A 127160-nucleotide genomic window follows, 5' to 3' on the forward strand; every position below is an offset into this window, starting at 1 on the left:
CTTGCTAAGCAGAGAGCAATGCAAACAGGATATTCTAGTACCCTGCTCAGGGAATAGGTGAGCCTGCTTCCTTCCTTCACCCACATGAACGAAGAGCCTGGGGGAGCTCAGAGATCAGCTCGCTGTCCTAAGGGAGCCCTTAGGAGTCTGTGTGTTGTGGCCACTGACACCCAGGGTACAGAAAAGACCAGGGTATACCTCATCCCCATATCCTTCAGTCTCCCTCAGGACAGGCAGTGAGTATGGCTCTCCCTACCCACTGGGCTTTGCCACTTGCCTGCCAGGCTCCCTGCTCCCCAAGAGCCTCTTCTTAGCTCATTGATGTAGACAGTCTTTCTGAGCCAACATGTGGCCTTCGAGCCTCCCCACAGAGTCTCGTGTGTGAATCCCAGCCGTGCTCCGCAGCTGTGGGATCCGGGCAGTTTTCCGAGCTTGTCTGTGGTCATCAGCCCCCACGATGGCCCCACGCTGGTGGGATCCTCTCAGTCAGAACCAATCAGAACTGTGTAGTCCGTTCAATATGGCCAAAGCATGCGTGCACGCGTGCGTGCGTGTATCCCAAGGCTGGGTCGTAAACGACACTGCACCTTGATCGTTGGCTGTGGGGAAAGCCAGCTGCCAGGTTGTGAGGACACCCAAGCAGCCAGGGGGAGAGGCCCCCCCAACGGGTGGAACTGGGGCCTCCCATCAATACCCAATACCTACCTGCCCACTGTGGGAGCAAGCCACCACGGAAATCCATCCTGCAGCCCACACCAAGCCCCAGAGTCCTGCAGCCCAACCAGTATCTGAGCTGGGGTTGTGAGACTCCCCAAGACACACCATTCAGCCAAGCTGCTCCTGACTATTGTTGTGCTAAGCCCAGCAAGTTTTGGGGCGATTTGCTAAGTAGTATTAGAAAACTGACACACAGGCCAATCTCCATTTCTTCATTTGTTAAAATGGGAATGTTAATGCCAGCTGCGTAACAACGTGAAGATGTGAGGAGGTGGTGTTTTCCTGGCACACTGTAGGTGCTCGGTGAGTGGTGGGAACGTGAAGATGTGAGGAGGTGGTGTTTTCCTGGCACACTGTAGGTGCTCGGTGAGTGGTGGGCGTTGTTATTACCCAGCCCACCCCCTCTCCTCCCCAGCTGACTCCAGAGGAGGCCAGGCAGAGGCTGTTTGAGCCTTGACACTTGCTTTTCTCCTAGTCCCTCCTAAAGCTCAGACCCAGTGTTCGAGCACTCTTTCTCTTGCCAGCGCAGAAGCAGACCCTGGACTGGAGAGGGTGTCTCTGTGACATGGTGGTGAGCTCCTTCCAGAACTCTGGGGTGGGTCCCACTCCCATCTCTAAGGGTGTTCAATGGTGTATGTTTGCATTTCCTTTGAAGGGCCCCAGATGTGCTAATTACATACTTGTTAGCCCCGTAAAAACAACAAATCTGGAATCTACACTCTGGAACCAATGGATTTCCTGCTGAAATGAGTTCAAGAGGTGCCCCAGCCAGCATTCCCAGGAAGAGCCAGAGCTCTGCTACGGAAGGGTCTCAGGGATCGCGGCGCTCAACCTGCCGCACACAGCTCCTCCGCCCTCCGCCAACTCTCCAACCTCAGGGCGCCCAGCAGTTAGATGGGCATGTTGTTCTGCTGCTTCTCTGCAGGCTTTCTTACTGCCTGCCTTCTAGACATGGGTCGTGTGCCCCCTTAAAGTCAGGGAAATTCTGGGCCCTAGGGCTTGCTCCCTCTCATCTGCCACTTGCAGACCCAATGCTTAAAACCGGGCTTAGCAGATGGACACGGTGCACGGTGGATGTCTCTGGAACCATCTTGCCCTCCCCCTGGAGTCTCTCTTGATTCGGGTGGACACCTCCCCTCTGTCTCTCTTTCTCCCACTTCAGCCCAGACTCTTCCTGCCCTGGCCCGAGCAATTCAACAAATGCATGTTCCTTTGCAAACGTGGCTTCTTCCTCTTTCCCACCACAGGGCTGTTCTCTCTGGATGCCCTCTCTCCCTGCCCACTCCGCACCCCCTTCCCTGCTAAGCCCCACTTGACTTTCTACCTGGAAGTGTCCCATGACCAGCTACCCCCAGCCCAAAGCTGGGACAGGTGCCCATTTCATGGCCTCCATGGCCCCTGTGCTTCCTGCCAGCACAACACAGCCTGTGATCTAAGTGCCCATTGCTCTGTGTGTCCCCTGCCAGCCTGGAAAAGCCTTATCCTCCTTGTCAGAGGACAGGAGTAAGGCTCCTGTCCTCCGACTCAGTCCTCGCTGTGCAGCCCTCCTGTCTGGCACAGGGCAGGCACTCAGTACAGGCTCGACAAATAAAGAGGCAGCGTGTCAACTTATCAGCGTGCTAGAATTGCCAAGAAGTCCAAATCTGCCTCCTTCTGCTTTACACCAAGAAAGAGTTCATCAGAAACTCTCCCATAAAATGACTCCTGGCCTGCGTTGGCATTTGCCACAGACCCCGTTTACCTTCACACAAAGGCAGTAAGGCAGCCATCAGGCCAGACCAGGCACTCAGGACACATCCCAGACACAGGACCCCCCCCCCCACCACCACACACACACACTCCATTCACTGCCCCCATCCCAACCCGACCCCAGGGAGGTGGGCAGAGAGCATAAGCAGAGAAATATAGGTTCAGGGTGGAGTCAGGCTCAAACACCATCTGTCTAAACACAGTTCCTGTTCATTCCAGCAAAGCTAAACTACAAAATCACTGCTCTCGTCTTCCAGGGGAGAAACTGAGGTATGGACAGGTTAAGTGACTGTCCCAAGGAAAGAGATCAAATGAACAGAAGAGCGAAAATAGCTTCCCAATGTCCCCAAAATTTCACCCCTAAGCCCAGACTGCAGCCTGGATTGTCAGCCCAGGATTCTGGGTCTCCGCAGCACAAATCTCCCCACCCCCTTCCTTCTTTCTTTTAAATATCATGGGTGAGGAGGAAGCAGCGGATCTGAGGGTTTATTTACCATTCCTTAGCCTGACCTTCCAGGAAGAATGTCACTAATGAGAAACAATCTCCTTGGGCTCCCAAACCCAGAATTTTCATAGGGATCAGTCTAGGATTTCAGAGCCTAAACAGGACAAGGGCAGTACCAACGGTCTTCCCTTCGAGGGGAAAAAAAAAAAAAAGAAGCAACTGAGTCTTTCCTGTCTGAAAGGAAGGTTTGTCTATGTCAGATCTGAGGTGACATTTTTCCCATTGTTCCGACCCCTTTCGGATATCCACTGGGGAAACGGAATGTGGTGTAGGCTGAGGGATGTCGAAAATGAGAGAGTGGGAGTTGGGGCTCCTTCTCTGATTCTAGAACCCATCTCCCAGGTGAGGCTAGACATCAGGAACTCCACTCTTGAGACCAGGTTCCATCCTAACTCAAACCCCAATGCCGATTTTGTTGTGGGGGAGGAGACATTTCCAAGTGTCTGCCCCACAAAGGCAGGAGGCACGTCTAGTATCTCAGTGCCCGCACACATGCCTGCCACACAGTAGGTCCTCCCAGGGAATGAATAAATGAGGCAATTGGCTGGTGAAGAACAGCTGCCTAGACACAGTCAGTAAGTACCGTTGTTATTTTAGGAGTGGTTTTTCTCAGCAGGTGGGAAGTTAGTTGGTGTTGTTGCTTTAAGGTTTTTCATGTGATGGGGATCATCGCGTCAGTTCTCACTTACTCCACGGATCATACAGCAGTGACAGATGCTACCACAACGCATGCGGCCATCAAAGAGCAGGCATGGGGAACTCACACATTCTCTTAAGACACTGCCCCACATCTGGCCGTACCAGTGGGTTGTAAAACCTCTCAGGTGCTCGAAGCTCTGTCTCGTTTGGTCTCAGCTTAGCAGAAACCACCCTGTACCTACTGTCCCAGCCACCCTGGCTACCCCCCATGAGGGGTGGGGTGTCTCAGTAAACTGCCACTCTGTGGGCAGGAAGGCAGCGCTGTGGTTCCACCTTGGACCACCTCTGTCCCTAGTCCACTCTGGCCTTGACTTCCTTTTCAGGGAAAAGTCCCAACCTTCCTCCAGGAACATGAGGGTGTGCACTGGACGATTTCAACTTTGTCATATTAGCCAAAGAAGAAGGACCAAGAGGTGCTTGGTGTCAGGTGCGGGACCACAGATATGGGCATCAATTCTGGTTCTGCCATGAAGTGGCCTTGGCCACCCTAGACAAATGGCTCCCTTCTGTGGCCTCAGTCTCTTCTCTGTAAAATGGGGATAATAATTGTGCCTGCTTTTTGGATTGGGGAGGATTAAATAAACCCGTGTCTGTAGGATACATGAGAGAGTGGCTGACATGCAGGAAGACGTTATCAGCCATTGCTTTTATCTGTAAGATGAGGGCCCCTGTGGTACTCCAGGATCTCTCAGCCCTCGTAAGGGGCAATTCCACGAGTGCCACTTTTGTGTTTTCTATGTGCCTCTGCCCCATCAAACTCTCCCCAGATCTCATAGAGGTAAAGAATTTGCACTAGTGGTTTGAAACGGGAACAAGAAAGCGTACCCTGCCTCGAATGATCCTGGGAGAAAAAGCCATCCAGAGGGCAATTCTATCTACCCATCCGATCTGAATGAAAGCTGGGGTTTTCTTCAGTCTCAGTTCAACTGGCAGCATGGAAAATGGTTCTGGTTAGAGAGCGGGGAATGGCAGGAGGAGCTTCTGGGCTTGGGCAGGGCTGTGGGTCTCTAGGTCTGTCTGATCAGCCCCAGCCTCTAGCCCACTCAGCCCCCGGGGTCAGGAACCTTCCACCAATTGCCGTCTCTTGGATATCATAATGGCAATAATAATCTCATGAACTAACACCCATCAAAATATCAGCGAGTCTCCAACATCCTTTGTCCACGTGCACAGCCCATTTTTTACAACAAGGAATCTGAGGCTGAGAAAGTTTTATCACCTGAGGCAAAACACTTGGCCTTTAAGCCCGGCTTAAACTGTTGGTGATGTTTTTCCTGCATCCTCTGTGCATCTCTCTCACTAAGCTGCTCCATTCCTTTGTGGAACAGAAGTGGCGTCCTGCGTGGACGCGAACATCGTCCCGAAGAGTCAAAATATCCACAGCCCCAAGCCCAATAACTATTGGAAAACCTTCCTAATAAGTGAAAGGGATTGAGGCAAATTGACTGCCCAAAGCTGTGAGCCACTGGGTCCTTGAGAATTGATGCTCCTGGTGAGGCCAGAGAGGAAAGCTTAATTCTGAGCTGAACCTCCCTCTTGGCTGGAAATACCAGCCCCAGGTGCTCCCACCTCACTAGCCCAGTCTGCAGCCTGTGATCAGGGGCCCTAATGGCCATAATGCCTCCAATGTGGTGTTTAAACCAATAAGGCTTCAGAGAAGTTACGGTATGTTTAATAATGGCTTAATGACTACTTGTGAGATGCAAGGCTTCTGGTTCCTGTTTGGCCTTGATTTACAGCCCAACTCTGGCTGAGGACAGCCAAGAAACCCCCTCTAAGCCCCCAGCGGAAGAGGGAGGTGTTCACACCAGGCCTCTTGGATTCCTTTAAAAATTGAGAATTCAAATGAAATACAAAGGATGTTTAACTCCCTGTCCCACTCACTAGTCTCTGGAGGCACTGAAAATAAAAAGCGGTGTAACCCAGACTTGGGGACTCCTCAATCCACAGAAGGGAGCAGGGTCCCAGGTCAGGAATGTCTTCTCAGATCTTAGGGTGGGGGTTATTTCTCTTCTCAGAAATTCCAAGCTACTTCCCTAGTCCTATGCATCCTTTTGTTGGTGGGGGCGGGGGTGGGGGGTGGGGAGAGACTCAGCTCCTAGGAGATGCAACCCTACCCTCACCTCCCTGTAAAAGGGCAGGCCTGGGGCGGTAGAGCCTTGGGGTCTGAGCTGCAGGCAGCCTCTCTCCAGTAGATCCCCATGCACTTTCAGATCACTGGAAAGGTACTCACTTCATGCCTGCTTTTCAAACCCCAAACCTTCTATGTACCCTCTCACTTGCTCCAAAGACAGCCTCTGCTAGGCCCTGTCCAGTCTTGAGCTGCCCCTGCAAGTCTCCCTGCCCCTTCTGGTTCAGCCTCTGCTTCTCAAACCCACCAGGAATACACAGAAATAATCCAGAGTCAGATGAAGACACTAGCCACAGTTCAAGGTCCCACAGCTAATTAATGACAGCGCCCTGGCCGAAACTTTCCCAGATTAGAGCTGTTTCCAAACACCTCTCCCCAAGGACTCTTGTCGCAGGGAGAAACAAGAAATCCCCAAGGGAGGTGTTTCTGCCTGAGGCAAGGTTTTTCCAGCTCCCAGCAAAGAGTTAGGTAAAGTCCCAGCCCAGCCCCTCCCCCAGACAGCCCTTATCCGAGGCTTCTGTCGGGAGACCAGGCCTAAGAGTGTTTGCTGGGCGTGCATCACGCCTCTAGGGGCGAGAAGCTCCAGGCTGGATGTCAGGACCTAGGGTGCTGCTCTGAGCAAGGGACTCACCAAGATGGGCAGACAAAACGGACCCTGCCGTCGAGAGAAGGTGGCTTCCTCCCTCTGCTCGAACTGCCTCTGACGAACGCGGGCTGGGGTGAATCCAGGGGGCTCCCGGACTCCTAGGGGTTAACCCGCGCGGGGCCGCACGTGACGTGGATGGTTCCAGCATTAAGTCAGAGGCGCGGCCCCCTCCCCTGTCCCCCGCCCCCCGCGGCGCGCGCCGCTCCCGGGGGCTCCGCGCCCCCGCGCCCAGGTCCCTCCCCCTTGGCGGGCGCTCACAGGCCGCACGGGCAGCGCTAGCCCCGGAGCCCCCGCGGCCTGTGCGCCGGGAGCCGGCATGGACCCCGAGCGCTGCGCGCCTTTCGGCGTGGGGCCCGGGCCCGGCCCCTACGCGGCCGCGGGGGACGAGCCACCCGGCCCGCAGGGGACCCCCGCCGGCGCGCCTCACCTGCACCCCGCGCCGTCCCGCGGCCCCCGCCTGACCCGTTTTCCAGCCTGCGGGCCCCTGGAGCCCTATCTCCCCGAGCCGGCCAAGCCGCCCGCCAAGTACCTGCAGGACCTCGGGCCCGGCCCGGCGCTCAACGGCAGCCACTTCTACGAGGGCCCCGCGGAAGGTAACGCGCGGCGCGGGCGCAGCGCGCAGCCCCGAGCCGCTCTCCTTCCCTTCCCCGGCTGGCCCGGGCCTTCCCACTCCCCTCGCCCGCTCGCCCAGCTCTCGACTCTTTGACCCTCTAGCCCCCCCGCCACGGCCCCCTCGGAAGCCCCACCGGTGCCGGTCCCGGCCGGGCAAAGCCAGCGTCCCGAGTGAGGCAGAGCCTCCCGTGTCTCCCGTGGCTGGAATGGGAGGCGGGAGGTAGCGCGAGGGTGGAGCGGCGACGGCCCCGGGCCCAGTGAGACCCGAAGCGACCGGAGGCGGAAAGGAGAAATCACGCTTGGCCGGAGTTGGCCTGGAACTGCCACCGACCCAGAAGCCCGGACGGGGCCCAGGTCCTGGGCGCCACCCTGAGCCCTCCGTCCCGATGCAGGGAGAGAAGCGCGCCTTTTGTGTGCGGCGCCCGTTCAGGGCCCTGAGCTTGGGCCCCGAGCTTGGGCCCCGACCTGGAGTGGCCAAGCAGGACTCAGCCGAGGGCTGCGGCCTGGCCGCCGCCGGCTTCTCCTCCCCAGGCCCAGCGTCGGTGGGGAAGGCGCTGCCTGGGCGTTAGGCATTCGGCGGCGCGGCCGCGGCCGGTCGGCAGCGCCGGGGCCGTTCTCAATACGGAATAATTGTGTTCTTATTTCTCAGACTAACCTGGCCTCCCCGTCGTTAAGCACGGTGATGGCCGCCTTTCCCGCAGTCTTGGCTTACTGGATCATCACGGCTGGGGCCGTCGAGAGCAGCCCGGGCGGGCCTATTTCCTGGGCGCCTCGGGCTCCTGGGCCAGTGCCCCATGCGCCAAGGCCAGCTGGACCGCGCCAACTCTGGAGAACGCGCCTGAACGCCGGGGCCTGCCACACGGGCGGGCAGCCCGGCCGCCACCGCTGCACTTGCTGACCTGTAAGGAGTCTGGGCGCCCGCCCCATCTGTGCTGCTACGGCCCGCACCATAGGCCCAGAGCTGAATGTTCTGAGGTCGGCCTCAACCCGTTGGCGCCTGGCCGGCCTCCACCGAATGGCCAGGCAGCTCGGGCCTTCGCCCAGCCGGGGCAATGGGAATGTGTCGGGAAGGGCGGGGAGGTGTGTGGGGGTCAGCGGAGGAAACGAGCGAGTCCGCAGAGCTTCGTGTCTGTGCCCTTTGAAAGAGGCTCTCCTGATAAAAACCATAGTTGGGACTTAATGAGAAGCAGTTGGCCTGGCTCCTCTGATCCCAGCCAGACGGCGGCGGCCGCGCAGCGCCATGAGCACGCCGGGGACAGGTACCCGGGCTGGCTAGGCGCGCCGCGTTCGGCAGGACTCACCCCACAGGCCCGCGTCCAGCTGGGCGCGCCGGATCCCGCAGGCACCGCGGGAAGGCCGGGACTGGCACACTGTGGAGAGCGCTGGGGCACAAGGAGCGGCGGGGCGCGGAGGGACCCGGCGATGGCGAGGATGTCAACAACGAAATGCGTAGAACTAAAACCGAAGAGTGTGAACAACCACCAAAAATAAGGAAAAGGAAACTGAACAAAACAACGGAGAAGGAGAGGTAGACAAAGTCGGCAAGCAGTGCAGAATGTTAAGAAATAAACGGAGAGCGAACGGAAGAACAGAAGGGAAAAAGCAAGCGGAGGATCGAAGAATGATCGAACGAAGCGGGTAAATGGAGAAGGAGGGAAGGGACGAAGAGTAGAAGCAGAAAAAATGAAAGGAGAAACAGGGAGATCTTAAAAGAGCAGAAAGCTGCAAAATGAGATCAAGTGGAAGAGGAAAATGAACGATTCAAGCGGAGCGGAGGACCGCCCAAACGAAAAAACAGGAGCGCAGCCTGGGACCCCGGCCGCCGCTCGCCTCCCGGGTGCCGTGGCCGGAACTCGGCAGGCGCGGTCCCCTTGCGTCCCTGCGGCGGAGCGGGGCTGCTGGGGAGGACCGGCCCCGAGGGGACTAGGGCTACGCAGTCTACCAAGTGGGAAGTGGCGGCAAAGGGGGAAACCGCCTTATTTCCCGGCTTCTCAATTGACGGGCTACGAGCGTTTCCAGTTCAGACCAGTGAGCGCGCAGCTGCGCCCCATCTGCGGCGCGATCTTGCGGAGGCCCGGGCAGTCGCGCGCTGGAGAGCCTGGAGCTCCTCTCCCGCTCTTTGCGGTGCCCTTGGCGGAGAGCGCCCAGCCCTGCCCTAGACCCGGGCCGCGTCCCGGCGGTGCCGGCCACCCTTTGAGCCCCGTGCGCGCGGCTGCTCAGAGGACGGGAGAAGTGCCCGGCCGTTCCTTCCCGCTCCACCGGGGGCCGCCCGGTCCATTCCCTGGCTTGGCTCTCTGACCTGGGAACGCGCCCGCCACCTCGGAGGCCCTGAGCGGAGCACTGAAGGCCTCGCTCACCGCTCGGGTCGCAGACCTCGTGAAGGATTCCAAGTTGGGGAGGGCCCCAAGCTGAGGCGTCTAGGCCAAAGGTGGAAACTCTGTCGAGAGCACAAGGGCCCACTGGGGTCCCGCGCCCGGGGTTTATGCCCACAACGGCTTCAGGTTACCAGCCAGAGCTGCCAGAGCCCAGGCCTCTGCGAGCTCTGCGGATGGCGTGGGAAACAGCGCAGAGCAAGACTCCCGCCCGCCGTGGTCGAAAACCAGGTGCTCAGTCTGGAGGCCTCAGTGGACGCTGGCTGAGAGGGCAGTGGGGCTGTCGGCTGTCGTGGGGAAGCCGGGGCTCTGGGGCTGGCAGGGTGCGGGAGAGCAGCCCAGGGAGGGAGCTGGAGGGAGCACGGTGGCAGCGTCAGAGGCTTTTGCCTTGGTTTCTGTCTTTCAGGCCCCACAGACTTCTGCTGTGGTGTTGCGGTTGTGCAGGCTGTGGACCCCCTGGTGCTGGGCCCCAGGATTCCAATCTCTGCTATGAACACTCCCCCTTTAACCACCCAGGGTCTCCACCAGGTGCAGGTGACCCCCATACACTGCCAGTACACCTTGAAAGTGCCAGTACACCTACTCCTTGCAACTGCAGACTCAAATCTTGGGGCTGCCTCTCTTTTCTTGACTGCTGCTTTTCCGGATCCCACCTCCCCTCTTCTCCCCTAAGCCTTGCTCTTCAGGAGAGATTCTAGGAGGTGTGCCCCGTCCCCCCAAAAAGGGGGGGTGCCTGCTTCTCCCCGGAGATCTCCAGGTAGATGGAGCTTTCAGGCCCATGGCGATGAAGAGGGGAGAAGTACCCTAGTCCCCTGGAAGGGCTCTAGAATGGGCCGGCATAGGAGGCCAGCAGAGGCCAGCGGGCTTGGTCCCTTTTCTGGGTGGCTGTTCTGAAAAGTCCTGCCACGCTTTTATCTCTCACTCTGGCAGCTCAGAGCCCAGAGCTGGTCACTTCCTTTGGGCAGATCCTGTTCCAACAGACTCGGAAGGCCCAAGAGCCAGGTGAGCAAAGCCTCAGAACTTTGGAGAACCCCCTACAGTGATGTCATTGCTCCCCTCGCCCCCATCTCCTCGCCATCCTCACCCTTTTTTGCCTGTAGTCCAGCAGGAGCTCCCTCTGAACCCAGGACTCCAAGAACTCCCTCTCAAACCTGCTAGAGGCAGGGTGTCCCTTTCCAGTCTCCCACTCCCCCTGACCATTTTCAATTGTTTGGCTCAGCTTCCATGAGTCTTTCTTCCTAAGCGGCTGCCCATGGAGTTATCTCTAGACCAAAATATGTTGGCCAAGAACGGAAGTTAGTGGCTGGAGCACTTTCTCCTCGATGCTCTGCCTGAGCTATGAGCCTGGTACCCGAGGGCAGGCCCCTGACCCTGCCAGGCCTCCAGGATCCTTGCACAGCCTGGAGCTTCCTGCACAGCCCAGGTGTCCTGGGAGGTCCCTGACCACCTTCCGGCTGAGGGGGACCCTGCCCAACTTGTCCTCCATAATGCAGATGGGGAATCATCAGAGCCAGAACCCAAAAATCCCATCTCTCTGGTCCCATTTTTCCCTGATGACAACTGTGATCCTGACACCAAGTCCCAAGGAGGAAACTGCCTCTTGGTGCCGGCCTTCTGGGCCTCTTGGGGCTCAGACCCCTGCCTGGGATGGGTCGGGGCCAGGCCAGGACCCTGTGAGTCAGTGGGGCGCCTTTGTGGCTGTGCTCCTGCTGTCCCAGCGGGCTCTCGAGATTTCATGGCAATGCCGCTTGCCAGAGGAGTGGGCAGAGCGATCAGGGTGACCTATTTTTCACCATGACCGGGTTGTGGCAGGGCTCCACCAAGCCTCTCATGTGCGGGTTAGCGTGTCAGAGTGGGGCTGCTGGGAACTATGCCCAGCAGCAGTCAGGTCACCCCTCCCTGCTTGCTCATCCTGGGCAATGGGGGAGCCATCGGAAACTGCCGAGGAGGGAGGGACAGTCATTGACCAGGGTGATGGGGTTGGGAGCTGAGGCCTCTTTCGACACTGGTCCTCCAAGCCTTCACCCTCCTGCTCTCCAATGCTGGAGCTTAAATGTTGGGTCAAACATCACAATTTCTGGAGGAATGAGACAATGTCTTTTGGATGCTTCTTTGCCCCATCTTGTCCTTCATGTCCTGGGGCTGGGGGATTTGTCATTGCCCTGAGATTTGGGCAATGAGGCACAACGAGACCAGCCAAAGGGGATCTCTGAGTGTCCCTGTCTGTCCCCTGCCTGGACCTGGGACCAGAGGCAGGGGCATGAGGACCTGGGAACCACAGCCCCCGCAGCAGGGCCAAGGAGGCACTTCCTGGCAGGGGCGGGAGATGCCAGCCACCCCGGGGGCTCACCCCCTCCTGCCGCCTCTGTGCTAGGCCCTGCCCAGGGGGCCAGTCCTGGCACCCCCACGCCCTGTGGGCCATGCCACCACAAAGCGCTTCCCCGAAATGAACCCTCTTCTGGCCCCAGCAGATCCGCCCGACCACAGAGCACATGGTTCTCCAGGGCCCCCTGAGCTGGAGGCTCAGCACACAGGCCTCCAAATGCCAGGCTCCCGTGCAGGGTGGCTGCTGGGACGAGGGAAGAGAAAGGAAGGGGGAGGCGGGGACTGAAGCGTCAAACGTTCTGCCCCCTCCCCCAGTCCACCCACAAAACCTCCTGGTTCGGTTTCCATCCTCCTTTTTGTGTTTTCCATTGCAGCTGAGGAGAAGGCCTCCAAAGCTGCCAGCTTCCCCCAGCTGCCCTTGAACTGCCGAGGGGGCCCCAGAGACGGGCCCTCTAGCTTGCAAGGCTCCCCGGGCCCTTGTCTGGCCAGCCTGCATGTCCCTCTGTCCCCGGGACTCCCGGACTCCATGGAGCTGGCCAAGAATAAGAGCAAGAAGCGCCGGAACCGCACGACCTTCAGCACGTTCCAGCTGGAAGAGCTGGAGAAAGTCTTCCAGAAAACCCACTACCCAGATGTGTACGCCCGGGAGCAGCTGGCTCTGCGAACGGATCTAACTGAGGCCCGGGTACAGGTGAGGGCACCCCGGCCGTGGGCCTCTCTGGCTGCCTCGACCGCCCCGACCGTGGGCCAGGCCATGGAAGGGCTGGGAGAGGTGGGCACTGGTGCCATGCAGAGCCGCCTTTCCCTGGTGCCTGCCCCTGGCCTGCCACCCCTCGGCTCCCCCTCCATGCCCAGCTCCGCTGCAGCCCAAGTGCCTCATGGGGTAGTTGCCTCTGGCAGTTCAAAGACCTACCTGTCTGGGAGCCCTAGCTCTGCCACTCTCTAGCTGACCAGGTGACTTAGTGCATGTCGTTGAATGTCTCGATCTCACTTTGGATAGTCTTTGAGCATCAAGATGCAGCAGCCTTTCAGAAGCAGTGAAAGGCTGAACACATCCAGCAGCTCCTGAGGCAGCTGCCCAGAGCAGGTGGGTCCCCAATGAAGGGGGGTGGTCTGAGGTTCAGTGATGCTCAAAGCTATCCCGATCCAGCGATTTTCAGGCCCCCCCAGCTCCCAGACACCTTCCCCACCCAACCCACTCACCCCAGCAGAGATCAGGCCCCAGGGCTTCCCAGGTAGGGCTGTGGCCAGCTTCCTGTTGGGCGTGAGGGGACGGATGGATGCTGGAACAAGGGAAAGGGAGAAGGAAAGTCCATTTCCAAGACACATCGGAGGTGAGAAAGAACAGGCAGATGGCAAGCAGAGGGTGCGGATGGGGAAAGAGGCTTCGGGAAAAGCTTGGCCCAAAAGGAAGATGGTGGTTGTTTCCGTGTGGTGTCCAGCAGGCTCTCTGAGGCCAGGCAGGAGTCACTGGGAGAGGGGTGGGATTTGGGCTTCTTGGGAGAGGTGAGAAAGGGACCTCTAGACAGAGGAAATTCTCTTTCCCCTTGCAGAAGAGATCTCATAGGAACAGAGCTCATACATAGCACACCCTGTATGGGACCTCCCAAAGAGGCCAGCTGCCTTCTAGCAGAGAAGGCCCCACAGCGGGTTTCAGCATAGGACCAGAGGTGCTTGGGCTCTTTCCCCCTTCTCTTCTGGGTCTTCCTGCTTTCATTCCCCCCACCCCACCCCAGGTGGCACCCAAAACACACTTCTAGGACTGTGCTCATAGAGTACCCAGGGCCGGGGCCAGCAGGGTAAGAGGCCAAGCATTCACAACAGTCCCAGAGCCCTTGAGCCACCGAAGTCCAGAACATCAAGTCTCCAGACCCTCAGCGAGCCTCTGGGGTAGGGTCCCAAAGGCCATGGCCGTGGCACTCCTTGGAGAGCTGGAGTACATCTCCGTACTCCTCTCCCAGGCCTTCTCAACCCCGAGGGGGTGCTGGGCTGGCTGTAGGCCCCCAGACTGACGCTTGAGGCCCCAGAGGAGGGCTCTTTTCTCTGACACGAAAGTGAGAGCCACCTGTGGGCCCTGCCCCACAGAGAGCAGTAAGCCACCACACAGAACAGAGCAGAGGGCCAGGCCCAAGTGCAGGTGGAAGGCTACGGTGGGGTCTGTAGAGACAATCAGGGATGGTGGGGAAGAACGCCCAGTGAAGCAGCCCCCTTCACTCACTCCAGACTCTTTCAGTTGCCCGTGGGGCAGGGGGGATAGAGAAGGGAAGGCCCAGCAGCTGGGCAGGCAGGATGGTCCCTCCCTGACCCTGCCCCAGGCCTGCTCTGGGCTCTCTGCCTCTGAGGCTTGGTGGGCTGGGGGTCTGCCAAGCTCCTTAACTGTCATGGCTTCACCTGCCTGTGCGGGTAGGAACGGCCACCATGGGGGTGTGAATGAGGGGCTGAGGTGGGGCTCCTTACACATTCACATGCACACACACACACATAGAATTTGTTGTGGCTCCCAGCTAGATCCCTAGAAAGCAAGAGGATGGTTTGGTTCAGTTTTGACATTGCCAACATCCAGCCCAGAGTCTGACACAGAAATGTTTATTAAATGATAGAAACACAAAACACATGCATGGGGACCATAAACATAGAGCCGCAGGGCCCACAGATCCATCATAGATGCACACATAAGCGCCCAGCACACGGGTGGGCGCCCCTCACCTTCCAGGCGCTCGCAGATGAGGGGAGGCACAAAGATTACAAAGCAGACAATGGTAATTGGGTGGGGTGAGTATGAGATGCCCGTGTGACACCCAGGAGATGTACGTATGTGTGTCAGGGTGAGTTGGGCAGCCTTGGCAGGGAGGCCCAAGCCAAGACAGGGGACCTTCAAGGTGGTGGATGGGTTCAAAGGCAAGTGGGCATGGGAAGCAAGTGGGGGAGAATCCAGTGATACTGCCTCGTTGGGGATGAGGCTGTAGGGAAGAGCGGGCTCAGGGCCCAGGGGTCTTCTTATGGAGCTGCCCGGGGCAGATGGCCTGGGACTGGAGATGAGGTAAGGGAGGCCTAGGTGGGGCCCAGAGCCTCTGAGGCCACAGATCCCATGATACCCTTAGTGGCCCAAGCGGGCAGGAGAACCAAGAGAGTGACTTAGCCTGGTGTCTGAGGGTAATGGGGACCCAAGGGACCAAGAAACTCCCTCCAAAGTCAGATTTTTCCTAGACCTTATTCCGGGCTCCCCAGCCCTGAGAACAATAGGAATTTATAGGCGGCTCAAGGTCCTCCAGGCGGGAGCCAGCTCCATACCTTCCAGAAGGACACTACCACCCACCTCAGGGCCACTGTGTCACTCCCTCAGCCTCTCCCCTCCGTCCCCAGGTGTGGTTCCAGAACCGCAGAGCAAAGTGGCGGAAGCGTGAGCGATACGGGAAGATCCAGGAGGGGCGGAACCCTTTCACATCTGCCTACGACATCTCTGTGCTGCCCCGAACGGACAGCCACCCGCAGGTGATACCCCACCCAGCCCCGCATCAGGGCCTGGCCCCCAGGAGACCTGAAGCAGCATTAGGGCTCTGTGGAACTGTGGGTAAATCACTCGTCCTCCACCAAGCAGAGCTCCTCCCTGTCTCATGAACGATGCCTGCACCACAGGAAACCTCACTTGGCGCAGTGGCAGGGTTCTCCTGGATTCCATTTTGAGGGTCAGGGGTAGGAGGGAGCAGATTCCAGACCCCGGTCAAGCAGAGCTTGCCGGGTAAGTTTCTGGAGTCCTAAGGGCAGAGACAGAACCCCCAAGTAAGGGAGGCAGCCCCTGGGCTATTGATTCATGGGCCTTCTTTTCTCTCTTTTCAGCTGCAGAACTCCCTGTGGCCCACTCCAGGTTCTGGGAGCCCCCCCGGACCCTGCCTCGTGTCTCCAGAGGGCATGCCCTCGCCGTGCATGTCTCCGTATTCCCACTCTCACGGGAATGTGGCCGGCTTCATGGGGGTGCCAGCTTCCCCTGGAGCCCACCCTGGCATATACTCCATCCATGGCTTCTCCCCGGCCCTGGGGGGTCACGGCTTTGAGCCTCCCCCAGATGGCGACTATAAGTCTCCAAGCCTCATCTCGCTCAGGGTGAAGTCCAAGGAGCCACCCACCCTACTGAACTGGACCACGTGATTGGTTGTGTAGACATGCAGACTAAGCTGCCCACCCCGCTTTTCTGTTCCCAGCTGCTCCCACCCCATTCCAGCCTGGGGGCCAGAGAGGACATACCTCTGTCTCCAAGCCCCAGAGATGGTTCCCGGAGGCCCCAGGAGAGCAGCTGGGATACTCAGCCTCCTGCAGGGGACAAGCTAGAGTTTTTTTTTTTTTTTTTCTCTTAAAATAAGGTGGGGCTGCCCAGGACAAAGGGGGCTGCAAAGCAGGTAGGACTCTTCCTACTACACACTGGGTCCCTTCATCCAACTCTGGGCTCGAGGAAGACACTTGCCCTGCTTCCTTCAGACTTTGTCTGAGTTTAAGTGTCACCCCACCAGCTGAAATGGCTGAATTGGTTCCTCATTCAGGGAACCCAGGAGAATAAGAGGATGGCAAAGGTTGAAGCTGGAAAAGCTCTCTGTGACTTGGGGGAAACATGGCTTGCATGAGCATCTGGGGCCAGCCTTATTTCCCCCACCCACCACTAGGGGGCGAGCGCTCAGCATCTGGAGCTCACAAGGGTGCATAGGCTGTCCCTGGAAATGGTGCCAGGCACTCCTGATCCAGCCTACCCCTTAACTCCTGCCCTGTGCTCCCTCTCCCAACACGCCTCTCCCCCTGCAAGGGAGCAGAAAGTCCCCCAGACACCACCAAATATTTGGATTCTCTTCAATGGGATAAGGCCAGAGCTATGCCATGGAAACTGTAGGCTCCCTTGTTTGTTACATGTTGGTAAGAATAAAAGAGATTTCCACAGAGTCTAAGCCCCTGAGATCTCAACACCCACTTTTGTAAAAAAAAAAAATAAAAAAATAAAAAAATAAAGTGCTGCCCAGCATATTGATAAAGATGGCAGTATTTTTTGGAACAGGCAATTGTGTCGGGCTTTGGCACTTGGTTAGCTGGTCTGTGCCCAGGGTTGTGGCTGGGCCAGGCCCTCCTGAGGGGCCAGCAGGGATCCTGGGGGCTAGGGGAAGGTAGGCCTGCAGCAGGGCCCCTAGGCTGAGCGATGCCATGCCTGGCCCTGTCACCTGCTCAGGATCAGCTGGTGTGGGTGGCAGGAAGAAGAGCCCAGCTCTAGGGCAGTTGGGCCCATGTGGAAGGAAAAATGGGGGACTGGCAGTGGGAAGGCAAAGATAAACTTGTGGCTGAACTGGCAGTGGAAGTGGGGGGTGGAATGAAAGACGGGGGAGCCCACTGAGGGCTCTGGGCTCTCCTGGGCCAGAACCATGGGGGTGGGGCAGCCCCCTTCTCCCAGAAGCCCCAGGAGCTTGTCTGAGCTGTGGGGCGGAGACGAAAGCCAGGACTCTTTCTTGTGGTTTCAGAGTATTAGCCATTCTATCCTTCATCCCCACTTTCTGCCTTATCTCCACGGCCTGGAAGGCAGGAAGAAAGCGGGCCTGGCCCTCCCACCCTCCCAGTAAACACAACCACATTGCTCAGAAGAGCTCAGCCTCAGCCAGGAGCCCAGCCACCACACCCCAGGCCTCCTCTTCCAGGAGAAACCCGAGCACACAAAGACACCAGTGCTGTGCTCATTCCCAAAAAGGCAGCAAGTCCCCATCAGGATCAGACCTTCCTCTAACAGTGTGGCTAGGTTCAAGCACCCTTTAGAAGAAACCAGTGTCTTCCTTCCCTTCCCTCCATTCAAGGGCCAGGCTGCGGGTGATTTCTTTCCTCTTTGTACTGACGCTGGCTCTGAGGTCCACATGAGAGCCGTGTAGCCATCAGGAAGGGAAGAGCGTAAGTAGTAGGGACAGGCAGCCCCAGCACCTCCGAGGAACACAAACGCCCACCCCAAAAACCCTCCCACCCCGCCCTTCACAAAGCTGGTCAATAATGACTGGGCTCAAACTCAAATTTCTAACTCAGGGCTAAGACCACTACACTCGAAGTTTCTGTACCCAAGGAGTGGCCAGCAAAATTCTGGAATTCTGTGTCACAAAGTCAGAGAGATGCAGAAAGATTAGTTTGTTCTACAAATATTTATTGAGTGGCCACTCTGTGCCAGGCATTGTGCTGGGTGCCAGAAACAGAACAATGGTCAAGAAAAAAACCACAATTCCCTCTCTCACATAGCTCTGCGGGGGGTCGGGGGTGGCAGTACATGGAGAGGAAGGGATCCGTGAAAGCAAAGGAAGCAAAAGGGAGGGATGAGAGAAGCCAACAGAGTAAAGCCAACAGAGATCCACGCAGCAAGAGTGGAGGAGGCAGGCCGAGGCTGGGAGCGAACCGTGCAGGAGGGAGGCCCTGGTGGGGGAGGGCATGGGGAGGCCAGAGACCAGCTACTGGCTCCCATCCAGGGGCATCTGCCCACAGCTCATATTTTTCTGGCCAGTGACAGCTAAATGAAGAGAAAGCTAACTTTACAACCGCCCACTTCACACATAATGAATATGAATGGGCATCCCGGAGCCTATTCCCTAGGATTATCTGTGAGCTGATGGCTTCTCCCACAGACTGGGCCATCCCAGCCGGCCTGTCCCCTGGCTAGGACACAGGCAGCCCTTCCACCTGCTTCCCATTAGCCATCCTCCCCTCCTCCCCTCCTCCTCCACACCCTAGGCACCTCACCCCTAAGACACAGCTCCCCTCCCCACCATCTTCAGATGCCCCTGCCCCCAGCCTCACTCCAGAGGTGACCTCGACTCTCAGCCTAGTCCCCAGGCCAGGCTGGGGGCTACGCTAACTCCTTCTGGAAAAAGAAAGGGGAAGTGGCCCCACCTGGAATCCAAAATTTAAGAGAGTTGCTAGGCTCAGTGCCCCTTTGCTAAGGCCCCTCTCTGCCCTAGTGAGGCCCACCCACCCTGTCCTAAATCTTGGTGCTGGCAGGGACACAGACCCCAGGTCCGGAGCACAGAGCCCTTGTTAGCGGGCCCTTCGGTCCAGGCTTCTGGTCTCAGTCGGGCATGAGGAAATGCTTCTCATTAGAGGCATTCAATCTTCCTTCCCCACCTTCCCCCAAGCATTTACAAATCAACCTGAATTACAGCCCTTAGGAGCAGACCTTCTGCAGCCCCAGACAGGAACTGAGCCCAGCCTGGCCAGGAGCCGGGTATTTCCCCCCTGTCAGGCGGAGGGAGCACACGCTGCACTCCCACTCCAGCCTCATCCTGGACACTTTCCCCAGGGGCAATAATCTCAGGACCCATGGTCCGGATGCTGGAGCCCCCACCCTCCCCACAACCCCACGCAGGCTCCTCTACCCAGTGTCTTCTCCAGAGCATTGGCTGGGGCCGGTGGGGCCCAGGTGGCCCCACGGGTATGTCTTGGGGTCCACTATGCTACTGCTCTCACTTGCTGTTGGAGGCACCTGTCTAACGACTGACAGCTTTTCAAGGAAAGGGAGTGTGGTGTTCGGTTCACCTGGATGCCCAGGGCACCTGGAACGAGGCCTGGCCCAGAGAAGACGCCTTCGAGGCAGGGTGGCAGGGTGGCCCGGCAATGGCTGACTTTTGGAAGCCTTCTGTGTACAGAGCAGTGAGTTTAGGAGGAGGGACACGTGGAGGCCTGAGACATTGTTCTGGCCCTTGAAGGAGGCAGGAAGTTTTTTCCAAGGGATTCAGCAAGTGGAAGCAAATTCGGAGTGGACTAGAGTTGGAAGGGCCCTTAGCAGAACTACGAAGAGCTGTCACTTATGAGCTGTGCTGTCCCCCCATAGCCAGGCATGGAAGCCATTATCCATCATCTTATTTAGCCCTCATGACCACCTGTTATTATTAAACCGATTTTTACAAATGAGCCAGCTGAGGGTTGAGCTCACGGAGCTCCAGGTCCTCTGCAGTCTGAGGCTGATCGTGCCAAGTGACAAGTGAAATGGCCCCACTACAGCTTCCTGGAGCAGTGGGCTTCTGAGAGGACAGAGAGAGCCAGCCTCCCGGGACAGGAGCCTGACAGCAACAGTGGGGTAGCCACACGCAAGGCCTCTGGGACTCGGGACAGAAAGACAACCCAGCTCAGGCCGAAGAGGAAGATAGTAGTGACAGCCCCCGAATTACCTCAACGAAGGCACATTTGGGGCACATGAGAAGCCAGAGCAAGGCCTAGTGGACATCTGCCAAAAATCTTGCCAAGGACCATGCTTAAGCAAATACTAAGTACTGACAGACTAAAGGGAATAAAAGAGCAGATGAATGCACTGGTGGTAAATGCTAGGGGCGGGGGCGGCAGGGGCGGCGGGGGGCAGGGAGGAAGGACGACGGCATTGACCTACACACTTTGCAGAGATCTCCGTTTGTATCCAGGCCCTGGTTCTCACTATTCTGTGACCATGGGCAAGTTCCTTACCCTTTCTGTGCCAGTTTCTCATGTAATGCTGGTACCTTTCAGAGTTATTAAAAGCAGTAAGATATTACATACAAAGCACTGAGAGTAGCGGCTAGCATACAGCAAGCACTGAACACTGGCTGGCTCCTGTGTGGGGAACAAGCTTTCAAGAAGCATGGGGACCGGACCTGGTACCTATGTGGCACCAAGTGGTAAACGCTTTTGATTAAGAAGGGCCAGTTCCCTCAGGTGATAAGGCCACCAGGTAACCCATCTGTCAGTGGATGGAAGGAGCCCTAGACCTTCAGCCTGGTAGCAATCATCAACATTTTGTGTAACTCAACCATTTACAAAGGGCCTGCATGTACCCTGCCCATTACAGGGCCCAGATGAGAAAGAAAACTGCGAAGAGAACGTGGCCCACTTGTTCCAAAAGCTGTTTTTGTACAAAAGCCTGGATCTGAATGGCCAGCCCAGCACTAGCACACTCTGTGGCTAGGATATGGCTCTGCCTCTCTGGGCCAGCCCCTGGGCCCACAGATGCAGGCATTCATTTGCCCATTCCGGCTTCATGAAGCTGCAGCGTTGATATTCTGCATTCTTGTTTGCACAAACTTATAGATAAGTTAGATATATAAGTATTTACAGACCTTTGCAAACCAAGAGGGGAGAAAAAGGGCACCTCTGGTTAAGGGAAACTTCAGAAGAGACTGGGGAGATCATAAAAAGGGGAACGAAGCAAAACTTCAGACAGGCTGGTTCAGTGATCCAGGCTGCCTGGTGGAGTAGGAAACTGACAATCTGTCTTACCTGAACTAAAATCTCAAGATACATACTTCCTATTGGTCCTGGCTAGGAACAGAAGAAAATCCATCCCACACACATGAATGGTGTCTGTTTCCCTTGTCTGGTGCAAGTTACCGAGGAGCAGAAATTCAATCAGTCGCAGGGAACTTCCCACCTCAGAGGCTTACAGAAAAAGGACAGTGCTGGCTTCACCCTTGCTGCTCCAAATCATGCAGGCTTACCCTGGAAGCCCAGCTTGGGGCCTGCACTGGGGCTCAGCCAAGACCCAGGCCAGGAAGGCACTGAACCAGCAAAAGGGAGATTCTCCCCAGAGTACATTTCCTTTGTAAGTCAAGACCCCTCAGAGACTTAAGATCCAATACACATGGCCTACAGGTAAGAGAAGGGACCTTCAAATAATTCTGAAAAGAAAACAGTCCTATGGTATCACTTGCACCAGAAACAGAACCTCAAGATGGAAGGAGGTAGAAGCGGAGATGGAAGTAGGTGGAAGCACATGTGTCCAGGGATTAGAGGCCAGGTGCAGGCTCCAGGAGGCCTCCAACCAACACCTACCACAGAGAATCCCCTTGCCTCTTCCCCAGCAATGTGGGCTCCTGCGCCCCCCAAACACACACCTTCCCCTTGTGAAGCTGACTGCTTCCCCAGGCTCTGGGCACAGAGGTTTCCTCTCGCTCCCAACCACCCACCCTTGTGAGGGCCCAGAGCAGCTGAGCCCTCGCTGACTCAGCTGCTCCCTCGCTGGCTCTACAACTGGTTTGGTGGAAGCCAACTCAGAAGTGTGATCCAGAGATGCCTGGGGCTTCTACTGCGATCACATCAAACCCAGGCACACAGGACTACGGGTCACCCCAGCAGCCCGGAGCCCTGGAGCTGGGCTGAAGCGATTCCAGATTGACGTGGGGAAAAATACTCTGGGTAAGTGTTAACTCCCCCATTTCTTCCTCTCAGGTGGGAAAGGCAGGTAGCCTGGCAGGGAACAAGTGGGTGACCCATCAATGCTGGCAGGAAAGGCTACTTTCTAGATGGGAGGAGATAGGGGCCATACTTCCTGCAGACACGGCAATGGGGATTGGTTTTGCTTCTTTTTAATGTAAACAGAATACACAAACACGTTAAAAACCCCACAGGACACGAGAGAATACACAGAGATATATATATATAGGTATTTACAGACCCTCACAAACCCAGAGGAGAAGTGGCATCTCTGGCGAAGCGCAGCTTCCCTTCCTACCCCCTAACCCCATCCCAAATCAAAGCATTGAGGCAGATGTAGGAGCCTCTGCAACTGCTTCTGGATGAAACTTAGCAGGAGGCTGGAATGACATCAGAAACCCCCAAAGCAAAACCAAGATTCCAACTTTCTGGCCCTGGCCCATACCCTAAGCCCTCCTCCTCAGCAGGCTGACATGCCAAGAATCTTTGCATCTTGGGAAGAGTCAGCGTGACCCCTGCGATTCAGATGCAATGGCTTCCCAGCCCACTCCAGCTTTTCCCAGCCTTGGGCTGAATGAGAAATGAGCTGCAACCAACCGTGTCCAAGAGAAGAGGGTAGGGAGGAGTGAAGAAAGAGGGGATCCCAAGCTGAGAGCAGACTGCACTCAGAGCAGGACGCTGGGAATCAATGAGGGGCCAAATCTGGCCTCCCCCACCAGCCCAGCGTGTCCTAGGGAGGGCACCATGGGGCCATGCTGCCACCTGGAGGAAGGTGGGAGCATTGCACCCACGGACTGGGACAGCCCCTGGGGCACCTCCAGGTCACTCCCCCTTTCCTTGTCAGTCCCCTGCCCAGGAGCCTCACTGCAGCAGCTCCTCCCAAGAAATGGGCTTGGAGAAGACCTCCCTTTCTAACCAGAGGTCATAGTTCATCTGGAAGTCCTCAGGGAGGTCCACCCGCTGGCCCAGGACACTCTGTAGGCAGTTGTCCACAGGCAGGAAGTCCGGGTTGCTATGGGCCCGGTCGTACCGCCGGGCGTTGAAGCGTTCGATATTGGCACGGAGGGCACATTCCTCTGCCTGGAAGTCCCAAGGCCGGGCATCAAGATCTGGGACAAAGCAGGAAGACATGTTTAGGAGCCAAGCCCTTGTGGCAGCTCTCCCGGGTTCACTGAAGCTCGGGGCCAGGATGACTCTGGCTTGCAATGCTGTCAGCCCAGAGCAGAAGACTTCCAATCCCCATCCTCAGGAAGACTGACAGGACTTTTTACTTTGATACAAAAGAAAACCAGGTAAAAAGAGAGAGACCATATCTATAAAGAGGCCATGTTGCAGCTAGTGGGGACCCAGCTAGGGAGGGCCACGGAATGATACACTTCTCTGGAAGTCACATTCTCCCTGGATCTCTGGGATGGATGGCAGGAAGCTCATTGTCTCAGTTCCCTGGCCAGGGCCCCAGGGGCCACTCTGGCTCTGCACAAATTCACAGGGCACTGGGGCGCTGATGTGGTCACCTGGCCATGGGGCTGTGGGCAAGAAACCGAATGGAGTGGCAGCACGCTCAGGAAAGCCCAGGAAGAGCCCACTCCACTCTGAGGTGGCCGGCCAGACAGGAAGCACACATGTGGATACCCAACAGCTACAGGTATGAGGGAGCTACCCTGCTGGGAGCAAGGAACATAGGGGACAATGGGGCTAATGGGCCAAGATCCCTGTGTGGGACAGAGGCTGAGCTGAAGGGAAGCTGGATCAGGTTATGCAGAGACACTGGGCCAGCCTCACAAGCCTTGCTTAAGAGTTCAGAAGCTAATGAAGGATTTTACTTAGGGAGTTAGTGCCACAGGACCTGCTTTTTAAAAAGATCACAGGGGCTCAGTTTGAGGCACTGATAGAGGGGAAGAAAAGGAGGGCAAGGAAACCATCTGGTTCTGTGAGAATTTCAGTGGTCAGAACCGAGGCAGTGGTCGTGGGGAGAGAAAAGATGGGTAAGCGTCTTGTGACAGTTTCTGGAAAAGGAACTCCTTCAGGGGGACAGAGGAATGGGGGTGATCACATGTGCCAATCCCAGGCAGTTTCTCAACATCTTTCCTGGAGCTCTCAGCGGGATGGTACAGAGGCAGGACCTGGACTCTGCGGGTTCCTCAGAGGGAAAGGCGACCCCCAGCTTCGCACCAGAGCTTACCATTGCCATACGCCCAGTCGTCGTTCAGCCGATGCCGCACCTTCTGGTAGATGGCAGACATGGTCTTCATGTTGCTCTTCCGCCACTGCCGCCCCAGGTACTTGGTCTGCACCTTGAGCAGCTTGAGCACATACAGCTGCATCATGGCCTGCTTCACCTTGAGGGCGCGCTTCAGGATGGGGGCCGACTTGAACACCACCAGCATCTGGGAAGGGCCATGGAGGGCCGGGTTGCGGGCAGAGATTAACACCTGAACCGTGCCCTCTACTCACTGCTTCTGGGGTTATAGGCAGGGGAACTGACCATCTCTGTCTCCCCAGACTGAGGGGTTTCCCGGGACACTCCCACCACTTAAATCACGGGTCATCACGAAATCTGAGGCAAGCCGTTCCTACGTGCGCATATGTAAAATTTCCAAGGACTCATGGACATCCCCTCCCCAAAGGCATCCTGACTCAGGGTTAAGGGAGACTCCCAGAATCGTGGTTGTGGTACCACTGGAGATTAAGAGGACATAGAAAAATCCCTTCTCTATGTGTCCACCGGCATCAGGGCAAAACTGAGCCTCTTCTAGCTTCTAGTTCAACTCAGCAAGGAACCAGGAATGAGCCGTTAAATGCAAGGACATGGCTAAAGGCGTTGAGAAGGATGTAGGGGCAGCAGCGAGCCCGCCCTGGGGACACCCTGGGAGGGGACAGCACGGGGTGTGGCCCTCTGCCTAGACTTCCAAGTTGTGTGCCTGCTGACTATAATAGCTCACCATGGTCCTCGAGTGCTTCCACTTTGTCAGCTTGTTCAAGATCCGAAGCAGATTGATACAGGAAAAGAGGTTCCTCCAGCAAAACTGGTTATTGTCACCTGCCTCCTGCAGGGAGAATCCGGGAACAGTTATAACCCTCACAGCTGCAGGGGTTCAGCAGTGGCCAAGGCCCGCATGCCTCTCTCAGAACTGCCGGGTCTTCCTCTCCTCAGCCCTGGAGGACTGCTATCCCAGAGCTTGGCAGGGGTATGGAAGCTCCCTAGAAATTTTCTGCAGGACATGTGGAGCATGTGGATTTTGGAGACTGTGCCCTTAGCCCCCACACCTGGGGCACTGGCACCCACCTCAGAGCTGCACCCCACAGAGATCCAGCGTGGGAGAGGGAAGCAGCCAGGCCAGGGGAGCTCGGGGTCCATGAAGACCATGAAGAGCCCCTGAAGACCATGCTCCTGACCAACTACGCCCTACATCCACATCTTTCCCCTCGGCAAGCTCCCTCCTCTGGCCCTTCTATGCCCTCTCGGTGCTTTAAAAGCCAGCACTCAACAGTGACCTCACACTTGTGCACACCTCCATCCCCGTGTCGGGGGAGGCAGGCCCTCCATCAGCACCCCTCACGCCAAAGAAACAGCTGGGGAAGAGCACAGCCACTCACCAGACTCTCGGCGGTCAGCTCCGGCAGCTCGTGCACCACGCAGTGGGGGTAATCCAGGACAGAGATGCTGCAGAGAGCCAGGGCCCCCATCCTGAGCAAAGGCTAGGGGCTGGTGAAGCAGCTACAACAGGGCTGGCTCCTGGCCTTCCTCCCTCACTTGGGAGTGGAAGTAGGACTCTGCCTTATCTACACCCCTTGGTTCCCCCAGTTATAGGAAGATGAAATCCCTACTATCAGAGAGCTTGTAGGGTCCCTCTATGGCCAGAGACCAGCCTGCCATCTTGTAAGGTCCAGAGTCCCTGCTCTCCTCAAAGCAATGAGCCTGGGGCCTGGGGAGGGGGAAGATTTCTCAAGGTAATTAATGTACGCCAAACCCCTTGTGGAGACAGTGTCCGGATGAGAGCTCACCCTGCCGCACATTGTCAAATCTGCTGGCCCCAGGCGAGGGGCGGCAGGGGTAAGAGCAGACAGGGCCTCACGGTGCACATGGCAGAGCCCCTCAGAGATCAGGAAGCCCAGCCAGTCTCCTCAAAAAAGCACCAAACAGGGGCACCTGGGTGGGTCAGTGGGTTGAAGCCTCTGCCTTTGGCTTAGGTCGTGATCCCAGGGTCCTGGGATTGAGTCCCTATCAGGCTCTCTGCTCAGCGGGGAACCTGCTTTCCTTCCTCTCTCTCTGTCTACTTGTGATCTCTGTCAAATAAATAAATAAAATCTTTGAAAAGAAAAAAAAAAAAGCACCAAACACTGAGGACAGCACTGGAGCCCAGGATGAGAACCTTCCTACCCAGCACAGATTGAGTCACCTGTCACTAGAGTAGCTTAGACTCAGACTGGACACACTGGCATTCTCCACAGCAGGAACCATGTCTCACTCATCTTTGTGTCCGGGGGCCTGGTGGAGTGCTGGCTTGTTGGGCTTGAGCAGGCTCAGGAGGCGAGGCCAGCAGGGAGCCCTGCCATCTGGCCATACCCACCCCTTCCTGCTCCCTCATCCTTATCACCTGTTCTTGGCGGTGATGTAGGACATGATGTTTTGATTGAAGAACTTCAGGATCAAAGGGATGCAGTTGGCAAACACCAGGTGCTGGGCCATGTATTCAAACTGAAACCAAAAGAAAAAACTAAGCATGCCCTTTAGGACCTCACCCTCCTTCCTCCAATGATAAAAGGCCTTGGTCGGAGACCTGTGTCTAAAAACATTCATGCAGAGCTCAAGGGGGTTTGAAAGTCAAGGCCTGGGTTCTTCAGGGCTGGAGGAGCAGCACTGTCTGAGGCCCTGGCCCAGTGAATAAGGCAGGCAGTCCCTGGAAGTACCTGGTAGACGTGGTTCAACTTAAAATGTTTGAGCAGCAACAGCAGGACAGCAGAAATGGCCTTAACAATGACCTCCTTGTGGCGGTTCACATCCACGCCCAGCTTCATGCTCTGCAACACCGTGGTGCTGGAAACACAGTTCCCTGGTGAGCCACCAGTGTGTACAGCACAGCCTTTCCTGGTGCTCACAGGAGACACGGGATTCCTGAGCCTTCCCTGGGCAGAGGCCGCCGCACCCCATTCCCCCCCACACCCAGACACCTGAGAGATCAGGCCCCAGGCTCCTCCCACCCACCCTACAGGCAGTCCAGCTCAGCACAATTTATTTCTTGTGAGGCCACAAACACATTCTTAGCCTGTTTCCCTCGCAAAATGAACTTCTCCTTTTTCAAGTTCTTCTTAAGTTTCTGCTACCATATGAACTTAGGTCCCTCAAAGTGTATTCTGTGGAACACTAGTACATTGAGACATTTCACACTATGGAGAAAAAAGGGCTTTGGCGTCAGATAAATTGAAGAAGCACTGAGTTCAATCAGTTTCTTCATTCAGGGCTTCTCACTGTAAATCTCTGTAAAAGGAGGTTTAGTATTTGACTCTGGAACCTTTCTTCCAAGGATCATCACGATGGCCTTGTGTTCTGGGACACTCCCTTTGGTATTAGCCAATCCCTGCCTCCTCCCTCACAGGGCCATCACTCAAGGGGCCCAAACCCCAGGGAGCTGGGAGGTACTGGCAGGCTGGCAGGAGGTCAGATCAAGGCCCAGGTCCTTCTCAAAGCATAAAATGATCTCGGTTTGTACTCTTGTATCAAAGTGATGAGGTCAGTGCCCCAGAGAAAAAGAACCCCTAAGGATTTCACCAGCGCCCTGAGATAACCCATAAATACTTTGTTTGCCAAATCACCGGTGAATAGGAAAGAACCCGCACCCCACTCAGGTTCGGCTGTTGGCTGGTAAAGTGTCCAGAAGCTCAACCTACGTGTCCTGGCTGTCCTGATCACACCACTTTCGAGGGAGGGTTTCAGGAAATGTCAAACACAGCCTGACTCATTTTACAGGGGAGGAAAGGACGTCTCCCCAGTTCACTCAGCGGCAGAGTCCGCATCAGAATCCAGGCCCACCACACTAAACCACTTCCCCAACCAGCAGAACTAAATATTTAATCCGATATAGTTTCTTTCTTCTGAGCCAGGAATACCCTAAACTTAACCTACAGAGAAACTGAGCCAAAGAGAGAAACAACCTAGCAAGACTGGGGCTCAAAGGGAAACACTCCCCTTTCCCCTCTACCCGGGAGGCCCCGACCTGCGCCATTCACGGGAACACCACTCACGGCATCTCCTCAGGCAGGACATCTGCTAAGATGTTGATTGAGTCCGTTTTGGCCTTTGAGGTGGGGGCCGCAGCCAGCAGAATCTTCAGCAGCGCGATCTGGGGAGAGGCAGACCTGAGCCCTGAGAGGCGGTCCTTCCAGAGGAGCGCAGGTGGGTGGCAAAAGGGGCTGAAGGACACCGGCAGGGCACACTCTCAAGGCCAGTGTAGTGGGCAGGGACACCAAAGGGGCCCCAGACCAAAAGCCCTCCTGAGCAGGAGGTAAGAGCCCAAGAACAGGAGCACTCACCATGTACTGAGGCAGGCTGGGAAGCAAGCCTTGGTACAGGGTTTCTGCAGGTACTTGCTCTACTTCCTCTTCTCCCTTTTAACACAACAGGTACAAATAGAGATCCCCCCATCCCGACTGGTCTCCTGAGCCAGCTTGCTAGACAGCTAGAGGAGCATATGTAAGTAACAATGTAAATAATGACATTGATCATGACAGCAAACATTGAGTAATACAACATGTGAGGCACTTTACCTGTATTAACTCATTTAATCCTTTCTGCAACTCTTGTGAAGAAGGTACTATTACTACTCCCATTCTATGGGCGAGCAAACCAAAGCACAGTAAGATCCAGTAACTTGCCTGAGTGGCCACCTACTGAGTGGTGGAGCGGGAGTCAGAAGCAGGTGACAGACTCAGAGTCTGTGCTCTTGACCCCCACACTAGACACATGCCACCCCTGCAGCGGGAGTAAGACTGGGAGCTTTGAGGGCAGGGCCTGGGGCAGCTTTGCGATCTGGGCCCAGCACTGTTCCTAGTGCCTAGGAACAGCTGGGGGTCCGGTGGCCAGAGAAAGCCTCAGACTCACCCCTGAGAGGGGAGAGCGAAGGTACTCCTCCTCCATCTGGGCCTGGACCTCTGCAATCGATGTGTACTTGTGCTGGAGAGAGAGCGAGCAGAGAAACACCTCTCATTCTCTGGCCGAAGCCCCACACCCTGGCAAAGACCCTACTCAATTTTCTTCAAACACAATCTTCTCAAAGAGGGCTAAGTCACCACAAAGATCCCTAACTCAAAACCTGAAATATTTTTCTAAGTGGGCATGTTTTCTTAAACCCAGCCTAAAACCCACATGACAGATTAGAAAACAACAAAGGAGAAAGGGGCTTTCAGATAACTATAGAGCCAGCAGAAAACTATCAGAGGGGAGTCATGGATTCAGAAAAGCCAAGCAGCACAGGACCGACTTAGCCCACTTATACCATAAATCTCAAAAATACACTTCAAAAAACTACATCAACATTTCCACTCCTGATACATTGTCAGGGGAGACACCTCTTTCCCACTCTTGATGCTTCCTCCCACATGGAGAGTGTCAAAAACCCCTACTCTCCCACCCCGTTCCACCACTCCCTCTCCTTTTGCCAACTGGTGAGTATCAGGGGAGGTACAGGACTTTGAGCCCAGCCAACTACTCTTTTCTCTTTAGAAAAAAGAAAAGCCTATGTTCATGTTCACTTCTGTTCCTCAACCAGGCTTAGGAGGGTTCCAGCACCACCTGGCCCTGGGTAGAGTCTGCCTAATTCTGGAAGTAAAACATAGGGTGCATATCACTGCTGTGTTCTCATGCCTCATTGTCCAGTCACTCTATTAGCAATAAAGTTGGTGATTCAATTGCCATCTGTCTGCTCCTCTATCTCAACTGCTTAGAACTTGGACTCAGAAAAGGGAGGGCAATTTATTGGGCCCTTTAAAACACCAACTATCAAGTAATATCTCTAATAAACTCCCAGTCAAGTCCCCAACAAAAACTCAGCTAAAATAAGTAAAACTACAAAGAGCTGTATTAAAGGGCATTGCCACAGCCCACCCATGCCTCCACTCCAGGTTCCTTCAGGCAAACAACACTCTTCAAAAGGTTTCTCCCAATGGACTGCTCTCACTTTACTCACTTGGGACCAAAGTAGGTCAAAAGCTCATTCAAAGCCACCTACCTGTTTCAGAGTCTTGATGCTTTCGTGGATTGGCCTGGGCAGCCCCACCACTGTGTTTGTATCACTGGAGAATAAAGAAAACCTGTGTTAAGCCTAGACAGCAATTTGCCTCGATCCCTAAACACCAAAGGCCAGGAGAAAGAACTCCCATTACCTCTTTCTTCAAAAGGAAGTCAGATCACACTCACCTGCCTAGAGTGTAACCTATAAACTTGCTGCGGCTGGACTCGAGGAACATCTCAATGTCCTTCTCTCTGCCAAAGACAAAGACAAGGTTTTTACAAAATGTTATCTCAAGGTGTCATGGTCAATAGAACACAGAATGCACAAGAAGCCAGGAAAAACGGTATCCCACCATTATTTTTCTTTTTAGGGGGAAGAAAAAAAGAAAAGAAAGAAAACAAACAAATCAACTGAAATCTTCAGACTATTTTAAAGTCCTTTATAATGTTGTTGGATCTATAACCTGAAAATATTATGTGTAACTAGTTTACCGGTAAAATTAAGGTGCTACATCAAACTGAAAAGGACACCTTATTCAGCTAGTGAGTCTGTCAAAAGAATTTCTCAAATATCTAAAGTCATTACAACCATTAGATCTATCAAATACAGCTATTTTGCTATGCGTCCTGGGTCCATCTTAAACAGCTGCCACGTCTTGCATTTCCTGACGACTAGCTCTACATTGCTATCAGATATCACTGAAAACTGGAGTTTCAAATCAAGAAACTGACTTTTGTATCCTTTCACATGTCCACCAATTTCGTAAGTTGGTGGCTTTTTTAAAAAAGACTTTATTTCTCCATTAGAGAGTGAGCGAGCGAGAGCACAGGCAGGGGAGGGGCAAAGGGAGAGGGAGAAGCAGACTCCCCGCTGAACAAGAAAGCCTGATGCCTGGGCTCAATCCTAGGACTCCAGAAGCAGGACCTGAGCCAAAGAGATGCTTAACTAACTGAGCTACCCAGGCGCCCCTAGCTGGCACCTTTTCAAACAGATACCATTTCTATACACCCAGCACATTCCCACCTATTGATTCATTCACACATACCTCAAACACCTTAATTATGATTCTAAAAACTCTTCCTTATTCTTTAATTTTTCTGTTAAAAACACATACAACCCCAGGGCAAGTGGAGATGGGTTCAGTTACCTGTCCTGGTTCTCCCCTTCATTAGTACGGCTAGCCAAAAACTAACTCACATTACTGATTTAAGAGCCATACACGGGTTTCTCTGAGCAAGGCCAGCGCCCTGAGACCTCTGGGCCAACACAGAGTACTTTAAGGAGCTTCATCCCGGAGCCAAAGTCAGCCTGGCCCTGTAGAGGACCTCCTGCTGGGGCTGGGAGGCCTCTGGTTTTAGGAGCCACAAGTGTGCCAGACATCTGAGCCTCACCTGACCTTGGGAGCCCACGGAAGCCCCTTTGGGCAGGTGAGCCTGTCAGTCTGAGGCTGCTGTAACGGGGGAGGCATCACTTCATCCCGCTCAAGGGGGAATGTCTCCCCCTCCAGACTGTTGTCATCATCATTCTCCTCTTCCTCTTCCCGAGAGTCATCAGCCTTGTAGGGATCCCGCTCGTTGAAGGCATCCAAGTTGTCCTGTTTTATCAGTGCCTGAAAAGAGAGGGAAAGGGAATCAGACAAGCGCCAACCGAGCAACTGTAAAGGCAAGAAGGCTAGAGAGGCTATAACAAAGAAAAGTGGCAGGCGGAGCCAAGCGCAGGGGAAAAACCTGAGAGGAAGGCCAGGCTGGGCCCGAAAGGCTTTTCTTGCCCCAGTGTCTCAAAAGTGCCATGCTGTGAGTACCCACGGTCAACCAGACCCTGGGTTAGAGACACAGTGTCCCTGGCCCAGAAGCCTTCATTTGGACTAGCTGGTCAGAGAGGATTTCCAACAAGCCCGCTTACCCAGGGAGCATGTTGCCATGTGCTGTGCACCTTGGGACCCTTGGGACTCACAGGGGACATCCGTCACCCTCACCTTGTGTTCCCGACGGCCCCGCTTCTGCTGCTGCTCAATCAGGTCCGAGGCAGACGCTGGCGGAGAGGCAGCCCTCATGTTGCGGATCACCTTGATGCTGTCCTCAGGCAGCGGGGGAAGACCCAGGACCATGCGCTTCTCAGCCTTCATGCTCTGGAGCTCCTCAAAGCCACCCAGGGTGCACTGTATCACGGACAAGGGCAGGCCAGGCTCAACACCTCCACAAGTGGGTCCCCAAGCCCTGCGTGACACCACAACCTGCACCAATCTCTCAAGAAGGGACTAAACCCATTCACACGAGGATCTAGCAACACCAACGTGGGAGCAGAGCAGTCAGACCAAGGGAAGGAGACATGCAGGCTGACTGAGCTAGTGGCCATGCTTTGCTCCGTATGATACACTCATCATATCAGGTGGGCAGACTGAAGAGCCTACTCCTTCAGGTTCCTAGAAGAGACTGTGAGAGTCAAACGCTTCAAAGGCTATACATGCCAGTCTTTCAAAATGGTGATACACTGTTACATACTCCCCCACAAAAAAACCCAGGCTCCCTCTCATCATGCCCCTAGAAGCCAGACCCCAGTGGTATTCAGCTTTTGTCTCTGGCTTCAGTGAAGCTTTGACCTCTGACCAAAATAAAATGTGCACACCGTTCTAAAGAGGCCCTAACCTCCCTGAGCCTGGCTCTGCAGAGCTGGTCTGCTCTGGAAGGAGGAGGTGAGCCCCAGGGGTAAGGAGGAACCCCATCTGCAGCTCCACTGGGTGCAGAAGGGCGCTGGGCAGGTTGCTGGCCATTCCTCCCCCAGCCAGAAACAAGTTCTACACAACCCCCTGAGGAAGAGAGCACTAGCACAAGGCTTGCTCTTGCTTCCCTCAAGGGACCTCTGACCGAGGGGAACCAATTACACCAGCTCTAGTTCTGTCTCCAATCACTTCATACACTCTAGGTTCGGAAGCAGCCTGTCTGGGGAGAAGGTATTTTATGACTAGAGGAGCAGCTTGTAGGTGTCAGGGAGCCAACAATCTGTTCTGACCAAAGGGCCAAGTCCTCTTCAGCTACAGTGAGACAAAAGTGCTGTTTTGTTTTAAACCTCAGTTTTATAGTTTAGTTATTTATCAATTTATATAGAGTTTATCACATAATTCAATGTTTAAAAGGATATATAGTGAAAAGTCTGTCTCCTGGCCTGACCCCTACCAGCTGAGTTCCCCTTCAAGGAGGTACTCACCAATACTGTTTTCCAGAGCAGCAAGAGAACTTTCTTCATGGGGAAGTGAGGGGCATGGCCGCTGCAAAATTTGGTCACCATCCCAAACAGCATGATGGCAAATGGTTCATTGTTGTACAGGGGGGAACCTAGAGGCAACACAGAGGGATCAGGACCACCAGCAGAACAGGACCCTCCCAAAGGCCAGCAGCCTCGGCTCCCAGGCAGGGCCTCAACACCCCAGGGTTTCCAGGGCCCTACCCAGCTCAGCCCTGAAGGTCTGTCGCATGGTCCTCCACTCAGCCTTATCACCCTCACACTCCTGATGAACAGTCTCCACAATCAGGTACATGATGTTAAGCAGGACCCTGGGAATAAGAGCCAGCTCATAATGTTGCACAATCGTGAAGCAAGGGAGCGTCCTGGCTTCTCCATGGTCCAGCTAATGTGAGGAAAGCATGTGCACAAAGGCTAGTTGGTGGCGGAGGGCTGTGACACAGAGCAAACTTAGAGTCCCACAGAATGCCCCTTGGGGTGGCCTTTCTTGTCCTCTGCTGTTAAGGGCATGACAGATCTTACTCTGCTTTGCATGCCAGCATCGAGCTAGGTGTTCATCCAAGCAGGCACTTCATCAATGGTTGCTGACTGGATGAATATGAACAAGAATGGCCCAAAGCATTTCTGGCCCTAAGCTACCCTGAGCAAGAAGAGCTCAGAGGTGGGAGCAAGCTGTGGAAGTAGATGCCAGGTCAAACAAAGCAGCACAGGGTCAAAGCAAAAACAAGACCATGCAAGTGCTACCATGCTGGAGTGGAAACTGGGAGCCAGGGGTAGTACCCAGGGACGGGACCACAGTGGGGAACACCATGAACACCCAGTCTGAAAACTACCAAGCTCATAGAGACAGATGCTAGGCCTCACAAAATGGGAAGGTGACCCCATTGTTCAGCAGCTGCTATTACTGCCTGTGGGCAGGACATCGTAAGGGAGATGGGGGTCAAGCTGCGCAGCAGAGGGTGGAGCCCGAGGAGCCACACGGCATGCATTCCATCAAGCACAAAGCATCACACCAGCAAGTTGTCAGCAGCAGCGTGGGCAGGAGGCCACACGTCACTTGGGCTCTATTAAGTGGCCTTACCCTAGATTTCCTGCTGGAGCAGTTCTCAGCCGAGCCCCACCAAGGGAGAGCCCCCACCCCCGACCCACATGGCCAACTCAGGACACATGGAGATGGGCGAGCACAGAAGGATCACACACATAGCAAGGGCTCCCAAAGACATCCTTCCATTCCCGGCTCTGATCTCATTCTTAGGGAGCCTAAGCCAGCTGCCTGCCTCACCTCAGGTCTGTGCTGTCTGCCAGGGAGATGGCCGGCTTCCTCACTGCGCTGCTGCAGGCCGCACTGTTGCTGCAGGAGACATCTGGGAGTCAGGCCCTCCCCCAGGAAGGAAGACAAGGAGTTGCCCGGACAAGGGCCGCCCAGTGGGGGAATGAAATGCTACGATAAGTGCTTCGACTGCAGAAGAGCCCACGGTTCAACCCGACTAGTCAGAACAGAGCCTGGGACCACCCCGTCAGCCCCACTTGGCCCATTCCCCCTTCTCAAAACCACTGAGCTCTGCCAGCCCTGTCCCTTCAGCCCCTGCCTCCCCTTCCCTATTCCAGCTCCTCAGAAGAACTCACTCTATCTCCATGTTCAGAAGCTCCACCAATGCATTGAACGTGCCCACTTCCAGGAGCAGAAAGATGTTGTAGCGCATCCAGGACTGCACTTCTGCCTCCGAGCTGCACTCTCCAAACGTGCCTGCAAACACAGGCACAGCTCGCGGGGGCCCTCCCAGGATCGCACTGGACGGCATCACTGAAAACTGCTGCAGGGTGCCTGGGGGGCCCGCTCAGTACCTTGGGCAACATAGAGAATTGCTCGAGCCACCTTGAGTCTTTTCTCCCTGGCAGTGACTTCCAGGCCATCCAGGAGCCTCATGGCATGAGTACGGTGCTGGTTGGTATCCAGCTCAGTCCATTTCTTATCTGTTACTGTGGGGCAAGAGACCAGGAGCACTTGAGCCCAGAAAAATCCTCACGATGGAATGAACCTATGTTAACTCACCACATTCAAGACTGTCACAAGGCCAGAACACTCAGAGAGAGAAGTTAACTCACTAGGTAAGGCAGAAGGTCATGTACTGCTCTACAAATTTCCAGACTAACACACTGCTGTTTTTTGATGCAATTTTAATCACATAAAGATTTCCTCCCAGTACTCACACTCTGCAAAGCCACCACCAGAACACCAGCAAGCCCACCCTAAAGGTCACATGGGGCCTGGCACAATCATGGTTTGGCAGGTTTCTTGGGCCAGTCCAGGATGACTCAAGTCACTCAGATGACTAAGAGAAGCCCTGCAGCTCTCAGGACTCTGGGTCAAAGAAACCAAGAAGTGCGGAGAATCATCTCACCATGGATCCGGAAGTCCTCCTCAAAGCATTTTCGATTCATCAGGAATTCTGGCCCTTCTGTGTAGCTGTACAGCTCTATCAAGAACAAAGTCTCATCAGCTCCATGTCCACATGCCACAGCAGGTCTTGTCCATAGCAGAGACTATAAGGCATTTGCCTCTAGGCTCCACTCTCTCCCTGAGTCACAGTGACTCTTGGACTATCCAGTTACTAAGGGGGTCTTAGTGCTCTGACATGCACAGTGGAGAGAATGCAAACTCCCCTTGCAGCACACAATCAGAATGCTGGTTACACAAAAGTCCAGGCATTTCCAGTCTGGTGCACATCAATCCCACCATGCCACGCAAGGCGGACTGCCGCCATGGACATGTGCCTCTCAAATGGCCATGATCTCCTAACTAGGACCTGTACTATGGAGGCCTGAGAAGCAGCTCAGGCTAGCCTAATGTTACATGTGAGTAGTAGTGGCGGCAACACATGTGCACAGATGCAGGCACACCTGTTGGCAGACCTCATGCACGACCTACTGCTCCAGGAGAAACCACTGTCAGGCAGATAGTGTATGGCCCAGGAGCACCACTGTCTGTGACTAGGCCACAGCCAGCTTAGCTGACCACAGCAGAGAGGCTTCACCAAAGCAAAGGAAAAACCAAAGTTATGAGATACACAGAGCTGGAACCCCATAATTAACATGTATGTATATGTGTGTGTGTGTGTGTGTGTGTGTGTGTGTGTATGCAAGTTTATACAACTGATATATATGTATATATATCACTAGGTAACCAAAGGAAAAAATGAACTCCAAAATGACATTCATTCTTAATTTTATTAAAGATCAATACAGAAAAAAAAATCCTAAATAATAAGAAGGTCTGTGCTTTACCCGAGAGCTCTGCAGCCCACTTGTCTGTGTCAGCATATTCAAACTCGAGATCTGGTGACTCGGAATAGCCCTGAGGAGGAGAGGAGACAGTAATGCAAAAGACCACAGTGAGTGTTTTCTGAAGGAGGAAATAATATGCGTCTAGAGACACTGCTGTGTTACAAGACACCACTGCCTCCAATTTGCTGGCGTTTTATCACATTTTGTCTCCGGGGCTAGCTCAGGTTTCCCTATTGGGCCCTTACAGAGCACCTTCCACTTTCCCTTTAAGAGCACAACTTCTAATTATATGCCAGCATGTGTATTTGTTTTGTGTCTGTCTCTCCACAATATGCAAGTTCCATTCCTTGAGAAGGAGAACTTTGTCCACTCTGTTCACCAGTGACTTCACAATGCCCAGCATACTACCTCGCCTGAATGAATGAATGAATGAATTTTTTAAAAAAGATTTTATTTATTTATTTGACAGAAATCACAAGTAGGCAGAGAGGCGGGCAGAAAGGGTAGGGGGGGGGGCAGACTCCCTGCTGAGCAGAGAGCCAGAAGCAGGGCTCGATCCCAGGACTCTGGGATCATGACCTGAACCTAAGGTAGAGGCTTAACCCACTGAGCCACCCAGGCGCCCTGAATGAAGAGTTTATAGTCAAATAAAATCTTGTGAGATAAATGAACACAGAACTTCTAAGTGTTCTGTGCAGTGAATGACCCCTTCCATACAATGCTAAGATTCCGGAAGCTTCGCTTCTTTCTGGCTAGTAGTAGGCCATCAACAGCTCAGGACAAAATGAGTATTGATACGCTCAGTTTTCCTGCCCTTTTCTCAAATTTCAGTGAGAACTGACAGAGAAGGTGCAGTCTAACAGAATGGTTTCCCTCCCAGACACACAGGAGAGAATGTGACAGAGAATCTTTTCACTGGTGGGGATAGGTGATCACTGAGAACACACCTTGTGCTGGGAAGAGAGAAGAGGTGACAAAGTAGGTAAAGTCTTCAGGCCTAATTATAAGCTACTTAGGAAGACAAAGACCACCCACAGAATGACATAACAAACCCAGACACTGAAAAACAAGAAGAACTCTACTGTCAGAGGCAACAGACTGCACACTTTCACAAGTTCCTGAGCTTCAGTTCATTTATGGAATGGGGATGACAAAAATCTATCTTGAAGGTTTTTAAGGACTAATCAAAATTATGTAGCACACAGTGGGCTCTCATCAAGTGATGTCCTCCCTGTCCTCCAGGCATTGCTCAGGCTACCAGGCTACTGATTCCAGCTTTGCCCCAAGAGAGAGTGCAGCACAGACATCTCTAAGAAAATAAATTGAAACAGATCTCTCAGCTTAAGTGTTCATTGGCTGGCCTTCCACGTGTTGAGTCTATATGGAAATTAAAGGATAGAAGGAGAAATTCAAATGCATCAAAGGGTATTTATTTGATCTTTCAAGACAACCTAGAAAAATTTTAAACCGTAACTCCTCTCCTGATAAGGGTGGGCTCACCCCCATACTTTCATAATCCTCCCACCCCACCAGGCAAAGGCTCCTAAAAAGTCAGCTTCACTGCTTTTTCAAATAATTCCCATCAAGCTCAGTGCACCTCTATTTTGGACTTGCCAAATTTTGACACGCTTTGCCAGAGATCTGTACTTGACAACAAAATACAAAAGCTTGAGAGGAATTGATTTCACTTATCTTCAGCCTTTGGTATGACTGGTATACTGCGTCTGGACAAGGAGGAATTCCCTCTCAGTATTAAGAGCTTTACTGCTGATCAGCCTCTGAGTTCTCTCGTAAAGACGACCTCACAGTAAATACTCTGGGAACGTACTGATTAAGAAGCCCTAAAATGCTGCGACGTGCGTGTCTTCATTCATGAAATCTACATTGGGAGGGAGTGGGAGGAATTCTTTAACTCGGGGTGAGGTGACTAGTCAGCTTCAGACTACGGTGTCTCGGGAACCGGAGGAACAGCCCACTAGCAAGAAAGGGAATGCTGAGCCCTAATGCCTGTTTACAATGTATATTTGTGATCGTTAACACTTCAGCATCTGGCGCACTAGGCACTGTGAAACTATGGCCTGGACCTGTAAATAGCTAAGGTCAGACCGAACTGGGAATGTTACCTCCGCCTACTTTCAAATCTCCGGACGAGTAGTACTATTAGTGATAATTAGCTCCGTCCAGCTTCCAGTTCCCTTCCCTGCCCACACACACCGCCCACCGCACGCTGCGGAGCCCACAGGACCAGGCGACAGAGATGATTAGGGATGTGGGTGCAGCCGCCCGCCCCTGGAGCGCACTCACTCCAGTAGACCACGGATTCCTCACCCCCGAACTGGGACCGGGTGCGGCTTCCCCAGGAGCTGGGGCCTGGAGGCCGCACCCTTAGCCCCGGCCCCAGAGAAGAACACGAGGAGTCGCTGGCTCCGGGAGGTTCTGGCTAACGACGGAGCTCGGGGATGGGACCCCGGCTTCACGCCCCCGGCCCCAGTGGTGCCAACCTTGCTTCCTGCTCCTTTCACTGTAGAATGACAACTCTCCCACCGGGCTCTAACCCTCCGGAAGCCCAGCTGGAACCCGAAAGCGGCCCCGGGCCCGGGTCCCCCGCCGTCACCCGCCCGGGGCTATACTCGCCCCCCGAAGCTCCTTACCTCCGAGTCTTTGCGCTGGTTGCGATTGAACTCTCGGGCTTTCCCCCCGGGCAGGAGGCCCCCGCCGGCCCGCGGGGCTCCGGGTGGAGGCTGAGCGGTTGCCGGTGGCGGAGGTGGTGGCGGCTGAGGCTGTTTGTTGTTCATGATCAGCGGGCCGGGACTGCCGGCTGCCGGCTCCATCTTGGCTGCTCCACACCCCCAGCTCAATTCACGGACTGTAGCCGAGATGCAACTCTCGCGTGATTTCGTCCAGGAACCCTCCCTGGGGTCGCCATATTAGGTGTGGCGGTAAGTGCTGGAAGCCATCTTGGCTGCCCATGACCTCGCGAGATTGCTTCTGCCGGGACTCTTTACCTTTCTCTGTCTTTTTAGTTTTCACCCCTTTTCCGTACTTGTTTAGGTGCGGTTTGGATCTGTGAGTACTCCCATAGCTCCTTAGTTCAGTTTAGTTGCCCCCACCTTGCCTTAATATGTCTTTGCACTTGTGAGTGTTCTAGCTCTGTTCAAAGCTTAGGGGATATAACAGTTAACACAATGGACACGATCCCAGCCTTCACGGAGTTTATGCTCACATGGGGGCGTTACGCTAAACAAATGGATAAATCAGTAAAACAGTTAGAGTTGTGACAAGCATGCATTCATCATTCATTCAACAAACAATAAATGTGTCTGTGCTTCCAGGCAGTGCGAATGAATGGGGGAACAAATCAAGTTCCTGCGCTAATGGTACCTAACATAGTACCGAGTGGGAGAGAGACGCGATGAGCGATACGCTACTAGAGAAATAAGTGTTGAGAAGAAACAAAAGGAAGTGTAAGGGATTAGGAAGTGGCAGTGGTGATGGGACGCGTGGCTATGTTAGGTCGGATGCCCAGGGAGGTGAGCCTGAGAATACGATTTTAAATGAGTTCTGAAGAAGTGAGAATCCTGCAAACTGCCAATGAGCAACTTAAGCAAAGGGACCTGAAGTTGGTTGGCAGGTGAGTGAGCCAGGGCCAAAACAGGAAAAGGTTAGGGCTAGATCATCCCCCAGACAAATAAATTTAGAGCCGTGAAGGGCATGAAAAAAAAATTGGAATTTTATTCTTAGTGAAAATGAAAACCATCAGAGGGTGTTAACCCAGGGAGCTGACATGGTCTGATGTTTACAAGACCAATGTGACTGCGTTTTGGAGAAGGGATTGGAGAGTTGAGAGTGGAAGAGGGTAGGCAGGTTAGGACACTTCATGTGACAATGACGATGCTTGCACCAGGATGGAGTTAAGATATTTCTATACCATGTAGGTAGATTCAACAGGATTTAGTGAAAGGCTGGAATCCTCCTGGCAGAATAGAGTGGAGTAGATTTTGGCTGGAGAAACTAGATGAGTGATTGTATTGCTTATTAAAATAGGGAAGTCTGGGGGGCGCCTGGGTGGCTCAGTGGATTAAGCCGCTGCCTTCGGCTCAGGTCATGATCTCAGTGTCCTGGGATCGAGCCCCGCATCGGGCTCTTTGCTCAGCGGGAGCCTGCTTCTCTCTCTCTCTCTGCCTGACTCTCCGCCTACTTATGATTTCTCTCTCTGTCAAATAAATAATAAATAAAAAAAAAAAAAATCTTAAAAAAAAAAAAAAATAGGGAAGTCTGGGAGAAAGAAAAAAGGTTTAGGAAGAAGATCAAGATTTCTGTTTTGAGATGCCCATTAAACTTCTTAGAGGTAATGTTTGATAATTACCTGTTACTATACTTTGAAATCCTTAAAAACATTTCCTCCATCTTTGTCTCTCCAGAGCTCCATCTTGGCTACTCCAGCTCAATTCTCAGAAAGTCCCAATGAGGCAACTTTGGCAAAATTTCCATCACCCAACCAGTAAGTGCTTTCAAAGTCTTTGTTGTAAACTAATGAACAAATCTAAAGCCGCTATGTTGCTACTTACTTCTTCTGATGATCCTGCCCTTTGCCCATTTCTTCTCAAATCCAGTAGTTTACTTTGTAAATTAGCATTGCATCCAGGCAGGGCGAGGCCAAGGGGATAGGAAAAACTAAAGAATTTTCAAGAAAAGGACTAATGCGGCAAGTCTTCTTGGATAAAACCAGCAGGTCCCACAAAACCCCAAACATAACCACCTCTCTAGTTTTGCTTACCAGTTTGGCCAAGTTCTAAGACAGACCTACCACAGCTCTTATCACCTGGGGGAGTGGGAGTGGGGGCAAAATAGAGCTTTAAATATCCTGTACTGTTTCAGCTCCATTCAGGATAGGGAGGATTTGAGGTTTTAGTTTAGTAATTCCACTTCTAGTAATAGATCCTAAAGAAACAAAGACTTAGACAAAGATATATGTATGATGATGCCAGTGGTATTTTCAATTGTGTAAAGTTGGAACCAACCTAATTTGAGGAATAGCCAACAAGAAAATGACTAACTAAAAATGAGGGCATGGATAAAATTGAATATACAGAAGCCAGGAATATTTAATATTAAAAAGAACTTTTAGTGACACTTTGGAGAATGGTTAAGACTTCCTTCTTTCCTCATCTGTAAAATGATGATAATCCCATCTGTCTTATGAGGCTATAGATCAAATGAACTCATTTATGTGAAATCATTCTGAAAACTATGAAGCATTTTGTTTTTATTTATTTATTTATTTATTTATTTATTTTTTTTTTTTTAAAGATTTTATTTATTTATTTGACAGAGAGGAATCACAAGTAGATGGAGAGGCAGGCAGAGAGAGAGAGAGAGAGAAGCAGGCTCCCTGCTGAGCAGAGAGCCCGATGCGGGACTCGATCCCAGGACCCTGAGATCATGACCTGAGCCGAAAGCAGCGGCTTAACCCACTGAGCCACCCAGGCGCCCTTGTTTTGTTTTTATAAAGGGTTTTTTTTTTTTTTTTTTAAAGAATTTTGGGGCACCTGGGTGGCTCGGTTGGTTAAGCGTCTGCCTTCAGTTGAGGTCATGAGCTCAGGGTCCTGGGGCTGAACCCCATGTCAGGTTCCCTTCTCAGTGGGGAGTCTGCTGCTCCCTCTCCCTCTGCCCCTCTCACCCTTCCCCCTGCCCATACTCATTCTCTCTGTCTCTGCCTTTGTTTTTCTCTCAAATAAATAAATAAAATCCTTAAAAGAAAAAGAATATTATGGCCAAGATGTGAAGCCTGAGGTGAGAAGGCACTTCTTTCACCACAAGTAGTTTTGGTTCCAGAGACTGGAGGAAGGTGAATTGCATATTCAAGCTGTTACAGCATTGCGGGGGGAGTGGGGGGGTTGCCAAGAACATGGTGGTGGTCCTGGGTGGGCTCCGTAGTAGGAAGTCAGCACAAACTATGTGCCTTCAGGGTGTTATCTACCAAGCAAGATGCTTCACATCCATACACACCTAACTGCATGCCGGGAGGCACTTTTCATCTTAGCCTTGATCAGGTTATTACCAGTCCCTGAAATACTCAATATTAAAGTTGTGACTTGTAGAGCATCTGTGGGCCAGGTCTAAACCTGTAGTTGTAGTGCTGTGTGGCATTTTCTCCACTAATGGCCATGAGAAGAAGAAAAAGTGGATAATGTGACAGTTAGTTAGTTAATAGGGCAAATAACATTAATCCTGTCTTCCAAAGGAATCAAGCAGCTTAACTCTGTCCTAGCCTTCTTACCTACTCGATGGCTTAGTCAAGAGAGGACCCAAACATACATCTGATGGCTGATTTGACATCTCACTCAGATGTCTAACAGGCATTTCAAACTTAGCACGTTACAGACAGAACTCTGAATTCTCCCTCCCTTTTCGCAAACTGGCTCTTCTCTTGTTTTTCCTTCTCTGGAGAGATGATGTTCCCAACCCCGTCCACTTTTCCCAAGCCAAGACCTAGGACACACCCTTAACTCCTCCCTGCTTCACCCTGTACCTGTACCTACCAGTGGCTCTCCCACCCAAACTGTCCCCACGCTCCCATTTCATGAACAGCACTACTATAGTCTGCCTTCCTTCCCTCCCTGCTGTTTGCCTGACTCTACCGGCAAGCCAGGCTGGGCTTTTATTATTATTTTAAAAATATTTTATTTATTTATTTGATAGAGAACATGAGTGGGGAGGAGGGGCAGAGGGAGAGGGAGAAGCTGACTCCCCGCTAAGCAGGCAGCCTGACTCGGGGCTCGATCCCAAGACCCCAGGATCATGACCTGAGCGGAGGCAGACGCACACCCAACCAACGGAGCCACCCAGGTGCTCCCAGGCTGGGCTTTTAGAACCCCAAAGCAACTTGTATAGCTGACTTGCTCCCAAGCTCCCATGGCTTCCCACTTCCCTTAGATTCATTTTATTTATTTATTTATTTTTAAAAGATTTTATTTATTTATTTGATAGAGAGATCACAAGCAGGCAGAGAAGAAGGTGTGGGTAGTGGGGGAAGCAGGCTCCCTGCTGAGCAGAGAGCCCGATGTGGGACTCAATCCCAGGACCCTGCAATTATGTCTTGAGCCGATGGCAGAGGCCTAACCCACTGAGTCACCCAGGTGCCCCCCACTCCCTTAGATTTAAATCCTCTTTTTTTTTTTTTTTTTTTTAAATCCTAACTCTTTACCCTAACATCCAAGGCTCACGTGGGCCCCCAGAGGGCCCTGCCTGTTTCTCTGACCTCATCTCCTGCCGCTCTCCTCCTCTGGCCTCATGCCCCTTGCCTCTTGCCCCCCGCCCCAGGCTCTATCTCTCTAGCAGGTCAAATTTGCTGCTACTTCAAGACCTTGGCACTATCTGGTTTGTTGAAGTGAGGGGAGCGGGGAGCTTGGAGTGTTCTTTCTATAGATAACAGTAATAATAATAACAGCAACTATGTATATATCCTTAGTTTATGTCAGGCACCGTGCCAAGGACCTAAACTCATTTAATCCTCACACCAATGCCTCTGGGATGGATCCTGTTGTTTGCTGCTGAAGAAACCGGGATAAAGAGAGGTGAAGTATTTGCTAAAGGTCACATCCTATCTGAGACCAGCTTCCCTGAAAGCAAGCTCTGAGGCAGAGATCTGCATCTGGCAGGTGTGTTGGAGACCGACCCTGGTAAAAACCCCCTTAGGCAGGTGAGAGCACCAGGACTGGGGGAGGGAGAAGTTGAACTGTGACATGGTTGCCATAGAGATCTCGGTGGACCCTTCAAGGCCCTCGAGAGCGGAGTTGTCCCGCATTGGAGGCCAAGGAGTCAGGCCTTTCTATTCCTGCATGGATGAATCCTCAGCTGCCAGACTGCGTGGGCGAGGGGTGTATTTTTAAGCTAAGGGAGCTCTCTTGACTGGAGAAGGACTTCTGGAAACTGCTACTGCTAAACAGCCAACACTTCGGGCACCAGAATTATGAAAGCCCCAGCCCCGAAAGGAGAGTTTGAGCAGCAGGTCACCGTCCCCAGGACACACCGTACCTTAGTTTCTAGTTCTGCGTAACAAGCCAGCCTCACATTTAAGGATCAAAATAACAAATAGTTATTATCTCATCGTTTCTGTGGGTCAGCAATCCGGGGATGGCTTTGCTGAGTGCCTCTAGCTCAGGATGTTAAAGCATAAATTGTTCTAGCACCTGTTAACGTGGTAAGGAAGACTTCAGTCCAGACTCTTGGAATAGGCATCCGGACTATCCCTAGGTGAGAAGGCTTGGGCTTAACTCCAAATCCAGCAAAGACTGCTGGGAATTTGTAGCCAACAAGTGGGATGAAAAAAAAGATATTTTTTTCATCCCACTTGAGGAGGCACCAAGGGTAGGGTGATTCTTGCTAAACTAACAGGATTCTTGCTGAAGGTGGGCCAGGGTGATCAGATAGCAAGGGTGAGGAGATTCTTGCTAAACTTACTTAGTAGAATTCTTATTATACTTGGGCTATGCAGGCCCGGCAAGGACAGGGAGCCAAGGTCAAGGCCTCATCAACGAAAGGGCTCAGAGGAGGCTGACTGCAGTTTGTACAAGCAGAGCGTCTATGTCAAGGTCTCTCATGAGGTTATGGTCAAAGCTGTTGGCCAGGGCGGTGGTCTTACCTGACAGCTTGACCTGGAGAAGGAGAAGGATTCTAGGAAGAAGGCAGGGTAAGAAGCACCAGGAAATCTGTCTCCCCATTTAGTGGACAATTGTACTGTCAGAATGTGTCTGCCTTAACTGTTTTGGAACTCTTAAGTTTGCTGAAGGCTCTGCAGGGAAGACCTGGAGAGTAAATTACCTTCACTTTGATCAATTTCAGCTGTTAGACACCATAGCAATTACCCATCCCCCAAAGACTTGTAACTGTACCTTTAGTTTTCTGCATGAGACTGATACGTTTAAAGAAAAAGACTGTTAGTGTGAAAACTAGTATTACTATATCTTCGGTTTGTGACTCCACACTTTGTTTTCTATATAATTTAGGAGAATAGTGAATTTAAAAGAATTATTCATTTGTTTTGGGGCACACAATGTATAAAGATGATATTTTGTAACATCAGCAATCAGAAGGGGTAAGGACAGAGCTATAAAGGAGCAGAGTTTTTGTATGTTACTGAAGGTATAAATTCAAACAAGAGCATTATAAATTTAGAATCTTAAATGTAATCCCATGGGAACCACAAAGAAAATAGCTGTATAATATACACAAAAGGAAATGGGAAAGGAATTTAAACAACTCACTACAAAAAATAAACTAAACACAAAAGACAGTAATGCAGGAAATGAGAGAGAAAAATTTCAGGACATATGGAATACAAATAGCACTATGCCAGGAGTAAGTCCCTCTTGATAAGTAATTAAGTGTAATAAATTTAACTTGCCATTCAAAAGACAAAGATTGGCAGAATGGGCAAACACACAACCTAACTCTATGCTATCTATATGACTCACTTGAGATCCAAAGGCACTGTCAAGTGGAAAGGGGAGGATAGAAAAAGATATTCCAAGCAGTAGTCACCAGGAGAGAGCAGAGGTGGCTGTATTAATATCAATTGATTTTATTTATTTACTCATTCATTTATTCATTTATTTATAAAGATTTATTTATTTACTTGAGAGAGTGTGCACAAGTGTGAGCATGAGGGCAGGGGCAGAGGGAGAGGAAAAGAGCATCTGAAGCAGACTCCATGCCGAAGGCAGAGCCCGACACAGGACTCCGTCTCGCCACCCTGCAATCATGACCCTGAGATCACGACCTGAGCTGAAACCGAGAGTCAGTAGCTTAACTGACTAAGCCATTCAGGCACCCCAAAAGAGGATTTATGTAATAAGAATAGACTCAAAACAGCACAAAGCTCTAATAATTATAAACATGTATGGCATCTAATGAAGACTGTCAAAATATATGAAGCAAACACCGATAGAATTGAAGGGAGAAATGGATAGTTATACAATAATAGTTGGAGACTTCAATACCGCACTCACGATAATGGATAGAACCAGACAGAAGGTAAGCAAGGAAAGAGAGGACTTAAAACAATAAACCAACTGGAGCTAACAGACACACAGAACACTATCCAACAGCCAAAGCACACACATTAGTAAGCCCACAGCAGAGATAGGAAAAAGCCACACAAATGGTTGTTCCCCATTGTATGTGTGACAGAGAAAGAGAATACCCTTCTTTATCTTACCATTAGATCTGATACAAAGCCATCTTTGCTTGGAAGAATATTCACGCACAGCTATCCCCTCTGTCGACAGATTTGCCTGAAAGCAAGCTGTAAGAGCTAGTGCCCCTCAGGGAAGGCTGTGCTCAGCAGGAGAGTGTCAAGCCTGTATTTGTCCAGTTCAAGCTCCTTGTCACACTTTCCTTGATAGGAAGACACCTCTAAGTGGCCCTTCAGAAGCATTTTGCCCAGAAAGAAATACAAAGGCAAGGGAATCATTGAAGAGAGTGCCCCTTTCACTTGGTGTTTGTGCAAGGAAACAGTGGGGTGGGTAGATTATGTGTGTGAACTTTTGTGATTGACAACCCAATGCAGAGCACAAGGGCTCAATGGGTCATCAGGGGATCAGTGGGGCCCCAGGAGTGGGTGACTTTGACCCAGTTTGGCTCTGGCTCTGGGAAGCAAGTATTCCGTGCCCCCAGAGACAGCAGGTTCCCTAGGTGACCGGGGCTTGCTATTCAGGAAACATCTGCAAAGTCATGGCATCTGCGGCGTGGGGCTTCATGGCCAGGCCATTTCTTCTGCTGAAAGGATCTTTTTTAAGAAATGAGAACCACAGGGAAACTGCTTCCAAGTACCCTTGAGGAGCTTCAAAGTGACTCAGAAGAAAGGCCTCAGGGAGTCAGAAAGCATGAAGGTCAAATCCTAGGTCTACCTATCAACTGCCCTATGACTCGAGATGCTTGATTTTCTCCTGGCCCTAAGTTTGTTTCAGTGGGCTTGGGACAGGATTGGGAATCTATATTTTTAACCAGCCCCATATGTGACTCATACTAGAAACCTGGTATGAGCCTCTTTCCTATAAGCCGTATTGGCTCGTGTTTGTTACGCATGGACCCTGGAGACAGACTGTCTGGGTTACTTCCAGCTCCACCAGCTTGGGATTTGTGTATCCTTGGGCAAGTTATTTCACCTCCCTGTCTCAATTTCCCCATTTGTACAATGGGGAGAATAGTAGTACCTGTCTTACGGGGTTATTGTGAAGACCAAGTATGCTAATTGTGGAAAGCCTTTAGCATGGAGCCAGTTACAGCAAACACTGTGTGTTCCTCTTAATATTCCAGAGCCACAGACCATTATCCACAAGTCCAAAATTTAAACAAATTCTAAAAATCAAAAAGTTTTTCCTTGGGATGCCTGGGTGGCTTGGTTGGTTAAGCGTCTGCCTCGGTTCAGCTCAGGTCATGATCCCAGGGATTGAGCCCCGCCATCAGGCTCCCTGCTCAGCGAGGAGCCTGCTTCTCCCTCTGCCTGCCATCCCCCCCTGTTCCTGTGCTCATGCACGCTCTCTGCCAGGTAAATCTTAAAACAGTTTTCCCCTGAAGTTTGGCACAGATCAATGTGGCAGCGAAACCTGATCTGAACTGATGGGAGGCTACTGATAGTCTTTATCCCTTATTCTGTGCATTAAAATTTAATTGAAGAAATAGCAACACATTTGTTTATGGAATGCTGCCTCACAGCCCCAGTAGGTATTACATGATATACTGTGTATTTGTGTATTTCCTAAAAATCTGAAATACTCTCAACCTCAAAACACAGGGGTTGTTGAGAAGGGAACTCGGAGCTACAGCTCATTATCTTTCCTTGGCCAGAGACAACGTGGGATAACCAGACAATGTGGGAAAACTCGCCCTCTGGTGGTTGCAGTGGAGAACCACACCACAGGAGGGCCAGAGGAGAAGGAAAAGCCTCATCAGAGACTCATCCTCTGGCCCACAATTCAGAAGAAAAATTCTTTTTAGAGGACATTTCTTAAATGTCTTCAAGGGCTGCTGTATGGGCAGAGAAGACATCACTTCAGTAAAAAAAATTAATATTCAATTTACTGAAGTAATAAAAACATTACATCAGCTTTTTAAAGTTCGGTTTCTAGATCTTATATTTATAAAGCTAACAAATGTTAATTACTTTTAATTAGGGGAAATTTGAATATCCAATTTATAAACAAACTCCTTTAAACATTTACTATTGCATTTTTGTATTTAATATATTCGATTTCCTTTTCAGAGTACTTTAATTATCTGGCCAACCAAACTCAAAATACTATTAAAAGTTCCTATAGTATATATATATCGTTTCCAATACCATATAGAGAGAAATGATTGCAATTTAAAACTGATTACTAAGTCTAAATTGATTACTCACTCACGCACTCCAGACTGGAATCACAAATGATCTCCCCCAAGTTAATTTTTTTTTTTTTTTTTTTTTTTTAAGATTTTATTTATTTATTCGACAGAGAGAAATCACAAGTAGGCAGAGAGGCAGGCAGAGAGAGAGGAGGAAGCAGACTCCCTGCTGAGCAGAGAGCCCGATGCGGGACTCGATCCCAGGACCCTGAGATCATGACCTGAGCCGAAGGCAGCGGCTTAACCCACTGAGCCACCCAGGTGCCCCCCCAAGTTAATTTTTAAGTTGCTTTATCAGTTTGCTGAGATTTCCTAGTACCAAAGGGAATCCTGGCAGGATGCTAGCCGACTACAATACTCTGTTCAATATCCATTACTTTTCAGTGCTTTCATTCTGTCAACCTCTGCTCTCATACTCCCTCTTCTTACCTAATAGAATGCAAATGCAAACCTTTCAACACATCTTTCCCTTTGTACCTACCACACCACCTTTATGCCTGCGGTCAGCAACTCTTTCCGTAAAAGGCCGGTAAATACTTTGCACTTTGTGAGCTCTTTGGTGTACCTACTTAACTGTCTGCCATCGTGAAAGGAGTCTTAGACATCACATAAGTAAGTGTGCCTGTTTATAAAACTTCATTCATGGACACTGAAATTTGAATTTCACGTCATTTTCATGTGTCACAAAATAGCAGTCACAGTTTAAAAAGACATTTAAAAATGTGAAAACCGTTCTTTAGCTTGTGAGCTGTACTACCACAGGCAGTGGGCCAGGTTTGGCTCACTTACTGACCCCTGCTCTAACCGAGTTTTGCACGCAGTTAGCAGGTTAAGTACTGATGTCAATTCTTGTTCTATGCTCTTTGAAAACTCACTCATTTCTCTGAAATTTTTCCTCATTCGAAGTTATCTGGCAGCTAAGACTTTGTCCAGGGAGCACTCTGGAGCAGTTACACCACGCTGAGCCCACACAGGAATGTCCACACTTTTGTTGAACTGTCCGGGTCTGTGTATTATCTTCACTGGGGTTTATCAGTGAAATACGGTTTTGTGTAGACAGGTAAAATACTGTTTCTTTGTCAATTTCTTTTCCTTTGCTAACCCAGGAGTTTTAAACTTTATTATCTGGTCTAAGATGTTCCTAAATAGAGCCAATAGATTTAAAAAAACTTTTCTCAATTGATGAAATTAAAGTCTGATTTTTGGGGGGAGAGGTGTCCTTGAACTCTCATTAAAATTATTTTTTTTAATTAAAATTCTTTAACTTTGCAATAAAACTTACAAAATAGTAGCAAGTGCATTACAAATAGCCTTTTCCTAGCCTGTCTGGGAATGAGCCATTTTCCTGATGACACATCACCCCTAATATTTGAGTCCTTATTTCCTCCAAGCAAGGACACTCTATAGACAACAGTTCAGTTGTTAACATCAGGAAAGCAACAGAAGTTCCCACCACCTAGTCCTTGGCCTCCTTTCAGGTTTCACCAGTTGTCCCAGTAATGTTTACAGTAAAAATGATCCAGTTCAGTTTATTTAGTTGTTTTATTAGTCTCTGCAGTTTTTTTGGTCATTCTTTGACTTTGGTGACCTTGGCACTTTGGAAGCCTGACTATAGGCCAGTAATTTTGTAAAACGATTTGGATTTGTCTGATGCTTCCTCATGATTACATTCAGGTTTTACATCTTTGGCAGAAATATCACAGAGGGATGCTGTTCCTTTTCAATGCATTCCAGGGGTGGAGGATTGAAATGGGAGGTGAGCATCTTCCCATTACTGATTTTTTTTTTTTTTTAAAGATTTTTATTTATTTGACAGAGAGCTCACAAGTAGACAGAAATGCAGGTAGAGAGAGGGAGAACAAGCTCCCCGCTGCGCAGACAGCCCGATGGGGGCTCTATCAAAGGACCCTGAGATCATGACCCGAGCGGAAGGCGGAGGCTTTAACCCACCGCGCCACCCAGGCGACCCCCATTACTGATTTTTATTTTGTTCAATTAAGGTGGTCTGCCAGCTTCTCTAGTTGAAAACTATTCCTTTCCCCCTTATACTATTTTATAGGAAGGTACTTTGAAACTATGTACATAGCCAATTCCTTATTTAACCATTCATTCATATCAGCATAAACTTACAGTTGCACTTTTATTTAATGATTTATAAGCCCTTATTTTGATGTCAGGTTGTCTCAGATTTGCCCAGCGTAAATTCCTTTAAAGCTGGCTTCTGTGTCCTTTTGACGTGCTCCCATCACTTTTTAACTACCTTCCTTCTTTCTGGCTCATCGTGTACTTTTCCTGCCCAGCCATGGAATCAGCCCTTTCTCCGAACAGTCCTGGTTCCTTTAAGTGGAGAATGTAATGCCTAAATCTGGATGCTAGATGTGTACATTTTATCAGGGGAATGAGACTGCCGCAAGGCTCATTTAGTTGACAGAGCTAGGGAGTGTTTGTGCATGCACACACGCGTGATTTTTCCCACCATAAGAGGCAACTTTTTATAATCTTAAAAGTTATCAAAGAGACTCCTGAGACAGTTAAAAGTTTAAATCTCTAATTAAGCAATATGAAGTTTATCTTAAGTTTGGATTTATGTGCATGGATAAAGCCTCCCAGCATTAAAAACACTCATTTTACCAGTCTGCACAGAAATCAACAACATCGTCTGGGACCAATTTAACAAAACAGAAAAGGTATTACTTTTGAGTATTATTAATAGATATATTGTTACATCCGAAAACAGGGGACAACTCCAGAGAGGGGCTGAAGCTTTCCTAATTTTGGAGACATTTTTTTTTTTTTTTTTTTTTTAAGATTTATTTATTTGAGAGCAAGCAAGCAAGCAGTGGGGAGTGGCAGAGGGAGAGGGAGAGAATCTCAAGAGGACTCCATGGTAAGCACAGAACCCAACGTGGGGCTCGATCTCATGACCCTGAGATCATGACCTGAGCTGAAACCAAGAGTCAGCCGCTTAACTGACTGAGCCATCCAGGCACCCCGGAGACATTCTTTAAGGAAGAATTAGGTGCGGGGTCTTGAAGGGGAACTATGCAAGTGAGGGGCCCTGAAGTTTCAGATTTTTCTTTTTTAGATTTTATTTTTAAGTAATCTCCACACCCAACACAAGGCTCAAACTCCCAACCCTGAGATTAAGAACTGCACACTCCACCTACTGAGCCGGCCAGGTTCCTTGCAGATTTGTTTCTTGAAGAAATTCTGAGTGCAAGTGCTTTGGCACAGAGCAGGCACACACAACTTAAGGTACTCCTGAAAAACTCTGCATCCAGCCTGTTCTTCTCCGTACTAGGTCCTCAGCACATCTCTGTTAGAGACTGCTGGCTGACCTCTGACTCATCCCACCCTAGAAAACAAGTTCTAATGACGTTCTGCTGTTCAGGCAAGAATGACACAGAATCCCAATAAGGTCTTATCATTTTAATTGACTTTAATGATTATTGCTCATCTGCAAGGATTAATATTGCATTCATTAAAAATCATTCAATACAAAATAAACTTGTTCTTCCCGAGTTGCTCTCCACACGCTCCCTCTGATGCCAGACATTTTCCCACACTGCCCTTTGTTACATGGCTTGACAGAGATGGAGCCCTTACCTATTATTCCTATGGACACAGTAATAGATTGGGAGCAGGGGGCAGGCCAGAGGGCAGCAGGACCTGAGCCCCTTGCCCCCAGCAGAGCTGATGTCATGGATACCACTGTTGGCCAGGTTACCGCCCCTCCAGGATGGGGTATTCTGATTGGCTGGTTCAATGCCCTGGGAAAAAGGGCTTGAACCCTTAGCATCTACAGAGAAGAAAGCATGGTCACACTGAAAAGAAGTGGGAAGGGGCTGGGGAGGGGAGAACCGGGAGAGGAAAAGGAAAAATGTTTTGGCAAGACTCTGCTAGAAGGCCGCAGAGTGAAAGCTTTCCTTTCTTATGTTTTTATGTCTGTCTCTCTGATCAACGGCAACAGAGAAATGAACATTGTGAGTACCTAGCACTAATTAATGCCTGACCCAACTTTGAAGGATCACCATCTAGAACAAGTTGAAGATTTAGAATCCTGGATAATTATATACTTAAAGCTCGTGAGCATAAAGCTCATCGGACCATGCAGAAATGCTGGTAAGCAGGGTGCATGGCATGGGAATACATACCTCTCCAATCTCTGAGGGCCTTTCTAGGGATTCTTTCCGAGCATGAGCCAGGACGCACTGATTACATTCTCTGCCCCTTAAGATCTTGGTTCATAAACTTTTTGTGACACGTGTCAATTAAAAGAGGTACCACTTCTGTAAAACTAACGTCATACAAGGGGCCTGAAGTCCCAGACCAGTTATTATGGAACTACATTTCCCTCACTCTGGCCCAATTTATCCTTTCCCTCCCATCCACATCTACCTCCCTTTAAATATTTTAGGTTGCAGAAGCACAGCTGACCGGAAATTTGCTCTTAAAGGATAAATCCTAAAGATAGAGCTCAGTGTTTTAGACTGAGTAATGGCTCAAGAAATTCGCCTTCAGCACAAGCTGTATGGGGCAGAGCTGACAGAATTTGCCTTTATGGCCCCAGTTCATTGAAGCTATAAACTAAGGGCTAGAAACAGAGGGACTTATCAGAGTTTGAGGCCAGCTTTTCTCCAGACTCAACTCTGCACTCTCAGCTCCAAAGGTTCAAAAGAGAAACTGGGAATGACTAATCACCCAAGCAGTTCCTCAGTGTTAACACTCAACATTTATCTTACCTTTTTTTTATTCTTTCTCTCTCTCTCTCTCTCTCTTTTTTTTGTACAACAGAAATCAATGCCAGGGGACAAAATTAAACTTAATAGAGTGCAGTCTGGTTAAAAACTTGAAAAAATGAGAAGGTCTGGTGGGAGTGGAGGAAGGGTTGTACTAAATCCAAGTGGACCAACTGGATCTTAACAGTACACATCTCTGAACCAGACACACCGCCTGCACACAGGAAACAGGGCTTGGAACACCTGGAGAAATGAGCATGCGTCACCTAACATCTAACCTACCTGGCTAGTGGGTGTCAACCCTGCTCCTCTGACAAAGTGAAAGAGCACTGATTTCAGCAGCTAAGAAGTGGGCTCTTTTAAGGCAATTTAGACATTGCAGATTGTTCAACAAAGAAGGTACCTTAGCATTTCCTGTTAATAAGGTACCCAATTAAGACTAAAGTCCCCAGAAATGGGAAAGAAAGAATCACCTTTCTGGGCTGGGACAGTAAAATCCTTCTTTAGTGACTAGGGTGAGGAAACTTGAACCTCAGTTTCATCTAAAGAGCCATGAAGCAAGTTCCTGTGTGGTCTGCAGAACTTGGACAATGAGATGAAGAAAACAAAAATGAAATTACAGAAAAAAAAAAAAATCAACAGGAAAGGAATAAGAAGAAAATAAACGTTATCTTAAAAAATATTTCTTTTAGAGTTGTGTGGTACACGTGGACTGGTCCTTGGTAATATGGTCCATTAGTATCTGTAAAAGAAGAGACTGCTTAGTTAGCACTTGGGTCTTCCACATGAGAGATCCAAGAGAAAAATCAGAAACAGAGGGTCCCTCCCGGCCCCAGCGGGATCCCTACAGCCATTCCTCATGGATCATTCTTCCCTCTGCTTCCATGGGGTTTCTGGCAATGCCATCTCTGGTTTCATTTCCTGCTCCCTGATAATATAAGCCAGTGGTTTTTAACCCTGACTATACATTAATCCAGGGAGCTTTTACAAAATAAGTCTGGGCCCCATGCCAGACCAACTGTATTAGAATCTCTGGGGGGTGAGGCCAAGCTTCCTGCTTCAAAATTCTCGAAAACCCTCACCCCTTACATCTACTACTAGATATACAATTTCTCTGCTACCATGTTAGTCTGGAGCAGAGTTCTGGTACTCTTCAAAATCAGGCACACCACTTTATTTTAAAAAGCTGGCTAACATGCTTTGTTTAATATTGGGTAAAAGAACATCTCACGTGTTTTCCCCCAAGTTACCTGTAATAATTGGGTTTGAATGGCCCATTTTTGTTGAGTCCCAGATATTTTGCTTGGTCATCTGTCAGCTCTGTCAGGTGGGCATCAAATGATGGCAGGTGCAAGCTGGCAACGTACTCATCTAGGAAGAACACAGTGGCAGGGGAGCTCACTCCGTTTCAATCTGCCTCTCAGGGCACACCCTCCCCCTATTTTCATCTGAAGCTTTTTGAGGAGGACAAGGAATGGAATCACTGTGAAAGCACCTGTAACTTGAAATATTTGCTTAAAGAACCCTCAAAGTTGCCTTTCTGGCAGGGTACTTCTCTCTGTATATCCAGAATGCATTTGGAAAGCCATTTGCTAGGGTGACAAAATGGGGTAGACTTGTACCTCCCCATCCTTCCCTGGCAAAGCTTCTGGCTTTACCCCAGTGGCTAACATGCTACATATGACTCTCACCTTCCTGTAGCAACTTCCTTGACTGAGTTACATTCAAACTATGAAACAAAGTAGATAACAATAGCTCAAAAGTGCTTTGTATCATTACAATTTCTTTAGAGTAATACCCATAAAGGCCTCAAATCTTAGGATCACTGATTTCTAAGGCAGCTGATGCAAACTGATTACTCTTCCATAGATAAAACTTCCCAGGCTTTACTTTTATGAATATGAATTAAAGAAAAAAAAAATCTGAGATAAGCTGGTTGGAGGAAATGAGAGTGAGAAGTCTTTCACCTTTAAAGAAGGGGTAAGGGGCTGACCAGTTATAAATGGGAGGTGGGTGCCACTATTCCAGAAGGGCAAAGAACCAGAAAGGATGTAGTATGCCACATGAACACAACACAGCTGTCCCCCAGATTATCAGGAGGATCCATATTTACAGAAGATGGATGATAAAACCTAGATTTGTTTCTGTTTCTCTCATCTTGTTCACAGGCTATAGTCACTGGTGGTGGGAAGTTCACTGAACTCCATATGGCTACTAAGAATAAGAACATCTACCTTAAACCACTATGCTAAGCACTTTTACTCATTAGCTCTAATTCTTACTACAATCCTACAATAGTATGTAACTATTACTCTCACATTATTGATAAAGATATTGAGGAGATTAGAATTGATCCTGACGCCCAGAAACCATGAAATGCTAGGATGCAGATTAGAACTCTGACTCTAAATCCAATACTTTCATTTTACCAAACCATGCAAACATCTGGGGCTCAGTACAGGCTCCTACTGTTTCTCACTCACCCATTTTCTTAGGAAGCAGGTATACATCTTGTTTGTATCGTCCCTCAGGTGCATTATACAGCTCTATCAGTGCCAAAGCCTAAGTTGGGAAAAGAGGGTCAGAAGCCACAAAAACACTTCTTAGGGACCTAAAAATAAAACTCAATCTAATAGGGTCTTGGGGTAAGTACTACAGTGATCTATCATGATGCCAGTACCCAGGACTTGGCCTGCAGTAACCACCACCACACATCATAAGAGGATTTGCTGCTCTTTTTGTTTAGTTCCTAATAAAAGAACAGACTAAATACAACTAGGCTGGAACCCTACCTTCTCAACTAACATAGCCAACTCAAAGGGGCACAGACACTGACTCTGCCTGAGGACTCTCTTCTCCGCTTGAGAAAGCCCATCTTGGCCCCTTGTGGCCTGAACCAGGTTGAAAAGAACACAGCACGGCACACTCTCATTGAACTCTGACTTAGGTCTGGTTCCACTAATCTCAGGGCAAGAGAGGCAGGCATTTGGCCACATACCTGTGTTGTAGCTGTGATGGACAGAACAAAGGTGGGAACTGTGGAGCAGCTCAGGTTGAGAAGACGACCCTGAAAAGGTAAGAGAGCCCCGGGTGAGCTGTGCTCCCCCTCCGTCTGATTCCAGTGTCATACAAGTGAAGCAGAGCAGGACAGGACTCAGTCGGTACAGAAAGAATTACAGTCCCACATCAGGCTTCTAGATTTTATCTTATTTCCCGTAAGCCCGTGTGAGTATGACAAGCGGAAGCAGCCATGGGAGTCAGGAAACAGTGTAGTACTTGGTAAGAGGTAGATCTTTTTTTGAGTGGTTCTATTTTAGGGACCAGAAAGTTTAAGGACTAGATCTCTATCCAGAGATGGAATTCAGGAAAACCTGGGCCCAGTGCTTTCTCCCTATCTCCCCTCCTCCATCCTCCTCCGCCATGGATCTCACGACATTGCCCTCCCGTGTGTGTACCTCTGCCAGGAGGACAACGCGTTTGCCATCTGGCCAGATGACATGGTCCACCTGAGAGCGCACGCGCTCCCATGTCAGCTCTGGAGTGCGCAGGCTGGTCTGAAAGGAAGATGGCACGGTTGACGGGGCTATAGTTGACGGGGCTATAGTTGACGGGGCTATAGTGGAAAGTAGGGGAAAAAGGCCTTGCAGCAAATCAATGAGGGCAACCTTACCACATCAATTTCTGTGTTGGAGTGCCCCATATTGCATACGATACAGCTGTTTTTCATGCGGTCCAAATGCTCCCGTGTCACTACATTCTTATTTCCTAAAGGTAAAGGAGAGCAGCCAAAGAAAGATGCTGGGGGACAAAGGTACCTGGCTTCCAGTGAGGACATGGGAAAAGAGGACGCCTGCTGCACTGAAGGGAATGCATCCTTTATGAGAAACGAGTACACTGCATAACCGCTTTTTACACTCAGTGATTTGGTTTTAAGATTCAACAGTATAAATCACCTTCAAGAAAAAAGGCTCTTGGTTCTGGAAACATATTAAGGTTCCGATAGCTTATTCTGGTTCTGAGACTTTTATACCGAGCACAGGTCTCACCTACTTTATCTGAAAGACCACTTTCAATCAAGATTTGGCCTCAGAGCTACCAGTCCTCCATGTACACCAAAGCACTGATACTTACCCGTGCAAGTTATTACGACATCAACTTGCCGGATGACTTCATTTAGCTTTACCACCCTGAACCCATCCATGCTGGAAGGAAAGGAAGGAACACAATGAGCAAAGCAAGGAGGCAGGGGCACAGAGGCTGGTCACAAAATGAGACCAGCGAAATTCCCTTCTGAAGTCGGGTCCAGTGCTATCTCACGGGTAAGTGACAAGCTGTTCTAAGCTACACACTGGCCTCTGTGGACTCCCTGATATTCCAATCAGGAAGGGAAAATGCCAAGAAGCTCTAGGAGTGCCCTGGGCTTACAATGGAGGGAAGAGCCATCCTCCTAGCTTTCTCTTCCTTTAGAGAGATTTCTGCAAGGAATGATTAATATAATCAATCATAAACTCTCAGGAACACTAAAAGTACCAGGAATGAATCTAACAGTGTTACCATCCTGTTCTTACCAGGCCTGCAGAGCACAGATGGGGTCGATTTCTGTGATGTAGACAATTGCTCCAAGGGCCTTGAGAGCAGCACAGCAGCCCTTTCCCACCTGCAGAGCATAAGAAAGAAGTAGGGGTGTCAGGTCATTTAAGGTATGGGTAGGGGGTATGTGGCTAGTCGGGAGATGGGAATTAACCTCCCTGAAATCACCAATGCTCTAGTGAGCCCTTGCAGGGATGCTCCAAGCCAGGCAGAGCATAAGCAGATCCAGATTATGCTGTGACCCTCAGCCAGAGAGATGATCTGACATTCATATTTCACAGCAAGGGCTGGGGCTCGGAATAGTGAAAGAAACTGGGAGATCGAATAAGTGTTACCATGAGGAAAACAAGACCAAGGAAGAGCAATTGTAACCTCTCATAGCTTATTCCAGAAAAACCTGATTAACTCTCATTTAAGATGCATCGAACTGAAGGACAGCCCAGCAGTTCCAGAACCTCCATGGGTCACTGATGACAACAGTCTCCTTCACCTAGTCTAGTTCAGGGATCATCAACTATGTACCACTTCGAGTCCCACCCTTCACTCCAGTTCCGGGTCACTTGGGTGGCTAAAATGCCACATGTTCACTTGAAGTCAGTCTCATGAAAGGTAACTGTTATCATGGTGGAGGGTGGGGCGGGGCTGCCAACAGGCCGTTCCACAAGACAGTGTGGTGAGATCTGAAAACTCTATGGATTTTGTACATCTCTATTCATAATTCTGAATAAAGCACTTCTGCTACTGAGATACATTATCTCGAAGCGTTTTTTAACCCTGTGTCAGTGACCACACTGACAGCATGGATTGCCTTCACTCCACATTTCTAGAAAGTCTATGAAAAGACACTGAGACCCAGCTATTTACCTCACCATAGCCACACACCACCACTTGTTTCCCACCAAACATCACATCTGTGGTCCTCTTCAGGCTGTGGAAAACAGATAAGGGCTCAACTTAAACATTATTAGCCCAGACACAGTCCCTCTGCACAAAAGCAAAAGTGTGAGGCAACGCCCCATGAGAACTCCAGCTGGAAGCTGGCTGGGCCCAGTATGACACGAACCCCTCTAACGAACCATTAACACCAAGGGAAGACAACGGGAAGACCACGGGAGAAGACCAGGAGTGGTATCAGAATAACACTGCGACCCAACCCAAACCTGTCCCCTAGGAGTCTGAATATCTATACATTTCAACCTACCCATCCAGAATGGACTCTCGGCAGCAGTACAAGTTATCAAACTTCTGTTTGGTAACAGAGTCATTGACATTCATGGCTGGAACACAGAGCTTCCCAGCTTTGGAGAGCTGATACAGCCTAAAGGGAAAAGAAGCCACAAAAACAAACAAAACCGAAATTACTACACAGCAAAATCTGCCTAATTCTCTTTGAGCTCCATGCTTCCCGCCCCCCACCAGCTGTATTTATTGCCCAAGGATATCAGTAAGCAAGAGCATTTCCTTGTCCTCACCTCTTTTCATTTTCTCTCCCCCTGGGCCCCCCGCCCTTTTCTTGGAAGGGGAAAAAACCCCCTTTCAACAGAAGAAATTGACTTCTCTTCCATAAAAGGGGATATATTTCCTTAGACCAGCATTTTCTTGATAAAAAAACAAACAAACATGCCTACTTCTGATAAACAAAGATTATCAATGACTCTGATTCAGTTGCCTATGTGTGCTTGTGTGAGCGTGTGCAGTGTGCACACAATGGAGAAACACTCTTCCAGAAAGAGATCTTTTAGGGTTTTTGACAAGCCAAGAATACTCTGCCCAGTTTTACTTTTTGTAGTGTGTATAATATATAGTTTTACAATAGGATTTTTTTTCGTATTTCAAATATAAAATTTTAATACAATATTGAATACAGTTTTCCAGATACATTCATTCCCTATACCTCCCAACACTGGTTGAGACTCACAGTGGAATAAGTGGGAAAGAAAAATGTGTGAACTAGAACCTGAAATAACTGCCATTTAGGATCTCCTGGATTCTTCAGAAGTAAAAACAGAAGTTTTATCTAATGAAGGTACTCCCATTTAGTTACATGTCTGAAACATAGCCCTCAAGCCTAATGGAGACCAGGAGAGTTTGCTGAGGCAAGGACACAAGGGGCAGCTACTCCAGAATCTGTTACCTGTGAACACCAGTCACGCTCTCTTCCACAATGCCTCGGATCTTCTTAAACACGTTTGGATACTTCTTATAAACCCAGTGGGTTAAGTCTCCCCCATCATCCAGGATCTACAGAACAGCCAGAAGACTTCTATGGGCATTCAGGCTGCTAGAGCTGGGGGGAACTTTGAACCCACTTTCTGTTCTAGTAAGAGAGCCCTGTATGTTTTGGAGGAGCACTCCTCAGAGCTCCTTCGAACAGGTTTAGACAGTGGAAACACAGTCAAATCTGTTGGTGTAGAATGGTTAAAAGGATTCCTAAGTTTGTTCTTGGCTATAGTGAAGAGTACTAGGCTAATCACAGACTCGTTTTTAGTCTAGAGTCTTGAAATATATAGCTCTGTGGGATGCAAAAGGCGAGCTGGGGCAGGAAGGAAAGAAACCAGAATTCCACTCCAAAGAGGAACCACATTATTTCTTTCTATTTCATTCTGCTGTGTTTGAGCCACAAGTGTTCACTTTAGTTTTACCCTTCCCCCACCTTTCCATTCAGTACTCAGACCCATTCTGAATAGGTACTGAGCTAAACACTCTGACAACAAAGTAAGTGTATCAGAACATACATCCAAAACATATTTAGGGAACCATGCTTTGAGGGAAAAAAGGAAACAAATCTATGGTCAAAGTGTGGGATGAATATACATCATTACCATGTTAGCTTGCCAACCATCCATGTTCACACAGCGGTCAATACACCACCAGAAGTCATCTTCTGACTCGCCCTTCCAGGCAAACACGGCAACTCCTGTGGGGATGGGAACAAATCAGCTCACTCCTCCTTCTGGGAGTCTGCTATACCAATACCACTTTCTGAGATCCATGTGAAGAGGAAAAGGGCTACAGGAACTATGTTGGACAGGAAACAACTCTGAAAGGGCAAAAAGTCAAAATGGCACCTGTGGTTCAGAATTCGGTAACAAATTTAAGAGATTTTTGTTTTTTTAGAAGTATTTTGGAACCTTAAATTGTTACTCTCTTTCGTCAGTTTTATACTTGGAACTCTTAACAACCTAAGGAGATAAAGTGAAATGGGAATCATAATAAAGTTGTTCACGGGGCGCCTGGGTGGCTCAGTGGGTTGGGCCTCTGCCTTCGGTTCAGGTCATGATCCCAGGGGCCTGGGATCGAGTCCCGCATAGGGCTCTCTGCTCAGCGGGGAGCCTGCTTCTCCTCATCTCTCTCTCTGTCTGTCTCTCTGCCTATTTGTGATCTCTCTCTCTGTCAAATAAATAAATAAAATCTTTAAAAAAAAATAAAAAATAAAGTTGTTCACTAGAACATTATTTGTATTAGCAAGAATCTTGGAACAACCTAAATGGTCAACATGAGTAAAACAATGAAGAAAAATCATGTGGCCGTATAATTATTACGAATGATTCTTTCAAGAAGTTTTCAGGGACATGGAAAACTTCTTCTGAAAGTGTTATGTTTTAGGTTATAAATTATATATTGAGACTGATTTCTGTAAAACGTCAATAGAAAAAAGGAAAAATGTGTAAAATATTATCCCTGTGCAGTAGGATTATTATTATTATTTGGAAATTCCTAAATTTTCTGTAATGAACACCAGAAAAGAACAAGAAAATCAAGAGCATTATAAAGTTGCTCTCTGAGGATCCCAGGGAGATGGTAAATCCTTTAAGAAACCTCACAACAATTTTCTTCTGAACATTTTTACAGTAAAAACTGTTTCAAGCTGAGCTGAACTTATAAGTAGTCCATATAGTTTCAATACAATATGGAACACCAAATTATCTAATGAGCTACTAGTACTAAAGGCACTTCTTACTTGTGTGCCCTCAAAAGCGATGAGCCTTTGGTGAAAAGAGATCAGCTGAACTCCTATACCTCACACAGTTTAACATTCCTCCTTGTTCACTTACCATTAGAATTAAGCATCTCCCCATATAATTAAGATTCTTTTCAAAGGTCATTCTTTATGATTGTATCAGGGATATGGACCTTCCTTTTATTACCCATTTTCTTCCTGTTGCTATTCTTATTACCCTCCAAAGTTTTATAGCCTCTAGACAAACACGTAACCATAAAGATAGTTTTGATACGTAGATATTTTACTTAAATAATTATTTTGAAGCACTGTTGGTGAAAAAGGCTAAACTTACCAGCCTCGGCCAGGGCTGCAGCCACTTCGTTCTGAGTGGAATAGATGTTGCAAGCAGACCAGCGGCACTGAGCCCCCAGGGCACAGAGTGTCTCAATCAACACCTGCGTAGACATACGGGAGGACAGAGTGAGAGAGAGGAGGGCCGGGTGGAAGCAGGAAGCAGCACACAAGGGGACCATGCCCAGCAACTCTGCAGCAACTAGTGCTACACTGGGAAGTTGTAAGAGGGTATGGTCCAGTGAGGGAGCCTACTGCTATCTAACTTTACCCCAAAGATGTGTTCCTAAAAGTCTTAACATCTTCCTAACAGTCGTATTTTTGCAGATCTAGCTCTCCCTGAGTCAGGTCTGTAAACATACGTTGTAACTATACACAGAGTGGAAAACCCCATTACTGTGTAACAGGAGGTCCCACCTAATAGTCATTAGCATTTGGAGATTGGATAGACAGGAAAGGAAAAGCAAATTTTAAAAAAAGTTTATTTTTCCCCCTCATCAGAAGTCCCTCTTTAGTATCCCAGCAAACTCACCGCTGTCTGGGCTGTGATGTGTGTACAGCCCACTATTTTAGCACCAGCCAAGGGCTTCTCCCCCTGAGCACGTTTCCTGAGTGAAATCAGAGCAGACATGTCTGTGAAAGAACAGAGGATTTGAGCTAGGTCTGCACTAGCAGTATTACCAATTTCTGCCCCAGCAACATCTAGGGGTGGTCTAGATCTGTTGAGATATTGCAAGATAAGGTAGAAACACCAAATTTCCATGATGACTGGCAGCTTCAACAGCAGAAAGACAGTTGAGGAGTTGTTATCCAACTGCTTGGAAATTTCTGTCTTCCTGCAGAGGACTGAACAGAGAATGAATTCTCACGTCTGGTCAAAATGGAGAGTGAATCTCATCATTCACTTGGGAGGAGGGAAGCTGTTATGGCATTGGCTAAAGGACTCCTAATCATCAAACCAGGAAGGATATCTTCACCCTCAGCAGAAGAGCACTTGCTTTTTTTCTATGCATCCTAACCCCATTCTGTCAGTCTGTTTGGTTTTGTACTTACCCCCAGCAGAGAGCACACCTTTAGTGTGAAAGTAACAAGAGTAAAAAAACCTTATCAGGAGTGGGGTGGGTGGGGAAAACCATGATTTAACGGACTGTCAGTCACTTTCACTCTTGCTCCAGCAGAGGGTGCTAAGGACCAAAGACCAAAGAGACACTGGTCACCACATCCTTAGCTGAAAACCCTCCCACATCTGCTGCTTCTGGAAAATGTGGGTCTCTGAGATTGGCAGCTGTGGTAGAATCCCGCAGAACTAACCACCATGTAGTGATCCAGGACTTGCTGAGTCCACAAGGAGATCTCCGAATATGGTGTCATGGGGGAGGAAAACAGAAACTGCTCTGTGTAATTACTACGTGCTGAGAACAGGAAGCAAGGAGAACAAGAACCCTGGGGCTCAAGCTGCACGCAGAGAGATCTGCTTATACAAGAGCCCAGAATGTTGAATTTTTCAAGGTGACTTTCAAGTGTCAAGTTGTTTGTGGATCCTGATGACCAGCAAGTGGGTTGCTTCTGGTCCCCTACCCACTCCCTTTCTTTACCTTGCTCTGCAATCTCAATCTCCCGGCGTCCAAATTCTGCCTGCTTGATGTTCTTCACACAGAAATTGCTGCTGCCCTTGGAGTTGGTCTGCTGTTTCTCTCGGGGGGAAACCTCATCATCAGAGCTATCTGTGTAGGACGCAGCTAGAGCCAGGAGAGAAAAAAACAAGGACAGACAATCCTCAATGGCCCTAACTCCACAAAGTGTACTCCCCCCAAGGACTCTCATTTAAGTTAAGCAGACTCAGAACTGGAGCCACCTTTTTTTTTTTTTTTTTTTTTTTTTTTTAAATATTTTATTTATCTATTTGAGAGAGAGACAGTGAGAGAGAGCATGAGTGAGGAGAAGGTCAGAGAGAGAAGCAGACTCCCCATGGAGCTGGGAGCCCGATGCGGGACTCGATCCCAGGAATCCAGGATCATGACCTGAGCCGAAGGCAGTCGTCCAACCAACTGAGCCACCCAGGCGTCCCTGGAGCCACCTTTTACACTACTCTCAGGTCTCCCTCCTCAGAGTCTAATGGATGAATGACATTGTTGTGGATCTCTCAGTGCTGGAACCCTTTCTTTCACCCTGATGATACCCTACCCTTAGTCCCTATAACGGGAAGCTACAGAGCCCACTCCTGCACCAGCTCTACGGATCCCAGCTAATAGGGGCACTGGGTCCCAATGTGGATTGGAACGGGACATGGCGAAGATGGAAGAACACTTTAGAGCATGTAAGGAACACCACTGCTGTAGAACACTGGTTCTACATCTACAGCATTCATCAGAATCATGTGGAAGGTTTGTTAAAATACAAATGGCTAGGCCCCACCGCCAGAGGTTCCCAATCAGCAGATCTCGGGTGGCACCCAAGAATTAGCATTTCTAACAAGTCCCCAGCTGTTGCTGCTGTTGTTCAGAAGACTGCACTCTGAGAACTAGTAACACGGATGACAGTGCTAAGAGAATCTTATAAGGGATTTTACACTAGGCTGTGCTCAAGGAATACAAAGATGGAAAGAAACGACTCAAAAGGTGAGTGAGTAGCTCTGGTTCTACTGCCAGCCCTGAGATCACTCAGTATGTTCAACTTTAAAAAAACCAGCTTCACATAAAGGCTAAAGATGTCCTTTCAGACAGATGTGTAGGGGGACATAGAGTAAACACTCCCCTACTCTCAAATCACTTCTTTCCTCTCTGAATCAACGAGTGGTTCCCGATCTGTCTCTGCCAGTGTATCAGGTCTCTCTCACTGTCTTCCACACACTGCTAGCCAACACAAATACTCCCAAAGGTATCTGTCTCACCAGACAAATGAACTAGATCACAAAATTAAAAAAAAAAAAAATGCTCTGATAAGCTCCTGTTAATGCATGGACATCAAGATTTTTGAGAACTTTGCTAAAGCTTTCTTCACTCCCTCCTTCCATCTTCCTCTTAGAGCCCGGCTTTTCACGATGAATTCTCTCTCTGCTGGAATCGGTCTGCTTATCACTCCTACTCTTTCGTATCTGTCACTTCAAAACACCTTTTATTTTTGACAGCCATTATGTTTTGAACCTCTTCTTGCACACATGCCACAGTGACTCTGAATATTCACTTATTTCAATACTTAACCCTGTAGACCACCATTTGCTCTTATCTGCTTATCTTATCCAAGCTGGGTTATCTGTGGCATGGGGCAGAAGACACTTTTTTAAAAAATGCATTTACTTTTAAAAACAAAAACAAAAACAATCCTTTCCCCTCAAAGTCCAGTCCTTAATGTTAACAACACCATATAAACAGTATTCTGGCAAAGTCATTTATGGAGATGGCAAATATCTTTGCTGAAACTAATAGCAATCTACGACCTTGGGCAAGACTCTTAAACTGTTAAATGTTTCCTCAGTTGAACAGTGGGGGTGGGGTTATATCAGACACCCCTGTGGATCTTCCAGTGTCTACTCTGCTAGTACTCAAATCATAACTTCTACATCCCAAACCACACTAACTTTCCAGTACTCCATGTAAAGTTGAGGACACAATTAAAAAAAAAAAAAGCTTACTTATATAGGATCAAATTAGGAGAGGACTAAAAAGAAACAGAGCTGGAGCCACATTATCATACTTGAACCTCTCCTACTCCAGAGGTGAACAGGGGAGGGCACTTCAACATAAAGGGTAACCTAGCAAATAAAAAGGAACTAAAATACTCACTCTTCTTGTTACCAATCAAGCAGTCTTAGAGCCAAGAAAGAAAAAGACAGGTGGCAGGGTATATCTTAAACAACAGAGTTGGAAATTATGCTTCCAAAGTACACCTCTTTTTCAAGGCCAGTTCGATCAGCCAAAATAGAATTGATTTTCTCCCTCTGTGATGTGGGTGGAGAAACGTGGGAATGGGAACTGGCCCAGCACTACCAAGCAGGCACTGGCCACAGACCACACGCAGAGACAGCCAGGGGAAGAGAAATCTCCGGATGACAAAAGCCTCCCCAGCTACAAGCCTGACTGGGGACATTCTCATTGCCCAAGTGCTAATTATCAGCTCTCAGCACAAAGACGGGAAGAACTTTCAGATTCTAGATAAGTACAGTACAGTGGGCAGAGAACTAGATTAAGACTCTGGAACTGGGAAGGGAGATCAGTGTGGACATAAGTTCTCCACCTACCTGAACTGTAGCTGTCCGTGGAAGACTGGGAGATGGAGCGAGACAAAGATCGGCGGCCTGTCTTGGTGGGGAATTTGGTGAACTCCTGCATGTCATCAGCAAACTGGATTTGCTGTAAGAGGAAGACGAACAGTTGAAAATTTACAACAGGAATTCTAGGAAATGTTCCATTTTTTAAGGCCATGTATTTCCTTCCCTAAAACCCAATGTTACTACATAGTTCCTACAAGCCAGCAATTCTCAGACTAGAGTGAGGGTGGGCGGAAGTTATTGCTGACTCCTCCCCAAATGCCAATTACTGCTTCTTTCCAATTGTTGTAGAATTTTGGGGTGGGGGGGAGCTCAAGACCGAACTTTTTTAAGCATCTGTCCAAATTTCACAAATCTTTCTTCTCACATTCCATGAAGTTTTCTTTCTTCTTACAAACTTGACAGGCTCTTTACCCTTCCTCCCAACTCTACCAAAAAAATACACAATCTCATAGTGCTTCTGCTTTTTTTTTCCCCCAAAGGATTCTCTTGAAGCACATTCTCATCCTGAAATTAGCAATGGTCCTGTTGTTTGAAGAAAATTATGGAGTTGCCTTGAAATGGTGATAGGCACTGGGGTGCCAAGTCAGAGTCCAATGATACTTATACTTCACAAAGCCATGCAGTATGCCCAGAACTTTCCACATCCAATAAAATACTGGCATACAATAAAGCATGCAAAATTCAAAAAAATATATGCACTCCACAGTAAAATCTAACTAATTAGGACAAATTTGAAGCAGAAAATAAATGACTTGGTAAAATCTTTATTAAAAACTTCATTAAATGAAATACACCAGAAGTAGGTAATTGTTTGAAGGATACTTGGAAAATGGGCTTTAATAAATGGCAAATACCTTATAATTAATGTAACTCAGAAACTTAATGGATGCTTCTAAAATGTATGAAAACATTTTCTTCTATTAAATGGTTTAAACCTTCCTCCTGAATGCTGATAAACCCTTTAAAATACAAAATAAACTTCAGCCTCCTGCAAAACAGAACAGTTTGAGACTATGAATTGAGATTCTCCTCACAATCTGACTAAATCTGAAAAGGTTCCCATGGAGAATTCATTAAGCTAAGTCTTTAGCAGATAACTCTGGAAATATAAAAGCTATTACAGATTAAAATCTTCTCCCCATAATGCTAGCAACATGGTTATAGCCACTCTGAAGCCAGAACAGTAAACTGCTTGTTTGTTACAGCGGCAGTATAAGAATCAGGCGTAAAAGTGCAACACAGAAAAAGAACTCAGTAAATAAAAAGCATTCAGTCTAAACAACATATATGACACCAGAACTTGATTAACAAGTATCTTTATACATCCTAAGCAGCTTTTTTAGTTTAGTTGCTAAAACTTAAATAATTTAAATGCCAAAAGCACAGTGCCTTTCAAAACAACCAACAAACCAACCAACCCACCCCACTCTTTGGGAGCACCTGTGTGGCACATTTGGTTAAGCAACCAACTCTTGCTTTCGGCTCAGGTTGTGATCTCAGGGTCATGAGATAGAGCCCTGGCTCCATGCTCAGCATGGAGTCTGCTTGTTTTTCTCTCCCTCTGCCCCTCCCATCACATGCACTCTTTCTCTCAAATAAATAAATCTAAAAACAAAACAACAAGCCCACTCGAAGTGGCCACAGGTCAGCATGTGCCCTTCAAGAGCGGATTTCCCACTGCATGTTCACATGACTTCTGCAGTCAGCAAAGCCAGTTTTACTGAAGAGATTTATCCAGGACCAAGGTAATGACTTTCAAAACCAACATGCAGTTCTTTTGGTGGGAGAAAAAATACAGTCAAGAGACCATCAATGCTTTTTAACACCCTGCAGAGGCAGCCCTTCCTCCATCAGCCTCCTTGTTCCTGGCATAGGCAGTCTAGTCGGAAGCTACTCTTTTCTCTTGGCTGTTATGATTCCCTCCCCTGTTCATCTTTTTTCAAAAGGCTCTGGGCACATTCCCAGACACCACCTACCTGGTGGTGGCGGGGGTGGGGGAGGGAAATGCAGTAACATTCGCAGTTTCTTAAATAAAAAAAAAAAGGAGAGAGCGGGAGAGAGAGGTGCCTGTGGCAAGATAGAAATGTTTCTGCAGCAACCTAAGAACTGATTTAATAGTCGTAATCCTACCTTGTATTAACAAAGCTCATCAGTAGTCTACAGCTTAGCAAAATCTTTCCCATCTAAAAATATTAGGCTGTGTTGCAAGCAGCTTACTGATCAGTGCAGTGCCCCATCTCTCAAATAATGAATATGTCCATATTTGAAGTGGGCAGACTGTTCATTCAAGCCATGGCATGGATGGGTGGCTGTCTATTCTTGGAGCTCTCTGATATTTTCACTGCTTACAGATAAGGTGGTCCAGCTATATGAAGATGCCTGATCACCGTGTCCCCCACCCCGCCCCAACTGCGTGCTGAGGAGAACCCAGATCACAACTTATGCTCTGCCAGTGCCCACCAGGCCTGCTTGCTCCAGGGCGGCCTGACAGCCTGCAGCTCTGTTTTTCTTTTGAAGTACGGCCTGGAGCTGGAGCTGTTCACCTTCACATTGTAAACAAAGACACTGCGGTCAAGAGCAGGGTTTGAATATTACCTGTTTTTCCCTCTAGTGAAACCAGATCTCAGCAACAGCCCTCTAAGTTGGGATGGTTTCACCCCACTTACACAAATATGATCATTTAGGTAAAAACAAAATCTGAAGATGGCTGCAAAGCTGTTCCGTTTACATTACTTCCTATTATCATCATTTCTTCCCATCATAATTAAGTCTCCACTGGTGTACCTCAGTGCTTCTTCAAAGCTGTTATCTTTAAGGAAGGCTAGTTCTAAATAGGATGTAGAATGGGAAAGGGAGAGGGAAAAAGAGATAAGGTAGCTGGAACTTCAAAAAGTATCTGAAAATCAAAAAGTCCTATGTTAAAGAACTATTTTGTGTTTGAATACTCACCATCCCATAAACAGACTTACCCACACCAAGCATTAGTTCAAGTTTCATTCTTGAACTAATATTACAACTGAGAAAAGTTAGAAGGTCAGATTGACCCATTCTCCAAATAGCACATCCAAATACAGAAGTCTATTTGGCGTGCCTTAAAAACTCAATTAAATATCAAGCCAATTCAATGTGCTATTTTAAAGCACCCATTCGAATGGCTCAGTGGGTACAATGGTTGACTCTCTTCCATGTGACACTGAAAAGGATGAAAAGAAGCTTTCCAAAGAATCTGGGATCTGGTGCACCCACCACCTGGTGGGTAAGTGTGGTGACAAGCGAGCTGAAAGAACTGCTGTTTATAATTTATGAAGAAAAAGGGATCACAGGCAACCCAAAACAGTTATCAGCCTCCAGGGAAGACAAACTGTTTAATACTATTCATTCGATTTATCCCAACTGGTTTTTACCATCAGAAGCTGAAAAGTTTACTTCCACAAACACATGTTCTACCTACCCAGATGTTAAATAATAGCTTAGCCACACTTCCTTCCCAGGTCCCACCCAATCTTGCTGTCTAGCTCCTGAATCCCCGAGAACTGAAAGCCATCAGAATTGCACTATGTATAGCCAAGGGATGATGATCAGGATAATACTCATGGAGTGTTACATTCTTTTCGTCAACACATTTGGGAGGCACCGACTAAGTACCCAGCACTATCCCAGGGAAGATCTATGAAAGGAAATAAGAGCCATAGATTTCGTCTACTGAGAGGGTAACCGTAACACAAATGGCCATCATAGAATTTTACTGCTTCTTGAGGAAGAGCCTAGATAATGCAGTCTAACAGTCTTATCTGGATATTGTTCAGCTTAGGGCTCCAAAATTCAGAGGTTAGGCCAGACATCTTAAGAAACTTGTGACTTCACATGCTATCTACCAGCTTTTAACTTCCTCAGAAAGGTTTCCTCCTAAGGGTGAAGGATAGACTCAAAGGTAAATAGCAATCATTAGGAAAACAAACCATTAAGAGCACAGCTTAGAAGTGAGTAGAGGGACTGGTCTATCTTTCTGCTGGGGAGTATGTGAAGGGCCAGTATCCCCCCTTCTGGTACACGACTGATCTTCTGAGGCATTCCCAAATTTATATGATCTGTCCCACTGTCTCCTCCAGCATACTGTATGTGCAGAATTTTCTGCATATTTCTCAGCTAATACTTAGCAACTGAGCAAAAAGATGACTATCAGAAGGTAGAAATTTTAATAAGGTCAATTACTAAGGTGTTGTAACACCTTCCAGGATTCCTACATCTTTTCTAATCCCTCTTCCACACATCTTCTGGCTAATAGATTCCTTCTTCTATAGAATCTACTCTCATCTGCTCTCTTTTCAAAGGGAAAGAAGAGGGTATGGCTATCAGCCTAAACAAAACAGGTGCAAGATCTTGCCTTGATACTTACCACTGATCAGTCTGATTCCATTTCGGATGAATCCAAAGAAATAGTTATCAATAAACACCAATATTTTGGTACAAGAACTATGTAAGTCTGCACATCTATCACACCTTCAATTAGGTAAAAGAAATTTCCCAAAGAAGAAGGGTATCCTCTTCCCAACGTGCTGCTCCCAGGTACACCACCAGAAAATAATTTATCTCAAGGGACTCAATCTCAGGCCACTGAGTTGAATCCACAGCCTCCTTCAGTCACTTCTTCCACTCCCTAGTGCAGAAACCAGTCTTCTGAGACTCAGCAGGTTTTGGCTGCTCCCTGTCCTCCTTCCCTGTCTCAAGTTTCTTAAGTTCTCAGTTTCCCCAGATGGGGCCTGAGCTGGGTGGGGGGCGGGGGAGGGTGACGGCAAGCTGACTAATCACAGCACATATCTCCCTCCATCACTCCACCTATCTCTGTCTCAAGGGTAACAGGATATAATATGCACATGCACATGCACGTGTACACACACACACACTGCCAGAATACACTTCTGGAAGAAACAGTGTTTTCAAAAATGGGACTTAACTTGATCTTTCATCAATGCTGGTGGGAGGAAGGGGTGAGGCAACACCAGGGCTCACACTGCCTAGTCACTTAACCGGTGAAAACCTCTGCCAAAGAGTAGTCTTACCCTTATCAACTACTCCCCCAACCCCCACCCTTCTTATGAGACAATGTACCTCATGGATTTCTATTAGCTCCTATGTTGTATCCTACTCGTTATGTTGTATCCTACTCATTGTATGAGTAGGATACAACATATGTATTTTTAATATATACATTAAGTATAAATATAAATTGTGTGTGTGTATATATTTTTTTATTTCTATTTTATTTTATTTTTTTTTGTAGAGGTGACTGAAGAAATCTAGATTCCTGGAACATATCCATGACTTCAGTGATACACGCAAGTTCCCTTTCAACTCACTCTCCACCCCCACTGTCCCATTTTCCCAACTTTATTCTCATTTTCTACATGTAAACACTTCAAAAGAATAGTATAATAAACACCCGTATACCCTCCCTCTACACTGAATCCTCCCATTTCCAAAAGTTTCTACCTCTGTATATATACACATGCATCCTTTCAAGTGATCCTGCCAAAAAAGATTGCAAACCTGAAAACTCACCAATCAATTCTTCAGAATGAATCTTCTAAGAATAAGGATATTCTCTTACAGAACCACAGTAACATTCTCATACTTTTAAGAATATTAACAAGCCTATATCATCCAGGCTGTGGTCAAACTTCTCCAATTATCTCAAGAATACCTTTCATGAAGATATGGTATGTGCACAAGGGACTATTACATGGTCATAACAAAGAACGACACCTTGCCATCTGCAGCAACCACAGGGTATTATGCTAAGTGAAATGAGTCAGAGAAAGACAAATACCATACAATTTAACTCGTAAGTGGAATTTTAAAAAGCAAACAAGAAAAAAGAGACAGGGACACCTGGGTGGCTCAGTGGGTTAAAGCCTCTGCCTTCGGCTCAGGTCATGATCCCAGGGTCCTGGAATCGAGCCCTGCATCGGGCTCTCTGCTCGGCAGGGAGCCTGCTTCCTCCTCTCTGGCTGCTTCTCTGCCTACTTGTGATCTCTGTCTTTCAAATAAATAAATAAAATCTTAAAAAAAAAAAAAGAGAGACAAACAAAAAACACACTCTTAAGTACAGAGAACAAACTGGTGGTGGACAAGAGAAGTGGATGGGAAGAGAACAGGGAAATAAAGAAGATGAAGACTTCACTTGATGAGCACTGAGTAATGTATAGAACTGTTATATCACTGTACACCTGAAATTAATATAACACTGTGTTATTCACACTTGAGCAATTAAAGAAAAAAGAATCTTTCATAGTTATAGACCCAAATGCCTCCCCAACTCTTCCAACCAGGATGGAATCAAGGTTCACTAAATGCATTTGGCTGTTAGGTTCCTTTAGTATCTGGTAATCTAGAACAGCTCTCCTGCTTTTATTTTATTCCCCTCTGCGGTATTTTTTTCCTGGAAGAGTACAGGCCAGTTGCCTTATGGAATCTCCCTTATTCTGAATTTTTCAGATTAGTTCTTTCCTGTAAATTGGAAGTTCAGTTTTGAAGTTTGACTTGGAAGAGATTAAAATTTTGGCAAGAATATTTCATAGCTAACATTGTATACTTTGCATCGTATCAGGCAGCACATAACATCAGGTTGTGCCATGATCAGTGACACCAAGCTGAACCCTGGGTTAAAATGAGACCATCAGGGCGCCTGGGTGGCTCAGTGGGTTGGGCCGCTGCCTTCGGCTCAGGTCATGATCTCAGGGTCCTGGGATCGAGTCCCGCATCGGGCTCTCTGCTCAGCAGGGAGCCTGCTTCTCTCTCTCTCTCTGCCTGCCTCTGCCTCTCCATCTACTTGTGATTTCTCTCTGTCAAATAAATAAATAAAATCTTAAAAAAAAAAAAAAAAAAAAAAAAAAAAAAAAAAAAAAAATGAGACCATCAGTCTCTGAAAGGTATATTTTCTCCTTTGCAAGTAAAGGTTAAATTGTGGGGTGTTATTTTTCAGCCTGTGAATATCCTGTTCCCTAGTGACTTTACCATCTGTTCATAATCCTTGCCTGAACCAATTATATTGGGGGGGGGGTTGTTACAGAATCATGGTTTTTTCCCTATCATTCTTTGCACATACATTAACTGGCATTACTTTTGTAAAGAAAAGTTTTTCTTCTCCTTCTTTTACTTTTTTCTTTACTTGTCATTCATATTTTTATTTATTCAATCTGTTACACTAAATTATACAATGAGTACACTCAATGCTCCAGTTGTCCCAAACTGGGCCAGTGGGAGTCTCCTTCAAGCTGACTCTTCTGTTTAAGCGCTTCCTTCCTTTCTGGCATAAGATACACTAGATTCACCTTGTTCTTTCTCTGCTTCAGACCGGGAATCAGCCATTTCTCCAAGAAGCCCATATTTCTTTCAGTGAGGAATGCCATATTGAAACTAGTTTCTGAGTACATAAATTGAGCTAGTTGTTATTAGAGGTGTCAGTGCTAGTAAGTTCTTTTATGGGACAGAGAAATCTTTTTGTTTACTCATGAGTTTATATTGATATTTCCATTTCAAATTTAACATTGTCTTTTTAAAACATTTAATTTTCCTATTTGTATTTCTTTCCTCTTATGATGACAGTCTTGGTCTCTAATAGCAATCATACACTTACTTGTTTTATTCTGTAAAACATCTAAAACAATTTCAAAATCTTAAGAGTAATATTACTAACAACATGCTACACAGTAAAGTATCAATATTTCACTGAAGTTCTTTTTGTCTTTAGAAAATACCTCAAAGGATGTAAAGTTCAAGTATGATTTCCTAGGTGATTATATAATCAATTTGATATGTAGCTATTCATTTGTTTCTATTAACAAGCAATTATAAGGTTTCCTTTTTTCTCTTTAATTTTTTGATATTTTATGAAACCACATCTCAAAGTTTTAAAGGTATAGTCAGAGATGTCTCTCTGCCATTTCCAACTCCACCCCCCTCCCCCATCACCATTTTCATTGGTTTCTGGTTTATGTTCATTTCTGGAGATAGAAAAAAAATTATGTATTTATACTCTTTATTTTCCTTTTCTTACCCAAAAGCCAGAATGCTAAAATATTCTGCACCTTGGTTTTTTTGTTTGTTTTTTCCACTTAGGAAATCACTTTGAATTGGTTCAGAGTATAAGAATCAGTAATTCTTCTTTATTTTTAATTAAGGTTTTTTTATTTTATTATTTATTTATTTAAAAAAAATTTTGACAGACAGAGATCACAAGTAGGCAGAGAGGCAGGCAGAGTGAGAGGAGGAAACAGGCTCCCCACTGAGCAGAGAGCCCGATGTGGGGATCAATCCCAGGACCCTGGGATCATGACCTGAGCTGAAGGCAGAGGCTTAACCCACTGAGCCACCCAGGTGCCCCAAGAATCAGTAATTCTTAAATGCTGGGAAGGACTACAGGTGACTACTATTCACCTTATATGTAAAAAGTCATTAACCTAAAGTCAACCTTGACTTTAAATAGAGCTCAAAGAAATTAAACTGGCAAACCTCACTGCATGGTATGCTGGGGTATTCTTTAAGATGAAAATTTGTCAAATGCTTATAAATAGGTAAAGCTGTACACATCAAATGAATTTTTATGCAAAGAAAAGTTAATAGCAAATGCAAGCAATCTATCAATGGACAGATCTAGAAGGAAGATGGAGTTTCTGACATTTTGGAAAGTGGCCACACAGACTGAGTAAATGCCATCTGTATAATTTCTTAGCCTGCCAAGAAGGAGCAAGATTGGAGATGTATAAAAACAATTCTTCCTTCCTTGATCTGGAAGTTTAGCTTATATGAAAGTGAAAACGAACTACATCTGAAAATTCAAAGCCTCTACACATACTTGTTTGAGTGACTGAGTCCCACCTGTAAGTCAGAGCAACTTTGAGGAAAGCTATATCCACTGAGAGGTGCAAGACATGCAAATCCTTGCCAAACAGTTTACAGCAGATCAACTACAAGCAGTTCCATAAAAGCAGTAGCTGAGTTTACCTAGATGTGCTTTCTAAACTCGAGACAAACACCCAGCCAAGGTTAATAAGACAGAAACCCTATCAGTTTTTTAGTTACTATCCATTGCTTCCCATAAAGTATAGGCTCAAGGGAGCAAAAAGTCATCAAAACTCAACATTAAATAAAGATATTAAAGCCCTAATACTGAACAGTGACTATGTAGTAACAGGTATTGTATCCAAATGTGGGTGGGTTAATAGGACCTTTCAGAACCACTCCGCAGACACATAGTTTCAATTTCAAAAAACAAGGTAAAATCACTTTTTAAAGATTCAGCTGCAGGTGGCTTTAGCTTCCATAGCTGTTAACAAAACAGAAAATATTAAACTTCTAGGAGACTAGAGACACAAGGACAAGAATGTGACCAACGGTTACATCAAAAACATAACTATATTTTTCATTCTAGAGCAGTAATGTTTGCCATCTCTTCCTGGCTTTCTAACTTGAGATGTGTATGTTCATTTTTAGATAAAAGTCTCAGGATGAAATCATGACCTCAGATAAACCTGTAAGAAAGAAAATGGTGAAAAGAATTGTTGGCTGTAATGTCTCTGGGGCTATTTAAAAATAAGTACTACCCAGATACCTGGGTAGCTCAGTTGGTTAACTGTCTGACTAGATTCGGGCTCAGGTCATGACCTCAGGGATCAGACCCTACATTGGCTCTTTGCTGGCTGTGGAGGCTGCTTAAGATTCTCTTGCTCTCCCCCCTCCTTTCCCCGCCACCCCATGCACTCGCTCAGTCTCTCTCTCTCTCAAAACAAACAAAAAGCAAACCAAAAACTCCAAACACACCAAAAAAACCCCAAAACAAAACTACCTGTTTGCTCCAGAATGAATACAGGATAATCCCCTCACTCTATTTCCCAGACCAGAATACAAAAGTGGAGCTTTCCTGACCCATGGCTTTCTTAATGGTCATTTTCTAATGAGTAAAGTGGATAGACGCACAAGATAAAGATCTCTCTCTTTTTTTTTTAAATATTTATTTATTTGAGAGAGAGAAAGTGAGACAGAGCATGAGCAAGGAGAAGGTCAGAGAGAGAAGCAGACTCCCTGTGGAGCTGAGAGCCCGATGTGGGACTCGATCCCGGGACTCCAGGATCATGACCTGAGCCGAAGGCAGTCGTCCAACCAACTGAGCCACCCAGGCGTCCCAAGGATAAAGATCTCTTGCTTTATGTTGTATCGCAAACTAAAAGTCAAAATCAAATCTGCTATAGGAGGAGTTACTCAGCACGTTTTATCAGTAAGTAACAATGCCAGAACATCACTGATCTCAGTATTTTTCAAACCATTTTTGTTTAAATGTTGGCATACAAAGAACAAGTAAAACCACCTGTAAGCATCACATCAGGACTTTTACTTACTGCTGATCATAAATTTGAAATCCACATTTAAACCAATATTGTAAAAACAAAGGTCCTGTGAACGCCTGTATTCTTTTTTAAAATATTTTTATTTTATTTATTTGCAGAGAGACAGAAGATAGAAAGCACGAGCAGGGAGAGTGGCAGGTTCCCTGCTGAGAAAGGAGCCCGATGTGATACTCCCAGGACCCTGGGATCATGACCTGAGCCAAAGGCAGAGGCTTAACCAACTAAGCCACTCTGGCATCACCTGAATGCCTAGATTTCTATGACGTTCTAGTTTAAGCACTCTCCTTCAACATCAGTGGCCCACAGATATGACTTCTTTATAGAGGATTCCTTACAGAGGATCTGTATTTTCAAAATATCTTAGAATCTTTGAGTGCAGGATTTACTCTTCACAGATGAAAAAAAAAAGAAAAGGGGTGGGGATTAAGTGACTTGCTGAAGGCAAATTTGCTAACAATGCTGAGATTTAAAAAAAAAAAAAGGAAAAAGCAAGGGAGACAAAAATCCCTACAGGTCCAGTACTATTATCCTTCTTTTGGAATAGGCTGGAATAGCAGCTTTCCCCTGTATTTTCAAGAAGTCAGTTACAGAATAGTCTACTATTGCACAGAAGCTCTCTGAGCTTCCAGATGAGCACTTGTGAATCTAGGGATGGAAAAAAATTCTTTCTGTTCCAAAATCTACATTGATTTTGGGAGAAGTACAATGATGCAAAGAAATATATTAAAGTTGCCAACAAATTGCCTTGAGGAGTATGGTTCCTTGGGCTGGAAAGGGTGAGGAGAGAGTAAGAGACCAAACATTGTGGAAGCAAAAAGTTCTGTGCTGGCATGTATGTCCACTGTCTTCTGGTGGCAGAATGGAGAGGAGGAGAATGCACAGGCAATCTAACCCTGACCACTAGGATGAGAGAAATGACCCCAAAATGTCTTATAGGCATCAAGAGCAATGTGGAAATTTCATCTGTGTTTATTACACAAAGAGATTTTCAAATTTGGTATGGTTAAAACCAACCAATGATTTTTTTTTTCATCATCCAGGAAACCTGCTATTTTCATAAGAAATGACCATATTGAGGGGCGCCAGGGTGGCCCAGTGGGTTAAGCCTCTGCCTTCAGCTCAGGTCTTGATCTCAGGGTCCTGGGATCGAGCCCCACATCGGGCTCTCTGCTCTGCAGGGTGCCTGCTTCTCCTTCTCTGCCTGCTGCTCTGCCTACTTGTGATCTGTCTCTCTCTGTCAAATAAATAAATAAACTCTTAAAAAAAAAGAAGACCATACTTTAAAACATGCAACAGAGAATACATTTTAAATGTGTTTTTTAAGGCAACTTATTTATGTTGTGCACAATGGGAACGTGGGCGTTTTACCTCTCACACACAGCACAATTAGAGTATATGTCCTTAAACTGAGAACTCCACCAGGTCCCTTTCTCACCTGTGGTGTGGTATTCAAAAAATCTACTCCAAGTCACCTTGCATCTTCTAATGTGTCTGAAAGATCTGGCATATTTATAGATCTTTCTGTAAATCTTTCAGATTTTTCCAATACAAAACAAGTTCTGACTTTACAACAACTAAAAAATAGTTCTTATATGGTTATTAATTTTATTGAAGTATTCTGGATTTAAGCAATATGATTATTGAATTTTGATTTCATATCTATGGTAGGTATTTAAACTACTCATTTAATGAATGAAGAAAACATTCTGGCTATATGGTTTAGGATAATTTTTCAAAAAACTGAGTAGCAGGTTTTAACTATATAGCTTACATGCTGAATAGAACCTTAAACAGTCCCAGAAGTGAGGTCTGAAATTCCTCTGATCATTCAAAGGGCTTTTTTAAAAATAGAAAATAAATTGGTGGTATGATTCTATTCCCCTAGATTAGGGAGCTTTGGTTTTTAATGGATCATTGAGCAAACATCGAGACATCCATATATTAACAGCAGGTTGGAAGGTTTCATAGCAGATCAGCTTTTCCATATGCTGGACAAACTGGAGCAGTTACAACTGAATCATCTAGAGCCTCCAGTCTCCTTTGGCGGGGGACTGTGGGGTCTGTTCTTTAATGGGCTCTGAATGTACAGCAGTTTGGCTTAGAAGGCCTTGAATACAGCACTTTCTCAGTGTGGGTCTGGAAAGTTCCCCTTAAATCTCTGGAAAGAGAAACAATTCCCTGTAAAGATCACCCTTCAAGAGGTCTTGATCTGTAGTTATGCTAATGATTCCAGGGAGGTCAAGGTAGAACTGGCACAGGGCTCTGGGTGCTCACTGTGCTCCAACCTCTATTTTGGCTGTGTCCTTTCTACAAAATTCTTTTCCCAGTGTCCCAAATGAAATTTCATTCATACTTCTGCAGTATATGTTATACATGGTACTAACTCTAAGGCAGGGTTTAGCCATTCATTCAAGTCAAACACCCAGTCTCCCAAGGACAGAGACATATTAATATTGGTATACATAAAGCAAAGCTTGGTCTGCCCTCCCCTTTTTATTCTGAGTTGTTTGGTAATAAAGGAATAGTGGCAGACCCTTATGGAGTAAAAAAGAATCTTCTTTTTTTTTTTTTTTGGCGTGGGTCTCAAATCTACTCCCTTTGGCTTAAGGCTACCTGGCTTGCCAGCTCAAACACCTTTCTGGGTTCCACCCTACCTTGTTTCCTCTCATCTCTCTCCGGTCTTTTTGCTCCTTGGCTATTTCCTCAGCCCCTCATCAATCAGCTCCTTCTGTGAGGCTGTATGCTGAAGCCAGAATTTCGCTAAAACGTCCTCTCATGATCTTTACAATTTTACTACACTCTTAGTCTAGGAATTGATAATATAAATTATCATGTTAAGAAAATTCTCATCTTCTGACCCAACTTTTAATCCACTGAGTCCAAGAAGCTCAGTCTACCAGAGATCAAGAGGTGGGAATGGGAACAATGTCAAAATCATTCAAAGAGCACATTCTCAAGAAATGCTATTGGTGTAGTGGAGGCAAATTCCTTGCACTTGCTTTTTTAGAGGCACCCTCAAGTTCTTTACAAATGGCCTTGGCTATGCATAAGAAGAAACTACAACCCAATGTGGCTAGGACAGAACAATCCCAAATATCCAACTCATGGCAGGCCATGATCCTAACCACTAGGTTCTCAATTCTAGACAAGCGTTCTAGGTTTTTAGCCTGGGTTTATGGATGGGCACCAGGCTGCCAACTCCCCTTATATGTGAATTGTCTCATATATACACATAGTATTTACATTAAAATGTGTGTTTATTTTTCTGGAAGATAAACACAGTTCTGATAGGGTTCCAAACCCCAGATGGTTAAGAACCACTACACTTGACTTATGTGAACCGAATAATAACCTCTCAAGAATGTAAACTCCAGAGGATATGGATATTTGTCTTGTTCACTGTTGAATCCCAAGTGCCCAGCACAGGTCCTCAGATATAACAGTAAATGCTCAACCCTGAGCTGATTGAGCTGAATGATTTCTGGTCACAGTCTATGCTGAATATTTTGGAAAAGAAGAGTAACCTTAAGCTATTTTCAGGACCTCTCTCATGGGGCACACGATTTTTCCTCAGTGCCAAAGTCATTCAAGGTAGGTGGGAGCTACATTACCATCCCAGTATCAGATTTCATAACAATTTTGGCCAGTCTTGCTAGATAATATAAAAGACTGGTTCTAAATATGGGATCTTTCAAGTTTAAGTGGTTTCATAAAGCATATACTATCCTATTCTCCACTTGCTCCTATCCCTCAACTCTTACCTATTCTGAATAAGGAGATCTAGGTTAGGGTCCTGAAATGAATGTTTTGAAAAGCTCCCTAGGTGACTGATTTTTTCTGTTCCTTTCACTCCACGAGAAGTACTCATCGAAGACAATCTAAGCAGGATCCGAAAAAGCAAACCCAAGCACAGTGAGTTCACCAGGCTCTTAGAGCAACTGAAGGCACACAGGTAACACAGGTAACAACCGGGTTAGACACAATTCGTTCAGAGATAAAACAAATACGGCAAAGAAGAAGAAAATCTGCCTCTTTAATTCTAACTCCATCTGTCAGGTACAGCCAATCCATTAAACAGATCTACAGGGTTTAGGAGAACATGACAAAGAGCTTGTCGTAGGAAGACAGACTGTATTTTTACAATGGCTTGGTCCAAAATCAGTAAGAATTGGCAAGGTGCTCTCATTCCAAACATGCCCAGTGTTCAGCTAATCCCCTCCCTGTGGAGTCAAAAAAGAATGTGCAGAATTCTGAACCCTCTATTCCTCAAATAGGAGGGGTTCCTTCTTCTGAATGCAAGGCTTGAAACTAATCTCATCAACTCTCCACTCCTAATTACAAACTAGGTAGACGAAAGAGAGACCTCCCAACGTGGGTGCTCTCCATCTAACCTTTATGATTTGTAAATATCCTTTACCCCATCTCACAAAAGTCATGCCTCAGCCAACCTCAATTTATTTTCAACTGGCAAATAAGAGCAGAAACCACCCCCAGAGTAATGTTTTCCCCGGGGAAATCCTGGGGAAGGGGTGCAATAAGGTCAGTGCCTCCAGCATGCGTTTTCCCTGGACTTACAATACAGCTTATTACATTTAGAACATCATGTTCCCAACCAGCTTGGTCTCTTTTCTGTTATAAATCTGAAGTAAACAGATTCTACAGCAGCTACAAGTCTGTTACCAAGGCCACTGTATTGATCAGTATAATTAACATTCACAATTCATCTAGTCCAGCATGACAAGCCAGCTGGGCTACTCTCCATAAGAACTGAACACTGGGAATCTTCATGTCTTGCGTGCTAAGAAGTCTGGTGGTCTGAAGCTGGACCCTAAAAACTTGTAGGAGACTACCTGGTCACCCACAGGAAACTAAATTAGTTACCAGAACAAACACACACATCTATCTTCTTTACGAAGTGCCTATTTCTACCTCCCAAACTACAAAGGTCTGAAGGCCTCCCTTTCCCCTGAATCCTGCTTACATCACATACTTAGGGAAACAAAACACACAAAATCCTCAATGCCAACTAGAGCCTGATTCCTGGTTGGGACAAGCACTGGCTCAGTTCCCAGAAGACTGTAACTCTGAAGAAGGTGTCTTTCAAAGACAAGGACATATAAAGCTTTTGAACACGGAGCTCAGCCATTGGTTCAGAAGAGGCAGCTAGCGTTGCAGAAGGAAAAGAATCAGAAGTTTGCCCACTGTTGTTTATTACTCTTAGGACTCCAACACAAACTCCAAAATGAAACTGTTCAACTCACTGCCGGCCCTCAAATCCCAAACATCCTAAGAGTAAGCCTCTGCTCCTTAAATCAAGAGCATGTGTAAACCAGAACACCACTTTCAACTTAGGGCAGTGTCCTTAATGCTAAAGGTTTAAAGCTTGGTGGGACATCAAATTACCTTCTCATTACATGTAAGGATATCCCTAAGCTTCTAGCCTACTGCCCTGTGGTTTAAAACTTGGTGGGACATCAAATTACCTTCCCATTACATGTAAGGATATCCCTAAGCTTCTAGCTTACTGCCCTCTGGTTCTTGGCTACTCAGCTAAGAAGCTGGAGGATTTGTATCTCAACAGCCTCCTCCCTTACCTCCTATTTCAGGCATTATAAAGAGATCTACTAGGCTGTTGGAAATTATCAATTTCTCACCTGCAGTTTTTGGTATTTCCATTATCACCCACATGAGGGGGATCGAGTTAAAAAAACAACCTTTTGCCAACTGAAAGGGACAGGGAGCCAAAGCAACCAAGTGAGTCCAACTCACTTTCTCCCAGTGATAATCATCTCACAGTATTTTCCTCCATAAACAAGTACTGACAGTACTCCTATGCCAGGCATTGCTATACACAAATGTGAGATATGGTCCTTGCCCTCAGTATGCCTGGGTTACAGAAACCAAATGAAAATTCAGATTCAGGTATTAAGTCAGTCCTGAAAATAGTTTTGAGAAATCGTACACTGAAATCAAACCTATTTTTGAGAGATACAGAGAAACAAGTTATTTTGTTTAGTTTTAATAGTGAGGCATGTGAGTTCCCTAAACACTCCTGAGAATCAGCTCTGAAGCTTTGGAGGCACCACGCTTCACATGAAGGGTAGAGGGTATGAGACAGTGTAAGAACCCCTGGAAGCTGCTGAAATGCTTGTTTCAGTATGCCTAAGTTCCTGAGTTGAACCCTCGAGGCACTGATAATGAGTCTCTTGGGAAGCTGAGGAGCATCCCAAAGAGGGGGCTGGCAAAGAACACCAACAACCTCGGCTTTGTTTCAAGGACAAACTGCAAGTTGGAAACAATCTCAGCAGTTTCTGCATCTGTAAAGAAAAGAGACACTACAGCTGAAAGACCTCCGCTTCTAAATCAGGGTTTTTAACCCAGGATCCACGAATGCGTTTCAGGAAGTATCGCAAGTCCTCTGAAACTTACACAAGTTTTTGTGTTGCTGAATCTTCCCAAAGAACTGTAATTTTCATAAGATTCTTAAAGGGATCTATGACTCAAAAGATTAAGAACCACTGTTCTAGAGTTTTTAATCCAGTGACTATCTCAGGAGCATCCCTCAAACTGGCAAAAGGGAAACCTATTTCAGCTCTCTAGTTTCCATACAGACTCACCTACTTACTGACCTCTCTCCTAAAAGGAGAAACAGAGATGAGGGTGTGCACTTTGAAAATTCAAGGCGAAGAGCTCTTTTCTACATCTCCAAAATAAAGCTAACCATCCTGAGAGGCCAAATAAATCTTTCTCAAGATCTTTGAGAAGGGAGGTGGCCAAAACAGGCAGAACAGAACCATGGTCCCACTTACTTATTCTAATAGGTCCCATTTTTTGGTTTCAGGATCCCAAGATCATGATGAACACAAGCCATAGCCCCAGAACTCTGACTTGAGGTCAAGCCAGTCCTGGGGGAAAGGAATAAAGTAATTCCCATTATGTCCGTGGAAATCTGTGCCCCAAAGGTTCACTTTAATTAATAAGTACCACAAGAGCTGGAAACATTTACAAACAAAACAAGACAAAACCAAACCCAGAACTTCCAAAATCCTGACACTATTCAAACCACAGTGCAATGGACAGCTTCATTCAGGAGATGAAAATGAAACACGGTTACACTCATCTCCTCTGGGCCTTTAACCCCTCCCTCGCTCACTCACCAATTCCCCATCTAGCTCACACATTAGCGTTTTCCTTGGCACCTGGAACATACAGCATGCTCAGCGGGATTCCACTGACGCCACTGTGCACGCACACACTCTTCAAGAAAGAAGAGAAAGGGCTTTTTCTAGTTGGGCAGATTTTCAGATTTACAGAGAACTAAGCCTGAGGCAGGTCCAAGATGAACAGCATGGAACAGTGGGCAGTCCCAAGCCCTCCTGCTCAAGCCCTGTTCCACCACACGACTGAGTACCAGGTGTCCACTTTAGCAGTGAACTGGTTTGGGCTGGAGAAGGAGAACATTTTCAGCCCATTAAGCTCCACAGGTAAAGTACAGAGGCATGTCAGCTGAGGTACTGGGACTTCTATGGCAAGAAAGCAGGAGCATGCTGGGCCAGTCCTACATTTGTGTTTCTTCAAGGTCTTTTCTTCCTCTCAACCACAGGATTCCAAACACTACCTCTTACCAGTGGTTCATTATGCTTTTTCACTTTGTGGCCCGTTTGCATAGTAAATGATTAAGCCCCATTGTATATTGCTAAGTAGCACCAATCATTATACTCATTCTGAGATTAAGGCACCCGACTGAATCCTTTGGAAAAACTGAACAGAGATAGGAAAAAAATGAGACCAGTCTCAGTGTCAACAAAAGCACGGGTGTTCCACCCTAGTTCTGTAATTGCTTCAGAGCAAAGGCCACACACTTCTGCAGGAGAAAATCAGTTAAATGTAATTAGCAGCAGGCTGTTTAGAGCAAAGAGAAAGAGTACCTGAGGGAGGGAGTTGGAATACACAGGGATGGGATCTGATGGTGATTATATAAAAAGATAAAATCACACCTCCAAAGGGTCTTTGGAATTGCTTTATGTAATTCAGGGATTCTAGTTTGGGAAGACTCCCAGATGATTGCAGTTTGAGAAAATAAACTCCTGGACTCAGCTAGCCCACTGTCTGAAAGGCACCCACCTTCCACAGGTGCACTGTGTGATGTGAAGGGGGGGAAAGGGGTCAGGTAGAGCACGCCCCATTTCTATCACAAACTCTAGGTTCTCCCGTTGTCTGCGCACCTCTGAGAAGTCCACTATTTTAGTGTTCAATAGGTTTAAGTCCTACATAAAATAACATTTTTCTCGTGGAAAAATTTTTTCCTGTTGAAAAGACATTCCAACAGAAACATTGTTGTTTTGGCTCTTAATTTAAGACCATTTCAAAATTCCATTTAAACCAGGGTACTTTTCAAAGTTTACAGAGGCAGTCACCACAGCATGGTGGGACAACAGATCTAAACCAGAACTGCACCAGGAACAAAAGCGCTAAGTAAATTTACTAAATGCTAATCCCCTCAGCAATCCTGTAGTACTATCATTATTCCTCATTTTACAGATAAGAAAATGGAGGCTCCCCAGATTCAGTCACTTGCCCAAAGTCACATGGTTTTTGGACGCTAGGGACTGAAGGTAAACCCAACTCCAAAAATCAAGTGCTTAATGTACATTGTACTTCTCAGTTTTAGGAACAAAAAGGGGAAGTTAAAGAGATCTTATGTAACAGCTAAGCAAGAGTGGGAGAGCAAGAGAACTACCTGAATGAGTCAAAGGGAAATATGGAATTGTAAGAAAACAGGTGACCATACTTTTATGTGAAGTTTTAACTGCTTATATTCAAGATGCTGACATCATTTACTGACAAGGGTAGGAAAGACAATTTGTGGTAAGAATCTTATTTACAGATCATAACTTCTTGAGGTGGCAGAGTAAATTTATGAAGTTACAGGCAACTAGAAATCTACAAGATTCTATGTATCAAAATATCCTTATAAGTAACTTCACAAGAATACATAGGGAAACACACACTGGACCCAAATGATACCCCCCCCCATAAAATAAAACATAACACGACTATAATCTTGCCAGCAAGGGATCTAGACAATGAACAAATTACAAGATAAAAGTGTAAAGGAACTTAGAACAAAGTAATTTGGAAACTAGTGTCCAACAACCAAATAAGAAAGCGAGATAATCAGTATCTGTGGAGAAATCCAAACATGATCTTCTTACACCCTTGACTTCTGTCCCTAAAACAGCAGCTGTCCTGAAGAGAATCAAGAGATCCTAATAATGTAGAGAAGATAGGAAATATTTACCTATTAAACCTCTTCCTGGTGAATCCCAAGAAGTATTGGTGCAAATTCAGTTAACACTGCACCAAGAATTAGCCATAACATAGCCCTGATGAGAAGAGGAGCAACCTGCATTCCATCCGACAGGTTAACAGCTAAGTAGGACTCACTAGGGCTCTACTTGCTCTCACTAGCTCACCCTTTTGATAAACTGAGGCTGCTATATGTGCTTTACTCAAAGAATATCCTACAAGCAAAAGTAGTAGTGTGTCTTTTCTTTTCCCCTACTGCTGGTGGTAAAAGTCTGTCTGCATAGATCTTAGGTTTAATGCCCAATGTATCACTCTGGAGAGTACCCCCCCTTAAATATTCGGAAGTACAGACTGTCCCCCCAGTAAACGTTTAGAAGTGCAGAGAATAGCAAATGCTCTGACAGGCTTCCAGAGAAGTCGATCTTTGGAAGTTTCATCAAGCTGGAGATTTGGGTTTACTCTTAGAAAAAAATAAAATCAACTCGATACAATGTCTACTTCCAAAAAGCCCAAGGACAGCTCTCACTCCTGCAATACAAAGTAGCAAAAAGAGGGATAAACACCCAGTGATTATGGGAACTAGCAGGTTTATTTGGGTCTACCAGTAACTGCCAACATTAAACAAGGATCCTCTTTAGTTGCGGCACAATGTACACTACCCTTACAACTAAGGAACCCCTTTTCCAGGGCGCCTGGGTGGCTCAGTGGGTTGGGGCCTCTGCCTGCGGCTCGGGTCATGGTCCCAGGGTCCTGGCATGGAGCCCCTCATCCGGCTCTGTGCCTGGTGGGGGGCCTGCTTCCCTTCCCCTCTCTCTGCCTGCCTCTCTGCCTGCTTGTGATCTCTGTCAAATAAATAAATAAAATCTTAAAAAAAAAAAAAAAAGGAACCCCTTTTCCCACCCCAATTTTCCTGGCAATACAATCTGAAATCAACAGTAAACTTATGAACAAGTCTTACCATGTGACTCATACTACAGCTGTTAATACTGTCCCATGAAAATCTCCTTTAGAACTCTGGGTCGGCCAAAGCTGTCTTCCCAGGTAAATGGTACATGCATTACCTCCCACATCTGCTAATGCAACTCCATTTATCATCTGACTCCTAGGAGGGAAGAGTTGCATGTGATGATCAGCCTCATCAATTGTCTTAGTCCTCAGGGTTAATATTTTTTCCCTTCCTTCTACACTTTTGACTTTTTCTTTTTTAAAGATTTATCTATTTATTTGAGACAGCGAGTGAGCGCATGGGTGGAGGGGAGAGGGAGAAGCAGGCTCCTCACTGAGCAGAAAGTGGATGCAGGACTTGATCACAGGACCCTGAGACTACCACCTGAACCAAAGACAGAAGCTTAACCAACTGAACTACCCAGGCACCCCTGTTTTGACTTTCTATCTATATTGTATGTATCTTGTGTGACAAGCCATCTCAAATGCTCTCTAAAAAGATAGTAAGTATACCAACAGACTTTCTTAAAACCACTTTTGCAATCTTATCTCCCAACATGCACCTATCTCCACCTGTTCCAAATGAAAAGCATTCATTTGGTAGATGAGGAAACTGAGATACAGAACCTCACTTGCTTAAGGTAGCACCCATTTAGTTGACTTCCTGACACCTAGATCAAACCTTGAATCAAACCAACACGTCCTATTAACTTCACAGTACTGTGGTAGACCCTGGGGCATACAAAACTAAGTTACAATTATCGTTGAAGAATCTCAGTCTTTGCTCTTAAATGATGGACATCTACTCTGCCCCCAAAGTGAACAAAATTTCACCAGTTACACTGGAATCTGATCTAAGGACCATCAAGGTCACCCTAAAGTGACCTATAGCCTGACTGGCACCTCACTTTCTGAGGGGCCGTGGGGCTTGGAATGATCTAAGGATTACTTAATCTATAGCCACACTGGAATCCTCACAGGGTAAGGCCGGCACCATCTGAAGAGGTCTTTTTCTTATATCACTCAGAACACACCACACTGCATTTTTTCTCTTTCTCAAGCTTTCTCACATTATCCACACATGGCAGAGGTACAAAAGTTACTTAAGTCATAAGGTCCAATTCAGTTCTGAAAAAACGGATCACCTAGAACTTGCTATGTGACCTTGACCAGTCCTCAGTCAACTCATTAACTAAATAAATGCCTTTTATCATCACTAGGGGAAGGGTAATTAGTCATCATAAATCACTTTAATACAAAGTGCTGTGTAAATGCTAAACAAACCTCAGGCAGAGCAGGATTAATAAGAAACACGGGGGTACATTTACCAACAAATGGAAACTTATAATAGGGTCTTCCCGCATTCCTGGCAGAGACTGCTCATTTCAGCTAATGCAATGAGTCTTTAAAATCATTAGCATTTGGCTTGACAATAGTATACATGAACAATATTCCTCCTGGAAAAAAAAGAGGAAAAGGAATATTTATTCTTAGTAGATGGTCCTACAGACTTCTCAATTACTAGTTAGCTAGGTGGGCAATTAATATTTAAATACCTACTACACGCTAGGTATAAAGCTAGGCACAATACATACACGGGTGAACAAGAGTCCCTGCCTTTATGTAGTTTACAATCTACAATACAAACTTTGCCTTACTAATAAGTAGCACTTGCAAGAATACGGTCTTACTAAAATTAAGGCACGTAAGAATAAAGATGCTTAATCCCTGAAGCTATTAGACAAAAGAGGATAGGCTAATGGGGAGAGAAGAGTTCAGGGAATTAGGGTACCAGGACCTTCCTCTAACTCATTGTAGGTATTACCCTTAAGCATTCTTAGAAAGGCTGTGCCTGTGATTCCAAATAGTGCAGATTACAGTTACTGCCCCAACAAAGCAGTCAACTGAACTGAAAGTGCTAAAAATAAGTTAATCAGACTCCACAGAATCAAAAGATCTTCTACTACCTTTTAAAGGCATTCTACTGGTACATTTCTCAATTTTGTGGGAAAAAAGAGCTACAGCACACAATGGCGACCTGTCTTTTCAATCTTGCGTTTGATTTCTGGAGTGGTAGATTAATCTACTTTAAAAACAAAGTCATCCCTCCCACTATGACAGCTTAACTAAATCAGGTGTAGGAGCCTCAAGGACTGTAACTATTCCTGCAAACCTTGTATGCAGCTTACACAAGCACTGCATCCCATCAAACACTGCAGGCAGAGGCAGCCTTGAAACACTGTCTTTACAGAAGGGAAATATTTATCCAGCTTCTCACTGGTTTCAGAAAGGTCACCTCTCTGCAAAGATTCTCCAGTCTACTGTTAACTGGGTGCCAGGTATGTGGAAAGTCAAGATGCGGTTGACAGCAAATGCTTACAAAGCACTTGGGATCCCAATTCCACCGTTCTGAGAGCTAGTTAGGCTAAAATCTCCAAAGATTGCTATTTAATCTTTCACGACAAGAGAATTGGTAGGGTGTCCTTTGAGCTCATCCCGCAGCACAATAGACTAAACTTGTTCTGTCTCAGTTAAGTGCGGTAAAGAATGAGCAATCCTTCCTTACCACCCACCCCTCCAACCCACCCAAGCTCCTTTCTCAAGGGATGCCTAAGTGATCTATTCACATGACTACGATCAACCTGTATCCAAGACAGGGTCTGCTGTCACCAACCTCCAAACGTTAATATCTTACATATGTCGAAGCAACTGGACGAGCGTAGAAGGTGAAAATCATACTTTCCTTTTCAATCTCATATTGCCCTCGCTGCTTTCACCTGTATAAAAGAGCTAGCTCCACGTATTTTTTCCTCTTGCCTCCAAGCTAGCACGCAGTTGCTGGATAAACCAGCCACTGCTCCCAAAGATTTTGCCCAAAGCAGCTCTGCCAGACTTACCCACTCACCTGAGGGGTGATTTTCTGTACAGCGCCATCCCCTGGGGCTGGTCACAAGGGTCGACTGAGTTGGCTCACCACGGCCCCCCCCCCAACTACCCCCCACCCCCGTCTTCGAAAGCCCCTTCATGCAGAAAAAGTCAGCCGCAAATTTAAGGCCCGGCCCTTTCAGATTTCAGAAAGATACCGGAGGGCTAGGGCCAAGGGACAAAGGAAAGTGAGGTCAGGGGCGGCCTTTCCAGCTCGGGATAGGCCTGGGGTCACTCACCCGCCACCCCTCACACCACCTCGGTCGTCCCGGACTACCTCAAACCTGGCCCCTTAAGTCCCGAACTAGCCGAAGCCCGGGCCCTGGGCTAGCTCGCGCCCCTTCCGCGAGGCCCCATCCCAGGCCCCCGCCGCCACCCAGAGCCCCCGCACCTTCTTGGGCGCCTTGGTGACGGTGGCCATGAAGGAGTACTTCTCAGCGTCCTCAATCTCCTTGGCCTGCTTCAGCTCCTCCCCGACCCCGGGCAGCGGCATCGCGTCAGGCATCGACATCCCCCGGCCGGCCCGGCCCGCGGCTGACCCGCCGCCCCCGCCTCTTTCCCTCACCCGCGCCCGCCCGCCCGCGCGGCACCCTCAGACACGCGTTCGCCCACCCTCCCGCAGAGCCCGCGCGGAGCTGCGTCCGATGCTAAGGTGCTGTGGCCAGCGTCTCGTCCGCTCGGCAGTCTAAACCAGCCAGACAGGGACGGCGGCTACAGGATCACCAAGAGCAGCAGCTCCGAGGTCCGACCGGCCCGCGCCGCCACCTCCGCTGCACGCAAACACGCACGCAAACTAAGGGTAGAGGGCGGTGACGCCACGTCAAGTACTGGCAGCTTCGAGTGGGGCGGGGTCAGGGGAAGAGGCGGGGAGAAACGGCGCCCTGCCGTGACGTCGCCACGCTGGAGCGGGCTGCAGAAGCCACGCCTTCTTCTTCCCCGCCTCGCTGGTTCCCAGAGTGAGCTGGATACCTTCCGACGCCAGGTGGCGGCATCAGGCCTGTGAGCGGCGCGTGGTTTCCTCAAGGACGTCTCGGAACTCGGCGTGGGGGAGAAGGGGTTTCTTTGGGCTGTGGAGTTCCCCCACCAAGACCTCAGAGGGCCATAAGGCTGACGTTTGGAAGCAAAAACCGGAGTCCTACGTGACACATTCTACAGCCAGTACCAGGAAATATGCGGGGACCCAGACGATCCATTCACTGCCCCAGACCCTTTGGACCAGCAGCCCCTTCCCCTTGTGCTCACCCCATAAGGGTCAGCAAAACAGACTCACAGCACGCTGGTTTCTGTACAACCTTTTGTGACCTCCACCACCGTCTCCGCTAGGTCTTGCTTGTTTAAAAGACCTTCAGGCCGCAGAGCTAGTGTTATCTGGCCATTGGGATGGGGTTAATGGGTAGGGAGTGCGGAGAAGGAGGGGGAATTGGGGGTGGTAGAGAGAAGTCCTGCCCTGAATGGGTTTCCTGCTCTCCCCCAAGCATGGACTCTGCCAGCTCCCGGTGGCACCTGGGGCATTCTCTTATTGGTCCCTACAATGTGCTCTAGGTTAAGGGCCTGGATAGTAGAGGTATTTGTGATACATTTTATGTTTTGCAAGACAGTCCAGCTGCAGAGGCAAAGCCTATTTGGAACCTAATGCCAGCTGAGGTAGCATGTCCTTTGAGATTTAAAGGACACTGGCTGAGTGCCATGTCCTGTGGAAAGTCCAGTGCCCTTCCCGGGATTTCTGTGAATTACTGAGTCTGTGTGTGGGGTTGGGGGAATGACTTAGATTTTCATGGTTATCTCTGGCTCTAGATTTCTGCCTCATCTGAAGTTTTATTCACTGTTCTGGTGGTGGTGGTTGTTTCTTTAGTTCTGCTGTCAATTCAAATATGGAACGCAGCCCCTTCTTTCAACCCCCACGCCTATTCCAAAACAACGGCAAAAATAATGCTGTAACATGTAGCAGAACTTTTAATGAAGGTTTGTGGGCCACAGGGGAGAGATTACATCACACAGCAAACAATTTAAAATCACATTTCTGAAATGTTCTGCAAAGTTATTTTGGCTATCTTGTCACCTGGGGTTTCTCATGGGCCACACCACCCCACAAAGTTCCCCTAGCCCAGTGCTGTCTAATGTGGCTTTCTCCATTACTCCCTTTCAGTTTTATTTTATTTAAATTCAATTAATTAGCATATAGTGTATTATCCATTTCAGAAGTAGAGATCAATAATTTATCAATCCATATAACACCCAGTGCATGTTACACCATGTGTCTTCCTTAATACCGAGTCACCCAGTTACCCCATCCATTACTCTCTTTCTATCCTTCCACCTCCCTCTCTCTTCCTTGATTGACTCTGAGAAGCCAGATTCCTCTCTACCTTGATGAGTAATTCAGGTCCTCCCAGTACCCTTGTCTCAAATTCCTCATGCCCAACCAAGCCCACCTTCTTATACCCAGAAGCCCATCAGGTCTTTGACAGGCTCAACTCTTTCAAGAAAGAAGCGGTGGTTTGAAATGACATCTTTTCCACTGGTTTGTATTCACGATTGGGGAGAGTATGAAATACATGCCTCTGGGGCCCTAGAGTCTTAGTCAGAGAAGCCCATGTTCCAACCACCCCACCCCAGGGAGCCGTCTGAATCCGGCTACGAAAGTGCCCGAAAGGCTGCATGCTTCCGCAGGTCCTCATCTTAACTGTTAGAATTCTCTCATCTGCCCACTCTTTCAAGCCCCCAACTTCCCTCTGGCGGTATTCCTTTATCAGAAGGGACAGAGAGCAAGGGGACCAGAATAGCAGATTCGTCTACAAGGGGGCCAGACTGGTACCTTCCTCTTTATCTCTCATCTAGAGCCAGGAGCCTTACTTGCACACCCTGGAGTCTTCGGACCTACAGCCTAAAGTCGCTTGTTTCCTGTGGGTTTGCCCACACTGTTGTCAGAGTCCAGGGATCAGAGGTGCCTGCTCAGAGAACAGAGGCAGAGCCAGTTGGAACAGAGGTGAAAACGCCACATCCCTATAATAGGAAAACATGTGACTTAGGATAGCTTATTAAAACAACAACTACAACAACAAAAACCAAAAACAAAAACAAAAACAAAAAAAAAAAAGAAAGAAAGAAAGAAAAGAAAAGGAAAAAGAAAAACAAAAAAACATAGATGTGTCTGTCCTTTGGATCTGATTTTTAAAACCCATTGTCTGAGAACTTTGTCTCTGCAAGCCCAAACTCTGCCATGGATGTTAGCAATCAGACGGAGACTCTTAGAAATGTAAGATCCTGTCTCTCAGACTCCCCCTGAATCAAAGTAACAGGTTTTCCCTAACCCTTTGCTCACAGAACTGGCCTCCGCTGCTGCTGAAGATGTTGAAGACAGAGCTGTACCTTTGCACCTTGAACCAGGACGGAGACCGGCAGGCCTGACTCTGCCTACCTGAGTGCCTGGCCAAAGGGGAGGCTGGGGAGGCCAACCAAGGGGATCTGGGTGCCTAGACTGTAAGGCAGGAGGGACAGTACTCCCTGCCCTGGAAAAGGCAGCAGGCCTATGTGGTTCATGTCGGGCTGGAGCCCAGGACCTTCCTGGAAATCAGCCTGCTGCTAAGGACATGGTGGGCTGGTATTGTCCCCACCATGTGCAGGCTGGAGCCCGAAGAACTTGCCCAGCCTGGGAGTGTAATGACCTAATATGGGTGAGAACTATGGCACGCCGCCCCTCTCCCTCCTAGGTGGCCCCACTTGGCCCCGCTAAGGGGGTTGCCGCTAATGGATTACAAGAAATGACCTGTCCTCAGTCATCCTACCCCGAAGAGCATAATCTTAACAGATGAGAACAACTACCAGGGGCCCACGTTTGAGGGCGCCCCAAAACAGGTGCCTCTGTTGTGTGTGGTGAATGGAAGATACCAACGAGCCTCAGGGTCAGAAGTGACCCTGTTCTAGAAAGGGGTAGCCTGAGGGTAGAGATGAACTGGGAGATGCCATCACCAGAAATGTGCCTGCCCTGGAGTATCACACCTGGACTTGGTCTTGTTAATCAAATTCACTCTTCTTCCTACCCCCAAACTTACCTTCCACATTCATTCTTTTTTTTTTTTTTTTTTTAATTCATAAAATGTACATCGAATGCTGGAGATGTGCTAGGAGCACCACTAGACATTGGAGCTACAGAGACAAAAGTAGTACTGATCTCTACTGGGGGACAGAGGGTGGGGGATTCAGGGCTGGGGAGAGGGTGGGGAAAAGTTTCGTAAGAGGCAGCGGCTCCTTGAGCAGTCCCTTAGCCTATAAGCAGCTGGGCCTGGTAGGGAAGGGATAGCATGAGAAAAGGCAGGGCAATGAAATAACGTGATGTATTACAGGTACTGTCAATAATGCGGTGCAGGTGGGGCCTGGGGTGCAAAATGGAGCAGAGTGAGAGCGGAAGGTGGAGCCAGATCCTTCAGATCCTGGCAAGCCGTGGGTGGGTGGGTGGTGGTGACATCCACCAGGATGGGGAACATGGGAGGAGAAGCAAATCTGGGCGGAGGGGCTGCTGAGATAAGGAGTCAGCTTCAGACCTGTCTGAGTTTGGTATGTCTGCAGAGGGCACTGTCCCTGAGTCCTGGGAGAGCCTAGGTTGGTGCCTTTCATATCTGCTGGCTTCTAGCCTGCTGGCTTCTAGCAGGGCTGGCACCTCACAGAGCAAGGCTGACCTCCCCCTGGAGGCCTTTGGGCGTCCTTTTAGCTCTCTGAAATGAAAGGTGCAGAAAAATTGCAAGAGAGCTTGGATGACCACAGAAGCAAGGGAACAAGGCTCAGTGGCTCTACGTTCATCCGATGGATTATATCCCGTCTTCCTTCTGTCCCAGGGCCTCCCTGTTGCACAACTCCGGGAGGCAGCATGAACATTGATGTGAAAGGGGCTCCTGAAGCAGGACTCCAGATTGCTGATCTGACGTCTTGGCCCTGAGGGACCCCAGAGGCGAGGCTCCGAGCTCCACCTCTGCTTCTCGGGACACTGGCTTCGCAGGCCACTTCCACTTATACAACCCATGTCCAGTATCCCCCGCCTCCCACTCTGTAACTCTAGACCTTTCTTTCCTTCTTCTTCTTCTTCTTTTTTTTTTTTTAAAGATTATTTATTTATTTGATGGAGAGAGACACAGTGAGAGAAGGAACACAGGAGGGGGAGTGGGAGAGGGAGAAGCAGGAAGCCTAATTTGAGGCTCGATCCCAGGACCCTGGGATAATGATGTGAGCCAAAGGCAGATGCTTAACGACTGAACCACCCAGGTGCCCCCCCTCTAACCCTGCGAAGACAAAAATCTCTTCCCATCTCTCTAACTTCGCTTCTGGTTCTTGGCCATTTGCAGAAGCTGAGATTTACATACCTGTGATCCATAGGTGCGTGTCGCTTTGTGTTCTGCTTTGATCAGATTACAATATTTCGAAAACACATTACCACATACAGAGATTGCTTACATGCTTGTCCTTGTCAGTGTTTCCCAAGCACTCCTTTGTCTTGCCGTAAAAGTTGGCTTTGTCGCGCTCCCAGGGCTAGGCCCTGGTTTCCAGCTTACTGCCATCTGAATAAAGTGTCTGTCAGAGTGGCTAGGCTTTCAAACAAAACAGACAAGTTTGGGTCACAGCACCCAGGTCCTGCCAGAGAGAAGGAGCAAAAATGTAAACTGAAAGGCCAATTGTCCTGGCCATAAATAGAAACTTGGGGGAAGGCACCTTTCGGACATAGGGGATGGGAGGCCCAACGCTCACAACTTGTAATGGCTGACACACAGAGGGGGACTGCGTGGCGTGGAGGGAAGCCGGGCATCTGGACAGATGGCGAGGTGGCCTCTCCAGTCTTGACTTTGCTACCATCTTGGCTGCTGGAGTCCTGGGCCTTTCTGGGCCTCCATTTCTTCATGCAAAACAAGGGGATAGCTCTCCATCTGGGGACTGGGATGATCCAATCTCATACATAATAAATATCCAAGAGCTTTGAGTAAGTTACAAGTATTGTGCAAATATAAGTTACCAAAATGTGGCTCCAGCTGAAAATCGGGAGGGGAAGGTGTTATTGGCAAGAATTAGGAATTCTCTCGGTGTACCGCTTCCCAGAATGAGGAGCGGCCACAGCAAACCTGCTTGTCAGTGCTGGTGCTGAGTCCTTGTTTACACAGGGATCATACTTCCTTGAGAAGAGAGGCTGGAGCCGTCCCAGCCAGGAGTCGCTGCCACCTCCCCGGCCCAGCCTGGCCTTGGTCTGGCTACTGTGTATCCAGCAGCCCCTCCAGACTTCCTCAAATGCTTTCTTTCTTCTGGGTTGGACCAGAGAGTCTGATGTGACTTTCTTCAGTTTTTGTTTTCCAAAGCTGCAGCCCCTAAAGCTAAGGCTGAGCAAGCCTCCAGTCATTGTAAACAATGTTCAAGGAATCTGTTTTGCTGGTTCTTTGTGTTACTTTGTGTACTTTCTTGTGCCTGTGAGTGTGTAATTATGAAACTGGCCGTAGGCATCAGCCTGTGTCCAGGTCTCTGCCAGTCTGTTATTTATTAAGTCCAGGCTTTTTGTCAGGGGTTGGGCTGGATGCCAGGGAGCCTGCAGTCACCAAGACAGACAGTTCCTGGCCTCATGGGGCTTAGAGTCATTAGTGGAACTTGGTCACAAAATCTGTCCCCCCGCCAACAATATCTTTTCAGAGTGGGGCCCTCCTCCTTCCTCTATCCATGTACCTCACCATGCAAAGTCCTTCTGAGAAGTAAACTGCATTTACCATGCCAGACCTCAGGGTAGGGAGGAGCACGGCCATTCATCTCCAGAGTCTGCATCGACATACCCTTGGCTTTATCCTGAGTCTCAGAAGTTACTAGAATGTCTCTCCCTGGCAGATATCCTTTCCCAAGACAATGGAGAGTGGGCTGGTTGGGTGGAGGCACTGGTTTCCTAGGATCAGGGACTGCATTGCCTTTCTCTGCCTCTCACCAGCATTGGCTCCCCACCTGCCGCCAGCCACCTGCCCCTAGGGCTGAAAATGGTCTTGGATTTGGGAGAGACAAGCAGATGGCCAGGTTGATGAGATATGCTGTTGGGGACTCAGAGAGGGATTTGCCTTGGCTGGAAGAGCACTGGGACAGGATGCAGTAGGAAAGCCAGAAGCTTCTTGAAGTCTCTGGTGGCTGGGATCCTACCCCCTTTGCCCCAGAGGTCCTGCCCCAAGGTTGGTTTGTTGGAGCTGGAGGAGTATGGTCAGCGGTCGGTGTGGAGGCTGCTGCTGGGTGGGAGCCTGCCTTCTTCACCCTCTCTGGTGTGCAGGGCGGGCCCCATTGCATCACCCTTGGAGCCTCTGCTCCTGGCTTTGCAGCCAGCTGGGCCCCTGGAGGAGGGACTCTCCCTGTTTTTCAACAAACTATTAACCATTTCACCCTCCCAGGCCTTCCTATAGCTGACCTAGATTTGCAGCGCTGCCCCTGACACCCACCTGTCTTGCTCCTGCAAACCTGCTTTCTGTTCCATGGTGCGCAGGAGTTCTGCCTAGGTGTCCATCTGAGGGCTGAAGGCTGGCTCCACTTTAGGCATGGCAAGCCCGGGCTCTTCCCCAGGAGAAGAGTTAACCTCCCTCGTCCCCACCCTCAGCCTCTGTCCCATACTGCAGCAGTGAGGAAAGGCTCCTCGGCCTCTCCCATGAGCTCATGCCACTTCCACCCTCCAAACAGAGCCTGGACAAAGGGTCAACACAACGTTTTCGACCCAAAGCCACAGTGGGACCCAAGTGGAGACCAGGAGCTTGGACATTACCCTCTCCCACAGCCCCTCCAACAATTGCCAGCAGACCTGCTTGGGCTCTGGCCCACACTTCCCCAACTCCAGGGACCCAGGGAAGGGGTGGGCAGGGCTAGGACCCTAGGGGGCCCACAGGAGTCCGATGGAAGTCTCTAGTACACAGTGTTTCCCTGTGCCCTGCTTGGGTGGCAGGGAGAGATGGGAGGCAGAAAGGCTCTTCCAGGCAGTGAAGCCCAGGCCACATTCCCGCTCAGGCCTTTTATCTCGCAGCCCCAGCATTCCCCTCATCACCCCACCCATTCCAGTGCCTGAAATAGCCTGAAACTTGAGCCAAGCCTAGGCCCAGGTCCCAATTTTAGTTCCACAAACATCTGGCTGTGCCTTAACGTGTAGCATCCTGGGCTGGGTCCTGTGGGGGCCACCGAGAGGAGTGAGGCCCAGCCCCTGCCCTCATGGAGCTTGCAAAATGTACCCTAATGACTGTGATCACAGGCATAAGATTCCACAGGAAGAAGAAAGAAGGAGGGTTTCCTAGGGTGAGTGGGCTAGTGGAGAGTCTTTTTTGTTGAGTTTCAAAGGGCTAGTGGGATTTCCACAGGCAGGAGTGAGGGCCACTCATTCTAGGGGAACAGCAAGAGCAAGACCACAGACGTGTAAAAATCAAAGAGTTTATTCTGGAGCATGGTCCATAATCTAGTTTGACTGGAGCACGTGGGAGGATACAGAGCTGCTTACGGTATCCATGAATATGTCATTTACTTTACTGTGAGTTGTCTCGACTTCCTACAGCCTGATGGTTCCAAGAGGGAAGGACTTAGAGGTCTACAGAAGTTTACAGACCAGAAAATGGAGACACAGAGAGCTCAAGAAACTTGCTCAGTGTTATAAAGCACAGTAGCGACAGAGTGAGGACTGGAGTCAGGTTCCCCTACTCTGGTCCATCTCTGCCCAGTTTGGTCTCTTAATCCAATGGAGCTGGCCAGCCCAGCAGACCTTGCCCCACTTTCCAAGCCAAGAGATGTTTGAAATCAACAGCCAGCAATCAAGGATGAACACAGATTTTGCCACGCAAATGTTCCTCATATTGTCATTCATAAGTCAGAAAAGGAATAACTCCATGACACTTGATGGGGAAGAAATGCCAGTTTTTTATTTTGTCATGTTTATTTAAATATGACCATAAGCCCCATCCACAGTTGGTAAGAAGTTTAAAATCATCATTAGGTCCTCATCCCCTGGCCTAGTGGATTAAATACAAAAGCAAAACCAAAACCCCACAAAAAAACAAAAATCCCCAAACAAGCAAACAAAGGGCTTGATCTTATAAAAGTGAGGCAGCTGGTCCTTATTCAGGGGAAATGGCCACAGTAACATCTGCTCCTTGTACTACATGCTGAACGCTGGTCCTTCCCATCTGTGAGTATTGCTTCCTCCTCATAGCTGTCCCATACCGGGTTCTGCCACCCCGTGGGGCGGGGGAGGTGTTGGTGGGAGCGAGGTCAGGGGATGTGTGTTCCAGCTGGATCTCAACATCTGCCTCTTGTGGCCACTTGCGATCCTGCACCTTCTTCTCAGGTACTGGAAGTCACTGCTCCACAGGTAAGGCTCCTGTTCCCCGCCTTGGAAAACCAGCTCTAATCCCCTTTGACCTCCAGGACTGGAAGCTCTCCCCACTCTCCGGGGAGGATGTGGGGAAAATACTTCACATTCTTTCCTGAAGAGTCCACAGCCAAGAAAACCACATATAGCTGATTTCTCAATCACGTTATTCCACCACATTAAATGTTCAATTAATCATCTTCTCTCACGTCCAATAGCAAAAGAAAAATACAGCCACAGGCCACCAAAACTGTGGTCAAGGCCATATCATGCAAGAATGCTTAATGACCTGGAAAGAGGCTCATGATAAAAATACTAGATGAAAAAGGCAGCTCTTTAAAATGGCATTCAGCACTGTGTACGGAAAGACTCCGTTTTCTACCTATGAATGGGGAAAACTCAGCTCCTGCCCCCCGTGTGTCTCTTCTGTGTGTCTTCACTACTTTTAGACAGAACACCTCACTTCTGGTCTCCCAATATGAAGAAGTTTTCCCCCAGAACAAGCAATTCTCTGCGACACCAGCTGAGTTCCCACAATTCAACTGCATTCCTACGTCATCTATCAGAGACAGAGTCAGATGCCATAGGTGCCGGGCTCAGTCCCACAACACGGACACCCTCAACCCCAGTCCCACTCCAGACACCAGTTGCATGCTCAGGCTGCCACTCGCGTTTCTGAGCAGCCAGCTGTAGATCAGATGCCAATGACCCCTCCTTGGGTTTGATTACTTTGCTAGAGCTGCTCACGGAATTCAGGACTTAAATTTGCCAGTTTCTTATATAAAGGATATGATAAGGGATGAACACCCAGATGGGAGAGATGCCCAGGGACACAGAGCAACCACTTTCTCCACACCTCCGTATGGTCCTCAACCTGAAAGCTTTCTGAGCCCATACCTGTGAGAATTTGATGGACTTAGTATCACGCAGGCATGATCAATCATTAACTCCATTTTCAGCCATTCCTTCTCAAAGAGTCTGAAAATTCTGAGCTTCAAATCATGGCTTCCTCTTGCCAGTGACCAGCCCCCACCAGAAGCCCACAAATAGTCACCTCACTGGAATGAGAGATGCCCCTGGGGCTCTTATCAGATGGGAAATCACAATGGTTTAAGAGCCAGGAATGGGGGACACAGACCAATACATATTTTCCATTATCTCCCAAGTACGAACCGACTTTCTGATAAATGTAAAATCACTTATTTATACAAAGCAAAAAGAACTGAAAAGATAAACACCAAAATGCTATTTCTCTCTGAGAAATAGAAGTGGTCATTTCTATTTTCTCATTTGTACATATTTTCATTTTCTAAAAATGTGATAGTAAGTGCATATTACCTTTGGTGAGCGATCTGAACAAAAATGTAATTTTAGGGGTGCCTGGGTGGCTCAGTAGGTTAGGGCCTCTGCCTTCGGCTCAGGTCATGATCCTGGAGTCCTGGGATCAAGCCCTGCATCAGGTTCTCTGCTCAGCAGGGAGCCTGCTTCCTCCTCTCTCTCTCTGCCTGCCTCTCTGTCTACTTGTGATCTGTTAAATAAATAAAATCTTTAAAAAATGTAATTTTAAATTATAAAAGTAATGTATACTTGTGAAAACAAATCTAAGCCAACAGATGTATTGTGCAACAAAAGCAAAAATCTTCTTTCCCTGAGCACGCACATATTCCAGGCTTAGAGTGGGGAACCTCACTTCCACAGAATATTTTTCGTATTTTCATAGGTGGGATTTTTTATTGCATAAATAAGGCTATTCATATTACTGTATAGCCCCTCATGTAGACAGTTACCTAGTAAAATAGAGATTACAAGGAGACCTACCTTGCTGAGGATTTTGTCACAATGAGTTCATACATGTAAAAGGCTTTGAGCTTTGCTTGCTGCATAAAAAGCATTACCTGAATTTTAACCATTTTAATGTATTTGTTGTTTAATTTCCCACCCTATTTCATGGACATCCCTCCCCATAAACTTAATATTTCAGAAAACATTTAGAATGGTGCTTTTCCCAAATTAAACAAAACGTTGGCATGTGGGTGGCTCAGTCAGTGAAGCATCAGCTTTTGGCTCAGGTCGTGATCCCAGGGTCCTTGGATGGAGCCCCACATTGGGCTCCCTGCTCAGCAGGGAGTTTGCTTCTCCCTCTCCCTTTGCCACCCCCACCCCCAGCCCCCACAGCTTGCACTCTTGTTCCTCTCTCTGTCTCTCTCTCAAATAAATAAAATTTAAAATATTAAATGAAAAAAAAAACAAGTAAATAGCTGGTTTCTCATCTGCTCTGTTCATTACCTGGCAAGGGGCTGCAAAATGGAAAGTTCCCCCTTTATCTGCTTTCACACTGATGACCTGGCTGGCCTTGACCTGAATGATCATGAGCCCCAGATGGGCAATCTAGTCAGCCAAATGCATGCTACCTAGAGGCTTGGGGTTATTTGAATGATTTGTCCCTTTCTGGAGAAAAGGAAGCAGAAATACCCTAAGCCCTCTGGAAATCAGTATACAGATCTTCCACTTATGATGGGGTCACATCTCAATAAACCTGTAATAAGTTGTTTATGTTGAAAATGCTTTTAAGACAATTAAACCACTGAATATCATAGCATAGTGGAGTCTCCCTTAAACGTGCTCAGAACACTTACATTAGCCTGAAGTTGGGCAAAATCATCTAACATAAGCCTGTTTCATTGTAAAGTGTCAAATATCTCATGTAATTCATTGAATATGGGTACAGAATGGTTGTATGTGTATCGGTTGTTCACCCTTCCTGATCACATGGCTGGCCAAGAGCCGTGGCTGGATCCCAAGGCCCAGCATCTGGAGAGAAGTTCGGAGGGTGTCTAGATAGCCCCAGAAAAGACCCAAACTCAAAATTCAAAGTATGGTTTCTATTGAGTGTATTTGCTTTTGCACCATGGTAAAGCTGAAAGGTTGTTAAGTGGAACCGTACAATCAGGGAGTGTGTAGCTGTGAATCGCCTAGAGGCCTGGGCTTACCTGGCCGGGAGATTTTGTGCAGTTCCAGGGGTGACTGCAAAACAGAAGAGGAAGAGAGATCAGGTTGACAGGGCAGCTGTGGGAAATTGTAAAAACATTCGTTATATCAATCATTGAAGACATGTCAGCAGAGAAGACTAGTTTTAGTAATTGGCAAGGAGATATTGAGATTACAGAAGTCAGTTATCACTGTAGCCAACATGACTACCATCTGTATTTTGGATCCAGGAGCAAAACATACAAGAAATTATATCCAATTCACAGCATGGCAAATGGCATTGGTTCAGAATCCAGGAACTGTGTTTCATAGGATGTTTGTAGAATCCTCATCATTTCTTAGGTTCAGTCTTTTTAAAAATAAAGGGTTGGTCTATTAATGGAATAGCATTTTACCCAAACCAGAAAAAGACATCACAAGAACAGAAAATTAAAAACAAATAATTCTCATGAACATAGATACAAATCCTCAGCAGGGTATTAGAAAATCAAATCCAACAATACAATAAAAAGGGAATAATACACCAGGCCCAAATGGGGTTTATCCAAGAAGTGCAAGGAATTGTTCCTTATTTGAAAGCTAATCAATGTAATTCCCACATTTACCATTTAAAGAAAAAAAAATGATTACAGCTATTGATGCATAAAAAAAACCTGGCAAAATTCACATCTATTTCTGATTTTAGAAAAAAGAAAGAAAAGTCATATGGATTGGAAGGAAGAAATAAAACTGTCTCGGTTTTCATATAACCCCATAGAATTCATATACACACACAAAACATCACCTAGCACTGAGTTTAGCAAGATTGCAAAAGGTAAGATCCATACAAATCAATCAAAATCAATCCATACAAATCAATCAAAATCAATCCCATATCTATATACTAACAATAAAAATTGGAAACTAAATTCAAAAAACCAATATCACTGCAATAGCTAAGAAAATCAAATATTTAGATACAAACCTTCTAAAACATATATAGGATCTATATGCTTAAAAGCATAAAAGACTAATGAAAGAAACCAAAGAGAACCTAAAAAAATAGAAAGTCATGCCATGTTCAGGAACTGGAAGACTTAATAGGGTATAGATTTGATTCTCTCCAACCTGATCAATAAATTTTAACTCAGTTCCTATCAAAGCCTCAGAAGATTTTTAGTAGATATAGACAAGCAGTTTCTTAAAAATTGTACAGAAAGACAAAGGAACTAAGACAATTTTGCAGAAGAAGAACAAAGCTGGCAGAATCACACAACCTGATTTTAAGACTTACTGCAAAGCTATATAATCAAAATAGGAAAGACACATGTCAGTGAAACGAGATAGAGAATCCAGAAACAGATATACACAAATATGGCTAATTGATATCTCAAGCACATAGGCAATCCAGCATAGAAAAGGAAAAAAAAATTTTTTTTTTTTTTTACCAACAAATTGGGCTGAAACAATTGGAGAGTCATAAGCAGAAAAACAAACCTCAAACCACGTACAAAGATTAACTCAGAATGGATGTTTAATTCCTGTAATTTCCAACATAAAACATCAGATTATAAAAGGTTCAGAAGAGGGGTGCCTGGGGGCCTCAGTCGGTTGAACGTCTGCATTTGGCTGGGGTCATGATCCCACGGTCCTGGGATTGAGCCCCGCATGGGGCTCCCTGCTCAGTGGGGAGCCTGGTTCTCCCTCTCCTGCTCCCTCTGCCTGTGTTCTCTCTCTCTCTCTCTCCCTCTCTCTGTGTCAAATAAATAAATAAATAAATAATTTATTTATTTATAAATTTATAAAATTTATTCATGCATTTTATTTATTTATAATCTTATAAATTTAATATAAATATATATTATAATATATAAATATATATTTAAAATATATAGTATGTTTTAATATATATTTATATATAAATTTATATATATTTAAAATATATATTAAAATATATAAATATATATTAAAATATATAAAAAATATATAAATTTATAAAATTTATTTATAAATAAATAAATAAAATCTTAAAAAAAAACTTTCAGAAGAAAACAGGAGAATCTTCATGACTGGGGGTTAGGCAAAGCATTCTGAGATTTGATGAGAAAAACATGATCCATAACTATATTGGACTTCATTAAAACTTTGAGGGGCTCCTGGGTGCCTCTGTCAGTTAAACAAGCGCCTGCCTTCAGCTCAGGACAAGATCCCAGGGTCCTGGGATTGAGACTAGAGCCTGAGCCCCCTCTGTCAGGCTTGCTCCCTTGCTCAGTGGGAAGTCTGTTTCTCCCTCTCTCTCTCTGCCCCTCCCCCTGCTCAGGTGCATGCAGGCACTCCTCTCTCTCTCAAATAAATAAAATCTGGGAAAAAAAACACACAAAAAACCTTAATGAGATAGCAGCATACATGTTAGAATGGCTAAAATAAAACCCCTGACAGTATATACTGAGTGCTGCTGAGGATGGTGTCATACATTGGAACATCGTTCCAATACACTGATGGTAGGAATGAAAAAGGGTACAGCCGCATTGGGAAACAATTGGATAAATTCTTATAAAATGAAACATAAATTACCTTATGACCCAGTAGTTGTGCTCATGGGTAGTTACACTAGAGAAATGAAAGTTTATGTTTGCATAAAAACCCGTTCAAGAATATTCATAGCAGTTCATTCATAACTGCCAAACCCTGAAATAGTCCAAATGTCCTTCAATAAGTGAATGGATACAAAAACCAACTGTGGTTTGTCTATACAATGGATTAAAAAGTAATAAGCTATTTCTATATAAAACAACTTTGGTGACCGCCGAAGGTATTAAGCTGAGTGAGAGAAGCTACTCTCACTCTCTTTTGGTTAGTATTGGCATGGTATATCTTTCCCCGTTCCTTTACCTGTAATCATTTTTATTCATATATATGACCTTTATTATATTTAAAACAGGTTTCATTTAATTGGGTCTTGTTTTTCTGATTCACTCTGGCATTTCTGTCTTCTCAATGGCATGATAGATTTTTGTCATTTAATGTGATTATGGCTATAGTTGTTTTAGGGTCTATCATATTTGTTGCTATTTTCCACTCATTACCCTTGTTCTTTGTCCCTACTTTTGTCTTCCACTCTTTCTGGCTTTTGAAGTTTTAACTGAGTTCCGTTTTCTTTCTTTCCTCAGTCTGTCAATTCTTCTTCCTTTTTATTTATTTTTTTATTTTTACAGATTTTATTTATTTATTTGACAGACAGAGATCACAAGTAGGCAGAGAGGCAGGCAGAGAGAGAGGGGGAAGCAGGCTCCCCGCTGAGCAGAGAGCCTGATTCGGGGTTCAGTCCCAGGACCCTGGGATCATGACCTGAGCTGAAGGCAGAGGCTCAACCTACTGAGCCACCCAGGCGCCCCAGTTCTTCCTTTTTAAACTTTTTATAGCGATTCCCCTAGAGTTTGCAGTATACATTTATAACCAACCCAAGTCCATTATCAGATAATGCTGTACCACTTCATGGGTAGTGTGAGTGCCAACAAAATGTTCCAAATTCCCCCCTCCAAACAATAATCTGTTGGATTAGTTCAGAATAAGAAAAGTAAAAGTTTTTTTTGTTTTTGTTTTTTTGCTTTCACCTACTTTCTTTTCCTCTTGTTTCCCCTCTTTTTAATGTAAATCTGAGTTTCTGACCTATATCATATCCTTGTCTCTGAAGGACTTCTAACATTTCTTGCAAGTCAGGACCTCCTGACAACCAGTTCCCTCAATTTTTGTTTGTCTGCAAAAGTCTTATTTCTCCTTAACTTTTGGAAGATCATTTCACAGAGCCCAGAGTTCTATGTTGTGGGGGTTTTTTTCCCCCTCTTACCATTTGAAATATTTCACTCTGTTCTCTTGCTTGCACGATTTCTGAGAAGCCAAATTCATTCTTATCTTTCCTCCTCTTTGGGTAGGGTGTTTTTTCATTCCCTTCTTGCTTTTATCAAGATTTTTTTCTTTAATTTTAAGCAGTTTCAATATGATATGGTTAGGTGTAATTTTTTGTTGTTTGTTTGTTTATTTTTTGCATTTATTCTGACATGAATTTGGAGGACATTCTTAGTCATAATTGCTCCAAATATCCCCCCCCATTTCTCTTTTTCTTCTTTTTTTTTTTTTAAGATTTTTATTTATTTATTTATTTGACAGAGAGAGAGATCACAAGTAGGCTGAGAGGCAGGCAGAGAGAGAGAGGGAAGCAGGCTCCTGCTGAGCAGAGAGCCCGATGCGGAGCTCGATCCCAGGACCCTGAGATCATGACCTGAGCCAAAGGCAGTGGCTTAATCCACTGAGCCACCCAGGCGCCCCTCTCTTTTTCTTCTTGTGGTAGCTCATTATGCAAATGTTACCCCTTCTCTAGCTGTCCCCTAGTTCTTGGCTGTTCTGTTCCTTTTTTTCTTCTTCTTCTTCACTCTTTTTCCCTTTGAATTTTAGTTTTGGAAATTTCTATTGACTTATCCTCAAGCTTGAGAGATTTTCCTCAGCTGTCTCCTGTCTACTAATGAGCCCATCAAAGGCATTCTTTATTTCGGTTACAGTGTTGTTGCTGTTTTTAATCTCTAGCATTTCTCTTTGATTCTTTCTAAGACTTTCCATCTCTCTGTTTACATTACCATCAGTTCCTGCATGTTGGCTCCTTTTTCCACTGGAGCCATTAGCATATTAATTGTAGTTGTTTTGAATTCCCAGGCTGATAACAGGACACCCCTGCCATATCTGAGTCTGGTTCTGATGCTTGCTCTCCCTCTTCAAACTACGGTTTTTGCCTTTTAGTATGCCTTGCAGAGTTTTTGTTTGTTTGTTTGTTTTGGTTGTTGAAAGCCTAACCTGATGTACTGAGTAAAAGGAACTCTGGAAAACAGGCTTTTAGTGGTGTGGTGGTCACGTGTTGTGGGAGAGGAAGCGTTCTGTAGCCTGATGATTAGGTCTCAGTCTTTTAGTGAGGCTGTGCTCCTGGGCTATGGACTTCCCACAGGGTTCCCCATTCTTTCTCCCTTAAAGTGGAATAAGGGCTGGAATTGGGTATTTCCCTTTCCCCTGTCAAGGATTAAGCTCTGGGAAAACCCCGATAGGTTAGGCTGTGGTAAAATAGTTTCTCCTGGGAGCAGGCCTTTGTTAAGGAGAATGGAATGCTCTGGCATATTTCAAAATGGTCACTTTTTCCCTTCCTGTGTTGGAAGGAAGCACAAGGGGATTTTTTCTCTGATAGCCTCAGCAAGAACCTGGTACAGCTTCTAGGGCTAAAACTCACAAAAGCATGGGCATTCCCCATGATTGGCGCCCCCCCACCCCCTCCGGAGTTTTTAACTCTCGGACTTGTCCACACTGATCCCCAGCAACTTGCCAGCTACAATTTAGGTTCTCCTCCCCCAGGACTGATTCCCATGGAGCTTTGTGCTACTTGAAGTTGGAGCTGTGATTCTCCGTATGTACCTGTCTCTCTCTCTCCATTCTGGGGGGCAGCGGTGTGCTCTGCGACCTCAGTTTTTTGATGGATCTAAGAAGAGTTGATTTTTTTCAGTTTGTTCAGCTTTTTACTTGTTGGGTGGACAGGCTGATGATTTCCAAGGTCCTTCCATGCTGGAGTGGAAACCAGAAGTCAACTTAATGTTAGTTTAAAAAATAAGGCTCTTAAAATGGTTAAAAGGTAAATTTTATGTTAGGTGTATTTTATGGCATTGAATTTTTTTTTTTAAAATAACATTTAAAAAAAGAAAAGAATGACACACTTAAAAATGAGACATTAGTGTAAGGAATAAGGTGGGTTTTCCAAATGCTTGCAAGATACTACTACGTGATAATGCCATCAACACATCGGACTCGTCGTGGTTTGAACTGCTTTAATTTGCTTTACTTCCCATGTTCTTAATTTTTAATTACAGGCGACCTTTCTGTTGGTGACCCATCCTCTAAACCTTGGGCCATCTTGGACCACTTTGTCTCTCTGTCTCTCCAATAGTCATTCAGTTGCTACGTCATGTCTATTAGGTTTCCACAACTCAGTTGTACATCCATTTTCTCTTTTCCTTCCCTCTTGCCCCTCTTCTGGTTTATCACCACTGGTCCCAGTTTTGCAATTACTTTCCAACATGTCCTTCCTTAAGAATTTATTTTAGAGTCAAACGGATCTGAGTTTAAACCCTGGCACTGCTTTTAACAACAACAACAACAAGATTTATTTATTTATTGAAGAGAGAGTGAGCAAGCAAATGTGGTGGAGCAAAAGGGAGGGACAGAAGCAGAGGGAAAGAGAAGTCCAATCAGACTCCCGGATGAGCACAGAGCCCTAGGCAGGGCTCCTTTCCATGACCCTGAGATCCTGAGATCACCACTGAGCTGAAACCAAGAGTCTGATGCTCAGTGCACCTGGGTGGCTCAGTGGGTTGGGTCTCTCCCTTCCGGTCAGGTGATGATCTCAGAATCCTGGGAGTCCCGCATGGAGCTTTCTGCTCAGCAGGGAGCCTGCTTCTCCCCTCTTTCTGCCTGCCTCTCTGCCTACTTGTGATCTCTCTGTCAAATAAATAAATAAATAAAATCTTAAAAAAAAAAAAAGAGTCTGACGCTCAAGGACCGTATCTCCCTGCCCCCGCCCCACCCCAGCACCTAACACTTCTGACCTTGGGTGTAATATACTTAACCTCTTTGCCCCTCAGGCATCATCTGTAAAATTGAGGCGAGAATAATACTCAATTCCCAGGTCTATAGGGTGAAGATTGGAAAAGCCTAGGAGCCAGGCACTGGGTCTTCAACGCCTTATCTGTTACTTTCATCGAATGAGATAATGTGTATAAAGGTCTTGGCATGGTGCTGGGTACAGAGTAAGTATCCAGTCATTGCTGGCTGCTCTGTATGATTATCTTTCATCTCAGTCCATTTTAGACACTACTGTCAAATTAATTTCCCTAATGAGCACTTTCGATTACGTCCTTCTTACTCAGAATCTTTCTCTGACTCCCTCCTGCCTGTTGAAATATGTCTAAACTCTTGTGCCAAACATTCAAAGCTCTTGATCTGTTCCTTCCTACCTTTCAAATGTTCCTTCCTAAATTTCACTACTCACTGGACCCGACGCATCCCCCTGGTTTCCCCTCTCTTTAGCTTTGTTCAAACTGTTCTCTCTCCCTGGAATGCCCTCCCACCTCCCATCTTGCTTGGTAAATATTTGCTGAGTAAATAGATAGTGTCCTTTGGAAAAGCTCCCCTAGAGAAGACCGTTCTAATCTGTGCTGTATAGCCCTCCTGTGGTGGAGACACACAGGGCAGGCTCTGTTTATTTTCAGCAGGCCTCTCTGTGGGAGAGACATATATACAAACGAAGAGGTTTTAAACAAGTCAGTCCTGTTCCACATCCCCTCAACTCCTCCTGAATCCTGACGCCACATGAAACCAATGCCGAGAGAGGGTATTGCTCAACTCTTCTTGCCCAGCTAACCTCTCCAATCAGGGCATATTTATTGAGTACCTACAAGGTGCAACTTACTGGGGACAGTGGGGGTGGGGGATCAGAGCACATTTAAGACCATCTTGCTAATGGAGAGAAGGCCGACGCAAAGATGGCCGCCAGTAATTGGGAATCCAGAATCCAGTTCTAAACTCTGTGATGCCCAAGAGAAGTCTCACCAGGATGAACTTGTGCACAAGAGAAGGAGATAAAGAGGCTACAGAGAAGGAAGCTTTGTGACAGCCCTGACTGGGGTGGGTCTTCATGCCCCTGTACTTGGAGAATGTATGGTATGCTAAGGCAAACAGCTGATGTGTGCCGGGGAAATGCAAACCAATGACATTTTCCATTAGAGGATGAGCCACGCCCAGGGCAGTTTCTTAAAAGGCAGATACCCTAAAACCACTGGTACCTTGCTGCTGCTAAAGGAACAAGTGCAGGTGAAGGGTTTTTTTTTCCCCCCAAAGTCCACCTCCCCACACCCAGTGCAGTCCATTTGGTCCAGGGAAGCTCCGTTGTTTAAATACTAAGACATCATTAATGATAGCAGGAGTGATAAGCAGGGGTTCATGAAAAAAATGGGTATATAAGTTCTCTCTTTTTTAAATTGGTTTTATTTATTTATCTGAGAAAGAGAAAGAGAGAATGAGCACAAGCAGGGGAAGAGGGAGAGGGAGATGGGGAAGCAGGCTCCCCCATGAGCAGGGAACCCAATGCAGTGCTAGATCCCAAGACCCTGGATCATGACTGAGTTGAAGGCAGATGCTTAACCACTGAGTCACCCAGGTACCCCTGCGTGTATATGTTCTTGTAATTCTACATAAGTTAACTCAATATCAAAGTTCTTGGCAGGTCTGTAACCTAGGTTTTATTCCCAAAATGTTCTTAGCTCCTGGGTAACTCAGGATGAGGTAGGAGCTCAAACCTAAAGCAAAGCTTTTGAAAAGGATCTGGGTTGAACCCGGTTCAACCGTCTACTATCTCTATGACCTTGAACCTCAGAGAAGGGCTTTGTGGTTCTACTTCCTCTTTTTGACAAATGGGGTGATACCACCTAGGTTAAGGGTTGTTGTGAGGATTTAACAAAATGTTGTGTGTGGAATGCCTAACAGAATTGCTGGTTATTATCACCATAGCAATTATCAGACATCTCCCCACACCTCATCCTGTCCCCAGACTCTTCCCTCCAAAGCTGCCTAAGCTACACATGTAACCACTTCCTCCGTGCTCTCCTCACACCTCTAAGTAGCCATAGTGGTAAATAATAACAACAGCAACAAATTCTAACAGCTGTTAGAGTGGGCCTAGGACATGCCATGCCCTGAGCAGGGTAGGGGGCACTTGGCAAACCTCATCTCCAATCCTCAATATATCAAGTCTACAGAGCAAGCCCCTGAAGCTGAGAAATGAGAGGTTGACTTGTCCAAAGGAGATAGATGGGCTCAGAACTCAGGTGTTCGCTGTCCAAAGTCTATACTCGTCCCACTTGACCTTATTTTCTCCTCTGGAAAGATAATCTCCTTTCTGGACACGAAGACCAGAGATAGCGGCTATCCCTTAGCACCATTCAGACCTTTCCTAACAGTCTGCCTACAGACCATTCACTCATTCACTCCACAAACATTAATTGAGTGTTTACTAAGTGCTAGGGATATAAAATTGATTAAGACTGTTCACAGATCTAAAGAGTTCACATTGTGATGGGGAAGAGGGATCCATAAAAGGAGAAGAGGGGAAGTCAGCGATTAAAGAAGAAGGCCCAGTGGACCCCCAGAGTCCAGGGGGAGGGTTCAAGGGAACAGTGATGGCATCAAGAAAACTTTCACAGGAGGTGATCTGGGTTCATTCATTATCCTGCTCTTTATCTCATTCATCCCAGAAACACATTTTAAGCAATGACTATGGTTCAGGCTTTAGGCTAAACCCTGGGATTAAATATAGCTGGGGCTGGGTTCAGTCTACGCCCCTAAGAAATGTATGCCTAGCCAGGAGGGATGGATCATAAATCTCTGACTTCACTGAAATTGCATTGCGGGGCACAAGGAAAGAATTAATGCTCTAGGCCAAGAGTAGCTACAGAGGCCAAGTTTCTTTTAAAAGAATTGTTGTTGGGTTTTTTTTTCCCCCCTTTTTCCTGTCTGGTCTTTTGGCACTTTAAACACCTTTGAGGATATCCCACAGACCATGCCAAGTAAAAATAGCACATCCCAAACTACATTTATGTTTTACGACATTCTCCAGGGGAAGAAGCCATAATTCAAAGTTCCATCAACGTCGTTTAACCGAGATGTTAGTTATAGAGATAGCGCCCGTTTTGATGTATCATAGTTCAAATTATTACATGCAATATCACAAAATGCAGTATTAGGTATGTTAAAAAATAACATAATAAAACAATAAGTGGGGGCACCTGGGTGGCTCAGTGGGTTAAGCCTCTGCCTTCGGCTCAGGTCACAATCTTAGGGTCCTGGGATAGAACCCTGCGTCGGGCCCTTTGCTCAGCAGGGAGCCTGCTTCCCCCTCTTTCTCTGCCTGACTCTCTGCCTACTTGTGATCTCTGCCTGTCAAATAAATAAATAAAATCCTAAAAAAAAAAAAAACCCGCCTGCTCTTTGCCCATGGTTGTCCTCTCTGGAGTGGACCATGGTGGGGTACAAAGTAGAGGTCCGTTAACTATGTGACTCTCATCTCCTAAATCATTCCTTCCACCTAGTGAGTCTCAGACCCTGTAGGCAAAAGCAGATTCAATAAAAAGTCTTCCAAAGTGAGGAAATTCAATAGATGATAAAGCTGTCCTTTGATATTACGGTCAACTGTATGGCCATTTAGAACAAAAATAAACTTGGAGCCATACTATATGCCTTTATACTAAAATAAAATCAAGACGAATCTGAGATATCTAAACTTTGAAAAATGAAATTCTAAAAGTGCCAGAAGAAAACATGGGAAGGTTTTTTTTTTTTAACTTTCATAATCTTAAAGTAGGAGAGGGTTGAAGCCATAAGAGAAAGTATTGATAAATTCAGACACATAAAAATAAAACTTCTCTGCATAGCAAAAAAATCACCATAAATAGTCAAAATCAAATAACAAACTGGGCAGGGGGGAGTATCCGAAACTTAGAATATGGCACAAAGGATAGCATATATAATGATATATCATACCATTTATATTAATATATATTTATTTATATTAATATTGTTTATATGTAATAGATTATATATACAATAAAATATAATGTCCTTATCATATAAATATAAAATTATCCTGTTTCATATTGCAGGTAGATCTAATCAATTAGAGAGGAAATATATATCTATAAAATTTATAATTTTATATAGTAAACATATTAAATTTTCTTCAGAATTGCTAGGATCTCGCTGGGGCTCTCCAGGACCTCAGTTGCTTGCTCAGTGGAGTCCCTTGGCCACTGTCTTCATTAACTTGTCCCCAACACACTGCCTGGTTTGTCCTCCAACAACATGAAGCCTGGGCAAGGGCCACAATTGCATTAGTGCCCAGATCTGGGAGATATGCCTCTCCCCTCTTCTGGACTCAGAAAAACACCATGCCGCAGGACACCCTGTGGGGTAAACATTACCTCTGAGAGATGGCAGATGGGAGGGAACTGACAGAGGATATCCCATTCTCCCCATTCTCATCAGGCCTGGCCCCTGATATTCACACAACCGAGTGATGGTATGTTTCTTTGTGAAGCTGTGAGCAGCTTGGTAATGGCCCGCCTGGTATTTGCTTTCCCTACTCTCTGGCCTCACTCCCATTTCTCCCTTCATTCTTGCTGTCCTGGGATTGCACTCCCCCAATAAAGCACTTGCATGTGAGCTTTGTCTCAGCCAGTTTCCTAGGCCATCTGAGTCAAGACCACATATAAAGAGCTATTGGAAGGCAGTATGAAAAAGCCCAATAATGTTAAGGACAAATAGGCAGATAAAAATAACTAGTTCACAAAAAAGTAACTGCAAAGGCAACTATAAATAACTCTTTAAAAACCTGAAAAGACCCTCAACCCTACTCATGATAAGAGAAATACGAAGTAAAATTATAATGATCTATACTTTTTTATCTATCCCGTGGAACACTTTGATAACATAGTATGCTAGCAAGACTATGGAAATAGGTATTGCTATGACCTCTGGAGAGTAATTTAGTAATATCTTTAAAAATAAAAGAAAATTCAAAAAAATAAAAAATAAAAGAAAATTCACATACTCTGGAACCCACCAGTTTGAGCTCATGTTGCTTTCTTTGTGAAAAGTCTGGAAATAACCTAACACCCATTCGTTAGAAACTTGTTCAGCAAATTATGGTATAACCATAAAGGGACAGTTATACAGCTATTAAAAAGAAGAAAGAGGAGGTTTTTTTTTTTTTAATGTACTGATATGTAAAGATCTTCACCTCATATTAAGTAAAAATATCTGCAAAAAGCTACCCAAGAAGGTTGCCTCTGTTAGGGCCACTAACAAAAGGGCCACTTTGCACCTTTTGAATTTTTCTTTTTTTTTTTTCTTTCAATACTTTATTTATTTATTTGACAGACAGAGATCACAAGTAGACAGAGAGGCAGGCAGAGAGAGAGAGAGAGAGGAGGACGCAGGCTCCCCGCCGAACAGAGAGCCCGATGCGGGGCTTGATCCCAGAACCCTGGGACCATGACCCGAGCCCAAGGCAGAGGCTTTAACCCACTGAGCCACCCAGGTGCCTCTGTACCTTTTGAATTTTTAAACCACATGGATCTTTCCTTGCCGAATTTATTGTTTATTGCATAGGTAAGCCATATCCATTTAAAGGACACAATGTAATAAGTTTTGAAAATTGTATACATTTGTGAAACCACCATCCCAAGCTGGATACAGAACATTTAGGTCATCTCCCACGGATTCCTTATGCCCTTTGCTGTCTCTCTCTCTCTCCACCCTGGTCCCTTGCAACCCCTGACCAGCCTTCTGTCACTAGAGGCTGGTCTGCATTTTATATAAGGGGAATCGAGCCGTATCTCTTTCATATCTGGCTCTCGCACACCATAGGATGGCTTAGAGATTTATTCACGTTATTTTGTGTATTTAAGAGCTTGTTCCCAAATAGTATTTTGTTGTATGGTTGTACCATATTTTGTTTATTCAGCCACCGTTGGTGAACATTTGGGTTGTTTGCAGATTTGGGTTACGCGAATAAGGCTGCCGTGAACCTTTACCTGTACATCCTTGGGTGAAAATATGTTTTCTTTTCTTTTGAATAAATACCTCAGAGTGGAAAGGTTAGATTGTAGGTGTGTATATGTCAATTTCATAAGAAATGCCGGTTTTCCAAAGAGATTGGACCCTTCTCCATTTCCACTACCAGGGCATGAATTCCAACTGCTCCACATCCTTGCCAATATTTGGCATCTTTGGTCTTTTAAATGTTATGATATATGTGTAATGGTATTACCTATTTTACTTAATTTAAAACATTGTTTTATTAGAGAGAGAGAGAGGGAGGGGCAAAGGGAGAAGGAGAGAGAGTCCTAAGTAGGCTCCAAGCCCAGTGCAGAATCCGATGTGGGGCTCGATCTCACGACCCTGAGATTGTGACCTGAGCCAAAATCAAGAAAGAGTCAGACGCTAAACTGAATGAGCCAACCAGGTGTTCCTTACCTATTTTAAAAGATACACTTAAGATTAAAATAAACAGATAGATAACAGCTTATAGCCTCTACCTTCAAGTCTATAAATAATGAGATAAGAAAGGCGGGTGTTGAAATTTTGAGAAGGGAGGTGTATTAGTTTTCTATTGCTATGTAACCAATTACCACAATATACTGGCTTAAAAACAACCTACATTTATTATTTCACAGTCTCTCTGGGTCAGGAGTCCAAGCATGGCTTTGCTGGGCCTTCTGCTCAGGGTCACACAAGGCTACAATCAAGGTTTTGGCTGGGGCTACATTCTTTTATGAAGCTTGGAGTCCTCTTCAGACATGGCTGTTGGCAGAATTCAGTTCCACTGATTGTAGGACTGAGCTCCCTGATTTCTTGCTGGCTGTCATCTGGGGCCTGCTCTCAGCGTCCAGAAGTCACCCACATTTCCTGGCATGTGGCCCTCTCCTAGGCTTCCACAACATGGCGGCATACCTTGAAGGCCAGTAGGAAACACTTTCCCTCTCTAGTCCTCTAGTAAGACAGTCTTATCAAACCTACCATAATCACAGAAGTATCACTACCACTACCTTTGCCACACACATTCTGCCCACACTCAAGGGAGAGGCTTACACAGGGACAGGATGCATAGGGGGACATCTACGTCTGTTTGACATATGTGTCAGACTTAGGCAGTGGTTCTCCGATTTGAGTGAGCATGAGAACCCCCAGAGCGGCCCATTCAGTTAAGATGAAGTTAAGATTCCTGGGCTATATCCACAGGGTTTCTGCCTCTATCAGTCTGAGCTGGGGCCTAGGAATGTGTTTGTTTGTTTGTTTGTTTTTTAAAGATTTTAATTATTTATTTGAGAGAGAGCATGAGAGGGGGAAGGTCAGAGGGAGAAGCAAAGCTCCGCACTGAGCAGGGAGCCTGATGTGGGACTCGATCCTGGGATTCCAGGATCATGACCAGAGCCGAAAGCCATCACTTAACCAACTGAGCCACCCAGGCGCCCAGGAATGCGTTTTCTTAGTGAGCAGTTAAGGTCTCAGATATGTTTTAAGTGGGTGGTCCCCAGGCCACACCTACAGAAACGCCTTCATGGAGGTTAGTTCACGGCTTTCGAGGTGGCACACTTGAATCTGAGCCTTCCCTTTGCCCATGAGCCAGTGACATTGGCCAATTCCATCTTTCCTTCTTGAAGACTGAAGGAGAGGCTGGGTACTACTTACCAGCAGAGCCCTACAGAGGCAAAGACCACCGCCAGGGACAAAGAAGACCAGGAAGTAGAGAAACCCCGAAGACAAAATAGTCTATAAGGACATTGCGAAAAGGCAAGGCTAACAAATCAAAGTAAAACCCACTGGCAATATAAGGAAGTTTTCTTTATGGTTCTATCACTTACTAGATGTAAAACATTGACACATCGCGTAACTTCCTTGGGCCTCAATGTCTGCAAAATGAGGATTATAATACCTGCTTCCCAGATCTATTACCACATGTCAGTGAGACACTGCTGGGGAAAAAAGCAAAAAACAAAAACCAAAAAAACCTGCTTTCCAATATCTGCCAAATCCTACCCGAAAAACCTAGAATCTCAAAAAGGATTCCAGACTGTCAAAATATTACCACAAATGTTGGTGCTTCTGTTTCTCCACAGAGACAAGTAAAAGAAAATAGGCAAGTAAAAATAAGAAGAAATAATGATAAATGTAAAGGGCAAGAAAAGATCATACAAGTATATAATTGCTATTACACGTCAAGGGGACAAACCTCCCTATGAGGAGAAAATAAATTTAAAGTCTGGGTTATAAAATACATACAACTATTCCTTACCTATAAGAAAACTAATTAAAACCAAAAGACTTGGGGCACCTGGGTGGTTCAGTGGGTTAAAGCCTCTGCCTTTGGCTCAGGTCATGATCCCTGGGTCCTGGGATGGAGCCCCGCATCGGGCTCTCTCTCTGCTCAGGAGGGAGCCTGCTTCCTTTCCTCTCTCTCTCTGCCTGCCTCTCTGCCTACTTGTGATCTGTCTGTCAAATAAATAAATAAAATCTTAAAAAAAAAAAAGACTTTTCAAAAAAAAGACCAAAATGATGGGCGTATTCTGACTATGTAAAAAACAGAATGTCAAATAAAGTAGATTTTACAATCACAAACATTAAAGGTGACAACATACATCAAACAATAAGTGCCTAACAATTCTCAAGTTTTGGGTCCTAAATAATACAGTAGAGACATAAGCCAAAAGCTGGTAAAAATTAAAGAGAAGGAAAGAAAAATATAGTTGCATCTGGATTCCTTGGCACTACATTAGTTAATTTCCATTTTATTTAGATATTTATTTTTAATTTCCATTTTAGAAAGAGAAAATGTAGCAAATTAAATCAGAAGTGAAAAAGAAAACTATTTTTTTAAAGTGTGTACTTGTCTAACAGTTGATGAAAAGATAGTCGATAAAGTTTAATATTTATTCCTCATTGAAGCTTTGAAATAAGATGTGGAGATTTTTATTCTTTGAGGAGAAGAACCATGTACTCTTTCTGAAGGGTCAATGTCACACTTACTAGCGATTGAGGATGGTTCCTCCCGTTGAAAGCACGTAGCAGAAGTGTCACCCAGTGCTGTTCTTTCAACATGGTATTGGAATTGCTGGAAATAGCTATTTGCGCAGGACATAAAAATATAGAGATTTAAAAAAAAATAGTACTTTTTGTAGTTGACATGATTATATACCTGAAAGTTCCAAGAAAAGCAACGCCTAAATTACTAGAAATAATAAATGAATCCAGCAAAGATGTAGCCAAAAGAAACCCCACACAGAACAATTTTATTTCTAGCTGTTAGTGAAATACAGCCATGTATTAATAAAAAGATAAAATAAAGAAGAGAGAAAGATTCCATTTATAACCACAAACCAAAAATGAATTTGGTTGAGGGTTTTCTTTGAGCCACAATATATATTCCAAGATGATTATTAAACCGTAACAGGAAAAGGAAAGGAGAATGTGAACAAATGGAGAGATATACTGGATCATTACTGAAAAACAAAATCCAATAAATGTGACAGTGTTTTCAAAGTGGATAGATTTAATGCAATATTAGTTTAAGGCTTTATAAAATACTTATAGAAGCTGAATAATTGATGTCCCTCTTAGAGAACAGTGGGAAAAAGCAAGGACTCTCTCACAGGATTGAAAATGCATTGTAAAAAGCACATTGATCAAAATGAGGTCCCCAAAGAGTTAAAAAAAAAAAAAATCAGTGGAACACCTCCACGTGGTATAGCATCTTAAGCTTAAAGCAGAACCAGTTCAAAACCAGTTCAAAATTCCCACTGTTCCTTCTTCAGTCTGTTTCCATCTCAGTATAGGCAAAACCACCCTTCCAGGGGTGCCTGGGTGGCTCAGTGGGTTAAAGCCTCTGCCTTTGGCTCAGGTCAGGTTCGCAGGGTCCTGGGATCGAGCCCCGCATCAGGCTCTCTGCTCAGCAGGGAGTCTGATTCCCGTTCTCTCTCTGCCTGCCTCTCTGCCTACTTGTGATCTCTGTCTGTCAAGTAAGTAAATAAAATCTTTAAAAAACAAACAAATAAACCCACCCTTCCAATGGTCTGGCCAAAATAAGTGAAGTCATCTTTGACCTTCTTTATTTCAAGTCAAAAATAAATCCAGAACCCACCAGTTCTCACTGGCCCACCACCTGTGCCCCTGAAGGAGGCCCCCCAGCCTTCTGTCCTTACCATAGCTTGGAGCCTCCTCACAGACCCACTGGCTTCCCTTCTCTCTTGTGGGCTTTCTAGCACCCCAGCCAGAGCACGTCAGGAACTTGATGTTCCTTTACAACTGTTGCTCTCTTCTTGCACCTGCTTTCCCCCAGATATGTGTGTGTGTGTGTTAAAGATTTATTTATGTACCTGAGAGAGAGAGAGTTCCAGCCAGCACGTCCATGCGTGGGGAAGGGGCAGAGGGAGAGAATCTCCAAGCACACTCCACACTCAGCATGGAGCCTGAGTAGGGCATCGATCCCATCACGCTGAGGTCATGACCTGAGCAGAAACCAAAGTCGCTCAATGGACTGAGCCACACAGGTGGTACCCACCCCTTGCCCCCATATATGCATGCTTGTTCCTCCCCTTCCTTCTTGTCTTTGCTCAAATGTCATCTTCTCAGTGAGGTCGTTAAGTTCCCCTTTGGAAATTTCAACCCCATACCAGTCTCCTTAACATTTTTCCTACCTTACTTGTTATTTATTTATCCATCTATCGTGTGTTTATTTAAAGATTTTATTTATTTATTTGACAAAGATCACAAGTAGGCAGAGAGGCAGGAAGAAAGAGAGGGGGAAGCAGGCTCCCCGCTGAGCAGAGAGCCCGACATGGGGCTCGATCCCAGGACCCCGGGCTAATGACCTGAGCCGAAAGCAGCTGCTTAACTGACTGAGCCACATAGGAGTCTATCATGCATTTTTAAAGAATTTATTCCCTCCTTCCTAATCCTTCACCGGAATGTTGGCTCCATGAGGGTAGAAATGCTTGTTTTGTTCTTAGCACCTAGAACAGTGCCTGGCACATTGTAGGTGCTCAAAAAAAAATTTTTTTTTTTGTCGAGTGAATGAAACAAAACAAATTCCTGTGGATCAGATGTCCTACTTTATATACTTAATTTAAAACAAATGAGAAACAATACAACAATGTAGAAAGAATTCATTGCTCACTAATTGTTCAGGCAATGGGATAATAGAAAGGAAGTTCATTACTTTATGCCATGTGTTACTTTAGAGAAATACTTTATATCACATTGAATAGCAAATTTCAGAGTAAAATGTGCACTAGTATTTTTAAGAATAAGGAAAAATCTTGTGTTTGAAGGAGTGATAAAGGTCAGACTACTGAAGAGATGACAAATATTGAGGACGAGATAGAGAAATAGGAATATATAGACATAATTCTTAAAAAACAAAGATTATTTAAAAACTTATGGTAGACACGGGCTATAGAAAAAGTAGATGTGAAAATATAATTCGGAAGCTTATCCCAAAATAGGAAAGAATGGATGCATATATAGTTGTGTCTGGATTCCAGTTTGTAAGTTTCCAGAGACAAGTAGTTTATTAACAAATAAAAAGGAAGAAAAACATCACATAGAAAATATACGGCCTTGAAAGCAATAAAGAAAAACATATCTAAACAACTTTAAGATAATATTCTGGAACTATTAAGCTTGTAAAAACAAATAAAAATGATAAATCTCATGTTAACAGGACTACAAGGCCCTATGTACCTACATGTTGCTGGTGATGTTATGTTCGGGTAATTCCTTAAACAATCAAATGATATGTACCAAAAGCTATAAAAATTTTCATACTGTCTGGTCATATCTCCCGGACTATTTATTCCATTTTCGGAAGCTGACCCACCAGGAAGTAAATGAAACACCGAGGCTCTTGTCATTATTATGCCCTTGGAGTGACCTGCCCACGTGAGTGAAGTGCCTGGAAGCAGGGGTTGGTTGGAGAATCAGGCCGGGCTAGATCATTTGATAGCATCGGGAATTTATAGCCCAGAATTGCTAAACCAAGTGAGATTTTACTCAGACTCATTTTTTGGTTTTTGACTTTAATCTGGAAGGAGGAAGAAGGAAGACTTTCAAGGCGTTCACACTGGAGATGCTGGACTGCCTTGGCCAGGTTGCACGTTCCAAACCTTGGGGCCAGACAGGCCGCTGGGCAGCTCACTTCCTCACCCCTAGGAGTCAGCCTCTGGGCCCTGGCTGCAGGCTCTTCTGCTTGAATCTCTTCCTGGGACAGAGGGCTGGTCCCGAATATGGTCCAAATGGGATCACTGGGAAGGAGACACAATGCCTCACAGACTCTGCTGTGGGGAAGACAGATCCAGGAACACACCCAGGAATTTAGGAAGTGGATAGTGTTTTGTTTGTTTTTTTTTCCTTCTTCTTCTAGTGAGAGCCTGCCCATTGGTTGAGCACGGGTAGTGTCAAAATTAAATCCTGATGCTCCTGCATTTTCCCTGGGAACAATGACAAATTTGGCTGCTGCTTGGGGCAGTGGATGGGCAGAAGAAGGGAGAGACTGAGTGAAGGGGTCTGGAGGGGAGGGAGAAATGTCTCCAGGGCATTTTTTTAAAGGAAGCTTTGCTATGTACTGCGCTGTGTGACCTCCTCCTCTCTGTCCCCAAGAGAATTTTGCTAAAGACTGACTCATCTTTTAAGGCTTTTTGAAGTCAGATTTAGATTTCTTCGGAATGTTGTCCTGTGATGATCTGAGGGCAGAAGCAATCCCCAGATATGGGATTATTTATTCACAGAAGCATTTATGAAGTCTGTACGGGATATGAGGCACTGTACTAGGAGCTGTAAATATGGAGGTAAGCAGGGTACAGTCCTCGCTCTCAAGTCGCTCCCGGTACCCTAGAGAGACAGGCATATATAAAATTAAAAGGTGAATGGTCAGTATTAAATAATGATAAAAGTGGCAGCCTGAATAATACTTCCTAACAACACATGAATGGTCTTCCCTGAGGATATTACCTGATCCAGGTGAAGCTAAATGGAATCATGGGTGTCCTTACAAGAAAGAAGCAGGTGGAAATGTGACCCCAGAAGAGAAGAGGGCCATGTGAGGGGAGAAGCAGAGGCCGAGGGATGTGCTTTGAATGCGGGGTGACAGGGCTAGGAATGTGGGGGACCTCTGGAAACTGAAGAAAGCCAAGAAAAAGATTCTCCCTTCAGAGGCTCCAGAAGGAAGCAGCCCCATTCAAGACAACTGAATTTTAGGCCATTGAAACTGGAAACTGATTTCTGACTAATGTTTTCCAAAACTGTACGAAGATTAGTTTGTGCTGTTCTAAGCCACCGAGTTTGTGGTAATCTGGTACAACAGCAATGGGAAATGGACACACCAGGGTTCAGGGCAGTAAGGAGCACAGAACGGAACGGGTGCTGCATCATGCTGTCGACACAGTGCATACAGGTGTCCGAAGGGAATTCCAAGAGGAAAGGTGTTGGCCACAGATGCTTCCGAGTGGAGAAGGACCATTCAGCCAGCACTCTGAGGTGTGGAGAAATGAAGGAATCAGCCTAGGCCTATACAGGCGTATTCCCCAAGTACACATTTATTATCTGCTCCGAGCCAGGTCTTGTGTTGAGTTCGATGGGGATCTGAGGATGCATATAGCAGAGTTCTTGTCCTCAAGGAGTTTCCGGTCCAGCAGAGGAAAACCTGGCACGAAAGCCCTGGGGTGTCCTTACTGTGGACCAGTTCCCTCAAGTCTCTGGGTTCGGTTCTTTCTGGGTAAATCATAAAAAGAGCTACTTCACCAGATGTTGTGAGGACCAAATAATAAAATATGGGTAAAGCTGTTTTGTAACCTATGAATCATATTCCAGGGCTGAATACCAGGCTCTCCATTACCCTTCTGGGTCTGCAGATCTCCCTGCTTCCACCACCTTCACCTTAGAGAGGCTCCCAGCAGCTCCATAAGGCCTTCAGAGTTGAATCCTGGCTGGGGGACAGCAATCAGGGCTCACCTCACGATCAGAGCCGTCTAAACCACAGGCGCAGACTTAAGCACTGGGTTTCAGTCACTTTTTTTTCTTCCTTTTAAAAAATACTGCTCAGGTGAAATCTCTCTCCTTTTTTTTTTTTTTTTTTTTTTTTTTTAAATGAGGAAGTTGCTCATTGTCAAATATGTGAAAGGATGAAGAGAATAGTTTCTGGGAAAGATGATCTGTAACTGTAAGCCAGAAAGTCAAATGCTGTGTCAAGTATGCTGTTTGGCTCTCTGCTGATATTCCCTATCAGATGATATCGTGCTGAAAAATTGGTGATGAATGTTTGCAGTGGAACAAAAGTCCCAGCTCAGGGTTTGGCTCCTGGTGAAAACTAAAGAGGGAAATCATCAGTTTAGAAGTTGCAAGTGTCGTCACTTCCTGTTTGGTTCCTTTCGGCTCCACAGAGGCGAACCGAGTGTCTCCTCTGTCCGGCCATGTGCTGGGCGAAGGGCAGGCTCTGGGGGTGGAGTTCACACCTGGTGAGGCTATGGATCAGGTGTGATTCCTCTGCCTCAGTGTTTGGACTTTTAACTCAAAGGGTTATAATTTTTCGGGAAGATTCTAGAGCTCATTTCAGATCTTGCTCCCTCTGTGTAGCTTCACTGATCCTTAGCTGAAACAACTCTGTCTCTCTGTGTCTCTTTTTCTCTGCCTCTGTTTCTTTATGTCTCTCTCTCTGTCTCTCCCTCCCTTCCCCGTCCCCTTTTCTCCAAGGATGGCCTTTACTCTGCATCTCCCAGGACACTTCATAGTTCAAATATTTTCCTCCACAATCCCTACGTTAGAATGTGCTAGAAATGCAAATATTTTGACAACCAAGCAACAGCTTCTGAAATACTTTTGTATCCCCCAAATAATAAAAACAGCAAACACTGGCATAGTGCTATTTCCCAGGACAGTTTAGAGATAGGTACTATTATCATCCTTACTTTACAGATGAGGAAACTGGGCTATTCGATGACTTACCCAGGTCTCCTTGGTCAGATCTTGTGGACCAATTTCCAGCTCAGAAAATGTGGTCTCCACAGTCACACATCCTGTCTCTTCCATTCTCCCTGGCCTTGTCTGAAAGTTTTGTACGCCTGTGTCATCATCGACACACGTGCCGTTATGGGCTCATCCCTTTGAACGCTCCTCCTTGCCTATCTTGTACATAGCAGATGCTCAGTAAATAATTGTGGATTAGGTGAATTGGCTCAGAAAAATACAGAAGCTAGAAGAATAAAAGAAAATCTGTAAAAGTTGTAATGATGTGGGAGGCATTTCACGATTATAATATTAAGTATAAAATTGCTCTAAAACTGGATATAGGGGCACCTGGGTGGCTCAGTGGGTTAAAGCCTCTGCCTTTGGCTCAGGTCATGATCCCAGGGTCCTGGGATAAAGCCCTGCATCGGACTCTCTGTTCAGCAGGGAGCCTGCTTCCTTCTCCCGCTCTGCCTGCCTCTCTGCCTACTTGTGATCTCTGCCTGTCAAATAAATAAATAAAATCTTAAAAAATAAAAAAATTAAAAAATATAAAGCACATAATTCTTATTTAAAAAACTGAATATACATCATGATATTAACCATATAAAAATATAAACATTGTACTTTATTTTGAACTGGAAGGAAATACAAAAGAATGTTGACAGTAGTTGTCACAGAATGGTGCGGCTAAGAGTAAATTTTTATTTTCTTATGTATGCTTTTTGTCTTTTCCCATTTATGCATCATTGGCTTATGGGAACTTCATAAACAAAAAAATGAAAGTTTGCAAATATATCATCCACTTAGAGGAGAGCAAGAACAACATGACTGGAAGCTCGCCCTGGTGATCTGTGGTCTCCCTGGGGGGTTGAGTGGAATTTAGGTTGTGGTATGGATTTCACAGCCTCTGTTTGTGAGTGTGTGTGTGTGTGTGTGTGTGTGTGACATCTGTGTTACAATCTGATGGTATACACGGGAGAACATAGTGTAAATGATTACTTATGAATGAGAAAGTGAAAGATTTCTCCCTTTAATATAGATCAAATGGCCCATGGGCTTTGGAGGAAACTGGTCCTAGAAGAGAGAGTAGATTGCCAACTTTGTTCAGGGACTTGATGTGGGTTAATCTCAACAGGAAGGAGAAGGTCGAGATCGTAGGTGGAATTCTCACTTCTTGCTCTATCTGGGTCAACCCTGCAGCCTGGTCCTGCCGTCCTGGCCGAGGGCCGCTCAGGCTCACCTTTGGTGGTGGGCTACTGTATTGGTCCAGCTCAGTTAGCCTTTCTGATATGTTCTCTACTCTTTTCTAGGCCTGTGCACATCAGCAGACTGCTGTCTGTGACCAAATTGACCATTCAGAGACATCAAACAACCTGTCACCAACCAGCTACTGACCAGTAATTTGCTCAATTGGTCAAACTGCCTTTGTTTGTTCAGGTTTCGGCTCAGAAGGTAACATTTTGTGGTGGGAAGGGTGGCTTCAGGGAGATCATGACTTCGCACATGGAAGTAGAAGTTTCACAAAATATTTTGAATCATTTTTTCCAATTATAAAAGCAATATGAAAATTTTATTAAAAATTAGAAAATGCAGAGAAAAGAGAGAAAAGAAATCCCCCATAATCCTAACTTTAGTGATAGCCTCTATTAACATAACTGTTCTTGTAATTAGTGGTTCCTCCTAACCTTTTCCCTCTGTATAGATACATCACGTACTGTATGTATATTTTATTCCTGCTTCTTTCCCTTAAAATAATATGATAAGCTTTCCCCGTATCTCTCGATATTTTGAAAACTTTGATTGCAAAGGACTGCATAAAATTCCACGGTAACAATGAACCATCACTATGTAACCATTCTGGTATCAGGCATTGAAACTGTTTTTGTGTTTTAAAAATAAAAATGTTGTGATGCCTGGGTGCCTCAGTCGGTTAAGCATCTGCCTTCGGCTCAGGTCATGATCCCAGGGTCCAAGGATGGAGCCCCAAGTTGGGCTCTCTGCTTGGCAGGAAGCCTGCTTCTCCCTCTCCCATCTCAGCTCCCTCCTTGTATTCCCTCTTTCACTGTGTCTCTCTCTGTTAAAAAAATAAAATCTTAAAAAAAAAAAAAAAAGAAAGAAAATAAAAAAGAATAAAATTAAAATTTAAAATGTCATTAAAAAAAAAAGAGAGACAATCAGCCCTGGGTATCTCCTGACCAAGGTACACACCAGCACCTCTAATATATAAGAAACAAGTGACAGAGAAACACATTAGTGACACTCACAACGCATTCAGAAAAATCTGGATTCTAGGAAACTATAGGACAAATGAACCAGATTTTTAGGGACTGAAACTGTCAGAGTGGGGGTGGGGGAAGAGATGAGCGAAGGGAAATCTAGGACAGAAAGAGGCTTCAGAGGCATGTCAGTCACTCGCAGTGTATGAATGACATTTGGGTTCACATGCAAACAAACTCCGAAAAAATTTTATGAGACTGAAAATTGAAACACCAACTTAGATATTTGATAATATTAAGGAATTATTAATTTTTCAGAGGTGATAAGAAGTTTTTGTGGTTATGTTTTAAAAACCAATCCTTACCTTTTAAAGATGCATGCTAAGTGTTTTACATTTGAAAGGATGTATTTGGGATTTGCTTTAAAATAATGGGAAGGGGGCAGGAGATGGTG

General features: G+C 46.7%; 3 protein-coding genes and 1 long non-coding RNA gene across 5 annotated transcripts; 2 read left to right on the forward strand and 2 right to left on the reverse strand.

Moving 5' to 3' along the window:
- The first annotated feature begins 6707 nt into the window (after positions 1-6707).
- On the forward strand, positions 6708-16778 carry ALX3 (ALX homeobox 3). The gene is made up of 4 exons (XM_004769726.3): positions 6708-7040; positions 12131-12447; positions 15120-15248; positions 15594-16778. The coding sequence occupies exons 1-4, from the start codon at positions 6764-6766 to the stop codon at positions 15900-15902; spliced, it is 1032 nt and encodes a 343-aa protein (XP_004769783.3). The 5' UTR covers positions 6708-6763; the 3' UTR covers positions 15903-16778.
- A 5290-nt stretch (positions 16779-22068) lies between these two features.
- Positions 22069-39516, reverse strand: STRIP1 (striatin interacting protein 1). The gene is made up of 21 exons (XM_004769724.3): positions 39337-39516; positions 36686-36755; positions 35803-35877; positions 35246-35380; positions 35027-35147; positions 34683-34751; positions 33605-33711; positions 33365-33492; positions 32136-32318; positions 31552-31769; positions 30346-30411; positions 30158-30221; positions 29032-29103; positions 28464-28538; positions 28176-28273; positions 26844-26970; positions 26531-26631; positions 25530-25596; positions 24875-24979; positions 24115-24319; positions 22069-23041 (listed from the first exon to the last, which is right to left on the reverse strand). The coding sequence occupies exons 1-21, from the start codon at positions 39514-39516 to the stop codon at positions 22794-22796; spliced, it is 2514 nt and encodes an 837-aa protein (XP_004769781.1). The 3' UTR covers positions 22069-22793.
- Positions 39517-39532: 16 nt separating this feature from the next.
- LOC101671481 lies at positions 39533-45650 on the forward strand. Its single transcript, XR_001176074.2, has 3 exons — positions 39533-39624; positions 41107-41186; positions 44157-45650. It is a non-coding gene; the product is annotated as an uncharacterized LOC101671481 (long non-coding RNA).
- A 6836-nt stretch (positions 45651-52486) lies between these two features.
- On the reverse strand, positions 52487-91343 carry AHCYL1 (adenosylhomocysteinase like 1). 2 transcript variants are annotated; one of them, XM_004769720.3, is made up of 17 exons: positions 90939-91342; positions 66933-67044; positions 64291-64434; positions 63228-63328; positions 62697-62799; positions 61224-61318; positions 60536-60642; positions 59603-59719; positions 59266-59329; positions 58380-58468; positions 57943-58013; positions 57482-57576; positions 57267-57365; positions 56810-56878; positions 56295-56373; positions 55062-55182; positions 52487-54553 (listed from the first exon to the last, which is right to left on the reverse strand). In XM_004769720.3, exons 1-17 carry the CDS (start codon positions 91056-91058, stop codon positions 54547-54549), a joined length of 1593 nt encoding a protein of 530 aa, XP_004769777.1. In that variant the 5' UTR covers positions 91059-91342; the 3' UTR covers positions 52487-54546. The 2 variants fall into 2 exon arrangements, with proteins under 2 accessions (XP_004769777.1, XP_004769778.1); XM_004769721.3 differs by lacking the exon at positions 52487-54553 and having other exon boundaries at positions 55058-55182; positions 90939-91343.
- Between the last annotated feature and the right edge of the window lie 35817 nt (positions 91344-127160).

This window comes from Mustela putorius, unplaced genomic scaffold, assembly GCF_011764305.1.
Source record: "Mustela putorius furo isolate JIRA1106 unplaced genomic scaffold, ASM1176430v1.1 tig00000585_pilon_pilon_pilon, whole genome shotgun sequence".
NCBI classification, from domain to species: Eukaryota; Metazoa; Chordata; class Mammalia; order Carnivora; family Mustelidae; genus Mustela; species Mustela putorius.

Bases quoted from the DNA above. Each gene is read 5' to 3' on its own strand.
- ALX3 (XM_004769726.3), top strand. From the start codon at position 6,764: ATGGACCCCGAGCGCTGCGCGCCTTTCGGCGTGGGGCCCGGGCCCGGC. The intron at 12,448-15,119 runs GTGAGGGCACCC...CTCCGTCCCCAG, and splicing joins TAACTGAGGCCCGGGTACAG to GTGTGGTTCCAGAACCGCAG. The intron at 15,249-15,593 runs GTGATACCCCAC...CTCTCTTTTCAG, and splicing joins GAACGGACAGCCACCCGCAG to CTGCAGAACTCCCTGTGGCC.
- STRIP1 (XM_004769724.3), bottom strand. From the start codon at position 39,516: ATGGAGCCGGCAGCCGGCAGTCCCGGCCCGCTGATCATGAACAACAAA. The intron at 35,878-36,685 runs GTAAAGCACAGA...TGTTCTTGATAG, and splicing joins GTGGGCTGCAGAGCTCTCGG to AGCTGTACAGCTACACAGAA. The intron at 33,493-33,604 runs GTAGGGCCCTGG...TGTTGCCTCTAG, and splicing joins GACCTTCAGGGCTGAGCTGG to GTTCCCCCCTGTACAACAAT.
- AHCYL1 (XM_004769720.3), bottom strand. From the start codon at position 91,058: ATGTCGATGCCTGACGCGATGCCGCTGCCCGGGGTCGGGGAGGAGCTG. The intron at 59,720-60,535 runs GTAACAGATTCT...TTTTCCCTTTAG, and splicing joins AGCGTGACTGGTGTTCACAG to GCTGTATCAGCTCTCCAAAG. The intron at 58,469-59,265 runs GTAAATAGCTGG...TATGCTCTGCAG, and splicing joins TGGTGTGTGGCTATGGTGAG to GTGGGAAAGGGCTGCTGTGC.